The sequence below is a fragment of the Homalodisca vitripennis genome, unplaced genomic scaffold, assembly GCF_021130785.1.
Source record: "Homalodisca vitripennis isolate AUS2020 unplaced genomic scaffold, UT_GWSS_2.1 ScUCBcl_3613;HRSCAF=9238, whole genome shotgun sequence".
Lineage (NCBI taxonomy): Eukaryota > Metazoa > Arthropoda > Insecta > Hemiptera > Cicadellidae > Homalodisca > Homalodisca vitripennis.
The window spans coordinates 1-136,848 of NW_025779769.1; the positions used below are offsets into that span (position 1 = coordinate 1).

Below are 136,848 nucleotides of genomic sequence, written 5' to 3' on the forward strand. Positions count from 1 at the left end.
TTACCGTTTGAACCGATAACTGTTTCAAATTGAAAATTTAACGTAGAATCTAAAAATTATGTAGTTTGCTCACATATGGCTATACGTTGCTGAGAAATATCATATTTACGTACAAAAAACGGGTTTTTTAGAAAAACTGAAAATAATTCATTTCAGACCTAATTTTTGGTTAGACTTTTTTATAACCGCCATTGTATCACATTTACTTTGCATTATAACCCAAAAAATTTTGTCACACCAAGAGCCACTCACCCTGTATATATATATATATATATATATATATATATATATATATCAATTATTAAACTTCTTGATACAAAGTTCCTTTAATATTTCGGCTTTTTGCCGTTTTCAAAAAGGTATAATACAAAATAACAATACAGCAACAAAATTTACAAAAGTAAATTGTTGCTGTATTGTTATTTTGTATTATACCTTTTTGAAAACGGCAAAAAGCCGAAATATTAAAGGAACTTTGTATCAAGAAGTTTAATAATTGATATAACAGAGCAATTCTGCTTTTATACACTCGAAGTGAATATATATATATATATATATATATATATATATATATATAATATATTATATTATTATATATATATATATATATATATAATATATATATATATATATATATATAGATTTCCAATGTTATTCTGAGAGAATTTTTGTTTTGTTTAAAACGGCTGATTACTATAACACAAACGTTGTTTGGAGAGTTATTCTAAATCCACTAGCCAACTTAATAAACTCATTTCTTTATGATGGTTTACATTCGTAATTTTAAAAATATATTTTTCTAACGAAATCCAAGGATTTCTTACTATTGGATGAAAACATTTTAGTTTTGACTTAAAGATTGAAAGCTTTAAGAAAATAATAATAAACTTATTCATCACATTGTTTCTTGATGATCATATAAATAAGAAGATATTTTACTAGTACTTAGTCTTATTTACAATAAATTTATGATCTTAAAACATCATTATAGTAATATAGAGTTTTTTTATAAAATATAGATTGAATTTATTATAAACCGGTAACAGATCATTATATTTTTAATAATTCATTAGCATTGTTATATTAAAATCTAATTTTCTGTATGGAAACCTTATAGATTTGAGATGAGTTCCTATTTATAATGCAAACTTTAACCTTATTTTAAAAGCGGTGCATCAATACGTAGCTTGTAGATAACTTGTTTCCCCTTTTAAATTAAGATCCTACACGCAGTATGCTCCCATTAGAAGAGGAATTATGATGGAAATTACTCATACTATTTGGATTATAAGAGAAAATTCAAGACACCAAGTATTAAAACAGAATTTATAAAACTAACCTCTGTTGTGTATACATTGAGATACAGGCAATCTTCATCACCTAGGAGATTCTTAAAAACAATATGTTTATGAAGTGAATCATTTCCTTCCATTGTGGCATCATGAACTCCATTCCATTTACCAAAAGGCTGAGGATCCTGAAATACAGTACTTTGGTAAGGAATACTGTTGATAAAATATATTTTCTATGTTCACTGTAATATGTATTACATTAGTACATATTAGTGTAATGTCTTGAATCTGACATTTTTGAGCTTCTTCGCCATCAATGACTTTTTTGGATCTCTTCTGATGAACATGACTCCAGATTCCAGAAGCCAAGTCTGTGACAGTGTCAGATTCCAGACACTGCACTAATAGGAAGGTGAACTGGAGCTAAACTCAGCACTCATACTGAAGTTGGGTTTCCATCAAAAAATTCAAAAACCCGTCTGAATGGCAGCTTGTTTGTTATGTAACTAGTGTACTACATACTGAAATGATTTTCCAAGTTTCTCTTCCAAGATTCTTATTTCCAAGTTTCTCTTTCAAGATTCTTATTACTCCAACGTGTTTACCTGTTTTTGTTGGGCAACCATCATATCCAACACAAGCAAGTTCAGACAAGCTCAGATTTTTTCCAGACATGTACTCTATAACTGAGTTAACCATATCTATAGTGTTTTCCTGATAAAGGCTTCACATGACCTAGATATAAAAACCAGGCTCTTGTATGAGTGACCAAAGTCATAAGTACAAACAAAATAAGAACATAGAAAACTAATAGTGAAAAAGTATGGGGTTTTAATTTTTTTTATTATTTAAAAGTCTTATTCACACCTAATATTTTCTCTGGTGATTAAAAATCCTTTAATATTACTTTGATAACTACTGTGGCTCCGGTTGGTTTTTGCAAGTTTTCTACAATAATGATGAAAATTTTTATTTTTCACAACAAAACTGAATTTTTTAGGCAAATGTGCAGTCATAAAATATAAACTCTCAAGCTTAATATTTTACGATATAAATTAAAACATTTACAATAAAAATTTTAAGACACACATTTTTTTTGAACGGACAAATTTAAAAACATTTTAAACAAAAATGTAAATATTTTCACTAAAATTTATTATTATTTATTATGTTATTTGCACAGTCTAAAGATATTACCCGTTTGATCTAATATTGTATGCTGTTCATCCTATACGCACTAGCCTACACAACTTTTAAGAGATAAATTTTTTGATCATATGAAGTTGACTTTTTTCAGCCACCCTAATGAATAATCAATGATACAACAATAACAATACAAGGAGGCTGGTTGTAATTATATTTACGACATTCCTTCAAGTTTGTCTGTCTAAAATTGAGGTGTGTATTAAAATTGATCAAGAATATAAAGGTTTGGAATAAAACAGTATTGCTAAGGAATTCTGTTTTATTGCATGAGAACAATGTCATAAGCATTTAAAGAAAATAATGTAAACTTGTGTTTATTAGTAGGTATATAATTATCTGATATTAAACAAAATCAGTCACAACACTGATCCTTGAAAAACCCTTACATTAACCTCATACAATTTCGAGCAGTACAGTTACTTCACTTAATTAATTGTGTCTATAATATAATGAATTGTATTATTTTCTTGTACAGTATGTGAATAAATATCTTCAAATTATTAAAATACTAATAAAATATTTTAAATAATAAAATTTAATGTACTCAAAATGATACTAAAGTACATACCTTAAATCTTAAATCACCAATTGGAGGTTTTGCATAAGGAATTCCTTGAAAAGAATAATAAGTTGTTTTGGAAATCCCTTCTGATTCCAAGATCAAGCCTCTCAGTCTTCCTTGATTTGTAGGTATTTCAATATAATCTTCCATTTTACCTGAAAACTAGATAATTTGGTTTTTATCTCATAATAGTATTGCATGGTTTGCAACAAAATTTTCTGTTGTTAATCTAAATGTTTAACACTGAGAGGATCAGATATATCAGGTGCCCCAAAAGTCTCCCACCACTTTTGAACAGAAATATATCTATCAATATCCATGGAGGGATTGTTTTAAGACTATAAATCATGGTATTTGGCATATATGAAACCTCCAACCCCAACCCTAAATGGGGATCGGGGATAAGTAGCATTTTTTTTAAATATAAATCACTATGAAATGAAAATTTTAAATTCAGTTAAATTCATTTTTGTGTGTTTTGTAAATTAACACAGATAGTTTAGATTATTTTCTAGCAAAAGTATTGATTTTTTCTTAAATTAAAATGTTTCAGTTGCTATGTTGTACTGGACTGAGATAGAGACATCCGATTTGTAGTATTGTTCGTCTTTTAAAAGACTCTTTAAAATGAAATGTCTTACAACAAGGATTTACAACAAATTATCTTGCAGACTTCACACGCTCTACTTAAAAAACTCAAAGAAAAAAAAAATTTTTTTCTATTAACGATTTAAATTGTATGAAATTAGGAGAATTGACTGTACCTGGGGATTGTGTTTTCACTTATATCTCATAACAAATGTGATCATTTTGGAAGAATTGATATCCTTAAGTAGTTTATTATGTTGCTTATAAAATCTTACGGCCTGTTTAATTGGTTTAATTTCAGAGCAGTGCTGGTTTTTAGCATTACTAGTGCCCTGGGCAAGATTTATTCAGTACCCCCTAACTGCAATTCAATTACATACGAAAAAAGGCTACTGGCTCCTCTTTTCGTCCGGCACCCCTGGGTGGTCGCCCAACCGCGCCCTACCCTAACACCACTCCTGTTTCAGAGGATATTTTTTTTGATTGTTCAAATTATGCAACAACACAAGAACTATGGAATGTTGAATGAACACGGTCATAGCTGTCAAAATACTATGTCAAGAATAATGAATTGCAACTCAAAGCACAAAAATTAAATTTGTATAGTTTAAAAGGAAAAAAACAAAGTAGCTACTAAGCTAATAACCAAAAATGTATCTCCACCCAGTCCAACACCACGTATTTTATTTAAAACAGAAACTTGCACAGCATTATTCTGTAATGAAAGCCAAAAATCAGCCAAGTTGTAATAAAGTTTACATATAGTATTTTTACTTGATCCATTGCTATTTTTTTAGTATGGTAATACTTAATCATTTTTCTTACGTACATATTAGGAACAAGGATACATAAATATTACATCATAATTTAAATTACCCTAAATATCTAATACAATGAAACTTAAAATGTATGAAGACTTATGCATTTCCATTTAGTTTAGACATTTATAATTAGTTTTATAATAATTTTTATTTCTTTTTTCCAGAATGGTTGATTTGATTACTTTTTAAATTGCATATATTGAACATAAATCTAAGAATATTATGATGTATATTTTCCTGATTGTGAAAAGAACTGTATTTTAAAATTAATTATTGTATTTGTGTAATTCATCAAGTTGTTTAGGATCATGGAAATGAATACCAATTTTTGTATAAAGAAACAAATCTGTCTCATCTTAGATGTAGTACCAAAAGGGTCCACTATGACTAATAATGGTCTCTGATGCTCAATTCACTTGCCCCTCCCCACCAGTGATGCCAAAGCAGGATAGTGTTTGCTGTACTGCCAAAGGGGGTTCATGCTTTCTCGTACTTGTTTTTATTGTCTGTTTTGATGTGTAAATGTGAATGTTAGCTATTTTATAGTGTTTACTTGTGAATATAAGTTACTTGAGAAGTTGTTTTAGTTGCATTATGTGTATAAGCAATACTGGTGGGATGTAGCTACTTGTAAAAAGCATTAAAGGAAAAAGAAAATTTAATCTTTTCTCAAGTTTAAAAAATGCACCAGTGGGAGTTTTTTGTTTTGTTTTTTTTTTTATTTAACCCTCTAGAGACCAACTGACGAAACAGACTGTTACAGATAGACTACGTTACATTGTCAGATGTCTTATAAAGGCTAAAGTAAAAAGGAGCTGATAACACTCAAGATTTTATGAGAGTTTTGGTTAGTGCTAGCGTTTTTTGTCACGTGTTAATTTTGTTACTGAAAATAAAATGTGATGTATCTAGAGCAGCCCGCATGAAAATAGTCTGATACCATTTGATGTGGTGTTGCTGCTGATCACCAGCTGTTCCCTAATGTTGTGATGAATCAATCATTTTTCATAAATGTACAAATGGCAATAGTGTTGGGTGTGAGTATAGGAAAGGGACTGAAATTCCCCACAGCTACCATTGTTTGTTTTGGTTCGGGCTGCTATAGTTATTATTTTTCTATGATCACTAAATATTATGTGAAGATCTTTATTTGGTCATTGTTACTAGTCTTGATGTAGGTATATAAATTTAAGATGAACAAAATGAGTATTAAATTGGGATTCTTACTAGCTCAATACTAACATCAAACTGAAGAAGTAAACAGTTTAAGTTTCTTTTGTGTCAGTAACACACCAAGTGTGTTATTTATATAATTCCATGTAACAAAATAATTGATTTTGAATATATTTAATCAATCTGACAGAATTTATTTTCATAAAAGTTATCTTAATGACCTGTATGGTCTGCATACAGGAATAATGGAACTTTTATCCTGTTCAGTAAAATTACTCACTCAGTAAATTTGCTCCTTGGTTCTTTAAGTACAATAACAGAACTAAAATGACTGACTGATAGTTTACATATAAGTGTGAAATTAGAACATAATTAAAATAGAAAACAAAAAAGCCAACATAGTACTAGTACTAAGAGGCAAAGGTTATCACTATTTTCAAACTGATTCAGCTCTACTTACGTCTTGTTACTGATACTAAGTGAACATGAGCTAAAACTTATCAACAACACTTTTAATAAGGAAATTATGTGGATAACCACTACAGATATTTCAAACCGTTAATTTTCAAATCTCACTTTGACGTGTCTCTTACACTGTAAAAGTAAAAACAGAAGAAGATGAGTAAAATTTGGATAGAAATACCCATTGTTATCAATCAGAAGGACAGAGGTCATTCTCAAGATAAAGGCGTTGCACAATAAAACTGATAGAAGCAGAGTGTTTTTTCATCAAAGAATAATAATCGCAATGTCATTCTTAAATATTTTATTTTATCATACAGGTCTGTATCTTGCAGAGTTGTTAACACCTCCTGTAGTCAATTATCGACCTCCTCTGAGAGGGAGGGCTCTGTTGGACATTATTAGGGCAACAAGTTTGAAATAGATTTGAACTTATTTCTAATTTTGAATGACAATTAAATCCGAAAGGAATATAACAGTTGATTGAATGTAAAACTATAAAATGCACACTAATAACTTCAATCTGTGCAAAAGTTTACAAACTTTAATTTAATGAAAAACCAAGGGATTTATTAAAAGTAATTAATAAATCTTTGATCTTGAGACCATCTTATCTTTTTCTCGTCTTCTGAATGATAGTGTTCTTTTTAAGAACCATCTACACTGTAGAGAAGTCTTTTAAGTCTTTGGTTTTGGTACCAGACAGACTTGAAGGTGTTAGAAGTGTTTTCTACTTTTAAGAGATGGGCTTGCCATCACTTCCATTATGCTTTTATTAAATTGCATTAACAAACCTCAACATTGTAGTCATATATAAAATATTTTGGTTTACTTTTCAAATACTGTACCTTTCAAGTTTTATTTTCCTCTACTCTAGACCTTTCCCAATCAGAGATCTTTTGTGCTTTGCCAATCCAGTCTAAGCAATAAAAGTCTCAAGCGATTTCTTATTTCCTTCAACAGCATTCAAACATTACAATGGACATTGTCAAGAATAAATTGGTACTAGAGCATTAATATTGTCAGGATACTATGTTAAAATAAACTAAACATAAAATTAAATAAAACATCAGACCCAGTTATAGTGGTTTCAAAATATTCTTGTAGTTTAGCCAATGGCGCAGTGTAGCCAAAACTAGACAAGGAAAAGAGTTGATCCTAACACTGAGCCTTGAGAAACACCATGCACTACTTTGTATATGTTGAAGTGTATCTAACTAAATTTTAAATAATTATAGTCCTTTTGTATGTACTTGTATGATTCTAAGAATTTAAGTAATAATTGCTTAATTCCTATTTTAGATTACTTTCAAATGAAAAGCTGATGATTTTACATTCAGGCCTTGAAAAGGTCATAATAAATACCTAAAAACCTAATGCTTTATTGTTTACATAAGAAACAAGTAAAAGCTCTGTATTTCTGTTTCCTTAAACCCAAACGTCTCATTACACAGTATTTTATTAAGGTCCAAAAACTTTTGCAATCTGAATTGCAAAATCATTAGAAATCTTTATTTTACTCCAGTAATGAATGGGTCTATAATTGGTGATTTGATTTTTAATTTAAATAATTTTCTATAATTAAAAATACAGGTTACTAATTCTGTCTCTCTCTAAACCTCAGTCTTGCCCTTTATGTTCCATGTGTCTTCTTTTAATGCAAGATGAAATACTGTTAAAACTGCCAGTTTTGCTTTTATTCCTTATATAAAGAAATAAATGACACAAGAACAGTGTTCTCTTTTTATTCCACAACTCTATCCCTCTCCCCCTGCCTCTACCCCTCTCCCTGTCACTCTTTTTCCAAATAATAAACCTGTTGTTCTCTAATATCAGCAAACTAAAACGACAAAAGAATTTTGGAGATACATTTTTTACATAATTTCAACTATATGGTTAGTAGCAGTGCACTAAAATAAAAATTATCCCTCACCCCAATTTGGGATACTAGTACGGTTCAGCACAATAAGAGTATACATAGATATAAAAACAGTAATTTCATGTGCAAAGGTGAAACTACAACTAGCAGTTCAATTCACTATAAAAACAGCCGATGCCTCTGTAGTATGCCCCACCTCTATAGTATTCTATAACAGACTGGCTGCAGCAGATGCCTTAGGCTCCTTCTATTCATAATCAACCAACGCATCTGACTGCTGCACTAAAGCCGCAGTGACCAACCATACTTTTTTTTGTTTTGCAGGAGAGGGGAAGCAGTGTTGACAACCATATTCCACAAGCAGTAGTCATACACTCAATCCTTGACCATGTACAGGATTCACATCAATACCACTAATGAACACACATGTCACACATAACAAAACACCCATGTGACCGTAGTACGCATATGAGGACACAGTCTAGGTCAGATTGGTTAGATTGGTAGCACTGCGAGATCAGGAGTGGGCTGCCACGTTGAATGAAATTATCTTCTCAATGCATATAGAAACCATTTGCCGCCAGCAATTAAAGTGCAACTGGGTGGAAATTACAAAATCACCTTAGCACAGTGCTAATTGTGAAACCACTCTTGTGAATAAAAGGTTTAATTTAGTTCACTACAAGTAGAAGATCACGACAGTTGACCATTACGATTTGCCGCCATAGATTAACTCAAGATCACTCAGTATAGATTCAGTAGTGAAAGCAACAGGCAACTTTGGAATATATATTACAAATGTATTATTGGTTTGTGTACTTCCTTGGTTTAAATATCACATTTTTCAACTGAGATCTTATCTTATAAATCTTTAGATTTATAATCTGTGAAATTTTTAAAGAAAATATTCAGATTATCTCCAGTGAAATGGCATATCCAACAATAACAAGTTTATATTTTTAACACCCTAACTAGGGCTTCAGAATAAAACCTTCTTCAGATAAAATCAACCAGGGTCAAAATGTATAATATACTTTTTTTAAATAGCTTTTGAGAGTTTATTTTATGAGTTACTTTATTTATTTTATTTGTAAAGAAGAGTATTTGGTTTAATAACAATTGCTATTGAAATATATTTACAGTGAATAATAATGGTGATGTGAAAAATAAATGTAATACATACATGATGATAATGCAATAATATATTTTCAAAAGTAATACAATATTAAAAATACTCAATGATACTGATACTCAATGGTACTCGTCTATTAATGTATCAGTAAACATTCTTTTATTATAGTTCTAAAAGTATTAAGGTACTGTTTCTACCAATTGTAATAAAGTTCAAAAATATCACAAGAGTAAAATAAAGTTTTAATAACAAATATTTCAGATTTTTTAAGGTAATTAGATTTTCTTCCACATCAGCAAATGTTGCATTCATTTTATTCCCATATAAAAGATTTTGTTATATAATTCAAAGTTGTGCTTTTCTACAATACAAATGGAGTTATAAGTTTGAGAGGAAATGGATGCTGATGCTGCTTCTTTGTAAAGCAGATGTACTTTACTATAAGGATATCACCTAGGAATCAAGGAAGATGCGTACAATCTTTTTCTTAATCTTGTAATTCCTGAAATTAATTTCATTTAACAAGAAGCAAAGGTGTATTAATACAAATGATTTATGAGATCTATTATAATGAAACCATATTACAATCATTACAGTGCTAGGAACATTTTATAAATTACAGTACAAACAGATTTCTTTGTTCAGTACAAATATGAGTACTTTTCATAAATGTTATTCCAAAACTCAATTCTCTCAGGAAATAAGATACCGTCAGTAGATTTCCAAACCTTTCCTATTTCCATGAAACAAGGATTTTGGATAGTGTCTTCTTTCCATATTACATTGAGTTCCACACAGTTTGGGTTTCTGAAATAAATTAAATCGTAATTAGTTAGTATTGATAAAAAATTTTTTTTAATGAATAAATTATTTTGTACTTCATTAGTTTTAAAATAGCTTTATTTTATCGTATAGAATACAATCATATTGGTTTTGATAGCAACTGAAAAAGATTTTTCTAAAATTGAATTTATTCAATATTTCTTACAAGATACATCTGAGTAAATGGAAAAAAGGAAATAAAATAAAAACTTTCTTTCTGTTATACATCTAAATCCAAACCCCTTTAAACAACTTTATTAAACAACAAGAAGTTATTTTTTGTTGTCCTAAGTCAAGATTGTTCTAATAATATTGATTGTAAATACGAAAGTGACTTTGTTTCTTTGTTCTGCTTTCACATGAAAACGATTTAACCGACTGTACTGAAATTTTATATGGACATTCTTAGGGTCCCTGGTATGAACATAGGCCTATTCTTATTTAAAAAATCCCTCTTGGTCTTTACGAAATATTAATTAAAAGAGCCTGTTAAATTGATTTAACTATTCTGCATAAACATTGTTTTATTTCAACACAACCATATATTTAATTAATTTTACTACTACTTTCAGTTTATTTACATCTAAAATGTGATAGCATAGAGTAAGCTTGATAGTAACAAAAATTCTTATTCCAACCTTTTCTGCAACCGCTGTTGAGCACAGAGTAAGAAAATATCCAGATAAGAAAATTACAAAGCTTAGTAAAAATATACTTTTAACAGTACATTTGAGCAAAAATTACATAATAGATATAAAAGACAAAATTACTATTGCTATAAATAAAGACTTTTGCTATAAATTTAAAGACTGTTATAAAACCCATCTTAGTTCTCTTTTGACAGAAGTAGGCTTTTCAGATCTTTGTATGTATATACATTTTATAGATTGGGAAACAAGAAAAAATAATCTTACAATGGCCACAAATATACACTTTTTGACAGATTTTCTTGATTATGGCAACAAGGCAAACTCAACATTGGCGTCGCCAATACCCCTTTGAAAGGACAATTATTTACTGTTTGGTAGTCAGCCCTGTATTTACAGGGCAGATCTGAGGACTGTCGGCTCTTGACTATCCAAGTATAATATCTATTTAAGTGGGTGCAAAATCTACTTAATATGGTTCATCTTTTTTTCTGATATCTATAATACTTGTGTTGTTTTCCCCCAGGGTATAGCTATTTAAATGACAAGTTTCCTTTGAGTAAGAAGACTAGCATAGAGGATTTTCCAGGACCAAAGTAATGTCTGTCTGGTGGAAGATCTTATTCTGCAAGTTGTGAAAATTGGAAAACAACAACTCCCCCAAATAATATACTTAAGTTGGGTAATAAATACATAATACGTTATCATCCAAACAATATAAACTGGGTGATCAATAACAAAACTTTGTAGAATTTACAGAACTGTAATAATTATTGGATGCAAAATTTATAAAATAATTTACTCCTGATATGTGTTGAAATATTTGATTAGTTTTAGGTTTAACACTTTGGCTACTATTATGAGTCACACCACACATACACACTTTTATAAGGATACTATTGTATTCTTTTGGTAGTGAATGTGTTGTACTAATATTAGTTCATAGTTAATAACATTAACTTTGTTGAACAAACGCAAAAGAAAGTTACCCAGTTTTAGCAAAAGCTGTCCATGCTTTTATAAGCTTGTTCATTAATGCTTGGTCATCATCAGTTGGAGAAGTGAAGGGGATTTTATCAATGTTTGTTTTGAACAGATGTATTAGCTCATCGGCATGACTTGCACCTGAAACAACGAAATTAAAAAGCTTTACGCCCTTTTCAAATTTTATAGTTTTGAATTTAGAATAAAAAGATAATGTTTTTCTTATTATATTACTATTTTCACATGATTTATTTCCAGAATAACTTTTGCCAACACTAAATATTACATGTCATAATGATCATCTGTCATTTAAAACATTTTTCTATGATGAATCAGAAAATAGTTCACCAATATTACAATTCCTTATTTGCCTATTTATCAATAAACTCACCACATCCGATGAACTGATCAGCTTCATGGTCTGGGTATGCCATCTGTATCATTTTGACTGAGAAGGCTCGGGGGCTGAAGTATGTAAACAAATAGTTGTAAACAGGAGCTGTCTGGTGCTTTAAAAAGCACTTTCGAGAAAATTCTTCTGCATTGGCAAAAGCTATATCAGACATATACTGAAATATAAACATTTTTTAGTATCACAGTTCCAAGAAATTGTTGAAAAACATTATTTGTTTTTATTTATTAACACTTTTAGCATCAAAATATATTTTACTCCACAGTAAGTGGTATTATCATTATCACAAATCTTCACATGGTGATGAGAGTTTTAATATACTGTGTGATAAAATTAGGTGAAAAGTAAATTTTAAGTATTTTTTGTAAATATAAATTTAGGCTATTCTTGGTCCAAAAAAAGAGTTTTGTAAAAAATATATAATTTTCTTCATCATTCTATTCATACACAACACTAAAACTAAAGATGAATGGTTAACCAATAACACAAGAGGTATAAAGGTATAACTTGTGAAAATATCCTGAACATGTTTTATATTCCTCATTTTACTTCTTAACGATTCTGGCATCTAACTTTTTCAAGAGTTTTAAACAAGATTATAAAAACTTTTATATGAAATAGAACTAAGTCTATCTCTAAAAAAAGAATTCTGTAGGTCAAAAAACTTATAATTTTACCCAACATAATTTTAAACGTTCTCTTAACTCGTCGAATAAAGTTAAGTTAAATGTACTGTGTAACAGATTGAAATTTAATGAATATATCATATCAGTTTCTATAGAAAATAACAAATAATCAATTTTTTAAATGGACTAATAATAATAGAATAATTAGACAATTTCTTTATTAACATATTCTTTGAGAACAGTTACACGTCAAATGGTCAATAAATAAAATTATAATAAATTTCAGCAATTCACTGGAGCAAGTCCATAAACTCATTCTCTGAGTAGAACGGCCGTTCCAGAAGCCATGCTGTGAGTTGCCTCTTGAAGTTTTTTGGCTGTTCTCTCTTGAGGTGCTCTGGAAGGTTGTTGTAATAGAGGGCACCTTTGTAAGATGGTTTTTGCTCGAACAGGCTCAGGCGATGCTGTGGGATGGTGAAGTTTGCTGCGTGTCTGGTGTTGTGCTGATGTAGATCTCGGTGTCTTGGCTGTGTTGTTGTAATTGTGTGAATGATGACTTCCCTTATATAAAGTGATACTATTGTGAGTATTTTTAGGTCCTTAAATGACTCCCTGCAGCTGTCCCTGTAGTTTAAGTTGGCTAGGCATCTAATTGCTCTTTTTTGCTTTACAAGTAATTTATCTAAATTGCCCTTTGACGCCCCTCCCCATGCTGCAATACCATATCTGAGGTGCGATTCAAAAAGGGCATAGTAAGCAACTCTGGCCACATCTGGACTGCATACTTGCTTAATTCTTCTTATGGTGTACAGGCTAGTGGATAATTTCTTGTTAAGCTGATCGACGTGGGGTTTCCAGGATAGTTTGGAGTCAATTATGATGCCTAGGTATTTTGTAGAAGTTTGTGTCTGTAGTCCGGGTAGTGATACATTTGTGTTGTTGCGCTTAGTGGTGAATGTCATTTGTACGGTTTTGTTCTCATTTAGGACCAGATCATTGGAGGAGCAGTAGAGTTTTGTTCTGTGGAAGTGCAAGCTGGTTGTTAGTTCTAGCCTTTCTGTTGTTCTGTCGGCGAGAGTGAGTACTGTGTCATCAGCATACATTATATTGTGGCCTGCTTCACCTATCCATCCAGGCAGGTCATTAACAAAGAGGATGAATAGAACTGGCCCCAGTACTGACCCCTGCGGCACTCCTCTTCTTATACTGGTGGCTTTGGAAAGTGTCTTGTGTTTGGTGTTGTCCATTGTGTAGGCTATTTCCACATGCTGTGTCCTATTGGAAAGGTAGCTCTTGAACCATTCCGCCGCCATTCCTCGTACACCCAGCCCTTGTAGTTTGGAGATAAGTTGTTCATGGTTCAGGCAGTCGAACGCCTTACTGAAGTCGAGGAAGAGGCTTGTGGCAGTGCATCCTTCTTCAAGTTGGTCTAAGATATATTCAGTAAGTTGGATTATGGCAGTGGTTGTCGATCTGCCTTTGCAGAAACCATGTTGCTGATTGTTGAGGAGGTTATGTTGTTGTAGATGGTGTATGAGTTGGGTGAGCGCTATTTTCTCTATTATTTTCGAGAATGTTGAAATTAAGGATATTGGCCTGTAACTGTTTCTTTCTGTGGTTGGTCCACTTTTATATTTCGGGTAGACTTTTGATATTTTTAATTTATCTGGAAAAATGCCTTGTGAGAGTGATTTATTTATCAGTTCTGTTAGGGGTGGTGATATTTCATTTTTACAATTTTTGATCATTTTAGCTGATATTTCGTCAATTCCGAATGAGGTTTTAGGCTTTAATGACTGGATGGTTGTTTCAACTTCGTCCAGTGTAACCCGCCTAAATTGAAAAACATGATTTGTTGCTGGTAGGAAATCTGGTATGTTGTTATTTATTGTGTTGTCAAAATCTTTAAGTGTCCTTTCAACAATTGTTGAAAAAAAATCATTGAAATGGTTGGAAACTTCTGTTGGGTCGTCTATTATTTTATTGTCTATTTGGAGGTTGATGTGGTTTTCCTTGTTTGGAAAATATATAATAATGGAAAAATAATGTTTGGAATGTAATGTTTGAGTTGTAATGTTGTAATGAATGTAATGTAAATTGTTTGGAAAATAATGGAATAAACAAATGTGAAGTTTCAAAATATGCAAAAGTATAAAAACTGAAAATTTATAAAATTTAAATCCACCACGCAGTAGACAGATGAGTCATTGCCATGGCACCGAACTAAGTTTTTTAAAAAAAGGTCAATATAAGTTAATTTTGTATATGATTGGTACACAGAGAGTTGTGAGCAGGAAAACTGATGACAGTCATAGATGGTTGGTCAACGAATGCAGACCTATTATGAACTATATTTTCTGTAGTTTAGTTTTAATAATTAGTGTTGTGTTTAGTTTTTTATTAAGTGCATGTTTTAGATGTTGACACACAACGTGGTGGTTGTTATTCCTAACTTACACATATCACAACGCTCTGGTATGATTAGTTTATTTTTAACCTAGTTTGTATTATGTGTTAGGTTAGTTATTTACCTGAAGAAGAGATCATCAAAAAGTAGTTTTACCGATTTTTTGTATCACTGAACGATGTCAAATGTCTGAAAAATCCTATTTCCTTCCTAACATTCAACTTGTCCATTGGTACTAGGACGACCAGGAGCAAATCTCTGTTCAATTCCATTCTGATCACAAAAACATGTGAATTCCGATGAAGTAAAAATCGTGGCATTATCACTGACAAGTATTTTGGGCACACCATTTCATGAAAATATTTAACTAAGCATTCCAATTTGAAAAATTGAAGTTGGAGAGAGTTCATTATTCTGATTTCTGGCCACTTTAATTTGGCATCGACAAGAATCATAAAGTGATATCCCTTGTATGAACTGTATAGTCCATGTGAACGCGCTGCCAACTCTTCTCCAGCTGATCCCACACATGTAAAAGCACCTTATTTGGGGTGGTCTTAATTGTACAACATGCATCCCAACTTCTTACTGTATGGTCAATATCCCTGTTAATATTTTTCTAATAATATTTATGAGCAAGGGCCTTCATTTTTACAGTTCCAGGATAATCAATATGTAATTCAGAAAGGATTTCAAGTTGCAACTTTGAAGGAATAACTACTCTTTGTCCACAAAAAAATGTTCCTTTGTGAAGATTAAACTCACAACAACAAGATTACGCTTTGTTCTTTCCCAGATTCTTTTTAGTTGTGATAGAATTTGATCTTAGTCTATAAATTGTACAATAACATCATGGGTAATTGTTCTCATTGAAATAAAATTTATAATCTGTTCATTCATAAGTGTTTCTTCATTCATTTTTTCATATTTTCCAACCAAAGGTAATTTATAAAAATAGTCAGCACTTCATTATCTGACCACCTGTGTACAGTTGTGTAATTGAACCCATTTATTAATGTTGCATAGCGGAGTAACCGTGAAGCTGTTGTTGCTGGCAGAGCATTGTTTGGATAAAAAATGGATTGTATTGGTTTGTTATCCACATCAAGTGTAAACTTCCTCCATAACAAATACTGGTAAAAGTTTTGAAAGGATCAGAAAATGACAGTTGCTTCCTTGTCCAACTGTGAGTAGCCCCTTTCAGCTAATATAAATGGAGTAGGATGTTTTGTGTAATAACACACCAGATAATCCAATTGAACTTGCATCTGTAGCCAGAGTTAGAGGAAGATTCAGGTCAAACGGAACAAGCACCTTATCACTTGCTATTTCCTGTTTCCACTGTTGAATGCAATTTCAAAATTTGAATTCCATTTAAATTTGAAGTCCTTCTTTAAAAGATGGTTAAAAGGCTGTAGGAATGTAGATGCATGAGGAATAAACTTTGAATAGAACGCTGTAAGACCAAGAAAGTTCCTATGCTCCTCAATACTACTTGGGCGAGGAGCCTCTGTTATAGCTTGCACCTTAACTGAAGATTTCTTCAGACCATTAGCACTAATTAAATAACCAAGGTAAGTTATCTCTTGTTCAAAGAACTTACATTTCTCGAGATTCAAATGGAGATTTAATTCCTCATTCGTTGACACTTTATGAGTCTGTTCTTGCACTCTTGTACGTTGATCCTTGGCTTATTATGTCATCAAAATATGCAGTTGTCCCTTCCAGATCTAAAGTGACATCATCCATGAACTTTCAGAACTCATTTGGGGCACTTTTAATACCAAATGCAAATTGATTCATCATGTAAGTTCCTTTATATGTAGATATTGTTTGAAACATTTTGCTGTTATCATTGACCTCCAAATGTATATATGCTTTATAAGCATCAAAGGTAGAAACGTATTTTCCGCTCTTCATTTTATAAAAAACTTCTTCAATTCTTTGAATTGATAATGTGAATCAATTAGTTGAGCATTAAGAATTAATTTGAAATAAACACATATTCTGACATCCACATAGGTACCACTACAAGAGGTGAACCTCACTCAGAATATTCCACTTTTGTAATAACTGCTTGACTTTCAAGATTGTTCAGTTTATTTTCCATTTTTTATCCTAATGCATGCAGAACTGGTCTCGTCTTTGTAAAATTTGGTTTTAAGGCTACACCTGTAGTTAAGAATAAAACCAATTTGTTTTTTTAAATATGCCCTTCAAAGACTGACAGATTTCTTCTCTGAGTTGGTTTACGCACTTAGTTTAGTAATATTTCCTGAGACAACAATTTAAAAAGTATAAACTCAACTACTCACTTATAATAAATTCAAATTATATTTAGTAAATTGTTCTTTTATTAGACTCATATTCTTTTAAAGTATCACCAATTTTTTTGAATTTATAAGCTTAAAAAGTAAATATGTGACAATTAGCTCAATTGCAACCTCTTAAGCATTGTAAATTTCACATCAGATTGTACAGTACATACTTGTAATATATTTTATGTATAATTAATTAAACTTGTATATTCTGAGAGACAATTATTGATATTAATCACAAGTTTTTATAGAACATTTTCCAGTAACGGGAAATCACAAATAATAAAAAAGTATGAGAGAACAAATTACATTATGCAATCTCTTGTTTCCAAAACTGAGTTTGATCTTTCCGGTGCTAATTGTTTAATATAATTTCAACTCTGATTCTGGGATTTCTTCTCTATTGGTACATATGTTATTAAAAATAATGGAAATTCTCTGTAATACAACTTAATAAAACTAGGATTAAAATGTGAAATACGTACAATCACTATTCAGTTGATATATAATATTACATTCTAGTAACCATCAACTTACATCCACATACTGAGGTACAACATCCCAGGAGAGAGAGTCGGTGTTGGTATAAAACTGCAGAATCTCCTTACCTAATCTAAGTTCTTCTTCACTGTCAGGTGTAATGGCCAAGTCATGAGGTACCAACACTGACAGGTTTTCATTTATTTTTTCACACTTTACTTCTCCATCTGAAACATACGGTGAGATTTTAACTTCTTGACTGTGTTATTAAACTATAACAAAGTGTTTGAGGCTCCTAGGTATTGGTACTAGGATGGAAATATTTAGGGACCGACAAATAATCACATACAATAGTATATGTTAAGTGTGGGAAAGAGAGTTACAAATAAAATTAGAAACCTAGACATCCTGACTCGGAGGACCAAAATGTTTCCTGGAGATAAAGTTACAGTTAAAATTAAAATTGAGAACAATTACATCCGGAGATGGAAGGACAGGTGAGACATGAGATAGAAAGGGTGCACTTGAAGATAGAAGCCAAATCACCGATGTTGATCTTAGTTCTTGCCTCGCTTCGTCCGGGGGGGGAGGCTTCCAGCTCCTCCAGGGCTACAGTAGGATCCATGGACGAACGAACTTTCACTGAGAATCGTCACTGGCACCTGGGTTGGAACAAGTTTAGAGTGAACCATCACCAGAACAAAGGGGTAACTGACCAGAGGTCACCTCCGACGGGAGCTACGATACACACACTAAGGAGTACGAAAAGAGGGCATCGAAACCAAGATGGCACTACTTTGACTAAGAGAGACAGACAGGGTGAGCTTCAATACGAGACTACACAAGAACAAAGTACTGCTACCAAAGTACGCTTTGCAGTGACTGCTACCGTGCCATCACCTCCGATTATACCAATGAGACACTATACAATGAATATGAGAAAAGAGGGCATAGAGACCCGGAGCAGCACAACTCTGCCAACCAAAGAACAAAGTGTGAGACTTTGAGTGACCGCGACCGGACCACATCTTCAGAAAGGCTCCGATGGTACAATTGAATGTTCGGGTGTCTAAGCGACGCTCATGGACAGCAGACATAGGTACAGACAGGACCACGCGATGTCTCCACCAATGAGAGGCTTTAAATCGGACAATGACGGTCCATGGTCACAGGATAAGCTCATCAGTATTAATTTTACTCTGAACTATTTCAAAGAAAGCAAGGAGTGCTGAATATTAAAAACTAAAACTTACTCTACTAGATATATATTGCAAATATTGTACAGTACAGCTAATAAGGAGTAAAAATATAAGTAACAAGTCAAACTCTGCCCTACTGATTGCCAGCCCCCACCAAGCCAGACATCCTCCCCTCCCCCTCTTTACTACATAAGCAACTGGTATGGAGCTGGCAGACCCTAGCGGCCTGACTAGTAGGATGGGTGTGTTGAGCTACTGCTGTCATCAGTAGCAGATGTGGTTAGATAGGGATGGACCTCACCCTCCACATGTTGTCTGGCACATAAAAATAGATTATGTGTGTTTCAGAATGAGTCTGATACAGGATCGCTACCTGATCAGAAGTACTCGTAGGAATCATGATTTTGGATGTGATGGTCTGCCAGTTAGTCCAGAGGACATCGAGCTAGGGAACATCGTGTGCCATTGTTTCAACCAGGGACCATAGAGTCATGACAACTATACCATTCTCCAAAGCCTGTTTCTAGATCTCGAGCACTTCAATGGGAGTTAAAGAGCTTACGGGGGCAACCAGTTGATCTAAGGACTGAACCTGACGAGATCGTGGTTCGATACCCAGCTCGGCCACCCAGCTCCAGGTCCAGTACAGGAGTACTCAAGGAAACATCAAGTTGTAAATATTAGGATTAAAGGAAGAGAGCTCAAGTGTAAATATTGTACATGGATGGCGATATAGTTTAATAAAGCAAACCAGTGTTTAAAACTTTACTTTTTGACCCAAGTTAGACCCCCTTACAACACACTAGTGCAGAGGTGGGGTTTTCCCGCAGGATAGGACTGTAATGCGTGAGGAAAAACCCTCTTACAAAATGTTACATACTATATTAGACACATTATATAAGATCCTGATCTTTTTTCATTCATATTAAATTATTAGATCACTCCATATTAAGATAACAATGTTTTATATAAAGTGTTGTATTAATACTTTTGGATACTGAGTGAATCAGTGTCTAATTTTGGCACACACACAACACAATTTTCCTATAACTATTAGTATTGGATGTGATATATTTGAACACTTAGGCACATTAGTTGCATTTTACTGTCATTTACATAAGTTCTTTATTCAACTCATGATCTATTTATTCAAAAAACAATCATTTACATACGTGCTAGAGCTGACAATCCCTCTTGGTCAGTGAGGCCCATTATGATCGGGACCTTGGAGAATTCTCCTTTCTCCATCATTTTTCGAGGATAATCTGGTAAGAAGGGAGCATCACCAGATACTTCAACACAAGGTAAGAAGAGGAGTGTGGACTTTTGTATCTTTTCCTGAAAAAATATAGCAAACTGCATTCATTAAACACTATAAGAACTACTCTTTCTGAATCGCCAGAATGATCAGATGCTAAGATACATCCCCTTCCCTCCTAAAAAACACTGGACAGTAAATTATACGCTTGTAACAATAAAAATAATAGATGTTTTGACTATAGAATCTAAATAATGTACTTAAAAGTTGTTGAATATATATGTTAGCTTGAGTTTTTTTTTAACTCTTATGGTACACTATAGGATAGACTCGCCATTTAATTTTTGTAATCTTGGGAAATTAAATAAACAATATTAATTTTGTATACATACAGTTAATTAAATAGGTATTCTTACTATTTTCTAGACACTTTTACCTTTTCTGTTCTTACCTTTTCTGTTCGTATTGTTTGTCTTTCCTGAGCCTTAAGGATATCCAAGCAAGGAACATTCATGAGAAACTCCAGAACAGTGTCAGGGTCCTGAGAGTTACATCCAAGTTCTTTAGCTAGCAGGAAAGTTTTCTCTCTGGGCTTGTCCTGAAACGCCCATTGGCACATTGGTGTTCCGCTCTGTAATATGGCTTTGTGAAATAATTCTACAAACAAGGTATGATTGGTCATTTACTTTATGAGCACAAACCCTTAGATGAAATATTATATACATGAGAGTTTATAAGATGAGTCTTAAACAATGTTCTGTTCTAATTCTAGTATGTTTGCTAACAAGAAACAATACATGGAGATATGGTTCATTTTGTGGATAGAATACAGAATATGGTTAATTTTGTAACAAAATATTCACCTTTAGACAGTGGAGACAGCAGATGGTAGTGTACAGAAGCCCCTCCTGCACTTTGCCCAAATATTGTCACATTGTTTGGATTTCCTCCAAAACTGTCAATGTTGTCTCGTACCCATTTTAGCGCCAAAACCTGATCCTTAAGTCCCAAGTTTCCAGGCAGCTTTTCATTTTCCAATGATAAAAATCCTGAAATAATAATTATAATAATAACAAATTAATATATTTCTATTCTTCTCGCAATTTAAAAACAATAGTTTTAAATTTTTATTGAAAATACGTTGTATTATCTTTTATCATTAATTAGATACCTATAAATATCATAACATTGTAATAAATAGATTAATTTTAACCTAAAACTCCCAAGCGATAGTTGATTGTGACCAGGACTATATCTTCTTCTATCAAGAAGTCAGGCCCATAAATTTCAGTAGACCCAGAGCCTCTGAAAAAGCCACCACCATGAATCCACACCATCACAGCCTTCCAGTCTCCTTGCTCTCCAGTCTGAAGGTATAATCATGGAACAAATAAAATAAGATTAAATCTTATGCTTAAGAGCCAAGCAGAATTATTTTAAAAGTAAATAACATATTTAAAGAAATGGATGGCACTAAAAGTTCCAGTCCCTAATTACAATTTTTAAATCATGGAGCATTAAATAAACAATACTAATTTTTTAAGGATACGGTTAATTCAAACTCAAAAAATATGTGTTACAAGAAGGATTTGCTCAAGAGTTCTCTTTTATCCTGCCAGTAAAAGAATAACAAATATTTTTATACTATGAATCGTTATTTTTAGCTCTTGCTACCCTACATGTTTAGTCATATATCGGGTGTCCAGGCTAGAAGTATCAATAAATAAATAACTCTATCAGGGTTATTTAACAAATTTTGTAGCAATTCCCATTACAAACCAAATGCAATGGAAACTACATTGTGTGTTTAAAGTTTAAAGGTGTTTTCTACTAATATCTTATTATTAAAAAATAAATAAAGTTAAATATAAATGAGTACAACCTTGAAGATAAAACTTTAAAAAAATGTTTTAATATTTATCTTAAATTTTGAATTTAGTTATTTATTCTTTAAAGAGCAAACTGGGGCCCACAGAACCCTACATCAATTTATTTTCCAAATTTCTCAGTTTAAGTTTGTTGCTAGAACTTTTGGTACTGATGTAATTTTAGTTATCACTACGAGGCTTCAAGCCCCACCACTAGCCACCTTAGTTGCCAGCTAATAAAAATCTGTAATCTCCTCTGTTTAACTTATGCCATTTAAGGTTGTGTTTTACCTTATTGTCTATATTTATTAGATTGGTTGTAATGTCATTTTTGTAGTTATTTGTAAAATAATTTATATAATTTTCCTTATTGACCAAATACAATTTTTAATTAATAACCAATACAAAGTTTTTACAATATTATAAAAAGAGTGTTTTGAACTATACAGCCTTTAATTGTGATGGTCAAATTTGCCTATGTTTGTGATTTTGTGTAAGATATGTCATAATTGTGATGAAATAAATACATTCATACATTGTTTGTACATACAAGGTGTTTGAAAAGTATGGGTACGGCTTCATACTTTACAAACTATAGCAGATAACATCTATAAACTTTGCACAGTGTCATATGGCTATGTAAACTATTTTTCCTTGCTATTACCATGACATGCCAACCATGGGGGGACGGCCCACAGAGGAAAACATGGAAATCTTAAATGAAAGCATGGGTCGAGTGATACCTCATTTGAAAGAGCTCACTTAGTAGAGTTGAATGCCGCAAACAGCATCTCAAAAGGTTTATCCAAACATAAATGGCGGGTTGTTTTAGGTACACATTGTGAAGTACATTATGGTGCTGCCATTTCTGATTGGATCGTCGTATTCTGATGCGGTAGGCGGCGTTTCACTCTACTAACGAATGGTTTTCACTGATTAGTATTTATAAAAAATAACAAAAAATATTTAATTCTAAAATTAAGTAGTAAGTTAACTCTTTCACCAACAAATAACAATGGTAGAACTTAATTAATTCATTAACATAAAGACGACGAATTCATTTTAGTTTCATTTATTGTGTTATAAATTTATGAACATAATTTGCTATTTAAAAAACGTCAGTGAAAAAACATTGGTTAGTAGAGTGAAACGCCGCCTACCGCATCAGAATACGACGATCCAGTCAGAAATGGCAGCGCATAATGTACTTCAAAATGTGTACCTAAAACAACCCGCCATTTATGTTTGGATAAACCTTTTGATATGGGGTTTGCGGCATTCAACTCTACTAAGTGAGCTCTTTCAAATGAGGTATCACTCGACCCATGCTTTCATTTAAGATTTCCATGTTTTCCTCTGTGGGCCGTCCCCCCATGGTTGGCATGTCATGGTAATAGCAAGGAAAAATAGTTTACATAGCCATATGACACTGTGCAAAGTTTATAGATGTTATTTGCTATAGTTTGTAAAGTATGAAGCCATACCCATACTTTTCAAACACCTTGTATAATAAAGTGTTATCTACTGTAGAGTTTTGTGTATAAAACCTTTAAAAACTCATACACATGAGCTATTTCAAAGAGTTACATTGTTTACACTGTTTTGTCAAAATTACAGTATTTTTTTAGAACAAATTTATAATCATTATGTTTATTGTTTTTAACCAATATATTACAAATTACACACACTAATAGTCTAAGGAAACAAACAAAACTTATATAAATGTAACTTATTTTATATTTTTAAGCGTGTTTTTAAAATGGGGCTTTATAGACCTTGTGTGCTGTGCTGAAGGGTATACAAAAAACACTCATATAAATTCATCCACTGTGTAGAATGCCCTGGACAACAAAAGTTTTTCATGTTTCTTTTTCCTCCCTATGACAGCAAATTAGCCACTAACATGTATATCAGCCAAATGATGATGTTTACTGAGATGTCAGCTGATTACATCACCACTGTTGACTTTATATTCCATGTCTGTGGAATAATAAAGACATAACTGTCATATTTGAGGATTAAAAGATAATGCTAATTCCAGTAATGCATGAAAGAGACATCCAAAAAGTAAATATTTTAAAGAACAATCAGTGACAGGCCATATTTAATAAGACATATTGCAAATTTTCGCAGTACCTCAAATTCCAAACCAAACCATAATAAATTCCAGAAATACAATGCTCCAGCACATCACCACTATGATGTTCAGGATTTTCTTAACAAATAATATCCTCATCGTTCATTGGGTAGGAGAGGAATTATTGAATGGCCAGCCAGCAACATCACCAGATTTCTTTGCATGGGGATTCATCAAAGATGTTGCGTACAGGTAAGAGTACAAAGTTTACTGGAACTAAGGCATCATAATGTGGCTGTAGTTTAAAGGGTAGTGCCAGAAATGCTCAAAAACACATGATAGGAGGTTGAACACTGATTAGACTGCATGAGGTAACTTATAAATATATGAAGCTTGGTTGTACAGGGTCTCCGAAAAAGAATGCCAGGATTTTGAGCAGCTGTTACTTAAAAACTATTCAAAATAACTAAACGACTTAAACGTAAATTGAAGTTGAAATAACTAAGTTTTGTTTTCCATGTAGCATGGGAAGGAAACATTGACCTTGACATGTACAAAACACCTCCGCGGTGGCAGTCCACTATTGTGAATGACACACCTGGTGCCAGTTGCGAGTACAATGTTTATGGCACAACAGAAGTCACAGTTTTGAGGTATGTAGAATTGAAATCGGTTGTTAATATGCAGCGTCAGTTTTGAGTTATGTATCGAAGTCAAAATTCGCCTGTATTATTTTTACATTAAAACTTTAAATTTATTGTGATTTAAACTAGTCAGATTTTAGTTTTTTCAATTTGTATAAATTTGACAATCAAAATTACTGATTTCAGTTTTTAACAAATATGCTTCATCAAGATACATCTGAACTTGGAAATACGCTATGCCCTTCATCTGGCCCATCAAATATATATATAAATTATATATATATTATATATATATATATACACACACACACGCATGTGTGCACGCATGTGTGTGTGTGTGTGCGCACGTGTGTATATTATATATACTGTATTTATATACGTGATGTATATGAAGGTATGAATACTCATTCACTGTCAAAGTTAATACATACAGTAATAACAACTAGAAAAAGAGTTAGAAAACTAACCTTTGTAGTATACACATTGAGATAGAGGCAATCTTCACCCCCATGTATATTTAGGAATATTATGTGTTCTTGCAGAGAATCACCTCCTTCTTTTGTGGCATCTCGAGTATCTTCCCAGTGGCCATAAGGCTCAGGTTCCTAAAATATATTCATACGATATGCAAATTAAAATTAATTTTAGAGTTATGAGATTATAATATTGTACAAATTCAGATAGTATTTTATCATGTCTTATTACACTATTAAACATTTTTGCTGCACTAACTGACAGTAGTTTAAGTGAAATTTTTGTCTGCGACGGGACGAAGATAAGTGCGACACATGATCACAGTACAGTGGGAGTGAGAACTACGGTACCCTCCCAGGTATGAGTTTTTAAATTTTGATAAAGGAACACTTGTTTTAAGCTATTTCAAGATCAGTTGAATAAAAAAACCTCAATTTTGAGAAGTGTAATGTGTATGTATGGTATGGTGGTATGTAAACAATCAAAACAATAAAAACTAACTTTGGTAAACACAAGCTAGAATTTTAGAGGCTGGTTTTCAAGAAATTGGAAAGTAACTAACAAATAGTTTAATGAGTTTTAATAAACTATTTGGAAAAGTCTATAAATTAGAGAAGGTTCTTGACACAATCAATATGTTTACTGAATAAGAGATGCTTGAGAGACTGGCATGAATTTTATTGTAGTTGGGAGTTTATCTTTCTGTCTTGAGGAATCAATCAGACACTTCTGAAAGTGACAGAAAAAAACTCCTCAAAATCAAGTGGTGACAAAAATGCAATTGCCTTCTCGCCTATCTCTTACCAAAAATCAACAAAATTATGAAATCACATGTGAATTAGAGTGGAGCTGATAACAGTTGTTGAATGATTTGTCAGTTAATTAATGGAGAGCCATTTTATTACGCTGCTGTTAACACATGGAGGCAGTGACAGAATGATGGAAGTAGCCAACTCTTTGTTAAAGTTTTGTTTCACTTTGAAAAAGTTAAATGTGGCAGAATGTTCTGTTAAAACAGTTAAATTACTATGAATAACATTGTATTACAAACTATAATTGGAAAGCCACACTAACCTCAAAATTATCTAGAGCTTGTTTTTTACTATGTAAATTACAAAACTGTGTTGGGAGATGTATGATGATATCCTCTTATTTCAGTTATTTTCATTCTCACTTGCTGTATGCAACAATGCTCTGGGGCAATATGAAGGATATCGGTCAAGTTTTTTCATGGCAAAAAGGAAAATCATGAGAATTTCAGCCAATTCGTGTTATCAAAATGACTGTAAACAGTTTGATTGATTCATATTTTATAATGACAGTTCGTAGGTCTTATGGTTTAATTCTTTGACATTATTTATACCATTGTGGTTTTATTTATTTATTCTATCATGTTCTTAATTTTCATTAATATATTTTTATTCTTAATGTTGTGTTTTAAACTCTTACTAGTTTATGAAGATAAAATTATTGTTTTGCAATAGTAATAACTAATCCCATATTCAATTTTTAAATGAGAAGTTTATTGTTTGTAATGACTAAATGGTGCATGATAGTATTAGTTTTATTTACATTGTCTAATGCAATGTATATTAATAAATGACAATAAAGAGATTCTATTCTGTTTTAAAGAGATACTATTCTATGTTAAGTGAAACTGCCAATATTACATATTCGTCTGTACAGATGAGTTGAAAGGGATGGTTGGAGTTTTATCGTGATTGGCTATAGCTTAACCAAAAAACTATGAATAATGATTAATATGACTTCTTTCTCAGAGACTGCCAGCTTCTCAACAATTTAATAAAGATGAAGATTTTTCTTATTACAAGAAGAAAGGAGTTTATGACATTAATTAAATTTAAAAGTCTAAATTACGTGCAAGCCATCCATCTACACTGAACCAGTCAGATTTTGTTCAGTCTGAGGGTGTTTAAAGTAACTAATTTAAGCAAACCACTCTTAAATTAATGTTTCTTTTTATTTTAGTTCTGCAACTGGAAATATATAATTTGATTTTAAGGTTAAGTGTAAAGTGTGTGACACCCTTGTCAGTGATTTCTCATCTTCCTCAAATAATTTTGGGAATGGGCAGTTCCCACCTCTGAATATCAGGTGATATGAGTATTCCTCAAGTGATAAGCCAGCATAATATTTATTTTAGAAAGTTTTAGTTTAGGAATTTTGCTATGCATAAAATTTCATTTTAGACATGATTTCTTTAGTTTTGAGACAAAGCTGTGTTTTATTAAAAAGTCTTGTTCTGAAACAGTTTCCAGCACAATTTGTTCTAATTAAATAATAATTCATTCCAAAAATTAATTAATTGTGTCAGAATCCGAAAATTACCTATCATTTTTACTGTGGTGTTAAAATTTAAATGTGATTTGTATAGGGTTTTGTATAAATATAAGGTATGATATACTGTTGGTCCTTTTACTTGTGTAAAAACAAAACAATTCTCTAGTTTGTCTAAGTTAGTTGGTAGTTTTCTTCCTATAGGGAAAAGGTTTGCATTTAATTTTTTAAATGTATTGAAATCAAAATTCTTTCAACTAGAATGAAACATTATTATATACACTATGCTAATTATACACTGGAACTCTTCTTCAAATTAACATCTTTTTAATGGGCATTTCTATAATTATTTAAGTTAAAATAAAATGTTTCTTAAACTATACTAAGTAATATATTTTTTAAATTCACATTTACCTTGAACCTTAAATTTCCCACTGGAGGTTTTGCATAAGGAATTCCTTGAAAAGAATAATACAATTTGTTAGATCTGCCAATTGATTTCTTGACCAGACCTCTTAGTCTACCTTGTTTTGTAGATATTTCTATCTCGTCCAGCATTTCAAACTAAAAGTAATACACATTAATTTTTAATAGTCATACAAACTATAGTCACAATTTTATAAATAACTTTTTTATTGTATTATAAAGAAGTATCTTTTTATTTTGTTCTTTGAATTTGAAGAATGCATATGCTAATACCTTTTTTACATTTAATATACAATGTTTTGTGTAGCCATTGCTGTATAAATTTTTATTACATTTTGTGTGTGAACTTCATTAATAAAAAAAAATTATGGTTGCCTGTAAAGTCGGTTTTACGGGCGAAGATTTTACGTGACAACGTCTTTTTCTCGGTAGAATATTTATTGATATGAATATTATTAAATTGCACAATAGGAACAAGGAATTGAATGAAAATAAGAATTGCACAAATTTTAACTATAGAAATATATTTTGTTTACTAAAACATTGTACATAATTTGAAATTAATTAAAATTTGTTATTGTAAATGGTAAAGTTGAATAAAAACATTTACTAAAATTGGAATTTGAAATTCTTGCTAAACACAGTTAAATTCTAACTCCGCGCGTGGTGATTGGTCAGTTTAGTTCGTTTGTTTGGTCGCACTGTTATGACAGGTTAGAGGTTATAATTTGTTATTTTAAATGGTTGACTAGCAATACGCGCTGTTTCTTCTCAATCGACTGAATTACGATTGATTGCAGAGTGATTTAAACTTACCATGCTGTTTTTGAATCCCATATAAGGTATGGTATATCAGTATGGGGAGGAACATCTGCCCGTAATCTTAGCAAGATTTTACTCCTCCAAAAAAAGGCAATAAGGGCACTGGCAGATCTGGGACCACTTGAAAGCTGCAGAGAAGCTTTTAAGACTTTAAAACTCATGACTGTCATAGCACTGTACATCTACTCTGTAGTTGTCCAGACAGTTGAAATGGAGTTACCAAGAGCCAAGGATACTCATTCCCACAACACCCGGAGAGCAACTGACTACCTCCTTCCTGGACACCATACTACACGGTACAGCAGGAAACCATCAACAGATAATTGTTTTAGATTCAGGGGTGGCAAAAACAGATGTCATAATTGTTGTTGAATTCAGATATAAAATAAATAAGAATAATAAAAATTTCTACTTATCCAGGCAATATAATAAGTTCACAACAATATGTACCCCCGATTGGGTACACACCAGGCTTTCATAAAGCATGTTGTGCACCCAATGGGGTATAATTCGTTTGGTAAATGAATTTTTTAGATACCCCTTGGGTTACATGGAGAAACATTGAATAAACATACTGAAATAATTTTTTTGAACAAAAGTTATTATTGAAAAATTCGACAGCATATATAAAAGTTCAGAGATTAGCCAATATCGTTAACTTATTAATTTGTGTAATAAATATTCTACAACAACCAAAAATTGTGAATTACAGAGAGTTCTACAGTTTGCTAATTTATAAATGATAAAAAATTTATATTAGTGTACATAACCTTGGACTCAAACATTACAAAAATTTAGACTTTTACATTTTTGAAATGTGATTTTAGTCCTTTATATGATGTATATACATTTTATTTTCCACTGTTTACACTGCTCTAAACAATATAAAGTTTTCTTTTGAATGAATAACAATATTAAATAATAGGTGCATTTTTTTCAAATCATCCTTAAAGTTGTTTTTCTTGTAATATAAAGAGCAATATTGCCTTACCTGATGTTAGATCACAAGCACAGTCATGAGATAAGTGTAGAGTTTATTTTCTGACATGAACTGTCACCATATTATCAGCAAGGTCAGTTTTGTAGTCTAATAGGTTTACAGTGTTTTATCACTATAGAGATAAATTATATCAAATTTCATGGAAAATCATAAACCACTATTAAAACATAGTAGTATGCTTTGTCATTTCTCATGTTAGGTATTTCATACATTAGTTTCATCGGCAATATTTAAATTGATTAGTTCTTAAAAAGCAGGTCATATTTGATGAAAATATAAGGGTATTTGAAAGAAGTTTGATTTTTATTTAAATGCAACACAATATTACTGACACAACACATAAGAGTGATTTTATAAACTTAACTAGCGGACCCGGCGCGCTTCGCTGCGCATTTCAATAAGTTTCCCGCGGCTTCGCACGCAATTTCCCGTTGAAAACAGTACACTATATTCACTTATTCATTTTCTATCACATTCTAAACATTGCTGAGATAATTGATAGTCGTTCCTTCGTGAGCTTCTTGGGCGCATTATGAAGGTATGTACCACATTCTTGATACTTCTGTCAAAAAAAAACAACTAAGGTTGATTTTATAACATTCTTTATATTTGTAGCCAACGTAAGATAGTAATTATGATATCTGCATTGCTCTTCTGATCAAGCATGAGCATGGTTTATATTAAATAAATATTGCAGTTAAAGGTGAATTTTTACGTCAAATTTGAATTGTATTATCTGGATAGTAAAGTCTATGTTTAACAGTGATTGCAGAAACAGTTTAAACAAAATTTGTCGTTTCTCTTAAGCTTACTCTATGCTTTAAAACTATAAGTGTAGTAATTAAATTATATATAAATATATTTTTTGTCGCATTATATATGTTTACAAAGAACAGCTGATTAAAAATTTGAAAAGACTCTTTCACTTAATAACATATGTTTGCTGCAATGCATTTCTTACGGGTATTTCTGTAACCAGTGGGGCGGAATCCTGAATCGGGAAAGGGATAAAAAGTATCCTATAACCTTCTACAGATCAAGACGAACAAATTTAAAAAAAAATTAGGCGAATCCGTCCAGCCGTTTGTGAGTGATGCTGTTACACACGAACAGTTTCATTTTTATATATATAGATTACGTTTTAATAAAATTAGTATTTTAATGAATTGTACCTAAGGCACAAATTTCGTTTTAATTTGGCTGAATATAACTGTGCAATAATTCATAAAAAATGTCTATAATATGAAAATATAATATGAAGTTAAATTATATTATTATTACAAAAATGGAATAATAATAATAATATTTATGTTTAAATTATTATCTACTAAAACAATTATAATTACTTTTAGTGATACAATATGAAAGATATATAGTAATTAATTGTGAAATGAATAATAAACTACCTTATACGAGGGAGTACCCAAAAAAAACCGGAATTGTATTGCTGGCAGCCGGTAGCGTGTAGTACACATTCCTGCCGCTAGGCGTGTGTCGCGCAACCCATTGCGAGCTCAGTGACCCCAGTTCCGTTGTCCTAGTGCATTCTTTTCGTTCGTAGTGACTGTTTTCGCTAACCCTGTTTTGTTCTTGTTTCGTTTTTTGTCATGGCAAGTTTAAGTGAACAACGTGCAGCTGTGAAATTTTGTTTTTTACTTGGTAAAAATGCTGCAGAAACTATTTTAATGTTGAATACAGCTTACAAAGATGATGCTATGGGGAAAACTCAGGTCTACGAGCGGTTCGCTCGATTTAAAAATGGCGACATGTCGATTGAAGATAAACCTCGTTCTGGACGTCCATCAACCTCTCGAACGGACGAAAATGTTGAGAAAATTCGTGAACTTGTGCTCACCGACCGTCGACAGACAATTGAGGAACTATCAGAGAGTAGTGGGTTAACTTGGAGTTCGGTTCAGTGAATTTTTACAGGAGATTTAGGACTGAAAAAGGTTGCTGCCAAATTTGTTCCTCGACTTCTGACTGACCATCAAAAGGCACATCGAGTTGAAACTTGCCGCCTTCTGAAAGAACATCTCGAAAATGATCCCGATTTTCTGGAAAAGGTAATTACTGGTGATGAGTCATGGTGCTATGGTTATGACCCAGAAACGGAGCAACAGTCAAGCCAATGGAAGTCGCCATCTTCACCTCGTCCAATAAAATGTCGGCAAGTCAAATCAAACATCAAAACCATGTTGATTTGCTTTTTTGATGCTAAAGGCATTGTTCATTCTGAGTTTGTTCCTCCAGGTCACACTGTCAACCAAACATTTTATTTGGAGATTTTAAGAAGATTGCGCAACAGTGTTCGCCAGAAAAGACCCGATTTGTGGCAGACTGGAGACTGGTTCTTCCACCACGACAACGCACCGGCACACACAGCCATCTCAGTTAGGCAGTTTTTAGCCAAAAACGGCATGGTTCCGCTGCCCCACTCACCTTACTCGCCTGACCTCGCTCCATGCGACTTTTTTTTATTTCCACACATGAAAAGAGGCTTGAAAGGTCAACGATTTGACAGCGTTGAAGAGGTTAAGAAAAAAACGAAGCTCGAGCTTGCAGCCATTTCTAAAGATGACTACAAAAAATGTTTTGATCAATGGAAATACCGTTGGGACAAGTGTATTAGTTGTAATGGAGATTATTTTGAAGGAGATAAGGTCGTATTGTAAAAAATTTGATAATATATAATTTTTATAAAATAATTCCGGTTTTTTTTTGGGTACCTCCTTGTATAACTATCAGTGACCTGTGGCTTCACACACAATTTTGTAGATTTTGCACAAGTATGAGCACTTCTAGGTTGAGAAAACTATATTCCAAAAACTAAAGTTTGAGTTGCCTTGTAGCAATGTTCAAGAAAATATGTCTGAAAGTGTTAATGTATAGCCATTGTATTTGACTCTGGTTCTAATTTTTTTTTTTTTTTTTTTTTTTTTTCTTTTGCCTTAGTTGGTTTTACCTTGTTTCCTTGATCAAGAGAATATATGTACATACACAGGTCTGAGAAGCCTACTTCAGTCCTAAAGACAATTAAGATAGGTTCTATAAAAGCCTTTAAATTTATAGTAAAAGTTAGATAGTACATATGTCTTTGATATTTGCGTTAAAAGTACTGAACAAGCACTGAATACTTAATATTTGATCAAATGTACAGTTAAAAGTATATTTTTTCTAAAACTTATATTTTTCTTATCTGGATAAACTCTGTGATCGACACCGAATTTAGAAACATTTATATATGAAGTTTCGTTACTATCAAGCACACTCTTTTCTTTCAAGACTAAAATGGTAACAAATTTATAATAAAAGTGAAATTAATAAAGCATATGGTTAATAAAGTCTTTTTTCAATGTCTCTTTTGAATGCTCTTAAGGTTCTTGTCCAATAATTTGCACTAAAAAACCCATTTCCCCACTATTTGTGAAATATACTACAGCAATAATTAGGCACTAATTACTTGTCATAGGTCTCCTCCTAGCTTTACTCCTTGAGTTCTGCACTTTAGCATAAAACCACCCAACACAAGGAATTGCTCAGTCTTGGTTAAGTCCATTAGTGTACAATGCCAATAATTAAAAATAGCCAATTTAAAAAAGATTATAGAAAGAAATATTCGTACCCAGTTCCAAGTGAAAGAAAATTACTAACTTAAATATCACACATAAATACTTAACACAGTGCAGATAGTTTATAAGAGAACACAACGATGCTTTGCCGGCAACGATACAGTATTTATGGATCTCACAGACAGCTGGAAGATATCAGAACTGACAGATTAGTCAGTACAAAGGTCACTGGCAATTAACTCTCCCACTCCTGTGCTGCCCTTGACATTCATTCATCTGGCTGATAATTATAAATAAATAAATATATGTTTATTGCCATCTTACAAAAATGCATCAGCAAAGTCAAATATACACCTAAGTGGTATAGTCTGGAGGCAATATTATTAATTATAAATATTATTAAACATATAAACACTTTTACCAAAAGTTGCCAAGAATTTCTCTCTTCCACCTATCTTCATACATAATAAATAATACAATTTCATAAATGACACAACGGAATAAACTAAGGTACTAAACAACATCCTGATCAATCCCTATTACAAACTATTTAAAATGGACTGTAAAATTGTAAATAAAACTATAACCTATAATATTAGCACCTATCTAGAAAGTTAAAAACATTAAATATTATACAATTAAAACATTAAAATACTATACAATTAAAAATATTACAATGTTATATAATTAAAACATTAAAATATTATACAATTAAAACATCAAAATACATAAATAAATAAATAACAAATATTTATTGTCATTTTTCAAAGAGCATTGACAAATAAGTTGTGTATATGTACATCTCAAGAGTCAAAAACAATATCCTATCAGTACCCAAATTATTACATGTAGATATGTTCCTTAATTTTAACATGTTTAGACATATTCCAATCCTATAAAGTATATATATATTTTTTTTTTTTACAAAACATGAAACAAAGTATAGTAAATAAGAAGAAAGAAATAAGAATAAACAGGAAGAAATGGAAAACTAGAAATTTACTTCATGAATACTAAAAAACTCAGTCAGATCATAAAAAGGATTCCTCAGTAACCAAGTATACAATTTAGCTTTGAAAATGTTTGTTGGATACTTATCAACTACATTTCTTAATTTGTTATAAATCTTTTGAGAAGTTAAAATGTGACTCTGGTGTGTTTTGCTTAACCTACAGTGTTCTATTGCAATGTTGTTTTTATTTCTGGTATTGTAGCTATGTATGTTGCTGCCAAAAGTGAGAGCTGGAATATTTTTCAGGATGTATGAAACCGAGTCAAAAATATACAAATTAATAACAGTTTGCAGCTCTAGTTCAATAAAAAGTGGTTTGCAATGGTCCAATGGATTTGCTTTAGTCATTATTCTAATCACCTTCTTTTGCAGGATGAGAATGTCATTAATTCTAGTGCTATTGCCCCATATTACAAGACCGTATCTAATTATAGATTGGAAAAAGGCATAGTAGGCAGATTTTACATAGCTTTCAGGCACACAATTCATTATTCGTTTAAGAAGAAAAATTACTCTTGATAATCTTTTGGAAATATATTCAATATGAGAGGTCCATGTTAAGTTATTGTCAATAAATAGTCCTAGAAATTTAACACAAGAAAAGAAATCATTGGTTATGTCGGATGGAGGGATTTGCCTTAAGCTGAATAAAATGTTTTGGGTTTTGGATTCATTCAATAAAAAACCATTTGACCTGAACCACAATGAGGCTTCGGTAAATGTTTTATTTACAAGGTCTTGTAGTGTGTTAAAGTTTGTGTGAACATTTAAGAAAGTTGTATCATCTGCGTATAATAAAGATTTTGCCTTTATAGCACTAGGGAGGTCATTTATATGAATTAAGAATAGAAGGGGACCTAATACTGACCCTTGGGGTACTCCATTCTCAATCACTAATTCATTGGACCATTCCCCATTTAAAAACACTTTTTGTTTGCGGTTTGTTAAATAATCTTTAAGGAACTTGGCTGAAATACCAGTAATACCATAATAGTTTAGTTTTGAGATTAGCTCATCATGTTCAATGCAGTCAAAAGCCTTGCTCAGGTCGCAGAGAGTTACCTGAACAAAGGCCTTATTCTCAAAAGTATTTAGGATTTCCCTAATTAGTGCATCAACTGCATCAATTGTACATTTTCCTCTTCTAAATGCGAATTGTGTTGAATTTAGATAGTTGTTACTTTCCAGATAAGCAATGAGTTGATCATGTACTATAATTTCTATAATTTTAGATAGTACCGGAACAATTGATATAGGGCGATAGCTGTCAGTAAGATTTCTAGACCCTTTCTTAAAAATTGGGCACAGTCTTGACAACTTCAATTCATCAGGAAAAAATCCATCTCTCATGCATTTATTTATACATACAGTTAAAGGGTTTAAAATTGTATGATACATTTTCTTAATCATATTGTTAGATAAATTAAAAATATCCTTGCTATCTGAATTTTTAAGTCTTTTTACTGCTTTGGTAACATCAACAATTGAGACCTCTGTAAAAGTGAAATAATTTTTTACAATTTTGTAATTTTTAACTAAGCTTGAACTATCAATATTAGGCTTCTTAATACCGTCCTTTATTTGCTTTACTGAATTGACAAAAAAGTTGTTAAACTGATCTGGGGTGATATTTATGTCTGGTTGAGACGATGAGCTGTTTATATTTTCTTTAATCAAGTTCCAAGCAGCCTTACATTTATTATTGCTATTTTCTATTTTTGCTGCATTATGTGCTAATTTTGCGTCTTCAATGGACTTCTTATAAACTCTCTTCAGATCAGTGTAATTAGCATGAATCCTGTCACAGACAGAATTCTTCACCAGTTTGTCTAGAAATAAAAGTCTTTCTTTCATTTGGGTCAATTCTCCTGTGTACCATTCATTCTTTCTTTGGATTTTTTCAACTGTGGATTGTTGCTTTTTTAATGTGGAAAAAAATGTCAATTTATTAATTATAACTGAAAAGAATGCTTGGAAAAATTGTTGGGCACACAATGCTTTTTCGTTGTTAAGTAAATTATCCCAATCGTGTGACGACAAACTGTTAATCAGATCAGCCATTGATGACTTCGAAAAACTAATTACAAAGGGCATGTTTTTTTCTTTAATGTTTTCAGATACTTTTGAAAAGGTGTGTTTTTGAATATTTAAAATTAGACCATTATGGTCTGAAAAGGGAAAATCAAAGATTTTACATGAGATAACTTGTTCTGGGCAATTTAAAAAAATGTTGTCAAGACAATGGTTTCCCCGGGTTGGTTTTTTATTCAGGCAAAAATAATTATGTTGTCTTAAAATATTTAAAAATTCCTTTGTCGTTCTTTTGCAAGAGGTTATGTCAAAACTGGCATTTATGTCTCCCCCCACAACTACTGAATAGCCACGATATGAGGAAATAAAAGTTAGAAATCTCTCTAGGGTCTCCAAGAACACATTGGGGTCACCAGCAGGTGAGTGATAAATAGAGGCTGCTATAACTTTAATACTATCCACAGCAGCCACAGACACTTCAAAATTTAATTCGGAACAAAAACTGGAGATATCTATTTTTTTTGAGTCAAATTTTTTGTCAATGAGAATGGAGGTTCCGCCTCTAATCTTATCTTTTCTACAAAATTCAGAGGCACAATAGAAATTTTTTGGGCATGCTAGGTCAGTTGTACCTTCGTTAAGCCAGTGTTCAGATAAGCAAATAATTGAAATATAATTATTTTTATCTTTACTATCGCTAATAAAACTATCCAAGACCTCTATTTTGTTTTTTAATCCTTGTACATTTAAATATAATAAATTTATGAGGCTTTTGTGCTGCTTTAAGGTGGGAGCACTATTCTTAACTGTTATTTTTTTTTATTAACTGATTTGTTTGGTACAAAAAACTAGGCCTAATATTCTCAGCATTAATAATAGTTGTATTTGGAGATGTCACCAGGGTTGAGGGCGATAGTTACCTTCCAGCTGGGAGGGCAGTTCCAGAAGAAAGTCCCGAACCAGCTCCAATCTCTTCCAGTAAGTTGCCAATCACTTGATGATGGATGGTTTGAAGAATCTGGTGGATACTGCTCACTGGGGGTCGCCTCTGTGGTTGAGGTTAGAAGTGCGGCTTCAGGTTCAATATCCTTCCTCTGCAACAGTTCCTTTATCATTTTGGCAACCTGGTATTTGCCTCTTCTATTCATATGTAAGCCATGAGTCGTAAACAGGTGACGAGGTAGCAGGTGGAGAGGAAGAAGTTTCACGGTACTTTTGTTCAATTCACTAATGCTCTCAATTTCACTATTTATTCTGGAAATTTTTATATCCAATTCGCAGCGGTCGTGCCTCATAGGTAGTGTAGCTAGGAGGAGGTTGGTGTGCTTAACACTGCTGATTAAACTGTTAACATCCATCATTAGCCGTTGACACCTGTTGTTTCAACACTGTTTGTTCCAGCTATCACCAAAAGATGGTCCTCGTTGGTAAGGTTCTTAGTGATTTCTTCAACCTCCTCCACCACCTGATGAAACCTCGCACCAGGTCTAACGTATGAACATACATTCAAAGACGACCTCTGCTCCACCATAGAACTTAGGTTTTTCCCATGACTATCAGCTAAAATGATTAGTTTGGGTCTTGTGTTAGTTACCACAGGGGTCTTTGATTCAACGTTGATATTTGCTTGAGTGTTATTCTTGGCATTTGGTTTCTTGGTGGTTCCATGACGAGGCTTTGAGATTTCCTTTGTTAGCTTTCCATCGTCCTCATTGTCTTCCAATTCCAAACTATTGAACGGATTTTCACTTACAACAGTACATTTTTGTTTAGGAGGTGAGTTGTTTTTGGTTTTATTCCGAGATTTCACCTTAACATCTGTGAAATCAGAGTGTTGTAGAGGAGGGTAGCAGTGGAGACACTTTTCGTTTTCAGCCGATTCATTTAACTCATCAATTGAATCTCTAAGTTGTAGAATAAGTACTTGTTTACTATTAAGTTCTTTTTCATATTGTTCCAGTCTAATGAGAAGTTGTTCGTTCATTTCATTTCCTAAAGCTTCCTCTCTTGTCTGTGTGCTGGTTGAGATGCATACTTTTGGTGACAAGTAATTTAGTTCCTCTGAACTATTATAAATGGTCAGTTTTGTTTGTAGTTCCAACAGTTTTTTATCTTTTTCAAATTAGTGTACTATAGGCATTCAAACCATGTATGCCAATTTTGAATATTTTTATTCTGTCAGTGAATATTTTTAATTTATAGCAGACAATTTGTGATCATTTATTGTACAGCTATAATTAATCCTAATAACTTAAGTTTGTGTTATCTTTTGACCATCAAACCCCTCATGTCTTCTATTTTTAATTTTTAACCAAATATGAGTCTATAGGAATTTGTTATTATTATGGAACATTGTTGTGTTATACATTAAAATGGAATCATTGGTGATGTCCTTTGACATACATCTTCTCATATTGCACAATTTAAATGTTATTTATTTTAACCATTTTAGCGATATTATAACATTATTGTGTAACCAATGTTAAATACTGTAATACACAAGCTTTTAAATTTTCACGTGTTTTTCTACTAACATCTTAATATTGAAAAATAAATAAAATTAAGGATATATGCAAATAGTTTTAAAATTTAAACCTTAAATTTATAATTTATACATGTATTTTTGTATACATGTATGTTAGATTAATGTAGTCCCATACCTTCATCCACTGTTATATGGTCTTGTAGGAATGATTGGATTTCATAGAAAGTTTTAAATTTTATTATTTACGTATTATATGATATCCTTCACCAATGGTTTAAATCAATTAATAAAGTAACAGCTAATCTGTAGCAATATGTGCTCACTTTTTAACTTACCACATAAACCTCTAATTTAGAATAAAACATTCCACACACTCACCTTCAAATAAATACCTTGTGACTCATAATTTTGAATATTGATCATAATAGGTCTTTTGAAAATTGTTATTTTTATGATTATTCTTTGATTATTTACTAGCATTACAGTACAAGGTTAATATGTCAAATAAAAATATAATAAGTGGTAACTTAACAACTTAAAACTGTTGTCCTATTTAAGTGTGCAGGTGTTTGGTTTTAGTTTTCAAGTGGCATTCTTTGTTTTCTTACTATAAACTCTATAATTGTGAGCATCAATTATTTACATTCGATAAATACATCATTTTCTAATTGATTTTTTATGTACTTTTTATAAGTTTTAGAGTACTTGTGCCAATGTAATTCTTTGTCTATTAAAAACTAAATTTATCGAACTGAGTACTACTTCATGACCACCAGTACTTGAAATTACAATATAATTAAATTTAAATAATACAAGGAAAAGCAGCATTTAAAATTTTTGAATTACTTTTATACAAGATCAATTCAAAAAATATTGCAACTTTTTAATTTCTGTGGGTTATATTTTAATATATACTTTTTGTGGTGTTATGCTGGTACATGTCTCTGATGTATGCCAACAAGTTCAACCATTTTGAACGTTCAGTTAATTGTTGACAGCTGGTTTGCTTGCATGTGTCATGGTTCGTCTTCGATTGTGCCTATTAAAAAAGTGGATCAAAGAATATGTATCAAATTTTGTGTTAAAAACAAATTAATTGCACGGACGCGTTCCGAATGTTGATTGTGGCTTATAGAGAAGCAACATTTATCGGTGGTACAAAACGTTCTCAGAAGGCAGAGAAGATCTGAACGAGTGACAGCGTGCTGGACATGTCAAGAACAGACAAAAACATTGATGAAGTGAAGAAAATAGTATTGGCCCATCAATGTTATAAAAGTTGCCAAGGACCTGAATATGTTGATCGGTACGTGCCATTCTATTTTTACCATAAGGATATAAAGACTGCATCGAAGGAGAAACTGGACAAGATCACAAAAAACGGCTTTTTGAAGTGTTTTGAGGATTGGAAGAAATGTTAGCACAAGTGTATAATATCTAATGGGGGTTACTTTGAAGGGGACATTGATAAATAAATAAATAATTGAAAAAAAAAAACAAAAACAAAAGTTGTGATATTTTTTTAAGAGACCTTGTATATGTTTATACAATGTTTTGCTGTATTCTTCCTTATATATAAGTTTGTTATCTAACACATATTTCAATTATGTACAAAGGAATAAGCAATGTTTGTATTGCAGGTTACAAGAAGTTGGTCATAAAATGCCATCATTACTGATAAATTTCGAATCTCCCAACTTTCATAAAATTGTATGGATTGGAACAACTTTAATTTGTTAAAGTATAACAAAATTTGGAGTGAAATATTTTGAATGTAGAAATTAAGAGGAAACTCTAGTAAATATTTTAAAATTAATAAAATATTTGTTTTTGTCACATCAAGACTTCAAACATTTTGATATACCTTAAACTTCTAAGAAAGATAGGATTACTACTTTGTTTGTTGACTCATAAACAAATGTAGAATATCATACTAATATCAACTTAGACTAGATTTTATTTGAAGATTTTAGATTATGCAAAGTAAAAACAGCCTGGCATTTTCGCATATACCAATGCAATATAACCGGCACTTAAAGGGTGAAACAAATATATCTTAAAACAAGTTTATTGTGTTTCAATCTCTTTAAATAGTAATTTTTAACTGAACATCAAAAACTTAGTTCTAAATCAATTAAAAAATAGGCGAATGACACAAAATTGATTGAATGAATTTAATTTTTCCTTCCTAAAAGAACATGCTAAATTAATACAGTAAAATTGACAGTAGAGAAGTGACCCACTCAGTGGCAATACTCTGGAGGGATATGACAACGCCTGCGTCTAGTCACTGTGCGAGGACAAGCTTGGCCACCGTTCTTTGGTTCCACCTGAAATTATGAAATATATTACATTTATAAACAGTTCATTAAAAAAAAAGAATATTAAAGTCCCAAAAACTGTTTTTATAAGTGTAAATAAATTAATAGTTCCTCAAATTTATGTCAAATTAGTCCAGTTAAAAAATATGAAAAAGTATGAATATAAATGTCTATGTATTTAGTGAACAGAATTTTTAAATATTTATTAAATACTTTGAGCTGTACATATACAGGGTGTAAAAAAAGTCCCACGCAGGCTTGATAATTCCTGAACGATTGCAGGTAAAGCAATAAAACTTAGTATATCATTACTGCACCTATAAATCTCAAGTCAAGTTATGAAAGTTAAACTTAGTAAATTAATACTAGACTTAAGAAATAGTTTTTAAGTTAATTAGTGACTCTTCAGATCTAATGGAGGATGATCTACAAGGAGTTTGGCAACAAAATGTTACGTAAGCATAGCTCAAGATGTATATCGTTATAAAGGAGTTGTTTAGGAGATGTGAATATTTAAGGGGAAAACCTGGTATTAGTTATTATAATAGAAAGTTCTTATTTTTATGTCGTGCTTTGGACTTTACTTCATGTACATCTTACATTACATTTCCAAAAGATGTACATCTTGAGCTATTATTGCGCTAAATGATTTTGCCAAACTCCTTGTAGACCATCCTCCATTGGATGTGAAGTCACTAACTACCTTAATAACTATTTCATAAGTCCAGTATTCATTTACTAAGTTTAATTTTCACAACTTGAGCCAAGTCAATATTATTAAACCATTTAGAACAGGACCTATATTTTAAATGTTTCAAATTTTAAACCAGTGTATTTTTTTAAAGAGTGAACGCTTTGAGGTCAGATTTGTGGCATTGTACTCTACCAATAAAGACCTTTAATTTGATGTTCTACTCAACCTATGCTCTCTTTAAGATTTTCTTCTGACACCTTGTGGGCCATCCCCCTGACATGGAAAAAATGGTAGTTACTTCAAAAAGTAGATTTATAGGTGCAGTAATGATGTACCAATTATTTTTGCTTTATGATGTAATCGTTCGGTAATTATCAAGCCTGTGCAGGACTTTTTTTACACCCTGTATATATATATATATATATATATATATATATACAGTTTTTCTGAGTATTAGATGTTGTATAATTTTTTTAACGTTACTTATTTATTTGAGAATTGTATTTATGAAATTACTAGAATTTACTGTAAATTTTTAGTTGTTGTAATATATAACAATGGTAAAGTCTGAATTTATGCTATTCTTTCAAATCATTCATAATCAATATTTACCTTTCAACAAAGAACTGATAGATTACTAATAATTGTCTACAATAAATTTGATTTGGTATATACAATTTTGAAATTAACCAATCCAACATGAAGTGTAATCAATATTACAGTATTCACAGGTATTTTGACAGGATAACATGATTTATAATATTTGCATAAATACAAATTTTGGGCATGTTTGAACCCATTTCTTTCACTTCTTTTCTTCTTTATGTTCTTTAATTTTGTATGTACTAATACCTCCCCCAACTGACGAAGAGGATAGATTCCAATCCTCGAAATGTCGTTTTATACCTTTTGTAACCATAACAATGGCAAATGTCCAATATCCTGCTATACTGTCAAACCTTCCATCGTCAATAACAAATTTTAAACAAAGGTCTATTTTGTTTTGGTATGAAACAGACAAAACATAATGGATTTGTGTATTATATACTTTTAGTGATATATAAGATCTCAAACATGTGCTTTTTATCTCAAAACAATGTTCTAATATCCATTTTGAAATATAATATAGTATGAGTGTTCAATGAAACATTTGGTTTAAATACAATACTATATGAACATGTTGAAGCTTAGATAATGTATCTATATTTTTTATAGCTAAACAGAAATTCACATATCTTATCTGTAATACACTAATTGGCGATTTATTAAAAAGCAAATAACTAAACTATTATTTGCACCGGCTGTTTTAGTCTTACAATTGTCCTAACAATGTATAGCTTACCAAAACGGTTCGAGTTTTTTCCCGGAAGCCTGTGCCACATGTGACAGAGCAGGAGGTGAACTGTGACCAGGGTGACATTACGCAGTCTACAGGAGGTCCAGTGATCGCTCTCACAAGTGGCAAGGACACATTGGCAGGCCGATCTCCCTCCAGCAGGGCATCTGTTTATTGTAGTAAAGTTCAGTCATTACTTATCCTTTATAAATACCACGATATTTATTAGAGACCTAAGTCAAAATACACCAAAATTTATTGTTTGTTACAAATATCCAAATAACCATGAAGATAGTTTGTATACAAGGAAAAGAAAACAGGATGCAGAATAGACCCACATAGTACATCTTTTAATATTTGGGGAGGTTTCGACTTCACAGATTGAGTTAATGTCCTTTTTACTTGTGTTAATTCAACCTGAGCTCTCTGACTGATATATTACTACTTGGTTGTATTCCACTGATACCAACTGATTCTAATTTCTGTAAATGTTGAATATGCATAAGGCAATTAAACATCTAGATAAAAGATGGTAGGATTACCATTTTCTTGTGTTCCAAATTAGTTGATCAGTTAATTATAAACTATTTTAGGTTTATCGGAACTGATTTTATAAAGCAATGCTGATATAGGTCATGGTCAGAAAGATGGTTTATGAGTTTAGACAAATTTACCTTCTCAATTGCCTTGGAGAAGGTTGATAATGAGGTGTCAGGATGTAGCTACCAACTTCATCAGAAGTACTACCTTGCTCTTATATAGAAAGTACTTTATACTTTTAGTCAACTCGAGCTGAAATAGAAACTTTCCTTCTTATAAAGGGACAGAGGACATTCAATCTAATTACAAAACGCTTTAAGGACCTACACCATCTATTCCAACTGATGTCTACTTTTAATAGAGGATATGGTTTTCTTTATGTCTCACCAGTTATGTTTGGTGAGTGCACTAGAAACAGAATTGGAGTGTTATGAACTGTTTATTATTCAATACATTGGCTTTTTCTGATGTTTAAGCAGTCGAAATAAATGAGAAGAATAGAGAAGCATGTTCGGAATTGGATTCTGCTGACACGGTTATTACACATCCAGACAATTGCTGATTTTAAGATTTATTTAACAATTAATCATATTCTAAACAATCTAGAAGCAGCATCTCTTGTCAAAGCTCAAAGAAATAGCTCTGTCTGAATAAAAATCACAGTGTATTGCAATGGCACAATGATTTTGGCTTGATATCGGAGTTTGTGGGTCTTTCTTATGTACTTCAACATAAAAAAAGTCAAAATGTCAGGTATTTTCAAAAAGATTATGGTATTTTGGTAATGATATTTTAATATGAAAAATAAACCGACTATACTTAAGTATTTATCAACTATATCTTCATGCCATTATTTGATCAAAATTTATCCATTTGTTTGGGTTGGTGCCAAACTGAATAATTACTTTCAATACGAAAATTCCAATTTTAAGATTTGAACTCGTATGGTATATATATGGAAGAAAGTAGTAGATAGATGATGAAACTGACCCCTGACTGCAGAGCAGGTGCGGTGGCAGTCCTGCTCTGTAAGGAAGTTGTTACGGTTGCCTCGACATCCACTGTACACAAACGGTACACACATTGCCTTCATCGTGCTGAAGAACCATCTCTGGAAGTAGCCCCGACACTGACCTATCTCAGCATCCATCATACAGGTAGCTACAACACACAATACATTACGTTATTTTCAACATTCTAATTCTGATATAACTGTCATATAAACTGTACTTTATTGAATATACTGTACCATAATTTTTAAAGTCACTTGAGAGGAAAAATCATGAAGCATCTGTGATTTTCAAACTTTCAAAAATATTCAATATTGTTAATCATAAAATCCTTCTTGAGAAAATTTAACATTATGGTACTGTGGATATGTTATGCATCGGCTTCACTCATGTCTTTTGAGAGGAAACAAAGTTGTCTTTGAAAATGGGGCTGAGAGGGTTTCTACTCTTCTTGGGCAATTAATGATAATGGTGTGCCTTACGGTAAGTGTTGGGACCGAACTTGTTTCTTGCATATGTGAATGATCTTCCATGGGTTTTCTCAATGACACCTCATTGACTCCACATTTGCTGATGATACCACATTAACAGTCTCTGATAAACATCTACCTGAATTTAAATGTTCCCATCTTATCATTGGTAAAGTTTTTTAGTACATGGTGGACAGCAATATAAAATGAAAAGAACATGTAACACTAATTGCAGTCAAAATAATTTCAGCTTGGGGGAATTCGGTACACTGAGAAAAAAATTTCAAGATTATAAACAGGATTGTTTAATGTTTCAGTTTAAGTATAGAAAATCCAGCAGACAGTATTTCACTAATTTTATATCATGACATTAGCTTAATGTAAATCCATGAGATTTTCTGCCTTTACAAATTAAATCGGTAAAAATTTCACAAACATCAAATTAAATACTATCACCGACCTAGGAAAAGAACTCTGCAAAACCCAATCCACTGATAAGCTTAGTATCACCGAGCTTTAAAACCACAAAAACTCTACAAAAACTACAAAAAATTTTACAAAATAACTCAAAATCAAAACTCCTTAACCCAATTCAAATTTATATTTGATCTACTTTGTATTTTTTAATGTTTTAATTTAGCTATCAGGCTAAATAACTCAGACATCATTTTCTAGTATTTAATATGTTTTACTAGAGTCAAGCTCAAAATATTATAAACAAAATTTGTTGAAATAAAATAAAATAACCTCAGTTCTTTCTATTTAAATTTTAATATTTAAAGCCAATAGAGAAGTTTCATGTGCTTAACCCTTCTGGTCAAGCAGTTTTTATTTTATTCATTAATCAGTGTCAAAAGGCTTTATTCTTGAAAACAGAATACTGAACTTATTTCAATAAACAGTGATCGGTTATGAGCTTATAAATAAGTGTAACCACTTGAAGTATGTTGATTATGTGTGGGGTATTGTTACAGCTTAACGTTTTCTGTGTGATTGGTTATATATTCATTGTTTGTCACATTTAATAGCTTCACTTTGTTCTAATAAGTTTATAATATGTCACTACATCACAAAGTTTACATTATTAATTTTGTATTCGCTTTTGATAGATAGTGTTTAAAAGTCTCAAATGTGGACAAGATTTGAATTATTCACCTATTCTACTCACCACCTGAGGTATATATTTTTGGAATATTAAGTCTCATTCCATTTTCAAATAAATTTTATTTCGTTCCACTGAATATGTTAAACTCATGGTTGTAGAGTTTACTAATTTTCCTTTTACGAGTAATAATTAATTCTGAGTTACAAATGTTCAAAATAAAATGTTTTATTATACACTTCAATAAATATATTTCAATTCACTTTAGGATCACTATACAGAAATAGATTTTGAAAGGAATTTAACTATCACTGTATGCTCATATATCCATGGTAGTTGCTTCTACCTTGAAAGCCAATGAAGGAAGGAGAGCGATGCTGAGACTGAGCCGGGGACAACGAAAGTCGGTCCGTGCACTTTTAATCTCGGACCCACTACAATACTTAAATTTTAATATCTTGTTAATGCTGTTCATAAAATAGGAATTTCCCATATAAAGTTATATCTTTTCTCTATTAATGTATTTTAACCTTCACATGTGATTTGGCATCATAGTCAACAACAAGACTATGTTACTAGAATTGATTTGACATATCCACCCGCCAATTTGCCTAAAACTTGTTTGAAATTTGAACTGCTTAATGCTGATCTGTTACAAGTTGATAGCTTATTTAATCAAGATGGTTATTCTAGCTAAGTTTTTCATCTAAGGTGATTCCAAGATGTTTCATTGAGTGAATTTGCTCAAGTCCAGGAAATCCACAACAGCAACCTTGTGTCTTCTGAGTGTCAGTTGTTTTGTTCTACCTTCATTGAACACCGCATCATTATTTTTACAGTATTGCTGGGCAAAGCTGACTCAACAATGTTGATTTTTAGTTGCTCTATTAATCTGTTGCTGGATAAAAGAACTGAATCATCAGCATAAATAACAAGATAACTGCATGATCTGCAGGAGGAGGTCTGAAATAAATAATACAAATAGTACTGGGCCCATTACAGAGCCTTGTGGCATTCCTCTTTTTATAGGTAATAGAGCCGATGTTATGTCTTGGGTTAAAGGTAGTTTGTGGTAGTTTTAGGCAAGTTCATGGTAACAAAACTTTGTTGTAGCATTACTCTATGGTTATCAAGTTTCATAGTTATCAGCTTTTGTTATCTTCAGAGTCTGAAGCCAGATTCATGATCCAGTTAAAAAGATATTTTTATATGGAAAATTGTTGGGAAATTTTATGATGTCAGAAAGGAAGTCTTCAGGATTAGAACATTAGGACTATGTTTGTCTATATAAGGTCAGTTATAATGTCCATCACCTTCCTGTCTCAGTGTTTTAGATGATATGGTGTGAGGCCTCAGCAAGTCACCTGTGCTGGTGTGACACGTGCTCATGACCTGTATCATATGCACGTTCATTTCACCGTTCGTTCACGGTTCATTTTCTTCTGTCTAAATTCCAAGCAGTTTTCAGGTACATTTGATTCCTTTTCTTTCTCTTCTTTTTTTCTTTCTTTTCTTTAGTGGCAGTTCATTGCCTCAAGTTCTAACTCTTATGAGATTCTAAATATTCTAAATACCCGTGTGGCAGTTGTGGTATTGGAGTTAAATATTCTGCTATCTTCTGCACAGCCACTTGTAGGCTATGGTTCCATCTGGGTTGTGTCAACATCTCTGACAGACAACTAAAAAAAATGACCCCCAGCAGATATTAACTCTTGGACCCTGTAACAACTGTAAAGCAACAATGGACCAATTCCCAAGACCTGATCATTACAACCTGAATTCTTCTCTATCTAACCCCAATCCTAACAATCAAAGGCTAGCTTGTCCAATATCATTCAACAGCTCTGACACCATTCAAGAACTTCAAAATAGTCTAATTGAAAATAACTGTTTAGAGAACTCAGATAGTCAAGAAGATAAATTGGAAATGGCTGCAAAGATAGGATCAGCACTAGTAGAAGAAAACAAGTTTTTAAAAGAGGAAACACTCAAGCTGAAAACCAAAGTTAGCATTTATGGAGGAAAAATTGGAGGAAATGGAAAACCTAGAAAAGGCACACATTGACAAAATAGAAAACCTTTTTACAGCTTAATACGGATATTGAGGGTCAACTCACTAAAGAGAAGAAAACTTTACTTAGAAGCACAAACTATTTATGAGGAAAATGACTCAAAAACTCGGTTCTACTCATTGATGGTTATGTTAAGAAGATAGCGGAACTAGAAAAAACTGTTTCAATGCTTAAAAGGAAAACTGAAAACCAAGTCTCAAAAAAACAAGCATTTTGAAACACACTACGACTCAAACTTCCTCCTCTAGTCAAGATAATCATGAAACTAGAGACAGCTCAATTTTTTTCAAAGTTTGAAATATCTGACATAAAAACAAAACTTGAACGAATGGATGATAGCTATTAATACTTTGACCTCAAGATCCAGTCTAACATTTAGTGAAAAACTAGAAAAACACCCTGACATTACCGATGACAGAGGACAATCCAAGCCTTGACTTCAGGAACCAGCCAAACCTGCAAAAACAAAAACTGCAAACCACTCTGACAGATTGCAACCTATCCCTGACTTCAGGAACCAGCCAAACCTGCAAACAAAAACTGCAAACCACTTTGACAGATTGCAAACCCACCCCCGACTTCAGGAACCAGCCAAACCTGCAAACAAAAAACTGCAAACCACTTTGACAGATTGCAACCCACCCCCGACTTCAGGAAACCAGCCAAACCTGCAAACAAAAACTGCAAACCACTTTGACAGATTGCAACCTACCCCCGACTTCAGGAACGAGCCAAACCTGCAAACAAAAACTGCAAACCACTTTGACAGATTGCAACCTACCCCCGACCTCAGGAACCAGTAAAACAAAAAAGTACATACACCCCGGAAAACCAGAGGTAAAAAGGTAAACATGTTTAGTGTCTCCCTTCAAGTGGCCAAAGCTGCAGATAAAGCAAATTCACTGAAGCTCCAAGTGAATGGAAAGCCTTATGGAAAGATGAATTTGAGCAATTCTCCTCCACTTAATTCAGTATCAAAAAGAAGCAATGAAACCTATGAGGACTTCTTTAAAAAAATACATTGCCTTCTATAAGGAGCATATGAAAAAACATTATGGGTATGCTTGTAATAGTGGTGATCTGTCATGCACTAACAATGAATCTGCCTTAGCTTCTACGAATTTCTCTAGCACATCCAGCAATTTTTTAGAAACAAGCCAACCTCACGACGCACCTGTCTAAGTAACACAAAAACAGAGAAGCTCATAGTTTTTCATCAGAACATAGACAGAGTAAGCAATAAAATCGAAAGACTGGAAACACCAACTACATACTAAACCTGCTGACATAGTGGTCCTAACTGAGCACGGACTAAAACAGCATGTCATCAATCATGTGAGGCTCAGTAATTATGACTTTGTGTGTGCATATGGCAGAACAGAGCATATCAAGGAAGGAGTTGCTATATATAGACACAAGAAGTTTAGCCAACAAAACCACCACTCTCAACCTGGAAAAATACAGTATAGAAATGGTATGTGAGGTAACTGGAACTAAAAATAAAAATTAGTAATAAAAAGGACATACAATATATTAGGCTATTACAAACCACCGAATGCAAATCTTGAGACTGCACTCCAAGTGATAGACGACACCTTAACTGAAGTCAAAAGACACAAACTCTTACATCATAATCACTGGAGACATCAACATAGATAACCTTACCAGAAAACCGAGAACAAGGTGCACTAGATGAACTTGCTGGCTTCACATGACCTAAAGAGACTTGCCCCTGCCACCAACGAGAGTCACAGCCACCTCTAACTCCTCTATTGACTTTATATGCACTGACCTCCCACCCAGTAAACTAAATGTCGAAATCTGTAACACTGGCTTATCAGATCATACTGGCCAATATTGCACAGCTGACTTTCCTAAAATATTTGAAAATATAAACATTCTCAACATACAGAAACACATGCGTGAGGAAACCTAAATTACCTAAAATCTATCCTAGCCACAGAAACCTGGGAGAATGTGACGCAATTGAACAACATTGATGACGCTTACGATAACTTCCTTAATACCTTTACAAGGGCATTAGATCTTGCCTGCCCACTCAAGACCAAGAAAACAAAGCCACTCTAGAAAGAACACAGTCTATGAGGAAGAAACCTTAAGATTACGAAAGGAATTTATCAATGCACAGGATAAGTTTAATGTCACAGGAAGAACTTGAAGATAAATCTGAGGCAAACCAGAAGAAGAAGGCCTATATCTGAAACTCAGGCGACTTACTTAGGAAGGAAGCTAATGCAGACCACATATATCACGCTAATAACAAAAACAAAAGCAGTCTGGGAACTCATAAATAGAGAAAGAGCTGCTAAGAACCAATCAACATCAGACTTGAATCATTTATCAATCGACGGAATAAAAGAAAACGGACCCAAAGAAAATCGCTGACCACCTTAACACCTTCTTTGTAAATATAGCAGAAAAACACGCTAAAGCAACACCAAATATCGAATGACAACTTACTGTATAGTCCATGCTACAATATAGATACCACAATGACAGAATGACCCCAACCACAAGCCAAAGAAATTAAACAAACAATCGTTCATTGAAAAGTAAAACCTCTCGGGTTTGGACGAGATTTCAATCAAAAATCATAAAATTTTGCGAAGCTGAACTTCTGAAACCAATCCTTCACATCACTAACATATCCTTTATACAGAGCATATTTCCAAAAAACTTAAAACAGGCCAAAGTATACCCTAAATATAAACAAGGAAACAAAGATGAAGCAACAAACTACTGTCCCATTTCACTACTACCAACTGTATCAAAAATAATAGAGAAGATCACTCTTTTCTAGACTACTCACTCACCTACAAGACAATAACCTCCTATCCAATAATCAACATGGCTTCAGAAAAAGAAAGATCTACATCAACCTGCAATAATAGACCTTGTTGAATATATTACAGACAACCTGGAAGAGGGCAACACCATCACTAGTATCTTTTTAGACTTGAGCAAAGCTTTCGACTGTCTTGGCCATAAGCTCATCCTAGCCAAACTACAAACTCTTGGCGTCCAACAGTCAGCCTTAAAATGGTTTGAGAGTTATTTGAACAAAAGATACCAAGTTGTAGAGGTTAAACAGAGAAGAATGGGAGAGACCTGTACTGTTAAATCTGAAAAAACTACCTATGACTCGAGGGGTTCCCCAAGGCTCCGTCTTAGGACCAGTGTTATATATTTTTTATTCACCAATGACCTGCCAATATTCTTGGAAAACTACACAAATTCCATCATGTACGCAGACGATACCGTACTACTCTCAGCCCAGAAGGATGTTGAACAGCTAGAAATAAACTCCTACATCTCATTCAATATGGCCCAACAATATTGCAAAATACAATGATCTGGTCTTAAAACAGCTTGAAAACTAAACAACTCACTCTAGGAACTAATAAAAACTATGTGTCCGAAATCCCTGGTATTCAAGAAACAGAGGACAAATGAATTATTTAGGAATAACACTAAATAATACATTGACATGGACAAATCACATTGACAACTTATGCCTGAAGCTAAATTCATCACTCTATGCTTTGCGAAGGACCCATGCAACAAGCACTCTTGAATCTACCAAAATAGCGTACTATGCCCTATTTGAAAGTCATCTCAGGTATGGGATAGCAGCATGGGGGGGGCACAACTCAATTTAACCTACTAAAAGTCCTCAAAATTCAGAAGAAAGCAATCCGGTTAATGGGGAAGCTAGGACCTAGAGAAAGCTGCAGAGCTACTTTTAAAGAATTGAATATACTGACAGTGACTTCTCTATATATTCTGGAAACGATATTGTACTGCTTATTAAAAGACTTTCCTCGAAATAGTAATCTTCATGAACATAAACACAAGACATGGTCAAGACTTTCCACTACCTCTTCACAGAACAGCTGTATTTGAGAAAAAACCAACCTATGCTGGGAAAAAACTTTTTAATGCTCTGCCAGAAGAAATTAAGAAAATAGGAAACAATCACATTAACATGAAGACTGCAATAAAGAACTGGCTCTTGCAAAGAACCATCTACAACACAGTGGAGGAATTTTACTTATGGAGACTGACAACTTGACAGAGACAAACATGAAACTTTTATATTTTATAACTATGTAAACTTTTTGTTAATTGACGCTACTTGTAATCTTAAAGATTATCAATAGAGAATTTCTGATTTCTGATTTATGTATTAATTATCTTCTCACCTGATAAAGAGGATAGATTTCAATCCCTGAAAAATTGTGTTAAACATTTCATAAAATATGTACAATGAAACATGTAACATATGCTATGTTGTACGAGCAAATGTCCATAATTATTTTATCCTTTCAGACCTTCCATCATTAATAAAAAATTTTAAACAAAGAATTACTATCGTAAATGTATTTTAAAATCAAATTAGGATTATTAATTCATATATTCTTTTATAGTTATTTCTAACTATTTTCAGTTTGTATGGATTTAAAACCAGTAGTATTTTTTGTTTTATCAGGACTATGGGTTTTATAAATAATGACCACTTAAAAGGATTTCTATTTAGTGATGACAGTGTGTCAATCTAACACTGACAGCGATGATTGTGCTCCACTAAATTAATATTATTGGTGATGATAATGCATTGGACAGGAGTACTGCTACCTGTTCCAGAACTCAGAACTACAATATATATGTGCACTGCTTTATTAAAATATTCGTTACCAAAAAGTTTTCTGGTGAATGTAAGGCAGATACACAGAAATTATTGTACATTATTTGTAAAAAACATTTTTATTCAATATAATCTAGACATCTGATACCATAGTATGTTGAAAAAATACAAAAATATGTTTCAAGGATTGGAATCGATCTCCTTCTTAAGGTCTCAAAAAATACTTTTGCATAGCATTAAGCGGGCACAAAATTGAAAATCTTAACAAAAAATAGCCACCAAGGGTTAGCTAGAGTCTAACCTGCAACAGAACAACTGATACCACCTCAAGTACAAGATAATTACTGACACTGTACCTTTAGCAGTAGCCATGTCGATGACACAGTCAACTCGGCCGGTACAGGGATGGTGTTGTACTAGTTGCCTGCGAGCCGCACACTTGGCCTTGTTCTCTGAGTCCACCAGCAGTATGCGTGACCGGGCGCGCTGACCAGGCCCACATCGTGCACTACAGGGTGACCATTCTGACCACTCTGTTGTGGGACATTCAGGGTCAGGCTGCAAACAACTACCATTTATATATACATGCCTATGACATGAAGTACGTTTGAGACAAACTCAAGAGATTTGAATCTTAAATATTCATTCTGGCTCAGTCAAGAGAGACATTCTTACAAAACAACTAATCTTGAGATTGAGAGCTAATTTGTATATTGTTTTAACTTGTTTAAACATTTTACAGAACAGTTGAAAATACCTTCATATATTTTGAAGCTTACATTTAAAACAATATTTTATTTTCCTTTACTGCTCTACTAACTGTTTCTTCCGCGTGTTTTAAGGATTTGAACAGCTGCATATTTAAAGTTATTGGCTAAAATCAACTCTTTATTTCACATGCATTGGATTGGTTAGTTTTGACTACATGTGTTTTGTTCTCTACAAAACTATTTGATTAAGAAACATCATGTGAAAACAGTATGAGTGATGGTGTTGTGAATTGTGGGGGAAGTTTACAGATGGCCGAAATAACATGCTCCGATTTCAGGGTCCCAAAACCTGGTATATATCTCTCTGTGACTATCACTTATCTCAGGAGTGTATAGAGTGTCATTTAAAAAGAATATGCCGATGATGTCCCAGTTTTTCAAAATAGGACATTGCGTACAAAGCTGCAGGTATCTGCTTAGTCTACCAATAAAGTTAAATGATTACAAATTGCAGTCAATGGTAAATAAATTAAATTTTCCATGCGAGATTGCCATAATTGTTTTGATAAATGTTAAAATTAAAAATTTTCATATATTGAATTTTTTTAATGAACGTCATTTTAAACTTACAGTAGAGTCCCGTTAATCCGACCTAATTGGGACCGAGCCCTATTCGGATTATGTGATTGTTCGGATTAGCCAGAATTACAGAAAAATACGGTTTTAAACTTGAGAATGGGTCTATTTTGTTATAGAATTATCAACATTGTTTATTAAAACATGTTTTCTGACTGTTGCATTGTATTTCTTGACAAATAAACGTGTTTGCGAATACTAAGCACATTTACCGTATTTAGTGTGAGAGTTCTATTGTTAAGCAATGTGAGCTTACTGGATATTGTACGGGTCCACGCGTTCAATAGTTGTACGAAACTACGCGTCATCCAATAGACTGTCTTTAATGCGACAGAAGACAATAACTGAATTTATGTCTTTTAACAATTAATATTGTACTCAATAATAATATCAGTACTGTACGTCCAATTTTTGTTTGATTTCACTTCTTAATACAGTAATTTAACTCATACTTAACCTATAAGTTTCAATTTGGTACTGTATTTAACTTCATTATTTATGTAATGTACCGTACACAATTTGTCTTAATAAAATACTGTATGTCTATTAGAAATAAAGTTTTCTTTGTTTATGTACGAAATGATGCACCCATTTTCATTTTTTATGTAATTAGTTCCTATAACTGTTCATTATCGTTATAAATAATTCCTCCTGGACCTGTTCGGATTAACCGACGTTCGGATTACACGTGTTCGGATTAGCGGGACTCCACTGTACATGTAACAATTATCATGGTTGTATAAACATAGTATTTATCTAAAAACTGTTGTAATAATAAATATTTTAACCCCGTTGAACACTGTTAAATAACTCTCCCTTGTGTATCATACTGTCATAATATAATAAAATATGGAACTGGAGCAGAATACTGCTGCCCACCATCTTACAAAGTCAGTTTGTATTAACAACAAGAATTTTTAATGTTAATGATAGAATAACACAGAAATATAAACTTAATTAAATCTAATTTAGCCATGTTTTTTATAATATGAACAGTTATAAAAGAAATTATGTAGTTATTTATTTATTACGTAAACTAAGGAAACATGTTACTTTGGATATGCTAGTAAGAACTTACTATGCTTTTTTCCATTCCCATCTCAGACAAGGAATTACTTTATGGGGAATAGGATTTGCATAAAAAAGTCCTTAAATGGTAAAAATAGGCATTAAGAGCAATAAAAAATGTTCCAGAAAGAGAGTCTTGTGTGCCAATTTTCAAAGAACTAAACATAATGACCCTTCCAAGCCTGTATATATACTGTTGTCTAGTCAGTGTTAAAGAATTTTTAAGTAATGTTATAACAAAAAATATATGCTTGAATAAATCTCAGTAAAATGAAAATAAAGTCATTCATATTGTGATGAAAATGAAATTATTTAATACGTTAAACACAGCACATTCTCCGATGGATTTTCGCTGCATTATTCTCTTCTGCTTCCATGAAACAAATAACACTTAATTTAATTTGTTGAGATACAATACAGTTTGGTGAGAGTGACAGTAGATGCGGCCATGTTCAAGCAACTGCAGCTCAATGTTAACTGTCTACTTGGACTCAGTAGTGACTAATGTTGTAGTGAGGAAGATGCCCAATGGTTTACTGCGCACACCGCAGACTTATCACTTGTCTGACCATCATAGCGTTAGACCGAAAGTTGGAAAGAAAAACGACCCTCATACATAAATGGTTAGGCAAATTTTATTCTGTGAATGAGTATTTGGCCAACACCAGTACTTTAAGTTTTTACCTACAATTACTGTTTTGATTGTTTTAAGCCACCTATTTGTTACCTGTTATTTATTATTAAAGGCCATTTTTTATTTTGGTTTCATGTTCCAGTTGTAGAAATGTCATATTAAACATAAGAAATGAACTATTGACATACTGTTAGTATGTTGTGATAATCGAGGAACACAGACGGCACGGATTGAAGTGCTGCTCCTATCAAAGGACAATCACAAGCTGGACCGATTTTACTTTATTTTCATGTTTTTATTTTTGTTGCCCTGCCACGCTACTTGAAACTGTGGCAGTGTAAATTCCATTTTTGTAATTTATAATTTGCACTTGTATTTTTGATGGAATAAATTATTATTCATTTTATATTATGTTTGTGACTTACATAATATTGTTGTATTTTTAGAGATTTTATGTAAACAGTATTTTAATTCATTATTGCCTTTTTATGTTAAATCTTGTTATTAACTTATTATCTATATTTATGGTTTTATTAGGTTTATTATAATATAACAGACTTATAGATATTGCACCATAATGTTACTTCGTTCATCCCACATTTAGTGTTTTAAAGACAATAAAAATCTTGATTCTTGAAAAATCTTGATTCTTAATACACGATTCAATACATTACAGGTAATTAAAACCCTAAATCACATAGTTTACCTCATCAATATTTTACTGATACAGTTTCATTTTGTAATATAATTCAATTGATGAATTTACAGAATCTACATTGTATCTTTTCTCAATGGCCTTATTAGAGATAACAATCAAAAGTGAGAATTTCCTATACAATAAATTGTGATAACCATTTCAAAAATGTTGTAGACAAAAGTATAGTCAGTAGAACCCTGCACACAGCCAACAGGATGACATAAACTACACAACACAACAGTATTGTATATTCCTCAGGTAAAAAAAAAAACAATATGCTCATTTAATTGAGGTTTTATGGGGTTTGTTTTTACTGACATTATGTGGTTCTTTTTGTTAGGGGTTCACATTTGTTGTCCACAAGTCCACAGTGTGTTATGGTGATTGCTATAACAATACTCCACAAATGCTTATGTAACTCACAAGTTCCTCGTAGGTACAAGGAGGCTCTATACACTGCTCCTTCTCTACGACTGCGACATGAGGACATTTCTTGCTGCCCATGCGCTTAAGAAAGTGACGAGTCCGCATCCTCAGCCCCTCGCCACAGGTCGCTGTACAGTCCGACCACGGCTCCCAAGCGCTCACAGCACACAACTCGTCATCAATTGGAGACACCTCTTCCTCATCCCCTCTACAAGGATAGTGTCAGGACATTAAATAATGTATTTTTATGAATAAATAATCATAATACATATGAATAAATTAAATATTCTACTATAATTTAAGATGTCATGCAGGAGACTATTTAAAAACTTTTTCATTAATGGCACTGTTATCAGTAATTCCTTCAGCATTTCATTAGGGCAAGTATTGCTTAGTTCCTTCCAAAGTGTTTAGAACACAACTTAAATGGATTTAAATCAATATTTTTTTTTAATACAGGCAAGCATATCTTACTAGCACTAGTTTTTAACTTTTACAAGAAAAATTTTTTGTTCATTACTCATAACTATTATTATTTGTATTATTCTCCCTATTTCACTCTTAAATTTGATAACAACTTATTTATTCACAGAACAGTTTTCCAAATGTTATATGAAAAGTTAATCTCTCTTTTTTTAATCTGCAATAATTAAACTTTGTAAATTTAAAATAATTTACATAACTTGCAATCTTAATTCTGTACATCATTTAAGGCACTATGCTATAAAAAGATTAATCGATCTACTTTGTTTGATCCTTTTATGAGTATATAAGCTAAATCAAGCACGGAGTACAATGGTGCTACTTTACAGCTTCCGATCTATTGTTATTCATGAATTTCTATGAACAATTAATTGTGAGAATCAATATAATAATACAATATAGTCTCCTCCTATGTATTGTAAAGGAGTTTGATTCTGTAGTCTTTCTCATTTGATAAATACCTTAATGAACAGAACCCCTTAAAACCTCACAGTGGTTTACATCCTGTTAAAAATTGAATTTATTTCAAAAAATTTAATTTCCTAATATCTAGAAGTTACCAAGGAATTTTATCAATGTTTTGAATATATTCCCATGCAATTTATTGTATAATTATGGAATAAAGACATATTGTAAATTTCGCTTAAGAACAAATTTTGTTATAGTTTTTGATTTCTTTAATAACGGAGATAAAAGAATACTAACGGGCAGAGAGGAGCCTCAGCGACACACATCTCTCTGGAAACCAGCTGGCGGTCACAATTGGCCTGTTGTGCCACTGCAGGCTGTACATAGCTGCGTGTCCGGACACGCAGGCCCTTTCCACATGTGACAGAGCATACAGACCACGGTGAGTACTCTGTCACTCCACACTCCTCTGGAAACATAGTACACTCATTAGACACCAATCAATAGGGCGACAGCCACTACTGTGCCTGAAAAATCGCTACAATCTGTAGGTAGTTACTTTGTTTGAACATGAAGTTTCTTGTCACTACTTAGTGCACTTTTTTGAGAACACCAGTGAGCATTATAATAAATACTTTTTAACATTATTCTAAAATTAGTAATATATTTGCAGAAGTAGGTGGTTGTGTTTCTATACCTGATTGTAAAATGGAGTAAAATGAAACAGAGCAGTCTTTGACTATTATCATCTCATTTTGTTATTTGTTAGAATTTTTCTGTTGACACACAATGAATGATTTCAAAAAATAATAATAATTAACATATATTGACAAGTCCATGCCATCTACCACTAAATAAATATATATTTTTTTTTAAGCGACAGATTAAGAAACAGGAAACATCTAATACAATGATATACCTTTGATGTATTTAATGCTGATGTCTATATGTCATGCCCTTGATATGTTTAACTTGCTGTGATTTTAACCTTATGTTTCATGTTTCTAATACCAGTTAAGTTAGAAGTGGTTAAATAAGTTTGAATACCACATTAACAAACTCACTTCGATTGGAATCTTCCGAGTTTTCACTGACAGTGACCTTTTCCAGCAGCTCATCCTCAGTCTTGTCACTGCAGGAACGAGGGATGAGATGATCCAGAGTTACATAGAGACGTGCCAGAGGCAGCATATTTTGGCCTGTTGGGTCATAAAATGGGGCCCGCGGATCCTCTGGGTACATGCTGGTTATTTTCTGGATAGGATCTTGTGGCATTGTTGGTGAATTGGGTGACTGCAACATCAAGTGTTATGTCCCACACTATTATTGACTGTGACAATATTATTCAATAAAGCTTCTCCAGATGAACAAAGAAAGGTTCACAGATAAACCTGACTCCGAAAAAATTATTTACAATCACGTAACCTGAACATTGAACAAGAAGAGGAGAACAAATAACTCTACACCATGGTTAAAAAATGTCTGCACCTGGTAGTTTTACTCAATTGTAAGAAAATAATTATTAAAGGGCACAATTATTTGCTCAGCGCTAATAAAGATGGTTGGAATTTGTTGGTGGAAGAATCAGAAATAATCCTAAACAAGATAATCCAATAGATGTTTTTCAAAACTTAATTTTTGTAATATTCTTAATTTAATCAGGTAATTTCAGAAAAATCTGGCCTTGATATTTTGAGGAAGGTTTATAGATAATGGAAGTGGATCAAAGAATTACCACAAACAGCATGCTAAATGATGGCCAACTTGGCTTCACCACTGGAAAATCAACAACTACAGCAGCGTTCAAGGTAACTGAACTTTCATTTGTTCTAAGTATAGCTTTTGACTGCTCAAGTCATGAAATGCTTCATAAATGGACACATATAGGAGTTCATAAATCTACAAAGAAATTGTTTGAAAAATATGTGGATGGCCAACAACAACTATTAAAATTGAATTCCACTCATAGAAAAATCACTGAAGAAGTATCCTGTATTTAAGCCTCTTCCCAGTTTAAATGGGAGTGCCCCAAAAAACAGTGCTACAACCAGCACTCTTAATTTAATTTTTTCATAACATGCCTCAGTATGTGGGTGAATTATGCATTCCATAATGACTAAATCTATTATTGTGTGGACTATCATCAACACAGACTTAGCAGTATCATCCTGTATAACCTTGAACATTGCCTATCAATACCGCAATGGAAATGACTTCGTTACAAAACCAACCAGATAGCGTTTGAAAGATGAAGATCTGAATTTCAAATTATTCCTGACACATACAAATGGAGACACAAGTTTCCGGGCCTGATTAAAGATAACTATAAGAACTGGATCACAATACATTGATACTCTTAAAAAACTGAATACAAGTATATTTATGATAAAACAAATAAAATCACTCGGCAACATGAAACAGATCAGTCCTTTTCTCTCTTTTTATAAAACCCAGCTACGATATGGCCTAGCTGTATGGCGGTAGTGATAATAGAATTAGCCAAAACAATGACTTAATACCACATAAGCTGACAAGTGATATTGACTATTTAATCTTGAAAAATGTCTCATCCTGAAGAGTGTGTGTACATTTTTAATAAATATATAAATTAGTGTTTATCTGGATTTTAGTCTTTAATGAGTAATGAAGAACACATAGAAATGAAACACAACTCAAAAATATGATAAAGCTACTGGTTTATCTTTACACGTTGGGCAGTGTTGTTATTAATGTTGTCATATTTCCCAGAAAGAGTTACAAATAACAAATACATGCGAAAATGAAGTTGACTAAGTGCAACACTTTCCGCGTATCCAAGGCAAAATCTGGAGGCATCATTCAATACCTTGGTTTATTGTAATTAGTATAAACAGGCCCAAATAGATAAAAATATTACATAAATATATCTATACATGGAAGTTGAGTTACCATATATGTGATCCCGTTGTCAGTACCGGCATCATAAGGGTACAGATCAATAACCTTGTTGGGTATCCAAGTACAGTTGGGCAAGCAAAGGTCCAGACCTGATACTCCAACCACCCAATCAGGGGAGGGACCTGGATACACAACACAGACCAGAATTTTAGAGTTACAAATCAACAACCTTGTTGGGTATCCAAGTGCAGTTGGGCAAGCAAAGGTCCAGACCTGATACTCCAACCACCCACTCAGGGGAGGGACCTGGATACACAACACAGACCAGAATTTTAGAGTTACAAATCAACAACCTTGTTGGGTATCCAAGTGCAGTTGGGCAAGCAAAGGTCCAGACCTGATACTCCAACCACCCAATCAGGGGAGGGACCTGGATACACAACACAGACCAGAATTTTAGAGTTACAAATCAACAACCTTGTTGGGTATCCAAGTGCAGTTGGGCAAGCAAAGGTCCAGACCTGATACTCCAACCACCCAATCAGGGGAGGGACCTGGATACACAACACAGACCAGAATTTTAGAGTTACAAATCAACAACCTTGTTGGGTATCCAAGTGCAGTTGGGCAAGCAAAGGTCCAGACCTGATACTCCAACCACCCAATCAGGGGAGGGACCTGGATACACAACACAGACCAGAATTTTAGAGTTACAAATCAACAACCTTGTTGGGTATCCAAGTGCAGTTGGGCAAGCAAAGGTCCAGACCTGATACTCCAACCACCCAGTCAGGGGAGGGACCTGGATACACAACAAAGAACTAGAATATTAGAGGTACAAATAAAAAAATGTGTGTATCCAAATCTTGTTGATAAATTATGGTTTCACTATACAATCCTTAATTATTAGAATTTAGACACAATGAATCTGCATATCAACACTTATTTCAACATTTATGTAATTTTGTTCAATGCAATTTTTTAATCTTGGCTGTTTGCACACTTTTCATAATATCTTAATATTTTGCTCATATATTATCACCTTGAGATGTGTATTTTAACAGAGATTACTTTATCAGCAATGCTCGTACCATACCCACGTTTTTGTCAAAGCAAATCCCAGGAATGACCAAGCAATATAACAGAATCTAAAACTCATTATAAGATTGTGACTATTAGCCAAAGTTGTATTGCGAAAGCTAGTCTTATTATTAGAGAGGTCTTTACATCTCAAACTTAAATAATTTAATTATAACTTTTAGTTTAGGGTGAATCTCAAAAATGGTCTATATTACAAGGTACGAACCAAACATGGAGACGAGAGACAGTAAGTGTTTGCTGCGGTCCACCCGGAAACTGGAAGAGGTGTTACTGTTGACATTAGGGTACCAGAGCCCAGCAGCCTTGATCAATGTCTTCAACCCTCTACTCTGTGACCACACACAACAATGTACACATTAATTGTATTCACTAATTGCAATCAAATCACATTACATCTACCATTCTATTAATTTACCAAACAGATGTTAAGATAATATCTTATTTTTAAACGTACTTTACAAAGTGAACTGAGAGTACTAAAAGTACACTTAAAAATGTGTTATTATAAATTGTTATATAAAATTCCTTAAAAAAAACATTACAAGATGTTGTAAAAACTGTAAAACAAATTTTTGGAAACTTCCCTCTTGCTCTCCAGCCTATTTGTGGAAGAAAGTACATTCCATCATCTTTCGTCATCGAGTTAAATTTAGAACATTTTTTATATCATACAGCTGGGATAAGACTGTCTGTACAAAGTATAAGAATAAGAAAGTAATATCTATCAACATACATGTTATATATAAATTTAAAACAAACACTTCAATAATATACTTTTAATTTCTGTGAGGCCTTTCATGCTTAAGGAACACATCATCAGACCCATCATAATTCCAATAAGAAAAGAGAATGTATACGTGTTATAATTGTTTTCTACTTTCTTACCTTGAGCCTGAGCTCCTGTTCCATAGCTCGCACAGATCCCCACTCTGCGAGCTGGCGTAGAGCATTGGAGGCGATATCTCCTTCTCGCCAGACCGTGAAGTTGCGGCCGTGGGAACCTCCGATCACATCACTGAAGTGAGTCAGCCATAAACTAAACGGAAAATCTTTGGGGTGGGTGATGTTGGACCACAGTCCCTCAAATATAAACTGGAAATTAATACAAAATTAACAAACAATAGACTCCTGATCATCCAGACTAATGTGGCAGACAGCAGACTGGATGTTAAAAAGGCAGGATACAGGTATGTTGAAAAATAAATAAACACACTCAACCTTGAGTTGAGAGACATATTAGTAATTTTGATGTGAAGATGTCGCTTCCACCTACAATACGTAAGACAAGACCAAAAAGAACTATTTAGCGGGTTGTCTCCATAATTCGTAGCCATTATAACAAGCAGGCATAAATTATGTATATTGTACTTAATTCTGAAGCTATTACTGTTCACAGATTAAATAACTTAATCTGTTTAGTAATAGTTGTATTTATTCTACCTTAAAAATCCTTCTTTTTGTGTATTTTATTGTAAACTAAAGTGTGTTCTTTTGTTTTATTCACCCAACATAGTCATTAGTATTTTAATTAACTAACCACAATACTTTTCAAAATATTCTACCATAATATTCTACAACACTATCTGAGATAGTTGGGATCTAGAATACTTTAGTTATTTAAGAATATATTGAATTCAGCTTAAGTCAAGATTTTAAACTGTGATAAATGCTACAAATTAGATATTTAGTCAAACAAAAATAATTCATGAATAAAACAGAGCATACAAAAAATTTTAAAAAATCCTTCAACTGAAATATTGTGTTGTGTATCATAATAGAGTTTTATGGTTCTTCTTCTCATCTTTATGTTTATGTACATCTCAGTAATTTTTTTCTATTTATAGTTTTAAGTGATGTAGGTAAAACCCCCACACCACGCACTATTACAATCTGTTATTAGAGCTCCTCTCCACACGCAGGCATGCAGTCTTTGTGGGAACTATATTCTATATTAGCCTTTTGTAATTCAATGTAATTTATCAGTGAATAAATATTATTTTGATTTGATACTATTTGGACATATTTGTATATTACACAATTTATTAACAAAAATCTTAAGAATACTGTTTTTGTTTGAAAAAAAAAATTCATTAAGCAATAACAGTTTAGCAGACACTACCTTGTACTTGGCCTGGTCACAAGCACAACACTCCTCGGCTGCAGTAGGCTCTTGTGTCAGCTCTGTCAACTCACAAATAGTTCTACTGAGCTGACCATCATCTGCGTACCAGTGGTATTCGTCCACAAAGACCATTGCCCTGTAGGTCAGACACCATTGTCAACATGCTTTCATCATATTATTATCACAATCCTGTACAGAAAGCGATAAAAAAATATGTTATTTTTGAATAATTGCACAATACTGTTTTTTTCCACTAAACTGCAAACTATTTTGTAGCATTTCTATTAGGAATACTCACAAGGTTTTGAGGTTTGATTAGAGCATAGGAAAATGTTTAAAATAAACCTCTTTCAATAATATTTCTTTTCAAAACCAATACATTAAATTACAATTTTATAACAATACCTATAAACACTTAACATGATTTTTTTCCACCGATCTTTCAATGGATTCTACACTGTAAAACATAAATATAACGTTTTATTTTTCAAAAACATACACATTGATTAAAAATTTTAGTTAAGTGAAACAGTTAAGTAACTGACCGTAAGACGACACATCCACTAGACGTGGCCGGAGCTGTCCACATGACTTGAACCTCAGACTTTGGATTGTCCCTGGACTCAGATACAGTGTTTATACAGTCCGGGTTGAAGGTTGTTGAAGGATCATCCCCAAACAGTTGATAGCTGCCAACGCGCTGGGGAGAGGCCTCGGAGCCGTCACTAGGACTGGAGTCAACGACAAGTGTAAACCTCCGGAATGGCTGTGGTCCTCGGATACTGACTACACATGTTCACAATACAAATCATAACAGTATAAGCAAGAGTATTATAAAACTAAAACATTCTAGAAAATCATAGCAAATTTTTAATTTAAACAGATGTATATCATAGAATTAAAATGGGACTATTAAACTGGTATTGATACTGTCTCATTTCTTAGACTTTTGAACAAAATATTAAAATAAGCCCAATTTCTGTTACTTACTGATAGTATACCTGAAAATCAAGTAAAAAAGAGGCACATCACAATGTAAAACAGTGGTTTTACCTAATCTCCTATTCCACCGACTTTCTTTTATCTGGCTACAATTATTATTGTTACAATTACGGTTATAATTGATCATTATTTCATTAAATCAAAACCTTTGCTATCAATTCAAAGTACTGTAATAAAGCTCAGCTTAGTCCAAAGATAGGTAAATTTCACATGTGATTGTCATTTTGAAACGTCAAATGGATGATGCATTATTTTAGTTTAGACATTTGATTCATACAAGGTTAGCATGCTAATATACTCGTAATACTTTCTAATATTTAGAAACTCCATAATCTTGAATCCTTACAAGAAATAAATTGTTGCAAATTTAAACATATAAATTGTTGTTTTACTTAGGTGGTTCTTTTTTCAATTTCTTCCTGAAAAAATGTTTCATAGCAGATAAAATGAGCAAAACATCACAGAGCAAAATACTGAAATATTATGATTGATGTGTGACAACCTTGCAGAAGGCAAGATGTCACTTGTCAATCACAATCAACTAATCACTCTTAATTGGACATAGCATACTGAGGAGACTTGACCCAAAATAAGCTACTCTAGGATATTTTTATGAGAAAATGTTTCTTATTTCCAATTAAGGTAAAATACTGTGGAAATTTTTTGCACATACCTTATAAACAAAAATGAATCGCTAAGTGTGTTGCTAAATGCTAATCTAATTTTGTTTATTTTAGGACAAAAACTCTGAGGTCATAATTGCCCGATAAGATATATGGCACTTACTCATATTGCTATAACGTACAAGCGAACAATGACAACAATAACACAACAACAAGTAGAATACTAACAAATAACATATAATAATCCACTGAATGATTCTATAGAAGAATAACACTTCCACACTAATTGACTAACAACTTTGTAAAGGACTGCATAGGGGTCCAAATCCATTAGACATAACAATAAATTAATCTAATTTAGATACATGAACTGAATAGAACTTAGAAATTAAGGAGGTGGTTTGAAAATATTTGAACACCTTTTTAATATGACTTTCGTCATCTCCCAGAGTTCTTGGAAAGCAACATGATTCCCTCTGCATACTAAAGACTGTACACGCAAGGAATATATGCCATACACTGAATGGTACATAGCATACAGTACAAACTGGATTGTTTTCCACAGTTCATGAGGAACCCATCAGATAAGTGAATGTGGCCAATGTGCTATCGGCACAACACCACTTCATCTCTTCAGTTACGACAAAAAGTCGCCCAAGGACGTATCGTATCTTTGACAGCCCTTACTTTGTTGTCTACAGGCCCTGTAGTTCTCTAACCCATAGTCCTTCCCAATTGTGCTTTAGTGCTCATTTGAATAATGGTTTTATGTTTCATGTTTTATGATCTTTTAACTGTAGACAAGCAGATGTAAGGCTTCTTTTCGCCGCTTTGTCAGCCATCTCATTTTCAAGTATATTTTATCACACACAAGAATGTCTTTTGAAAATATTTCAACATTGCAGGGAGCCCATGAAGATATTGGATATCGCCTTCATGATGTTTTATAACACAATGATTTAAAACTCCTAGTTTAGCTAATGTGAAAATGGCATGGACTCAAAACAGGGCTGAGGCTCTGGGTCTCAGAATGTATCTCTCTTACAAGTGATTGCCGAAAACGATCTTGTGTGCCAGGTTGTCAGGCTTGCTTTCAGGCTGTACAAATAATTAACCATAAGTTGGACTAATAGATGGGAGGTTCACCACTCTCTGCATGCAGACTAAGTGCTGGACTAGAACGAAAAGCCACAGTTGTAAGCCTAAGAACGGAGTTATGAATTTAATCTAACGTCTTAGAAACACTACTAGGTCTGGTTTGAGGACTATACCTATGAGCCAAGGCACAGCATTTCCTGTAGTTAAGGCATGGAAGTATGTATGCCTTGTAAAAATGGAGCAAGCATGTCCTGTCCACATCCCAACCGATTCCAACTAACATTTTTAACAAGTTCAGCTGTTTTTAGTACTTTGATATTGTCTGACAAAGACGAGATACCCAATTTAATCTATGATTGAAAGAGAGTAAATCTGTAAATTTAGCTAAATTTACAGTATGGATGGACAATATGATCTAAATTAAAAAATTAAGTTGGGATTACATTGTTTTTCTTAATAGTTCTCTTGCAGTCTGTTCAGAATGTTGATGAAGTTGAATGCATCTAATTATTTATTGATACCATCTGCTACTTACACAAGTTTAAGTGATTTAATGACAAAACTGCATTAAAACTAGATTTCTTGCATACATAGATAGATTTCTTGAACTACATAGATTTCTTGCAATAGCTTATTTAAAGCTACAAATTTGTATACCTTAGGTTTTAATCAAAATAAAATATAAACACACATCTACACATTTTTTACTAAACATATTTTGTTACGATAAATACCACATAGAATGACTCCAGAATGACTCACCAACGTAGACAGATTGAGACACATATCTGGCAGGGTCTCCGCTGATTGAAATCTTGAAGCCTCCGTCCCCAGGAGTCCGTGGAGCTGCTCGACTCCCAGGATCTCTGGGACATACGGCCAGGCTGGCCCCCACACTGAGCAATAACAGCGCCCAACACAACTGCTCCATACACCACCAATATGTATGATTAGAATATTTACTTAAGGCACCATAAAGAAAACAGGTACAATATTTGTAATTGGTTTTGTTTCAATTCCATTATCCATAATTTAAGGTGCAGTCAAATTTGAAACATTCAACTATAAATCTCATAATATAAGACACTTTGGCTAAAATAATTAAAAAAATAACTGACTAGAAATCCTAATCCAGTTATAAATAGTCCTTCCAGCTCAGTTGGAAGAAGTATGAAGAATTTGTAATAAGACAAGAGTGGAGCAATTTTAGACTTTTCAAAATTGCTGGTCTGAAAATCCTATAACATACTACACCACAAGGAGAATTTATTTAAGCACAAACTAGTTGAGGCTTCATATATAAAATTAGTATACCAACTGCTAAGTCAACCTTTGGTTGAGGTTAGGCCACTTTGAGTACCAATTGTAAAGAAAGAATAACAAGGAAACATAAAAATATTTTAAACAATCAAACAAACCTCAACCTATTCATATACACACTGTCACATTGAGGTCTAGGACGAAAACATAAGGCGGGAAGTGGCTGCCTAAACCCTTACTCCTTCCTGTCTCATTGTTTAGATGACATGCCGCGATACCACAGCAAATGCTAACATTGATTTTCTTGTTAGTGACTCACTATCACTTGTGCAGGTGTAATGTGTGTTTGTGCTCACGACTAATATGCAGTGACAACACCTGGGTTCATTTTTTCCTGTCTGGACTTAAGGCTGTTGTCGGGTATAAATTTTGTAATAGCAGTCCATTGCTGCAAGTTGTAGGTTTTAAGTAATCTTTTATGCATTAAATTTCATACACCTGGAGAAGAGGGAGAGATTCATCACTTAACTTTCTATAAGAATTTTTGATAGTCTGAGATACGTTATAAGGGGTAATTAATTCAAAACAAACTAAATGATCAGAAATCCTCTTCTTCAAAATACAGTTTTTGTAGAAACTTTGATCTAAGTCTGTAGATATATTGTTATTTCTTGTTGAAAGATATTTTTTACACAATACAGATAAAATTATTTTAAAAGGTTAACAAACATTACAGTTTCTTGCTCTTCACTCTTTAAGATGCAATATTTAAATATCCCCCTACTAAAATTTTACATTTAGGCTTTTTCTTTTGTACATAACAGAAGATTATCAAGGTAAGCTGGAAACATTTGATAGTTGGAGCTAAGAGACCTATACCTGTATACAGATATAAAAATGCCATTACAAATATTTACAAGTATACAAACAGCTTTAAGGAAAACAATTTGGGTTGGCCCTACAAAAGCAGCAGCCAATGTAAAACCTGATACAATGAGACTTCCATTTGGTGTAACTAGTGCTCATTTATAAGGACAATATCACAATTGGCATCATCCAATATAATAGCTAACTCATCTAATTTGTTTCTAATTTATTTGGATATTTAAATTTTATGATGCCTAAAGTAATGTTACTTAATTTAGCGCTAACAAATTTGTGACAAACTAGACTTATTCACACTATCCCTCTTGTGGCACATTGAGTCACCAGGTGTTGGGCCGTCAGTGGTGAGTTTCCCGATGGAGGTCTCGTTCATGTTAACTGTTCAAGGCCTCCAACATGTTAGCATGTTGTGGTGACCTCCACTGTTGCTAACTTCTCGCTGATGTTCAAATCCTAGGTAGGGGGTGATGATGAATCCATCTTCTCCCTTACCACTGATGCAGCTATCTCACATATTCAGCACACCAACCACAGCTTTCCCTTACGATTCAAGTGCATCCCATGTCTTGTATGGAGGTCTCTGGTAGCCTTCCACAAGAGTGACATTATTGAAATTTTCACAAATGTTCTTTAGGACCACATTACTTTTTCTTATTCCATAATCAGCACAAGACCAATATAACAAATCATATCGATTAGGAAGGTCAATCAAAACTATTCTTCTCTTATTGTATCGTTTTAAAGTGTCAGCTATGGAGTCAATCGCCAGCTGAGCTTCATTAAAGGATACATCATTAGTGCCACAGGAAATCACTAAAATATTCTTGCTCTCAAACCCTCTCCATCGATGTTCTTATGATCTAAAACCTGGCTAGCTCTTCCTCCAGGCCTCACAAAACCAACTTCAATATATTGGTGGTTTTTTAATTAATATACCATGCTATATCTTTACCATGGCTGTCAGAACAAAGCATTCACAACAACATTCTTGGGGGGGGGGGGGGGGTTAGTGACTTCATCATCAGTATTGGTGGTACAAATCTCCGATTCATCGTCTGTGAGAGAAAGAAGTTCAAAGGGATTTTCATTTGTAAATGGTCTTTTTGTTGTATCACAAAGCATTAGAGATTTCCTCTGTACTGCTGAACCACCTCTTCTATAAAAAACCTTAATAAAACTATTATTGTTGGCCAGGTCTGATTTTGCAGTTTAGACCTGAATGGTTTAGGCCAAGGAAAGCATGAGAGACACTCGGATACAGCTTTTTCTTCTTTAGTCTGTAGCTCAATATTGTGCTCCTGCAGTATTTTTTTTACTTCTTCCAAGCTTTCAATTGAGGACAACATTTTGGTCACTTCCTCTTTGTTAATTTTATAAGATTTGCAATTATTTTTAGAATTTTACAAGTCCTTTCTGATTTCCTCCTTGTCTTGATCACAAAGAAGAATAAACTCGGCTTTTTGAGGCTGCTCGGTCTTTAATCTATCCTTTAAACTGTTTATTTCACCAATTAATTATTGTTTTTTCCATGATATTATATTTTTCCTTAAATTCTTTTATTTCTTCTTCTTGTAGCATAATTCGATCTCAAGCTCTAGTTCACAAGATGATTTGCTGTTTTTTATGTTATGTAGTTCTTGTTTTAAAACTTCATTTTCACGTAAAAGGGCGTTCCCTATATCGGCAGCAAGAGACAAAGATAGCTCAAAATCGTAGTTTTTATCAGAACTACTAATATTTACCAGATTTTCATTAGACTCTTGTTGACAAGCTGGAAATTTCCATTTTTCCAGCTCTCTTTTTTTGAGGTCTTTAACTTCAGAGTATTTCAAGTTGATACATCGCATGTGTACCCATCTTTGACAAACCCCTGTACAAAATACACCTCCATGACGGGCATACCCTCCACACTTACAATTGTTACTATTTTCTAACATAGCAGTCACTAAAATGTGCAAAAATAATTTTGGAAAGTAAGTCTATTAAATAGTAAGTTCCAATAACTTTCTTTTTTTGCAAAAAAAGTTATTATTGCTCACTTGGATTTGAACCAGGTATCTGGTTCTTACTCGTAATATCCAGTTAGTTACCATCAGCCAGTGAACTTGACCCCCTAGTCCACAGCTGCTTCTGATAAGAGACAGACTACAACACTGTCATCAGGTTGTCAATGTATATTCCAGCATCAGGCTTGTGACATGCACATACAGTAACTGTACTACCGAAAGTATAATTGAAATCAATCTCTATGATATTTTGTGTTACTTGGCAATTTGTTAATGATTGTCAAAAGTGAGTGTATATAAACATTCAATTTAATTTTTTAACATTTCAGTCATAGAGGATTGTGTGTTTTAGGTTATATCTTCTTTAAGCTATAGTTTTGTATAATATAGCTTATTCCTCTGAGTAAATTGATGTATAACACCGTTTTGGTCAAAAATAATTGTGCAGGATACAAAATTTAGAAGTCTGTATGAAGTGTAAAAATAGTGTGCTAGTTGAGGCTCAAATGCATGGCAGCTGAACGGTTAATAATCTTCAAACTCTCAACATAATCCTTATTTCTGGTTAAGTGTAAACACTAAACACAAGCAATAGAATTCTGTAAACAGTTCACATCTAGTATTAAGAGCAAATACTGTAATGTGTAAAACAGATGATACACAATTCTTAATTGCAATTAAAACATTATGGTTGTTTCTTTTTTTAAATTTGTTTGATACATTTTTGATTTTTTAATATTAAATTCAAATGTACATTACAAATAGTTTATTCTTATTATACTTTAATTAAAAAGTACTGTATAGTTGTACTGTAAATGCAATTTTATTTGGAACTGGAGGGCAAATTCCTTTACAATTTTGTACCCCTTATTTTCCATAAAAATGTAAATTATATTTTTATAGCAGTATATACATTTTCTATATACAAATTTTAAATATGAACTTTGTAATAGACTTAAACTCTATGTATCTATCTCAAGATTACTTTATATGTTATATGTAAGCACTAAAAAGTATTTCAAAAGCACTTTGAAATATTTTATAGAAAGTATATCTTACCATGATGGAAGCTGGGCTCTGACTGGTACCAGGTCAGAGTTCAGAAGCAGCGGTCAGATCTGAAACAGACAACTTCCTGTGATAACTGAGCCGACAGAGACTTCTCTTGTCACTCATATCAGTTACTGTCAATTTCCAACAATTCTATCTTTATGCTTGTTTTTCACGTAGATTCTGTGTGCAAATTCTAATGTTACATAGAAGTTTTGCGTTTAACTTTTTAACATTTTATAACAAATTCTCACTTAATATCACAAATGTATTTCAGAAAAATGTATTTATAATCAATAGAATGGTGGTTTTGACTACACAATTTAATGTGCAAATCTAAATTAAATCTGTATATATCTTGAAATTCACACATTCTTGTCACTCTCTGCTAACTAACTGTAAAATCTTGGAGGATTTTTTTTACTTCTATTAGTACTAATTGGAATAATTATTCCTAAATTAATACAATGAAGTTTATTTTCGTTTAAAGAAAAATTAATGAAATGTACAATATGACTTAATACTAAATTAATTGGTACTCTTGCAATAAAATTAGATTAATTTTGAATATGCGCAACTGTGGAGCATTATTTGAAGAAACTAAAGAGTGGATGCATTTTGACCATTTTTAGGATATTTATTGAAATTAAACTATATAGCAACTTATTTAGTTTGTGATTGGGAATGGCATTAGAGTTAGGAAGTAGATAAAATATTCTACAAAAGAACAGCTGAATCAATTTATTTTAGAATCAAACCGACCTGCTACTGTAGTACTTCATTTAACTTGGATTAATTAAGCAATTAAAAAACTGTTCAAAGTTAAAATGATTTATATATCAATATAATAATAATTAAAAATATAATATTACCTAATAATATAAAAAAACAGCTGTAATTTTTTCAGACAATAATATAAAATGAAAATTTTGTCAATAGATTTATTTAACATTGTTTCAACAAATACAATTACTTTGATTGTGGTAACTGGGAGATCAACATTGTCTAATGTACACCCAAAGACTCATTAATTATTTTATTTAGCATTTCTAGCTTTCTGCTGAGTAGTCTTTGAGGAGGCTCCTTCGTGTCCTCACCGTAGCTGAATACTGTACTCCTGTCTGGCTAAACTATTTGTATACTAGAAGAGTTGATGCACAACTTAACAGGGTTATGATGATACCCACTCCTCTTCCTTGGATCCATATGCTTAGTAACATCGCACCCCTGATATACATAATGGTAGCATAGAGGTCTTACTAAGAGAAGATGACATGATTTTGGCCAACCCCTAATTGCCTATCTGTCAGAACTTCCTACATGACAGAGATTGGCTGAAGTCCAAACATCCACCTCTACAGACTTCCAGTTACCTAAAAAGGAATACATTTTCATCCCAAAACACCTGCATAATGTATTGGGAAGCTTTCAGTAGCAAACATAAGTTCTTAATTCCCAATCCAAAAGATATATTGGATGATGTGCAACTTCCTTATATGTAATGTACTTTATTAAATAGATTTCGTACTGATGTTTGTAGGGTGTTGGAAGTTTAGGTGAGGTCAGGCTCCCAATGAACCCTGTCACTGCAGAGCTGCAACCAATGTGTCATATAGTTGATGAATATCCTTTGCATGCATTCCTAGGGGAGCTATCCCATCTTCATATGGCAGATGAAATAGCGTTAGAATGCATAAGAGTACAGCATTTATAAAGATAGAAACAATATGACTTTGTTTCTGTTTTATTTATTTCCGAACTCAAAGTTTTCTTTGGATTGCAAATAATTTATCATTGTAATTTTTTCATTACAATATAATTTCAATTTGCATTTAATTTTTTAAATTTGTTTTACACCTGATTTAGAATTTACCTAGTAGAATTACATATTTTCTATATAGAACACTTAACAATTGGCATTAATAAAAATATGAATCAAAGTTAATCACAATAAAATATATTCATGTTGAAGTTTACAACCCCCATTGTTTCAAAATAAAAATGAATATGACTATAACTTACAAACCATGAGGGTCTGGCACAGGGTGATCAAAGTACAGCACCAGACTCCGTAAGAATGCAACATAAACTTCCTTCAAGCATTTATATCCTGTGAAAACTAAAACCTTTACGAGAAATTGTGGGATTTTTTATTTTTTAAATTTTGTAATCACAAAAGTTTTTGTTTTAGTCGTTAGGAATTAGATTGATAACTTTATTGTACAATTTTAAAATTATTTATTTATGCGAACCATTGTAGTTTGACTGTCATCTGCAGTCATCCATTTTGTATCCAACATGTTCCTTGTGGAAATCAAATTACATAAAAGTCTCTATTGTATGGTACTTGTATTTGTTGGCTATACACACACACGCACACACACACACACACGCACAAACGCGCACACACACACATACATAATCAATATGTATATATATATATATATCAATATGTATATATACATATCAATATGTATATATATATATATATATACATATTGAAAAAATATTAAAGGGGTGTCCATTGTTCAGAGAAACACATTTTAAAATTACTAATCTTAAGAAGAAGTGGGTTAAAAACAAACATCTAATAACGTCTTACTAGTTGATAGAGAACACAGTTGACTTTAAACTGTGAAATCACAAAGAAGCAAATCTATTTAGTGACCATGACCAAAGTCCGAGTTAAATGTAAACAATAATTTTCACACTGAATGGGTTCATAAATAAAACTAATGCCATGTTATTAAAAAGTAAAAATAGACTTTATTACTTTACATTTTACAAGCATTATGTATATACAAACAACAACCAAGCATTGTCCTTTCATTGTCATTTATAAAACTAACAAGATTATAACAAAAAATCTTATGATTACTTATGGGATAAAAGTTGTTCATTAAACATCTAGGGCAAAATAAATATTTAAAAAATATATCTATATAAAAACTTATGCCAATACAATTTATGCAAAACCTGTAAGAGTAAAAAAAGAAGAAGAAAATGTAGAGATCTTATCATCATCACATTATTTAGACATAAAAATTAATCATATTATAGAGGGCGTATATTCTAAACCGATTTTCACTTTGTACTGTAAAATTGTTTCGTAATCTCATCACATAAAATGATATTAAATAAAATAATAATTTATTTAATTTGAACTTTGAATAAAATCGATAACTTTATCTATAGAAATGTTTAATTAGCTAATTTTTAATAACTACTGTGAGTACTTTTCTTGTTATAAATTAACATTTTCTACTCACTTTCCATCGCTAGCAGATTAAATAACTTGGATATATTCTTTATGCAACTTACACTTACAAAAATTGTATTTCTTTAATTTTGATGATATACTTTTTATGAATAGTATTATGTATATAAGTGTGATTGAATAAAGTATATTTTAATTAAAACTTTAAATATAAACTTCACTATAACGAGACTAGTACTTAGACAGTTGGTCTTAAACTAGTAATTATTAGTTGTTAACACACAAAATATGCATATCTGCATCAAAAGTACACATGTAAAACTTTAATTGCATGCATCAATCGGGTGACTAGAAAATAAATAGGTCACCAATATAACTTGGAAAACATGATGAAACTAATATGATTGAATTAAAAAATTGAACTGCACATATAAACTTGGTTGCAGTAAACAGAAATACTTGTTTACTCAGAGAGTTAAGCGTAGACCAATATTAATTTGTTTCAGAAATTTTAGTAATTTTTCATGTTACTACTAATCTAACCAGACCATTATTCATAAGAGTTTTCTAAAGCCAATTCCGAATAAATATGAATTGTATAAGTTGATTTCTCTACTATGATGAAACAATCAACTTCGTCAAATAAAAAAGTAAAATGTATATATATATATATATATATATATATATATATATATATATATATATATATATATGTATATATATATATATATATTATAATATTTATAAATGCAGATTCATATTCTTAACATATATGATAAAAATTAAAATTAAACTACAAAATGAGGTCTATAAAAGTTTTTATAAAAAACAATATGACTAAAATTCATGGCGAACTTGCAGGCAGAAGTAGTAATTTTACTTATTACAATTACTTAGAACTGTCAGCAATAATGAACAGTTATTGAAGGATGATAAGAGGCAATTACACAATTTAAAATTGTCAAGGAGATCATAGCCTTAGAACTTATTTGTCTATTATAAACATTTATTAACTATGTTTGAGCAGAAAAATTAGTAGTGTTTAAGTACTTTATAATCAACTATTGGTGTTAAGTAGAAATTAGTATGCATTGTTTTGAACACAACATCCCAACTTAGGAAAATTTAATCACAGCTTTTGTAACACATGAAAAGCTAAACCATTTAAATTATTTTAACGCTTCATCATATTTATATTTTACTGTGTTTTGGTCACAGTATGGAAATATTATCCATTTATATCTATCCCATGACATGAGATTTTTGCTTCTTACTTAGGTACGAGGTTCATCCAATCAACACATAGACTAATCCAAAGTAGCAGATATCGCACATTATATGTTCACACTCATATGGCCTCACCCGCTGTCAGTAATGCCGATGATCTACCAAACTCGTCACATGTTCAGCTACACAAACTGTTAAAGCTATAACTGTTTCTTTGTAACTGATGATATAATCAGTGTTATTCCCAACTAGACAATTAACGTCTTATTATTACATACATAATAATTTGTATTATACTTATTAAATATTATTTAGAGACAATGCTTTTAATCTGTAGCTGAATTAAACTTTGTCAATGAATGTAACATGTTTTACAACAAATAAACAAATTTATCTTTATTATTATTTGTGCATGTGATTTTACTCATTTACACAAAAACTGAAAAAGCTGCCCAAAAAATTATAAACTGGTAGGACAGATATTGAAACTCTAATACAATCAGCCATAATTCTAAGCTGATTTTTCCATCTGCTATACATTTAGTCCTTAACTTTTATTCTCGTATCAGCAACTTAAATACAATTTCGGAACAGAATTTTTTACAAACGAATTTCATAAATAGATTCACCTGCAATAATTCATCTAATTAAAATTGACAATTGGAACAGATTAAGGTAATTACAAATTGAAAGCACACATTCAATGTTTTCTTCAACAATGGAAATCAAGGTTGCCCCGCTTTGGATCTTCTTTGTGAATCATCATTGGACCATTTCATACTGAATAAAATAGTTGTTTCTTCAGTGCATTATCTTTGCAAACAGTACTCCACAATATATTCAGAGCTTCACGAACAACTCGTTGTGTAAATTCTCACTAACGTTATGTTTACAACAAGACAAAACAAGTAGAATTAACAAAATCTCAACATTTTAACATATTTCACAACACATCGCACTCTTAGTTATTTGTTGAAGCCACTTCTGTCCACTCTGTAACTGATCTGCATTTACTTTGACAACCGTTGTTTTTTAATATTTGAAAGACAATCAACAATATTTATAACTAACCCTCTCCCAGGCTATCAGAGAGTGTGCCGCACAAACCACAAACTGCTTTATCATTGCTTTCTACTTTGTACTGCCATCCTACGGCTAGTTTTACAACTTCTAATAAAAATATCTATTGATACTATTTTTGTCCTCGTTTATTAAATGTTTTCATACCTAGGGATGTTATCTAGGAGTAACATATGAAATGTTTTATCAATGTTTTCATTGATAGAAATGTAGTTTTTCTTCACAATTCTTTCCAACTCAATATTCTGCAACTACTCTTTCACTAAAATCACAATATTATGTTGTTTTCACAGTTATATGTAAAAGGCATAAAAACTGCTATTTTTTATATAACAATACAAACAAACATTTCTTGTAGAAATAGGTTTTTATTTAGATTTAGTTTAACCCATAAGCTTAATAATTTTTCACACACCACCATATTAAAAAAGATTTAATAGTCTTTACAATACTGTAACAGGATTTAACCTTTCCAGCGTTATTGACGCGGATCCGCGGAGGGCCACTACAAGCTCAAAACGTTATTGCTGTGGATCCGCGTTTTTGCATTCTTTATTTTCTTACTGCTATGTTAGTTGAATATTTTGCCACTAGATGGTTCTAGTAGTCATGCGACATACAGACGCGTTGCCCTGCCTCGAATTCTATTACAATGGGAGTGGCAGTGGCTTCTAATTGCCCAAACACTGTCTAGCGGGCGTGGTCCCGCGCCATTCACAAAGTCATTGACGGGAGCTCCCGTCAAGGCATCTAGGCAGTTAGTTAGTGAGAAGCGTCCGGTACACGCACATGTATTTCGGTTATCGCTAATTTTCTGTTGTGTCCTATTCTTTTTAAAGTAAATTATTAATATTATATACAGCAGGCCCCCTATTCGCTCCTGGGTAAATCCCAAATTCTCATAGTATCACCTATCACTAATCTATTACACACATAGTAAAAGATGGAAGTACAACAAAGCGACGTACTCGACAGACACTGCAGCATGAAAGTACAACAATGCGGCGCACCAGCTGAATGGGCAGCAAGACTCTGCAGTCACGTTATCTACTAGACCGCTCGACTTTGACCTCTGTCTGAGGATGGGGAGGGGTTTGCGTTAAGACAATTCCTGTTTTATATTGACGAAATATTGTTCTACGCTAATCTACTTATCAGTAGAAGCAAAATGTCAAATAACGATTCATGTCTGGGTGTGGTCGGTGTAATCCCAAAGTACCTCTCGCTCTTAGTCCTATTCAGCTGCCCGAGCAAGAGTTGGCGCCTGAGCCAACCACATCTGCAACGCTCACACTCACTCCGACCACCCCCCCCCCCCCCACCGTCTACACTCGCACACCCGGGACCTAAATAATTTTATTAGTTTGTAATATAGTATATGTTTATCTGTAAAACTGTGTTTCATTCCCCTACTTACTGAATAAATGATAAAAAAATTAGTGACAACTATACTGCTATTCTACGATATTCTCAAAAGTTAGCCTAGCAAATCCAAAAAGGGCTAAACAAATGTTATTTACCTTTAAATAACTCAATTTTGACATACAGAAACAAAAAATAAAATTAACTTTACACATTGGAAATTTAAAAAAATTGTAACTTATTCAAAGATCAGGTCCAATTTTTCATGACGCTTAAAGGGTTAATAGTCTTTATAATATTGTATTAGCTTTGACTGAGTCAGAGTTGTTAAAATAAAAAAAAAAAAAAACACAAAAGTGGTCTCCTGTGGCAAAACGGCCAAAATAATTCAGCCCAGTAGTGCCAGAAACAGTAATTCGGCTGGGAGAGAGTTAAAAGAATTAATTACCTAAAATATATATATATATAAAACTTAATATACACAAACTTAAATCTAGTCATAAAAATTAATCACCGATCATATTTTTCATGCCATCAAACATTTGTTGTTATATTGTAATCATCTAAATACACAGAAAAATGTAGTGTTCTTTTATAAATTATACACATAACAAAGAATGCCTTCAGTTCTATGCAGAGTAGTGTTAGAAGTTAAGAATAACTCTTCTGTTAGTGTCACTACTCAACAGAGAATTATCGGAGTAAGAGCTTGTCATACTAGGAATGACTGGAAAAGGAAAAGACCACTAAACATATGAAAACCATGTATCTTGTAATTTATTAATAAGATACATTGTTATGACACCGTATTTAGCCTATATCACTGAATAAAGAATTTGAATTAAATTAAATAGAAATGGGAAGTTTAATGTAGGCTGAAAACCAGACTCGCGACTATTAATACATAATGTCAGCATATAAAAATCATTTCATAATTATATCATTAAATCATATTATCGAGCATGCCTCATTGAGTACCATCTGTATTTAGACCCTGCAAACCAACAGTACTTGATTAAAATTGATTAATAAAAAATTTAAATGTTGCCAATTGTTTTGCTTCCAAAAGATTTTGATGTATATTATTTAGAGGATAAAATTTATTCTCCAAAAAACAGTAACAATGTTAGTACTAATAAATTAATTCATTTTCATTTTCACTGATATAAAATATCATTCTTACCGGTCTTCCCACAACAACAAAATTGCTGTATTCTACAACCTTATGAAAATTGTTTATGGTAATGAAAAACTATAAAAATTTTACTTGGAGACTTTTTTTAAGACACAGGCCTACCCTAGATCATTTTACTCATCACTGTAGAAAAAAGTAATTTTTGTCTAGCATATTTTAAACATATTTCTAATGTATATTTTATTATTTTAATTGTAAACATAATTTAATGTAACAGTATTATTTTAATTTTTCTAAATTGTAGATAATCCACATAAACCTAGACTGTACAAGCCCCCAGCAAACTTTCTGGATTTCCCTGCTGCCCCAATATTGGAACTATTGACACATAAGAGTTAATAAAATAATAAATTATGAGAAAATAAATAAACTGTTTTCCAAAATAACACATTTTACAGCACACTAACATATAAAACAAAAAATACCAACCATCGTATGAAATTGCTAAATCATTAAATTTACGGGCAAAACCCTCTTTTCCTTGTTCTTTACTGTCAATAACCGAGTATTAGTGCAAGGTAATACTCATATACACTACTTTAACTATGATCTACTATATCTATATTGTGCTTTATTTAGGGATCAAAACAACCAAATGTCTCGAAAGACCTTATGGGCATTGTAGAATTTATTTAAACATTGACTTTTATAAACCGATTTTCATTAAAACATTTTATTGGTCAAGACTCGCCATCAGCTTGACTAAAGAGAGCAACTGCCTTGCAATTTCAGGGTATCCAGTCAACTTCAATCATGAAATTCCTGTGCAATTACCTTGTTTTTTACGTACATACCTTTAAAATTCCAGGATAATCAAACAAAAAAATTGTAGTCTTAAAAATATATCTGGTACGATAAAATGTATTCTTTAAAAAAAATTATGTTCCACCTACTGTTAAGTTTTAAAAAAAACATTAAAAAAATTTTATAAAACATTATTTATTAGCAGTTTATTTTAATGTAGAATAAAAATGTTTCTTTCAAAGCTACTGATTGCCATACACCACCACAAACTAGACTTTAGACGTAGATGGAATAAACTGATCGGCCTGCCGGCCGGCACAACGCTATGACATTTTCACTTGTGGCAAGTGGACTTGAACTGTCAACTCCCCTACAACCTCCTGTACCTTCTTTTTCATGAAAACGATGCTGTCCAATATCCGTGAACTTGATCACAAAACAACAGCATTAGATATGCTTAGTTTATTGTTAACTTTTCACACATTTTTCTCAAAATTCCTACACATATCTCGTACAATAATAAATTTTAATCATATTTCCCGCATACTGGACACCCTGAATTTACAGCGTTGTGGAATCGTAAGAGAACCTTTTGATATGACGTAGAATCCAGAAGTAGTATTGAAAAATGATTAAACAACGTAGCACACCATCTACATTTATCATACATGTGGTGTAGTGCAATTTTATTGATATAGGAAAAAACAAAACACAGTTGTAATCAATATGTTATGCATATAATAAAAGTTTATAATCTCTCCTTCACAGTAATATAACTTTCAATCAAAAGATATCCTTTTGAGAATGTGATCATTCAGTGAAGACAGGTTCTGTCAGGTCTCAGACCTGATCAGCCAATATAAGGTTATAAATTATTTAGTGGTGTGTTAACAATAAGACAATACATTTTTACATAAATAAACTAAGGTAACTATTGATCTTTTGTAATAATTTTTAACAAAATAGACCAGTAAATCAAACAACTTTCAAAACAAATTTTAACATTTTCAATACTTTTTGGAAAAAATTTAACAACATAAAATAATAAAAGTATATTACTATGATATAAGTACCACATACTAACTGTGTTTTGTTTGTTTATAAGACACTTTCTGTAGAGTTATGAAGGAAACATGTGTTATTTTACGTAGTTTAACTTTGATAAAAAGAGATCACATTACACAAAAATTCAGTATTTACACACAAAAATTTCAAAATATTCGTACTTAAATAATATCTGCATGCTCTGGTATTGGAAAAATCATGCAATAAAACCCAGAAATGTTCAGAAGTATCTTCATGGACTGGGGTGGATAAATCACTATCACTGGGAATTAGAATTAGATTAAAGACCCACTCTTTTTCAAACACTAAACAATAATAATCTGATCTTACCCTAAGAGTTTGATAAAAAGTTATATACTAAAGTAAAAAAAAAGTCACAAGTTCATAAAGTAAGCACACTTAGACTTTAAATGTCAGTCATTTTAATGCAGAATAACTTTAGTTTGTTGAATTTTTTTCAGAGAGAATAAAAAATAAACAGTCCATTAGCCTATTGGTATTATGCAACACACGGAACTTGGTCATTCATGAAATCAATATAGAAAACTATCCTTAAAATAAATCTGTTCATTATGCTGACTGATTTTAGTGGAGATTGAAATATGAAAATTTAAAGGGAAACAATATTACCAAGTGATACATTTTTCACATAAAGAGTGTATCAGGGTGTATAATATTTTTTATCTTTACACACTTGTAACCAACCGTAAAACCCCTAAATAACAGTTTTATCTACGTCAGCCAGAGCGATAAGGAGAATGAAACTCACCATTTTCAAACATACAGTCTGTACATATCTAGCAGGATGACGCCTTTTTGACAATTTTTTGATGGCAGTTTTATTTTAAATTTTAATAAGCTAACAAAATTATAGTGAGTGGAAAAAGTCTCAAGTTTGGATTTTTAACAATTTCCATGCTCTTTTATTTCAACCTCCACAAGTAGAGTGGCTGATGGAATTCTTTCTTAAGAAGAATTTCTCTATATATTTCATTCAAAAACTGAGATGTTACCATAATAACTGGATATAATAAGTAACTCAACCGGTTTGGTAAATAAAGTTTAAAGGTCAATTCTCTATTATCATAATAAATGTCTTTGTAAAAATATTGCAAGAAACATTTTCTACTATTCTATCAAGAGCTTTACAAATCAATTGAGCTTACTTTATTGTAGCTAGAAAGTCAACCGTTGTTCCATTACCTAAATTGTAGTAAACTAGAAAAGAAATACTAAAACAAAAAATAAAAAATATTCATATTTGACATTGATTTAAATAGGTGGATAAAAGCTATAAACCGCTCATAGAAGTATGCTTCAAATATTTAAATAAAAATTATGTCAAGACGTCCGTAAATTCATAATAGCTTCAAATCTCTACTTCAAATCTAATAGATACGAACTGAATTGCAACAACAGAAACATGCAATATGTTGCCATACATGATCCTAAGGCACTCAAAGAGATAATAAAGGAAAATAGTGCTCAGAATACACTACGTTGGAGAAATATCATCAAGTTTTGATGAAATGAATAACATAAGAAAATAAAATAAAATAATTCATAATATGGATTTTTAAAATAATAATAATAATAATAATAATTTAAATTAAACACCAACAAACACTCTAAAACTAAGCTTTAATTATCAAATAAATTTGAAATATACAAATAATCTAAAAAGTGATGTTACATCACAGTTGTCTTTATGAATTACAGAACATTTTATATGACTGTACATTCTTAATAATTACCCTATACTTTACAAACCTAAAGTAAGTCAAATTTTAAATTAATGCGACAAAAATAGCAACTATGATGGTTGCTCATCTGTACTCTGTTTGTTAATTTTTACTTCTGCAAACTTTTGGCTCAGAAGTTTCATAACTTGGCCGTGTGGAACATTGTGCTGTTTCTTGATGGCTGCATAATTGTCCTTGACAAAGAGTGCAAAGCCGGTGGGGTTGCGCTGCGTCCTGACAGAGTCGGAACCACTGGTGGCACTGGCAGTTGACATCTTAGCCGTCACGAATACTTGGAACTTGCCATAGCAGTAGCCACAACGTTTGCGGTCTGTGTCCAGCGACTTGGAGTGTCTGCCAATACTGGAACACACAATTCACCTTAGGTCTCATTTACCAGTCTTGTCGTTATTCGATAATTTTATTCCTGTTAAAGGTTGCTAGCCACACATCATTGTAACAGGCAATCTATTGACTAAGGCAGTTACAGCTGTTTTAGACCATTTGAGAAATACAATGCTTTGGCTTTGATACAGCCAAAAGAAAAATATAAATTTTAGATGTGAGTGTGAGTGATATGCCAAACTAGAGTACTTGTGTACTAGAGTAACTGTAACTGTGTGACTTCTAGAGTACTTTAGATTTTACAATGAAGAGAAAGACGTAGACTGTTGAGCTATCTCAAGCACTGACCAGAGTGCATTGGATAAGCTTTTCTGAATCACTGAATGTAAGAGATGCAGATTCCAAGGTTAGCAAATCTGCTAGGGTCACATTATAAACAACAATTACAGGACAGTTAGGTATATTAAATAACCAAACACTATTTGAAGGCGCTAAGTTATAGTGTACATTTGCCTTTAAAATAAATTTATGGTAATACTTAAAGCTTGAGTGTTAGACCACTTTATAATAAAGTATATCTTTGTTTAAAGGTTATTTTTGACGATGGAAGGATTGTGAAGGAAACAGGATTTTTCCGGACATTTGCCATCGTTCAGTGAAACAAGAAAACAGTAACACTACGTTTCGAGATCTGCAATCTGATCTCTTCTTCAGGTAAAGAACTAACCTAATACATAATTACAAACTAAGTTAAAATAAACAAATCTTACTAAAGCGTTGTGGCACGCCTAAGTCAGGACTTAGGCGTGCCACAACGCTTTAGTAAGATTTGTTTATTTTAACTTAGTTTGTAATTATGTATTAGGTTAGTTCTTTACCTGAAGAAGAGATCAGATTGCAGATCTCGAAACGTAGTGTTACTGTTTTCTTGTTTCACTGAACGATGGCAAATGTCCGGAAAAATCCTGTTTCCTTCAAAAAGTATATCTACGTGTACAATGGCTATAAACAAACGAGGTGTGTGTCCAAAAAGTAACCGACCTTGACGTCTGGCGTGAACTGACGTTACTCGGTGGCAACGGCAATCTAGTCCCCGTCAAAGTACTTCCCTCCACAAGCCACTACCTTATTCCAACGCTCCTCACACCTCCGGAAACACTCCTTAAATTCATTTTGCAGAATGGCTATCAGGTCCTTCGTAGCATTTTGTTTTATTTGTTCAACATCGTCAAATCTTTTTCCTTTCAAAGGAATTTTTAATTTCAGAAACACATTCAACATTTTCAGCGTTACTGGCCGTTGAAGGCCTGCCAGATTGGTCATCACTCTCCACTTATATGCAGCCATTTTTAAACCACCTAACCACTCTTTTATTTGGTTATCGCCCATAGACACATCACCATAAACTTTCCATATCATAGTAATCGTCTCTGATGCTGAATGGCCAAGTTTTTGGCAAAATTTAATGCAAATGCACTGCTCACTGCTCAACACGTTCAGTCATATCGAAATGCGACGCACACACACGGAAGTGGAACAGAGCGCTCTAGTGCTACTTTATTGTAGTGTTCTACTCAGCGTTGTACTTAAAATATAAGTTTTACCTTCTTGTACATTTAATTTTAACCCTAATAAATAGTAGTCTGTGATTCTCATATCATAAATCAACTCTTTTAATCGTGTTTCAACCTGGGAATTTGATATGAATGTGGTTAGAAAGTTATTCTTACCACTGATAAATTAAAGATACAAAACCTTCACTGCTCAATAAATTTGCTTTAAAAAAAACTGATGCACCCTATATTATATAAAATTTAAACAGAACTTGAAAAGTTTAAAATTTTAACTCTAAATAAAGGTAATCAGCACGTATCGCTTGTTCTTTTTTCTACTACTTTATTATAATCCTTGCATAACATTGATATAAAATAAAACAATAAGTAGCCATTACATTATTATTACAGATTTTTTAACTACACATTTTACAAAATTTAATCCATTACAGCCAATCCAAACCTCACTTTAAACTATTATATTAACCCTTTGCACGCCATAAGCGAGTTAATTCGCATGCATAAAAGTCCAAAGCGAGTTATATCGCGAACTACATTTTTTACAACATTAGATAGTTTAATAGTTGTCGAATTTGCCGCTAGATGGCAGAGAAAGTCACTTTTGCTGCCTAGAGCATTAGCTAACGTGCCAACTGAACGTTTGAGGAGTATCGATCGGTAACAGCTGTTTCTTTCTATTCATGTTTGTTTCCCTTACTTCTCTCCCAAAGCCCAAAGCGAATTATACTCGCCGCCATTTCGTAAAGCGCCGCCATTTCGTGAAGTTCTATGTCTAGTGTTCCTGCTCACTGACAGTTTATGTTTTTACAGTTTTATTAGTTTATATTACGTTTAGTGCTTTGTGAACTATTAAAATTATTACTATAGTAATAACTATTATTTATTATTTTGACGTAACTTGTGAATATATTGTCATAATTATGGCTAACGCAGACGATCCAGACGATTTTGTTTCTTGGGGTTACATACTTTGGACGATTATTCGTAAAAAAAAAAAAAAGAAAACAGTTTTTTCCAAAATGTGTATTTATTTACTTATCACATATCATATCTACTTCATGTACCGGTAAATACGTTTGTAAAAATTATACAGTTTTATCAAAATAACGTTTTCGTTCATTTCATACCTACTAATCCTTAAAATAGAAAAATATCTATATTTCCATTTTAAAAAATGCCCATAAAAGCATTTTATGGTTTTTTATTCTTTAAAATCAATTACTTAAACAAATAATAAAAAAATGGCTTTACAGTTTTCAAAAAATTAAATATTCAGTAATTTGGGCGCTACTAGGGCAAAACATATACGTAATTACTTGGCGTGCAAAGGGTTAAATTTGTTTTTGAAACATAAAATTTTTGCGTGAAGAGATATTGAAAAAATTTACTTCATACTTTTACCTTATATTCAACGTAAAAAATATTAATAGATTTTTTGAGTTTGGAAACTATTATGCAAACTATTATACAGCCTAAACATAGCTTATCTATTTGTGACATGTGGGCAATATATTGTTTATATTTAAAGTATTTTTCTTTAGGACTTAGGCGTGCCACACACAACGCTTTAGTAAGATTTGTTTATTTTAAACTTAGTTTGTAATTATGTATTAGGTTAGTTTCTTTACCTGAAGAAGAGATCAGATTGCAGATCTCGAAACGTAGTGTTTACTGTTTTTCTTGTTTCACTGAACGATGGCAAATGTCCGGAAAAATCCTGTTTCCTTCAAAAAGTATATCTACGTGTACAATGGCTATAAACAAACGAGGTGTGTCCAAAAAGTAAACCGACCTTGACGTCTGGCGTGAACTGACGTTACTCGGTTCGGCAACGGCAATCTAGTCCCCGTCAAAGTACTTCCCTCCACAAGCCACTACCTTATTCCAACGCTCCTCACACCCTCCGTGAAACACTCCTTAAATTCATTTTGCAGAATGGCTATCAGGTCCTTTCGTAGCATTTTGTTTTATTTGTTTCAACATCGTCAAATCTTTTTCCTTTCAAAGGAATTTTTAATTTCAGAAACACATTCAACATTTTCAGCGTTACTGGCCGTTGAAGGCCTGCCAGATTGGTCATCACTCTCCACTTATATGCAGCCATTTTTTTTTAAAACCACCTAAACCACTCTTTTATTTGGTTATCGCCCATAGACACATCACCATAAACTTTCCATATCATAGTAATCGTCTCTGATGCTGAATGGCCAAGTTTTTTGGCAAAATTTAATGCAAATGCACTGCTCACTGCTCAACACGTTCAGTCATATCGAAATGCGACGCACACACACGGAAGTGGAACAGAGCGCTCTAGTGCTACTTATTGTAGTGTTCTACTCAGCGTTTGTACTTAAAATATAAGTTTTACCTTCTTGTACATTTAATTTTAACCCTAATAAATAGTAGTCTGTGATTCTCATATCATAAAATCAACTCTTTTTAATCGTGTTTCAACCTGGGAATTTGATATGAATGTGGTTAGAAAGTTATTCTTACCACTGATAAATTAAAGATACAAAACCTTCACTGCTCAATAAATTTGCTTTAAAAAAAAACTGATGCACCCTATATTATATAAAATTTAAACCAGAACTTGAAAAGTTTAAAAATTTTTAACTCTAAATAAAGGTAATCAGCACGTATCGCTTGTTCTTTTTTCTACTACTTTATTATAATCCTTGCATAACATTGATATAAAATAAAACAATAAGTAGCCATTACATTATTATTACAGATTTTTTTAACTACACATTTTACAAATATTAATCCATTACAGCCAATCCAAACCTCACTTTAAACTATTATATTAACCCTTTGCACGCCATAAGCGAGTTAATTCGCATGCATAAAAGTCCAAAGCGAGTTATATCGCGAACTACATTTTACAACATTAGATAGTTTAATAGTTGTCGAATTTGCCGCTAATGGCAGAGAAAGTCACTTTTGCTGCCTAGAGCATTAGCTAACGTGCCAACTGAACGTTTGAGGAGTATCGATCGGGTAACAGCTGTTTTCTTTCTATTCATGTTTGTTTCCCTTACTTCTCCCAAAGCCCAAAGCGATTATACTCGCCGCCATTTCGTAAAGCGCCGCCATTTCGTGAAGTTCTATGTCTAGTGTTCCTGCTCACTGACAGTTTATGTTTTTTACAGTTTTATTAGTTTAATAATTACGTTTAGTGCTTGTGAACTATTAAAAATTATTACTATATAGTAATAACTATTATTTATTATTTTGACGTAACTTGTGAATATTATTGTCATAATTATGGCTAACGCAGACGATCCAGACGATTTTTGTTCTTGGGGTTACATACTTTGGACGATTATTCGTAAAAAAAAAAAAAAAAAAAAAGAAAACAGTTTTCCAAAATGTGTATTTATTTACTTATCACATATCATATCTACTTTCATGTACCGGTATACGTTTGTAAAAAATTATACAGTTTTAATCAAAATAAACTTTTTCGTTCATTTTCATACCTACTAATCCTTAAAATAGAAAAAATATCTATATTTCATTTTAAAAAATGCCCATAAAAGCATTTTATGGTTTTTTATTCTTTAAATCAATTACTTAAACAAATAAAAAAATGGCTTTACAGTTTTCAAAAAATTATTAAATATTCAGTAATTTGGCGCTAGGGCAAAACATATACGTAATTACTTGGCGTGCAAAGGGTTAAATTTGTTTTTTGAAACATAAAATTTTTGTGTGAAGAGATATTGAAAAATTTACTTCATACTTTTACCTTATATTCATGTAAAAAATATTAATAGATTTTTTGAGTTTGGAAACTATTATGCAAACTATTATACAGTCTAAACATAGCTTATCTATTTGTGACATGTGGGCAATATATTGTTTATATTTAAAGTTTTCTTAAAAATACTAGTTATGAAACTTAAGCAAAAGGTTAAATAAAATAACAATGACAACTACATTTATACTTGAATTACTTTTACGTCTCAAGAGGTTGCATAGACAGTATAAAAACTATCAGTCTTCCAGTTCAAACTATACTGAAACATTGCTGACACTATTAACTTCTAAATATTTCAGAGTGCCATCTGCAGTCAACAAAGTTAAACCGAAACATTTAAAAAGATGTTAAGCTATATTACTTTGTTATTTGCAATTGAGTGTATTTTTTCTTTACTCAAATAAAACACAGATCACTTAACTTTCTAATGTTTGAGCACTCCTCTCCAATATTTTGCCCAACATTATTTTGTACAAAGTCTTTATCATTGAACCAAGTATGTACAATTATAACTTTTTTATTTGTATTTCAATGCTCTAAATGTCAAATTACGATTTACATTACAGTGTTGGGGCAAAACTCATCTTAATAATGTTAATAATTTTTTTGTCAATTTCAAAATAAAAATATATACAATTTATCTAAAATACTTCTCACTATTATAAAAATCATCAGAAAATTAAACACACTGTCAACACAACACAATAATTTGACAGGATAACAGGATTTCAGACATTTGCCATTGTTATGGTTACAAAAGGCGTAACACAACGTTTCAAGGATTGGAATCTATTCTCTTCTACAAGTGGGGAAAGACTAGTACATACAAAAATAAAGGACAGAAAGAAGGGAAAGAAAAGAGCCAATCCTTTCGTCGTCAACAACAAACTTTAAACAAAGAGTACAGTAATTTAATAAAACTGTTTAAGTATAACATCTCTTGACTAAGATGTTTTAATTTGTGATGAACATAGTGAAGTCAAAATATTTAATGATTGCAATGATGTTAGCCATGTTTTTGATGCAATGTGAATTGGAATTTAGAAGACAGTTATGAAAGATTATCTTGTAGTGAGATGTGCATCACAGGAAAAAACAGGATGCAAGTGGTATTACACTTAACAGTTAATATTGAAATAAGTGGTCCACTTCTAAACTCTGTTTGGAGAATCTTGACCTTTACCCTTTACAACTCACTACACACACACTAACACAGCTGCCTACAACATTTCAACTACCTGCCTATCCTGACTCAACTGGTATAATGGAATACAGAAACTATTGATGTAAATAACTCTACACACGTAAAAAGAGTGAAATGTTAAAATACTAGTATTATCATTTAAATACAGCAAAACAGAATGAAAAGTTTGCTTTATTAATTCTAAAGTATGTTGGATTCGACCTCATTCTCTTAATATTCTTATAAAATTGCACATTTAGTATAACTATCTAAATTAAATAGGAATTAATAAAACTAACCAATCCACATTGAGAACTTAGTGAAAGATTGCAAGGTTAATCAGACAATCAGAGCTATATAACCTACAAAAATAAACAAACGTTTGTTTTTAAGTTTGTTATTGAAGATTTGAAAGTATAATAGAATTTCAAATATTATAAGCTATTAATGTGTGTGAAAGAGCAATTGGGTTGATGAGAGTGCATAAACCTTTAGAGCCCAAAGTTCTCTGGACAGAGTATAGATTTTAATACCAAAGTCATGGTTCATATATGATCAGGTATTACAATAAACTATAAAAATAAAGCAATTGTATTTAATACACACACACACACACACACACTATATTGCTTGGGAATTTATATAATTAAATCTATCATGACTACAGATTTACACAATTTATGAACCATGAACAAAATTAAACACAATAATAGAAAGTTTGAATGGAGAGTGACACTCACCAGTATCCACAAGACATACACTTGTAAGTGAACTTGGTAGTGATGGCGTAGTCATGGCAACGCTTAATTACAGGTAATTCCGGGAACCTGCAGTTGGCCTTGTCTGCCCTGCAAACAGTGATTTCATTAGTAACCACAACACATGAACTTGTAAGTGAACTTGGTAGTGATGGCTTAGTCATGGCAATGCTTAAACACAGGTAATTCTGGAAACCTGCAGTTGGCCTTGTCTGCCCTGCAAACAGTGATCTTATTAGTAACCACAACACATGCACTTGTAAGTGAACTTGGTAGTCATGGCTTAGTCATGGCAACGCTTAATTACAGGTAATTCCGGGAACCTGCAGTTGGCCTTGTCTGCCCTGCAAACAGTGATCTCATTAGTAACCACAACACATGCACTTGTAAGTGAACTTGGTAGTGATGGCATAGTCATGGCAACGCTTAATTACAGGTAGTTCCGGGAACCTGCAATTGGCCTTGTCTGCCCTGCAAACAGTGATCTCATTAGTAACCACAACACATCAACTTGTAAGTGAACTTGGTAGTGATGGCGTAGTCATGGCAATGTTTAATCACAGGCAATTCCAGGAACCTGCAGTTGGCCTTGTCTCTTCTGTAAACAAAGGGTGCTGCAGTGAAATATAGAGTACCTCAGGGGTCCATACTTGGCCCACTGCTGTTACTCATATGTATTAATCACCTACCTTTTTCTGTATCGGGTACAGGGGACACTCATGTATGCTGATAACACAACTTTTTTAAGTATTGGTAAAAAATTTAAACTAACTTAATTTAATTATACAATATGTCATTTCAGAAGCCACCAATTGGTTTGAGAGCAATGGTTTTCTTTTAAATGAATAAAAACTTTCACAGTATTTCATCTAGTAATGCAAAATCCTTAAAAACACTAATTGATACAATTCTGAATTGGGACATGCATATATCTGCAAAATTATCATAAGTAATATTCTCCTTAAGGAACTTACTCAATGTTTCCATTACAAATGTGACAACACTTCTTACTTTGCCTTCTTTCAGTCTATTTTTAAGTATGGGCTGATTGTGTGAGGAAATGCAAACAAATTAATAATATAATTGTTCTCCTAAAAAAAGTTCATGCGAATAATTACCGATTCACATAATTTAGAACACTGTTAACCTCTTTTTAAAACTTTAAAAACTCAAACTGTCATATATCTGTACTTTTTTTATTTATTGAGATATAATTTTTAAGATCCAGAACTATTAATACCCCACAGTCATAATCACTTATACAACACAAGACATAAGAATTTGGAATTAATAAATTCTAACAGGCTAATAGTCACTCCGTAATTTCTCTAAAAGTATATAATCATTTGTTATTGTCAGTTTAAAAATATGACCAAAAAGTTTTCTTGAAAAATATACACCTCAAAACAAGGAATCACTTCTATTGCTTGTTGTAGGATAAATATAAATGCTGCAAGAGTTATGCTTTATGAGAGATAAAGATAAATCTTGATAAATTCTGTTAAAGATAAATAATGCTGATTTGCTTATCAGGTCTAAACAAGAATGAGATAAGAAAAAGTCAGGTGTAGATCTGTAACTAGCTAAACTTGTATCAGTTTAGATGTTTATCAGTTGATGTTTTATGTTTGTTCTGTTTGTTTTTCATTGTAATTGTGGGTTTTATATGGTTATTGTCCGATACAGAAGTCAGTAGAGTGGTCATTTTGATAGACATAGGAGTTTCCCAACGGGATGGGGGTGGGGCGCTTAGTTGCGAGTCATTCAGTGGTTTGAAGATTGTGGAACCGGTACTACGAGCAAGGCAATCTTCACATGAGACCAGGACAAGGTCGCTTGAGGTCCACCAATCACATAGCAGACAGATTTTTATGAGTTAATGCACTTTGTAATCGGGTTTCAACTGCTAAATGACCTTAGTCAACCAACTAGAACTCGTATATATCACAACAAACTATGAGGAATCTACTCTGGGAAGCTGGAATGAGATCTAGGACACTTGTCCATGACACGATTAACCACACGTCATAAGAGAGCAAGATTACAATTCTCAAGAAACCATAGGCGTTGGCAATTGGCGTAAGGTGACATTAACAGACAAGTCAAAATTTAAAATTTTTGGTAATAATGGCAGTGTTAGAGTATGGAGAAGAAGAAATTAGCGGTTTGTTAACTGTTGCCTAACTCCTAGGCTTCTGTTTGGTGGGGGCTCAATATTAGTGTTGGGCGGAATAACAATTAATGATCAAACAGATCTTTTAGTGACCTGAAATGGTAGTTTAACAGCCCAATGTCATGTGTATGAGGTGTTGGACGTCCATATTAGTATATTAGTACGAGAGCATGACGAGCAGTTCAAGATTTTGTATATATACAAGATGCAGTGAGAGCAGTTCGACAGCACTTGGACATACATAACATACTAGTATGGAGTGGCATGTTTATAGTCCAGACCTAAATCCAATTGGACAAATCTGGGATCAACTAGGGAAAAGCATCTGGAGCCAACTCAGAACCTTGGATGAGCTGGAAATGGTATTACAAGAAGAATGTGTGCAATTACCTCAAGACAGCCTTAGACGACTCATTAGAACCATGCCACTGCATATTCAAGCAGTTATCTCAGCCAGAGGAGGTAACACGAGAGATATTGAGTGTGCAATTTCAAAGAATATATTATCTTTTGTTACATTTGAAATTTAATAGAAGAGTTAGTTTTACTTTGATATTTGTGTTTTAGACGTTTTGTAACTGTCCTAACCTAAATTAAAATTTCATATTAAAAAAGTATTCTGTGCTGCCTGTGTATTTATGTTTAAAGCCTAATGTTTTGTATTAAGCTTTAAACATAAAAAATAAGTGTTAGATATCAAACAATAAACTAAGTACAAACTATTTAAAAAGTGATCCCTTAATAATTGTATTGAGCTGTGTACCACGTATGGCTTTTAGACAACCCTCCCTATTCACTGAGAACATTTTTTACACAAAATCTATAACAATCTAAATTTTATTGACCAAAATTCTAGAAGATCCACAAATCCAACCCAATGAATTAATTTGAATTTGAATCAATTGTATTGGAACCAGAATTTGTACTTATGAGAGTTAATTTTTTTAAGCTTTTAGTTTGTTTTTTAAAACAAAGACAGATTTGGCTGTAGCTGCAAAGGTGACTGTCAATAATTTTGTGATTTTTATGACAATAACAAAAATTTAATTTGATTTCATTTGATAAAAATGCCATAAAAATTCAATTTCTGTAGTGATTTTGTTTAAATTATACTTAGGTAAAAAAAGAACCTATTAGGATAAGAAATTTGAGAATCGGGTTGAAAATTCTGGATATGCCAATAATTAGTTTCCATATCATACCAGTGATGGTACCACACGAAACATTTACAATTTCAGGAAAAAAGTCACAGGATAAATGATTGTCAAGTAATGTAATTTATCATGAATAGAGATGGAGCATTTTTTACAAAAAAACATAAAAAAAAAGACTGAAAATGCAAATGAGTTTTCATAGCGGAGAATATTACTGATATTATTTGTTTCTGGGTAATTATTTCTTTTCCACTCCTTACTTGTGATTTCAGTTCAAGGTCATATTTATAAATCCAAGGTGAATTGGAGCTAAACTCAACATTGACATTATGCAATTCATTTCACATTAATATAAACATACCATGCTCTCCATTTGGGACCGTGTCCGTCTGATGTAGCGTCGACAATCCACGTTGCTGCATGACACAGCTCATGGATCAGTGTGTCCCTCAGCCGGTCTGCTCTGTCTAGTATCTGTAATTTAAAACAGTATTATTATATTATAAAATGTAAAATGTAGCCATACTGTCATCATTCATTATACAAGAAATCAATCATACTACATTTCTAGATCTGCGACAGATCTCTTCCTCAAGTGGATGACTAATCTAATACATAACTACGAGCAATGTAGGCTAAAATAAACTTATTACCTAAAATTATAAGATTATTTTGACTCAATGGTTAGTGAATTATCATCTGAAACTCAATATAAGCAAGAGTACAGTCATATAGCCCCCACACAATATGAAACAGGCTCTTGATAATAATGGAGTCATGGTTGTACTCAATGGTGGCAATCTAACTGTGTTCTATCAAGATTAAGGTCCCCAGAGTTGTGCTTGGCAATGACCTTTCCTCATTATATCACTCATGCCGCACAGACTGAGAGCAGATTAAGAGCACTGCTGATGAAAAACTCCAAGCTTTAGCTCAGCAGATGCTTGTCCAACCACCATTCTATTTAATGCTATACAGCGTATTGTAAAGATATCACAGATGGGAACATTGAAAAAGTATACAATAAATACAGCTAGAAATGTTATCATACTTCAGGAACTTGAGTATCAACTTTATAAAAAATTCTTGACAATTGGACTCTCCAAATCCGCGAAACTTGATATTCCCGTTGCCTCTTGAACACATTTAGTATACTATGCAGCATGTCGAAATTCTCCACACCACTTCCTTATGGAGCATGTCTACAACATCTCCAAGAGGCGAGACATGGTCAGAAATAAAAGAGATTAAAAACATGCTAGATGGGTAAATGTTACATTTTTTTCATGGATATAATATGGTATACAATACCTTAGTGGACAGCACAATTCTGGAAGAACGGAAAACCTGATTGTTGCTATACACCCGCTTATTGTAGCAATAGCCGCTGGTGCTAGTCATCCGGGCACTCCACTGGATCAGCATCTCCTCAGGTAGCTGCAACCCAAGTACATATTTGTGTGTGTGTACGTCAGACGCAACTAAATAAATCGTACAACATCACTTTCTTCTATCCTATTACATTGTTTAAGGAGTAATACAAAACTTAAACGCCATTTGACTGATTTAATCTTTTGTATATTTTGTTTTTGTAAAAAAATTATTGAAACAAAAATTCTCAAAGAAATTAAAAAAATTTAACATGGAACATATCTTGGTTTTATAGCATTATATATGCCTGAGGATAGTCACAGATTATAGGACACCCATAACGCAAATTTAATCCAAATCTATCCACATGCTCCAAGTAAGGTCAAAACAGTCACAATCAGCTCAATATTTATTGGCTCTAGAGAATCCCAATATGACTCAAGTATCACCAGACTTTCTTCAGTTTCCTGTATATATTAAAGAAAGTAATGTGGAATACTTCCTGGTGATTGTAGTACTTCAATAACTTACTTAGAGATGTCAACAACTTAGAATGTATTATATTGAGTCGATTGATCAAGCTTGAGAAAGAAGAATTACAACAAATTTCAAATAATATTTACGATATACACCAACATTCTAAGATAATTGAAATGTAAAACTTTATGAAGTATGTGTTTCTTGCCAAAAATTGTTTCTGGCTCCAGATACATAAAAAAACAAAAGATTACAATAATAATGTATTATTCTTCCTAAGTTTTTAGTTTACAAATTGATACAAATGTTAATATTTTGTATAATTTAACATTAATAATTTACAAGTTTTTATTTTGTTCCATTTCTCACATATACTGAAAATGTTATTTTACTCTCACTCTCTGTACATCTAAATTTTCTAAGGGTTTTAAGGGTTAAAACACTTCTTACAATGAATGTATTGCTATGTACTATAAAAATGGTGAACGCTGTAGAAAATAAATTATATGTCAAAAACTGTTAACAAAAATTTGAACTTTGCTATCTATTCTTAAAATCATAGACTACTATTATAATATGCATATTTTTAAAGTAAGTACCGTTTTGATATCAAAAATCAACAAGTAAATTTTTCAAACAAAACTTTATTTACCTGAAAGAGCATTCTTTCCTCCACTTCTCTACATAATTTCCATTATTATTAAGGCACTTATCGTATCTTGGGACCAGCTTTTGTATGCCCTCGTCAAAGAAGCTTGCCGTCAGACTGGACAACCACTGTTGCACAGACTTTTTACTTCTTCATCATTGGAATGACGCTTCCCCGCCAAATGCGTCTTCAAGTGCAGAAACAAATGGTAGTTGCTAGGCCCTGGATCGGGACTGTAGGGAGGATGGTCCAACTGTTCCCAGCCAAATGAAGTGATGAGCTCTTGCGTTTGATTTGCTGAATGTGGACGCACTCAGCATGCCACACCTTTTGTTTTGAATTGCGCAGCACAGTTTTTTTTAAAGTTTCACAGTACGCGGCTACATTAATCATTTCACCGCGAGGCAGAAAATTGACCAACAACACACCCTGTCTGTCCCAAAAGACAGTGCACATGATTTTCTGGGCAGAAATTGTTTGCTTGAATTTGACTTTCCTAGGGGATGTTGAATGCCGCCATTCCATTGACTGTTGTTTTGATTTCTGGTGTAACGTAGGCTACCCACGTTTCATCGCCTGTAACGATATGGCTTAAAAAATCATCGCCCTTGTTACTGTAACGCTCGAGAAAGCTCAATGCACTGCTCAATCTTTTGGTTTTGTGCTCATCATTCAACATTTTCGGTACCCACCGTGAACACAGTTTTCCGATAATTTAAACGTTCGGACACAATTTCGTAGAGAACACTTCTTGATACAGCAGAAAATTTTTCAGCTAAGGGCAAAATTGTGGACCGTCTGTTTCTCTTTCACTTTACAGTCCACTTTTTGAATGAGATCTTTGGTAATGACTGAAGGTCACCCACTTCGTTCCTCATCATGAACGTTTGTGCGGCCATCTTTGAAGGCCCTAACCCATTTCCGCACCATTTCCTTCACTCATAATGTTTTCACCATAAACTTCACTGATTTGACGATGAATGTTAATTGTTTTTAAGCCTTTAGCACAGAGAAAACTAATCACAGCACGCACTTCACAGTCAGCGTGATTCTTGATAGTCGGCGGCATTTGAAAATCATGTAAACGAAGACTCGATCAAACGGCGTCGTAATGGCGTCTGTGGGTTCCCAACTGATGTTGCTACACTAAACGCATTCGCTAAACGACAACTGCAGCGCTGCGGGGGCGTAATTTAAAAACGGTACTTACTTTAAAAAACATGCCTTGCATCTATAGTTGATAATATTCTGTGTATAAAAGAAGAAACTTTCAGGGTAATAATTAGATTATGGATATAAAATAGATTGTCTGTTTAATCTTCTGTACAAAGTCATGTCAATAAACTGTCTCCCAACATATAGTATGTACTGTATGGAGCTCATATGTGTAGCGAGGTGTAAGGGGGACTTAATCATACTCAGGTTTTAAAAAATGGTATTAGGAATTTAAACTTGGCAATTGGTTCTTTTTAAGATTTGGATTTGAGATTCAAAAATTTTCTGGATACACCTTTTGCTAACTGACATAAAATATATATACCACAGTTTATGCTACTTGAAATACCTTGTTGTCAAAGACTTCCCTATTGTACAAAGTAAATAGTTTTTTGGTGAGCTCCTCTCTTTTGTTTTTGAAATCTTTCTTAAAGACCAAGGCATCCCGGGTGACAAGGCAGTCCAGCGGTCATCTCTGGAAGGAAGTTAGTCATTACTCATTAGTACAAAATTTCAATATAAGCTACAATAGAATTAATACACAATAACACATTTCATTTAATTACTAACTTAATAATGAATATTTATCACCAATGTACTAATAGTTAGTAAAATGTTTGCTTTGCTTGATTTCAACACACAAAATTGAAGTGTTATGATCCCTAAGGGATTAATAAGGTCTTCCCTTGTCCTGAAGAAAATTTAAATAGGTCAAAATTAAAAATTCTCGAACAAGCCCATCACTTACTTCTAAAATCTAAATACCCAAATGGTTTTAAATTTAAGATAAAATTTACTTTCCCAAATTTCCTTTTGTACCATTAACCCTTCAACGTGGTTCCACGTAACACTCCAACGGCTGACTAACGAAGCCCGTTGCGGTGGTTTCACGTGAATGCCACATTTTTGTGCAGACCGTACGCCTAAGCGATCTAGCAGCGACAGTTTGAACTACCTACTTTAAGCGATGTTTTATATTGTTAGAAAGAGGACATTCCATTCTTGATTTTCGTATTTACAGAATATTTTTTTTTATTCAGCTGTTCTAAACCTAAACCAAACAGATGACTCAGTCAGCTGTCTTACGACATTCCAATACATCGTGTCTGTTGTTGTTTATTGCAGACCGGCTTGTGTTTACACTGTGTTTTATTAGATCTTGTATAATATTAATTGTTTTATATTAAGTTTATAGTTGGTAATAGACGTACTGGTTATTATTTTGAGCCTAAATAATACTATTACATTCTTCAGTAAGTGCAAATAATAATGGTAGTAATTTAGTGAATGTGTGTTTGTGAGTAATGTAGGCCTCTAGGCCTATCTGTGAAAGTTAGTTGTTTTTATGGATAATTTGAACAATTTAGGGTAAGTGTTTTTATAATTTCTAACTTTTAGACATTTCTTTATTGTTTATAAAATGTAAAGATATCACAATGTCAAATGGCAGTGACCAAATAGCCGACTGGCTAAATGACCAAACTGTCAGACTTTGGCAGTGAGATAGACTTGAGCCCTGGTGTGGAAGATTTGGATTATACACAGTTAGATTGTACTGAAGATAATTTAAATAATGATCAAATGTTGCTGGTTGGGGAAAGTACACCAGAAAATGAAATCTTGCCTCCTAGGTCTAAAAAATGTAATTATAACTAAAATATAGCAATCTATGATCATTAGCACATAAAACTACCGCAGCAGACAGTTGGTGGGCTCCAGGAAATCCCCACATTGAAGGGTTAATGATGTAACAGCTGGGTCTTAGAATGTTTTAGTTGCGTATTTACATTTGTGGTTATTTTCTTCTTATTTGTTTGTGTTTCTTGTTCTTTTGATATTTTTTATTTTGCTTCCTGAAGATGTGGGTGAAAAATCACACGAAAGATAGAAGCGTTATATCTTTATTTTCTTATTTCAATAAGTGAAATACTATATATATATAGTATTAAAATATATAAAATTTAATTATTTATTTACTTTTAAATATAGTTATATACATATACCAGATTGATTACAAGATAATCTTTTCTTGAATAAAAACATTACAAATCGCAGACAACACAACCAAAATTCAGCATAAACTTTCTATCATTCAAATTTTATCCTACAAAACTTTTACTACTCAATGTAAGTTTAGAAAATATTTAGAGCCTAATACTCAGCATAAAAAAACTACTCTTGTCTTATTTCTATGTTTCATTCTGCTATTCTATTTACTCAAATGGGAAAACACTGTATGTCTAGTTGAACTCACCTGACAACGAACTGAGAAAAGACAATGACGGAGAAGGTGGAACTTTGGTAGACGCTTGTCTTGTAGGAGTCTTGAGTGATGTAAGATTTGTAGGCACTTTAAAACCATCACCTTCTAGATATTTCCTCCTGAGTTCCTCCTCACTCCTTGGATTGTTGTCTTTTTTGCTTGATTTTTTTAGGAGTCTTTGATTTTCCTACAGATTTAGGCACTTCACCTTCAAGGGTTTTTTTAACTCTGTCATTCAATTCGTTTTCAGTCTTTTTATCTCTTACTTTTAAGGGTGTAACTAATGTAAAACCATTAACATCGGTTGAAACTTCATCACAGTCTTTTGTTTTCTTTTTAGATCTTGGTTTACGAATGTTTTTCTTTGTTTCTTTGGTAGACACTTTAGGTGCTTTATCTGTCCGTTTTGTGTCAGATTTTCCACTCTCAGAACAGTCATCCTTACTGCTAGCAAATGATAATCTCCGCCGATTCACCTTTGTTGGCTTATTTACATTGTCCGTATTGTTATATCTGTAATGTTCAATACAACATTATTATGGAATGAACAAAAATACTTTGATAATGTGAGGTCTTAGGAGTAAATGTTACCAATACTTCATGTTAGCAATTTGACTATTCACAAACTTATTCACTGTTTCTGAATTTTTAGGTACATTAGATTGTGGAAGTATAAATTTAATTTTTTTATTATTTTAAGGTTAAAGTTAAAGTTATTTTAAGTATTATTAAACTTTTACATAAACACTTCATATGAATTAATTTTAACTGGGTATACAGTTTCTATCTTGCATAGTTTACCATTTGTCACTGTGTTTGAGTTAAAAACAATACATCTTTGAATTGAACGAAGGTATAAAATAAACTTGTTTTTTTAGCATAATTTGTATTCTAATTAAGATGTTTTTTATAAATATTTCAGAATAATATTGTTTTAAAAGGATATTTACAGTACATTGCACAAGTTTCTCACAATATATAGGGATCTAAAGTATATTGAAATGTGGATGGACAACTGTGCTGTACAAAATAAAGATGAGGCATTATTCTCCTTTCTATGTAGCCTGATTAACTTCAATGAAACTTCTGCAAGAAAATTAACCTTAGTTATTTGGAAAGAAGAGATATATTTATGTCTACCAACAGCTTCCATCATCAAGTAACTAAGTAGGTAAAAGAAAACAAAAGTATATGAAATTAACGACTTTTTAGAAGAAGATTATAAAAACAGGAGAAAGAGCAAAAACATTACACTTTAATAAAGTTGTATTTATAAATCAACATTTTTTTTAACAAAAAATTTTGTTTAATACTTAAGAAATTTGCAGGGAAAATTGTGAACGAAGCAAATATCTAATTTCAGCTTAGAAAGTAGTAGTGGATTTTTGGCTTACCAGGGCAGAACTGCTCAGCAGTGAAGAAAAAATATAGCTTTAACATAGTATTCTTACCTTACTTTTTGTGTAATGAAGTTTTCAAAATGTTCACCCAAAAATGGTAAGTTTATAAGAAATTCAAAGCTATTGATAAAATCTTATGTTATTGAGAATAACTTTAATGTAAATGGGCTCAAGTAACAAAATTAAACTATAAATACAGTTTTGAGATGAGAAATTAAACTATCAATCACATATATTATTTAAGAAATTAAATTGTTATTTACTTTTACCTGTCTTAATTCCATTCAGATTGATTATGTGTATTTAATGCAATAAATGAGGTTTTCTTAAAAAAAAGAAAGATTAATGGAGTTTATAAAATAAATGTGACATACATAAGATAACCCACCTCAGATTTTCCAACATCCTCTTTCACTGCACTGGATACAATTTTGTGATAGAAACCAATGCTAGTATTGGAATCAGAGTCCGAGTCATTAATAAACTCAGGGGTACCAGGCCGGTTACTTGTTCGCCTCAACGGGTCCACTTTGCCCCTCTGGACACTCTCCAGGACTGCAAAACATTATCCAGAACTGAGCCAACTCAAAAAATTCAAAAATGTTTTCGTTTATGTAAAAATTATTATAAATCAACGGGTAATGTTCTTGTACCTGAGTTAAGAATTGTTAACTTATTTATTATGGGATTGTGGATTCAATCATGGTTCCTGAATAGTATGAAAAAAATATTTATTCCAAGTTTAAAGCTTCAAATCAACCATCACAACAAAATATATACATATAATTCCACTATTTATAATTGAAAAATAGACATAATAAAAGAACAACTAATACGTTGTGTTTGTTAAAGCTTAAGCTTATGTTATGAATCGGACACTCTGTTGGTTCCCAGATTTAAGTACATAACATGGTAAATTATAAACAAGAACCCAGAAGGAGGAGGACTGCTTGGCAGACTAAAAATAAGGAGGAGTGACTATATTCATAAGGATACGGATAGAATGAGACGCAGAGCTTCAAATCCCGTGAAAGGTTAGTTACGTTCACAGACAGCAAATATTTATGCAGAGAGTATTTGAAAGACTGTTCAAAGACATGACATGTGCTTGAGACTGTTTTGGCAACTATATAGAACAGTCTCAATAGAGAGAAAAGTTATAGTTTTCAGATGTATGCAATAAAATTTTGTTATCTTTATTGGTTTACTTTTTACTTCAAAACAGAGGTTACTTTCTGGATAATCCTTGTATTTTATTTACTAACTCAATTTATGAGGATGCTTAAACCATATTTCTAAATGTTGCTTTAATGAGTTGATTTAACACTTTGTACCCTGGGCCCTTAATCCATGTTTCAGCGTAGCTCCCTGGGGGTTTTATGATGCTTTTAAAAAATTCTGTTTTAATTACAGTAATTATGTTATAAACTCATACTATTTATCTTTTTAAAGATGGAGATACATACTTTTGTTAAATGTATACAAATATAAAGTTTATTTTCAAAATAAATTATTACATAATATTGAATGTTATGTAAAAAATACAAAAAAAAGTTTTTGCTACATAGCTTGTTAGTTCAGGTAGTTTGCCTTAGTGTGATAATTTTTAAAGCACAATGGTCTGAATCAAATACAGGATCTCGCACATTTTCGTTTAGATCGTTCATAAAATCAATATTTGGTCCCAGGTGTGTATCAAAATCATCGTCACTCTCTCCAAATTGGAGTCAAACAAAAGATCGCGAATTGCATCACTTTCGATTTCATTACCCTTATTTAAACTCAAAAATAATAAGTAAAAGAATATAAAAGAAAATCAACAGAAAGTCGAGAAGAAATAACAAAGCGAGTGTAAATACGAAACAAAACACGGATAAAACCTCACATTGCTTGCATTTGCCTTTACTTCATTCAGTAAGAAACTAAAGTTCTGATTATTTACAAACAGTTAAATTCACATTTAGAATTCATTATAAAAATATCTGCTTCAGTATTTTGTCGGCAAAATTTGTAGAAAACTTAGTAAAGACATCACTAAGACTCACGACAATACACAACGTGAAAACACTACAAAGCAAACTGACCAGTACCGACGATCAGCTGCGGCGCCTACAATCAGCTGTCTAGACTCGCTTGTAGTACGACGAAAAATATACGTATTTCATTACTAAAACGTGACCCAGGGATCTCAAAACCAACAAATACGAACTTAGACAACCAATGAACATAATCAAAATGTTTGAATCCAAAAATAAGATGACTGAGCTGAATAATACAATTAAAATAACACGACCCAAGCTATACTCGAGCACCCGGTAGCAGGCGCTGCCGACACGGCCCGACCTATACTCGGGCTCAGGGTACAAAGTGTTAACAATGCAATTGCAAAACACAAAGGGGCATAAGTCTCTTCTTTATTCAAAGTAAAATAATAGAAGTGAGGAAAGACAGTAAATTGTGCTTCAAGATTATAGAATTTTAGAGTTAATATTCAATATGCACTTACATTCTTCAAAACGATCTTCACTAGATGATGAAGAGAACACATCATAGATTGATGTCCGGTGTTTCTTTCTCTATAACATAACAGTGTTCATTAATAAACGATTCTGTAATTAGTAGCTGAAAAAATTATTCAAAGCCTATGGACATGTTATGCCATTGGGTTTGGCACAAACAAATGACAACTTAGAACCATTTACTAAAGGAAACTAGTTTGTTTAAACAATTATGTTATTACTACTACAACATTATAATGTTTCACTTAAAAAGTGTTAAAACTATCACACCTTGACTTTTTAAACATTTAAATTATGAAATTCAAATCTGCATATTTTAACATCAAACTGGACCATAAATACATCTTGGAGAGACATAATTTCTTCAATAAAGTCTAAATAACCATGTGGAATTGCTAGTCTCCCCATTGCCCCTTCCCAGTGTTGGGGGGCACAAGGAAATACCAATCAGATATGTTGAATACTGTGGTGAAACTAACCAACACGGACTACAACAGCAAACTGAAATGTTGAAAAAACAAGACATTCTGGCAAGACATACGTATTCCCAGAAGCTTCAAGGATAAAAAAAAAGACAACCACCTGTTGCTAGAGACCCAAGTAGAGCCACTTCCTGGAGTGGGAAGAGTAAGTTCCCATAGTCCCCCATAGTTATGGTTAATAAAGAGGGCATATAAGACCGTAGGTTGCATTGAGTTGGGCTATAAATTATACTGTATTTCAAAATAGTTCAAAAATTTGAGTTAATTTATTGAGAATGGAGGTATCTGAAACATACAATGGATAAGAAATACTGACAAAGTCAACAGTACGCTATATCATTAGTTAAGGATGAAGAGACCATAGCAAAATACCTAAAATGTTGGAAATCATAATGGCACCTGATGCAACAATGGGAACACCCTCATCATCTAGGTTTACACTTGATATTGTAATTTAGATGCCTCTAATATCGAAAAGATGCAGAGTTTGCTTTGAACTTATTTTTCACTGTGATTTTTTAGATCTCTTCAGACGGACTCCAGATTCCAGGAATACTTTAATATATTATTCCAAAAACCACGTCAACCACAGAACCTGCAGTTTGCAGATGATACGACTCTTTTTTTTCAATGCAAGATCAAGCGAAGTTTTGGGAACAACAGGCTTTTGTTGATATCAACAACTGTGTCCAATACTTCAACAGCCTCAACCTCACAATAAACTCTTCAAAAACCAACGTTTTTAAATTTTTCTTTGCGCACTGCTGCGGGCAAACCAGTGCGGACCTGCCATCTTGAATGGCTGACTCCACACTGGACGAAGTCTACTCTTCAAAATTCCTTTGAAATGTACCTTGATCGAGGACTGACATGGAATGTGCACATTGATCATGTTTTGCGCCAAAATCTGCTCAGGCATCTTTGTTCTGAGGTCTTTAGCAAAATACTGCCCGAGTCAGGTACTGATTACGGCGTATTATGGCTTGATATACCCCCACCTGGCCTATGGAGTGATCCTTTGGGGAGCTTGCGCTAACACTCCAGTTCCAAAGAGTTTTCAGACTCCCAAAAAAAAGCAATTTGAATCATCGCTAAAATCAAATTCAGAGAGTCGTGCAGGCAAGTTTTCAAGAAATTGCAGCTGTTGACTCTGCCATGTCTCTACATATTGGAAACAACTATGTTTTGTGTGAATAAATGTACCTTAACCAGAGGACAAGACATACACATGTATGAGACACGTGGCAGAGCAAACTACCGAACTGGTAGACACAGAACGGTGGTTTATGAACGCCTGCCTTCACAAGTGGGGTGTTCAATTCCTCAACAGACTGCCCAATCCAATCAAAGATGCTCCAACACCAAAGGCGTTTAAGACTCACCTAAAACGCTTCTTGGTGTCTCAAGCGTTTTATAATACAGGTGAGTTTTTTGGCTTTCAACTGGGAGGCCGGCCCAATTTGAAGAATGACACCGCTGTTCGAAGTGGGTTGCATTGGAGATGAATGAAAGAGGTGTGACTTTAAACATTGTATGTCTGTATGTGTATTATAGTATGAATGACTGAAATTTTAGGATATTATTATTAATTGACGCCATACGATGTATTATTGTCTCAGCAATAAAACAGATTTGATTTGATCTAGAACCTGACATTTTCTAGATTTGAAACAACACAACTTTACTGCAATTAGCACACTCAATACTCCGAGTTTTGTTTTTTATAACTTTATATAGGGTGAGTCAGAAATATGGTAAAAATTTTAAGACGTGATTGTAGAGCTAAAAATAAGGAAACAAATGTTATATAAAGGTAGGTCCGGAAACGCTCCAATAGTGAGTAATGGCTGGCGAAAGATTTTGCTTTATTTTCAGTTCACCTGATGAAATTAAGTGATTCTGAAATGTTTTGTTCTTACTTTTTAACTCAAATAAGGTGGATTTATAAGGAAAATCACCTGAATAATCAAATAAAACCACTCTAGAGGTTGTAGTGTGAACATTTTTTGAGAAAACGTATGAAATTTTTCCAAAAATCTAATAACACAAATACCGTTTTAAATGTTTAATGTCCAATAACATTGTTAAATGACCAATAAAACAAACTGTTTTTCCTAATACAGATTGTAGAGAATTTAATTCTGAAAAACAACCGTAATAAAGCAAAGTTAACTAAATGTGTAAAAAAGTTATGAAGTTGACTCCTCACGTATTACAGTACACAGCAGACTTTTGCTGTTTTATAATAAGGAATGAGTATCTGATTGGTAACAGCTGGTAATAATTAATAATTTAAACAACAGCTGTTTTAAACATTTTTAAAATAATAAATAATCAGCTGGGCATTTATTATTAGATGACATATGTCACCTCATTGTTGAACAAAACAACAAACTGTAAAGATACTGTGCGTTTGCGTTAAGTATTTTAACCAGTTATTTTCATCCATTTTATTAGTGATTTTGTGTTTTGTGTTTCATTTATTAAATATGGAATGTAATATTCATATTGTGTATTCAAACTCTGAATTAGCAGACATGCATTTAATGTATGGTTTGGGACGCTGCAATAGTACTGCAGCAAGACGTCTGTATTGAAGAGAACTTTCCTAACCGCAGGTGTCCAAGCACAAGATTTTTTGCCACTATTCATCAACGCCTATCTGAAACAGGTTTCTTTGAAGTCTTCGTAGCATAGTAATGCAGGCATCGCCCGATCATGTAGGACTGATGAATTAGAAGAGTTGGTTCGTAATGAAATTTCTGATTATTCTGAAAAGAGCACTAGAGAATTGTCACTACAGTTCAATGTAAGCTAATCTAGTATTCGGAGAATACTACACGAGTACCAGTTTATACCCATACCACTTCCAGCATGTCCAAACTCTTTTGCCACAAGACTACTACTCTCCCCGTGTTGCTTTTTGTCTATGGCTTCTGGGAAAATGTGCTGATCCAAACTTTTTAAATACAATTTTGTTTAACGATGAGGCTCACTTTACAAGAACAGCTATCATTAATTTCCATAACAACCACACTTGGGCAGACAGAAATCCTCATGCTATCAAACATAATTGCCCACAACATCAGTTTTCAGTAAATGTTTAGGATGGAAATCTCAGCAGATCATTTAGTCGTATTCATGCTTGCTCCCAGGCTTAATGGTGTGGTGTACTTGAACTTTTTAAGAGACGAGCTACCTAACCTGCTTGATGATGTACCTCTGCATTTGCGCCAAAATATGTGGTTTGTGCATGATGGGGCAACCTGCGCACTACTCTCTGGCTGTTCGTGGACATCTAAATAAAAGTTTCACAAATCAATGGATAGGCAGAGGTGGACCAGTTTCATGGCCAGCAAGATCACCAGACTTAAATCCCTTGGACTTTTACCTTTGGGGACATTTAAAAACATTAGTTTACTCTTCCTTAATAGATACCATTGAAGAACTCCGATTAAACATTTTTAATGGAATAGAAACCATTAAGCAGACACCTGGAGTTTTTGAACGGGTCCGAAACTCGATGAGAAGACGCCTGAACTTGTGCATTTTGAATAACGGAGGTCATTTTGAGCATCATCTTTAATCTTCCGGTGAGATTTACACACTTTTTTACACACTTAGTTAACTTTGCTTATTATTGTTGTTTTCAGAATTAAATTCTCTACAATCTGTATTAGGAAAAACAGTTTGTTTATTGGTCATTTAACAATGTTATTGGACATTAAACATTTTAAGACGGTATTTGTGTTATTAGATTTTTGGCCAATTTCATACTTTTTCTCAAAAACTGTTCACACTACAACCTCTAGAGTGGTTTTATTTGATTTTTCAGGTGATTTTCCTTATAAATCCACCTTATTTGAGTTAAAAAGTAAGAACAAAACATTTCAGAATCACTTAATTTTACCATGTGAACTGAAAACAAAGCAAAATCTTTCGCCAGCCATTACCCACTAATGGAGCGTTTCCATAACTACCTTTATATAACATTTGTTTCTTATTTTTAGCTCTACAATCACGTCTTAAAATATTTTACCATATTTCTGACATAGAAGCATAAATTTCTCAGATATTATCGTTAACCTATTCAAAATTAATTTGTCATCTTTTAACATAAATTATCAATAAAAAACGAAAAATGACAGACTATTACGTTCTTCATCATGGTCTTACCTATTACGAAAATATTGCACTTTTGTCTGTCAGTACTATCACTAACTAAAATGTACTTAGTCACAATGACTTTCTACAGCAATTACATTTTTAGGCATAGATAAGAAGTAACATTATATAATTCAACTGGGTGGTTATCAACAGCAATCATTTAATAAACAAGTATTCCTACAAAATGCAAAACAACAATCCAGATAACACTGCCAGATACAAGTTGAACAAGGCTGAAACATATACACTTTAAACTCACTACCTCAAGCACAAGAAAACAATACGTTACTATATGAATACATGTCTACAATAGACAATAATGTCAAATATAAGAATTTTTTATCAGTAACACGGGAAAGCAAAAATTAAGTACTTAAATTGTTTTACCTTTCTGTTTGGGGAAAGTTTTTTTCTGCAAAGATGGGGATTTCTTCTTTCCTTTCCTTGGTTCACTCTGTGGAAGAACAGCATTTTTCTGCCAAACAGTTTCCGTACAATTTTTCTAATACTTTCTCAGACATTTGAACGGACTCACTTGAACTGGCAATGCTAATCAACCTCATCCACATCGTCACTTAATCTGAACAATAATCAAGCATACAATTAAGTTCAAATCAGTTACTGAGATTTTTCGTTAAATACGGTTTTAATACATTTGTTGACAAGATAAAATTTGTTTAAAATATGTTAAAAAAACTTTTTTTGTGAATAAATACCACTTGTATTTTGCTTATGTATATAATTAGATGTGAACGATGGAAAATTTAATGGCAATTACTTCACATCTTTGTAATAAAATTGGTTTTTGTAGCATTTATCCAGCATTAAAATTCAATTTCAATTAAATTTGATTAAATTTACAAATAGTATTGTTTAAAAGGCATTTTGAATGATGATGTTTTTGCAAAATCACACTTATTTTAGTATGTACCTGTAAAAATTGTGTTTAATTCTAATAGTGGACAGTGGGTTTTCGCCTGGGTGACAAACCATTTTCACTCCAAGCAGAGATATCCACTAAATCCTTTTCCACACTGTTGACGACACACATTTTAAGTGTCATATTTTTTGAAATTATGAATTGGCACTTAATATGATTCCAATAAAAAACATGTGAATCAATGAAATAAAAATTCTTTTAATGTTCAGTGATCTTTTTTGTTTGTTTTTTTTTTGGTATTTTTAAAAAGCCAGTGCTCATACAAAATTAGGCAAAATTATAATTATTAGTAATACACAGATTTTTAGCACTACGTCACCAGCAAAACTTCTATATAGTAAAACTAAATATTCAGAACTTTGGTAAAAATCAGTTCCAAATCATAGCAAATTCAAATAATGGAGCATTTGGGAAATCTAGTTATAGATAATAATTAGAACGTCATACAAAACTTTAGATATTTTTTTTATTAAAAAGTTGAATTGGTGAGTACACAACAATTGATAACTTACAAGTTAACATTATTCATGATAAGAATATTGTATTAACAAGAAACGTCTAAGAATTTATGAGCACTAGTGAATGGAGGATGAAATTCATTAATGATTATACACAGTAAATTTAATCAGTGACAAAAACTTTTTCCTTCATATAAAATTTGAACTGGCAAAGACTAACAGACAAATTGAATGCAGACTAAATTATACGATTCACTATACTCCCTTTTTAAAGATCTAAATTTTTAGTTACCATTTATTGCTTTCTCATTGTTGATACTCCGAGACATGAAAATCTCGACAAAACGAAATTACTGTATATTTGTTATGTTTTATGGCAACAAAAAAGTGGTCCAGAAACGTTTTATTAATAAAGGCTTAGAATCTCATGTTAGCAGTTAAATATTGTTTGTTAGATTTGATATTAGCTTAAGATATAAAATCTTGAACATACTCACCCCACTAATTAACAGAATTTGTCGATTATTACTTCCAATGCAATATCTCAATTGTATCATTCTATCATTAGCCAATTTTAAGAGTTAAAATCCAAACTTATCTAGATGTATCCATTCACAGACCTACAAGCCCCATATAAAAATTTGTCTCTTTGGTCAATAGCAATACAAGTAAAACATTTTCTTAAAAACCTCATTTTTACTTGGATATTATTAAAACACATCATTTCAAGTGATGGCCATAATTTTTATTTTTTAGATCATTACAATATTTATTCCATTAGCATACACTAAAAAAGTTAATATTTTTATTTAAGTTTGTACCTTGGTGGCTGTCATTGACAAGAGTAGTTAAATTGTTGTGTTTATTTTATTTACCCTATAGGGCCTATGTGATTACTACATGTAAGTAAAGTAGCATCTTTTAGTTTTTGTTAAAATTACAAAACAAAGCCTCAAAAGACTACTCTCTGTAATACGTTAAAGCGTAGACAAATATTAATCATCTTACCTTTTAGCCAAGTCACTGCCATAATAGTTCTTCAACACATTTTCTGTTCTTCCTGTAATGTGCTTTCAGCTATTTTTCTTTTGTTTTTTATTCTTGGACTTTTTAAAGAACAATACAAATTTTGATTTTCCTGCAGGGTATTTTTTTCTATCTTTTGGGCTGTGAAGTGAATGAGTCGTTCTCGGGAATAACTGATTTCTCTTGGGTATCCTTAAGCCCAATTACTTATGTGTTCAAATTTAGAATTGACTTCTGTTGGAGGAATGAGGTTTAGCTTTTGGTGAACTAACAATTATTGGAGAATGTTTCTCATTATTTTCTTTCACATTAGTCCTCAGTGGTTTTACAGTGATTTTCTCCTTCTTTGCTAGTTTTCTTTCTATTTAACTAGGTTTTTATAGATGTTGATGATTTCTTTTCTTTCTTTCTTTGGCTCAGTCACTTTATCATCCACACATTTTATATTACTATCTTTCAGTACTGGCGACAAGCTAATCTTTCTTTTATCTTTCTTGAAATCACTGGGTCCATTTTATTATTCTTTGCAACAGCAGTTTGATGGTCGTTTTTTAATTGACGACTCAAGCTGAAACATGTCAGATACAGAGGATTCATTGCTGGACCTTAATTTCTTTTTCGGATTTTCATCAGGTTTGGGACTTTCACCACATGATGTTAGACATTTTTTATCTTGAGGTGAAAATTGATCACAAATATTCTCACAAGATCTCAAATTGATGCTTTCTACATTACTGTATTTTAACAGTCAATGCTTTTCTTTACTTTTCTTTGCTTTTATTTCTAATGAATGTTTTTTCTCACTTGAATTACGGTTGTACTCTTCAAGCTCTCCTCAGTTTCTGGTGTTTCTGGAATGACCTTAACACCACGTCTTCTTGCTATTTTAAAGAATCACTATCATATGCAGGTGAGAGGGATGTCTCACTTAAGTCACTTAATCTTATTGAATCTGATCTAGAACGCAGTCCTTGATAAAACTGAATTTTTAGTAAAAGAATCATTATTCTCATTAACATCATATTTCAGTTCTGAGTTTTCTATTATGTCAGTAGAAATATCACTATGTTCACTGAATCTTGGAGATTTTCTCTTTTTACTCCTTTATTGTTTCAAAGAAGAATTTTTATATTCTATTTTCTTCACAATTTAAACCTTCTAATTGTTTCGTCTTTATTTAATGAGCTACAAAAAATTATACCTTTGGTATTTAAAATTACTAGTAATATTTTTTACATCATTACTGGAAGTTTTCAGTCTATTTTCAAACAATATATTACTTGTTTCTATTTTGCTTGAATTACAACAAAAATTATCTTTGTTTTCTAAACTGGTACTAACGTTTACATCTTTACAAAGACTCCTTAGCTCGTATCATCAACTTTTATTGAATTAGATTTACTTCTTCTACTACTCCTTACTTTAGTCCTTCTGACTGCGCTATATTTTGACATATCAACAGGGAAACAGACAGATGCTCTTAACCTCTTTTCCTTTCCCTTCATTATATTTTTCGTCAAAGACTTTAACCTGAGCAACATTTTTTTTCAATCTGATATTATTCTTGGGTAGTTGGTTTTCTTTTTCTTTGTTACTTGATTCAAAGGTGTCACACAATTTTTCAGTATATGAGTTGAAGTTCTGCTTTATTTTCTGTGCTTTTGAAGATAGTTCTGAAAATTAAACCAACCGTTAGAGAACAATAACAACTAATAAACAGCATACATTATTGTAAACATTACATATATAAAAACATAAAACTGGAGAACTTGACATTATTTTAAAGAGTCAGAATCGTGTTGTGATTTTTTAGATGGAACACTGGTGTATCAAAGGGAACATGATCTGTAGAAACTGAATGTGTGTAGGCGATGCAGCTTTTATTGTCGAAGCACATATCAATATTAAAGGATGAGCTGCCATTTAATGTTACAAAGGGCAAATCAACATATGAGGGGATGAAGATGGGTTTGTATCTATTTTTAACTCATTTGTAGATAGAAAAACAGTTTAAGATAACAGTTTTGACACTATATTGGAAATTAAGTTGGTCATTGTGTTGCTCTATAAAACTCCAGACACTAACCTGAAAATATGGAAAGCTTGTTATTGTTTGTAGCAAGGCCTAATTGTAGCTTTGTGATTACTTTAACTTAAAAGGTGTTCATAGTGTTAATCCATCAACAGTTACACTGCACGATACTCTGTGGTCTCTGGACTTCTGCTGAACAAAGTATAAATAACCTTACTTCATTTTGGAATCTACAAAGGAAGTTTTTTAAATTAAAGTTGTTAGGCAAGGTTTTAAGGTAAGCTGGAATGAAAATTTTCTTAGTAAAAATGCTAAAATCTTATCAAACTCTTTAGCAAAAATATTTGTCCTGTAGCAACTAATTAATAGCATTGGTGTTCAGCGATTGTTCCCATAACTTTTACTGAAAAAACAGTCTGAAGTTCTCTAATACTTTTGCCTCCAGAACCCAATATTTACTTGAATAAAAATACTCTTGTTGAAAATATTTTAGAACAGTAATTATTAAAAAGATGAGATTTTTGTGTGAAGAAGGTTTAATTAAAAACAGTTTAGTTTAGTTAAAAGTACTTTCTCAATATAAAAGTAAATAGTATAGTGATTTTTTAATAAAAAAGTTTACTTTTAACATCAGTTAATATTTAGAAAAACTAATTAGACCCTAGTTTAAAACCCGATCTAATGAACTCCTCTGTAATAGAATTCTTTGTTTTGTAAACACCAATGTTTTATACCTCGTTTGAAATTACTTCAATTCTATAAATGCTTAAATTGGTTATACTTAACCTTTAAACAAATCTCTTGTCGTTCCAAATAAAATCTGACTGTACCATAACCTCAAATAACCTCCAGTACTAGTTACAGCTAGACGTCAAGACAAGACATTTAGAAGTGTACATTAGTTTACGTTCATATATGTGTCAGTTCACGAGTGCACCAGCACTCCTGTCATACCAACCAAGTATGGTCAATCGTAGGACACTACTCTCGCGCTGTACGCGGCACGCTCACGGTCATTGATTGAAAAAGGAAGCTGTAATAAATTAAATATTATTTTATTTCTATTTGGACCATTTCCTATCATCTTTTCTCATACAGGTTCTAGAACCGTCCAATGACAGGGTTTTAAACAATGAATAATTAATTTTCAAAAAATGTTCTAGTTTAGTGGTAAAGAGCAAATAAATCTTTCCAAAACTTGGTTAGTGTTTATAAATAATTTGCTTTATATGACACAGAAATAAACATGATAAATTTTATGTAACTCTTGCAATTCAACTCTTATTATTAGTTTTGTAGTTAACTTTCAACCTCGGGTTATCTATACTTTTTTTTTATCTGTAGGCAGACGCTTTCAACAAACCAGACAGTTCGTTGGCTGGTGGCATGGCGTGACGTGTAATATTTGATCTTATAATATCATTGAAAAACAATATTTTTATCGCCCGTAAAAAATATTTTCCAAATGCGATATATTTTTTGCAGTTAGTTTTACTCGCTTTCGTTGCAATTTTGTGAGAGGTATTCTCAGATCATTTTGCAAAATGCGATCCCAGCTTAAACCCTTGCTTAGGCTATACCTCAATTATTGCTTGTATGGGCTACTACATATAAGTCTATATACATTTTAATAACTTACTATTGGTTTTATCACTCAATGGAGTTCTGGTAATATGGCTCCGAGGAGTCAATGAGCTGAACCAAAGTAAAAGAGAAGTCCATTTCTGAAACATGTTTCGAAAATCATACTTACTTTATCACATTCACTTCATGAAAACCAAACAAACATGAAAAAGTTCTTGTGAACACATTGTTTTAACACTTTAACTGTCGTACCGACCAGAACCGGACCAGCAATACTAATGTTTTCTGTAATGTAGCATTGTTGTAAGAGTGGATTCTAACGGCCCTTTGGCCGTACGACTTAAATATATTGCACATCTTAAAGATTATACAAAGACAAATTAATACTTAGACTCTGTTTTTAGGCTTACATTTTGCTGTTGAAAAGTGTAAATTATAACAGTTCTATCATCAGGCCAGAACTTTTTTAAGTCAATTTTTAGTAAAACACAAAAACTTGTTTTAAACTGTTAATGTAGTGTCATCTAATATAGCTATATTATACATTATCATGTATAGTGTGTTTGGGTAAGACTTTTCAGCATATTTAATAAATTTATTGAAATAAGAGATTTGAATACGTAAATTAAAAAACCTACAAAATGAGAATGAGTGTATTACAGTAATGTTATATTGTACATATGAGGCTACAAGGATTATTATTTATTTTCCTCCCACTTTGTTGGGAGTTAGTTAAATTTCCCCAATGCACACAGCTTCTAACAGGATAATTAGGTGATCTCACTAAAAGTTTTACTGTCCAAAAAAATCGTCATATCCATTTTCCTCAATTTATTTAGAATGAACTGAGTGTATTTTTTAATGGTTGGTCTACAATATAATATGCAGCCACCATGACAAGCAAATCGTTAATATTTATTACCAAAACCAAAATATTAAATGGAATTACATTATAGGCATTTCAAGTTACACTATAGTTCAAACTACTTGTATATCTAAAAAAATTTAATAATTTGATGATGAATAAAAACTACTAGGCTATGTGCGTTCATTAAATGTTAACAAAGCAGTTCAACATTTAGTCACTTTTTACAATTTTGAAGGATTAAACATAACTGACAGCTTGTGACTCAAATGCCATACAAACGGATTTACTTTTGGGTTGCCTTGCTCATTGGTAGCCCAATAAAAGATTTCTCTCCAGCATATACAACCAGATGTATTATATGCCATAATGTAGTGCATACTCTGTACTTTCACGTTAAAATATATGTGTCAACCTGGAGCCGTTTTTGTATGTTTGAGAATTTTTAAAATGCTATCACACGCATGTCTACCTTGTGAAGTAATAATTAGTACTACAGGGCTCACTATTACTTTAAACATAATTTAGTTATTTTATACTTTTTAAAAAATAATTCATTTCATTTACATATAATAATATATTTTCTCTATCCTTAACATTGTTTAGAGCCAAAAACTTAAATCAATTCGACAAATCTATCAAAATTTATTCAAATAAAAACGTGTTTTTGGAAATAAATTCAAAATACAAATCATGTGTTTTGTTATTAACTAATGGCAGCAAAGAACAGCAACGTACATATGTCTTCTTTGTTTCACAAGCAGTAACCTTTATCCTTGAAAAATAAATAAGGTAAGTAAATGTTATTGTTTTGTTGTAATTATATTAATTATATAGTTATATTTTAATCAATTGTGAATGATATTTTCCTAACATTAATTTCTAAGATTGAAAAACTAGCCAAACCATAGGCCTATTGTTTCTTTGAAATATCTCTTACTGTACGTTATTTGGTCCGACATTTTGCTTTCGACTGCAGTATAATAAGCGGCCACGAACACAATCGGATGATGATTATTTCGAATGATTTGAATCATCGTTATTCATGACCATCCAAACGACTGAAAGAAAAATTTCGAACCACATTATGGTTTTGCTAGTTTTTCTATCTTAGAAATTGACGTATAAATATTTATATAATATTCAAATTAAAATATAATGTATAATAAATATAATTACAAAAAACAACAATAACTTTTACTTACCTTTATGTATTTTTAAGGATAAACGTGACTGCATCTGAAACGGAGAAGATACGTATGTCACTGTTTTTGGCTGTCATTAGTCAATTAACGAAACACATAAAATTAATTTTAAATGTTACTACCAAACACAATTTTACTTTGAATTAATCTTGAGTGATAATGACAAACTGAATTAAAAGGTTTTATGCTTTTAAAATCATATTATGGAAAGCTATATTTTTAAGTATATTTGAGCTATATTCTATATATAAAGTAAAATAAATTTATTTGTTTCAGATTATCATAAAAATAAATAAACTATTTTTAAAACAACATTGTTTGGCCAAATTTCGAAATACAAATCCGCTTATCGTACCCTACCTATGGTGTCACAAAAAAACCATGTCAGGGTAAATCTTAAGATCAGCGACTACCGCTCCCGGATCGCCGTAATTTTTTGCATACTAACACCTAGGGTTTAACGTAATTTCACTGAAAAACTAGTCCCGAATTATCGCTAACATATAAAAACCAGTTTTTCGGCAGTACAAATGTTTGGCAATACATAAACACATAAATAGGCCTAACAAGATTTTCGACTATCAAACTAAAAACAATGGCCGACCATGGTCATTTTTGATGAGTTGACAGTAGTCATGTGACAAACAGGAAAGTTTCCGATTAGCCGGGCTGGCATCACGTGACCTATAGGAACGGCTTCGATTAGACCGCCAGACGTAAACAAACAAAACCCACATGGTGACAAGGAATAATTAGAAGAAGTTATTGACATGGCGTGGCGATGGTGTTCTTGTCACACGCTAAAAAGACCCTAGCTTGGGGCCCTATAATCAAAACTCCAGATCACGCAATGCTTCCCGCTGTGACAGTCGCTTGTTGCCTGCTTGCTCTCTTTTAGAAAAAAAATTAACGTCGGAGCTTTCAAAAGTCCAAGCCCAGATCACCGCCATGCTCTGCTTTCAAGTTTCCTTGTCAACTCTGGTAATTTTCAATTTCCCTAAAATTCAATTTTAGCCCTTAGATAAACTTAAATCTCAAAAGAAACTATTATTCTACTATTACTTTCTGGAATATGTAACAACCAATTGGGCCCCTGGCGGGAGATAAAAAAGTGAAAGCAAGAAAAGGTTATAGCTAAGTCCAATGACTGGGAACCCTAGTCCGATACAAATTAAGTAGAGCAAAGAGTCATCAAACGGCTTAGGCCTAAATAGATCTAATAGTTTTTTGCTTTGAAAGAATGATAAACACTTAACAAAATTTGCCTAAAAATAAAATTTTAGCCTATTAAAATACAGACACTGATCCTGATTTTATGTTGTATTTTGATTCCATGTGCAATGTTTGTCCATCTTATCAAAATACCTATATAAAGTGATTTGCTAAGCAGTGTAGTAGACTTTTTTTGAGTTAAAAATTTTAGTATAAATTTCAAAACTCAAGTATCCAAATAATATTAAAATGTTTAAAAAAAGCAGTTTCAACGCATTAACAAACCAACATCCAAACAAATAAATTATGTCAAATCAAAACACTTGTCCCACCAATACAAAACCACCAAAAACTGTTAATTCCATAAACTACGTACAGGACAGTAAAACTGGCATACGCAAATCACAAAAAGACGTCCAAGCTGTTTTGTCAAGTTTATAGTATATAATGGTATAATATCCCTGTTTCTTTTAAATACACAGCTTGAAATAGTAAACTTAATTTGGAACTAATTTTCATGGCAAATTTAAATTGTTTTTATTTATTTTATTTTCAATGTGTTTCCGAACAATCGCGGTCGTTGTTGGAGCTCAATCAACAAACACGTTGTATTACTTCTAAGAATAAAGTTGTCTTGAAGAAGAGCACAATCAAAAAGAATAGAATAAAGAAAAAGTAACATCGTAAAAAATACTTCACAGATTAATTTTAACTTAAGTGGTAGTACTCCCACCATAAAGACAACTGCAATGTAGGGAAAAATAAGCTTTAGAAAACTGTAGTGACTGCGTCACTCCTATATTCACAAGAAGTAGAGTGATAACTCACTTGCTGTTTGAATGAAATTCATCTTTCATTTTTAACTTAAATATATAGTTGTAATCTTGACTTCTGAAAGGTCACTATAGCAGGGATATAACCTTTTCTACTAATGCCTCTCTGAATCAAGTACATACCATAATGTTCATGAAAGGTAAGTTTTCAATTGCTATGCAAATACATATAATCAGAACCGTAAATAATGCTACAAATTACACTTTTTTATAGTGAGTTTGGCGAGCAAATGTATCAACACATATTTGAGGAACTATGTGTCCTGAAGACAGCGGAGACTTGTTTTATAAGGATACAGACCTTTTCTATTAGGATGGCCCAACACGGCTACACAAATTTTGAATAGTTTCAGAAATAATGTAATTATTTTAACCTCCTAGAAGAAATTATATTTTGACACTTGAACACGCTTTAACCTGATTTTTTCAAAGGTGGGGGACGTTTCAACCAGGTGATGTCGTACATCAGTTTCCTGTCTCTTAATAAATTCAAGTCTCCTTGTTGAGGAGTTATAATAAACCATATGCAATAGTGTAGTTTGCTCTCCAATTAAGTTAATTGCACTGAACAGTTGTCTTGGCGGTTTCGCCATTAACCAACTTTTAGAATATTCTTCCCATCGGAGAGGTTAATCGTAAATGTCACAGGAGAATCAATGAACACGGATAAGTTCCAATATATACATTATACATTACTGTAAATCGATATTCGAGTTTGCTACATATCTGGTGTCATCTTTTGCGGACGATTCCCATCATGTGCTAGGTGAGAGGCGATTGACTCTGCACATTTTACCTGTCAATGGCTCTATATAATGATACTCTATACTATTCTTTAGTGGAATAATGTAAATAATATAAAGGAAATTGGAATTGGACCTGCATTGTCATACATCATCAAAAATATCTACTCCTCCTTTAGGTTTACTCAAGCAGTTTTGGAGGGTTGATGTTGTCACTGATTGCTAATTCGCCTGTTGCGGTGTATGTCCTTTTAAAAGGCTGGTACAAATCATTTCATCTTTTGGGTTTTCTTTATCTCGATGGGTTCTTCAAGACACCTCTCCTAAGCGTGCAAAAAAACTGCTGGATTTTAGTACTCTGGTGTTGGCGAAACACTTATTATCAGTATTTGCGAGCTCTGTAAATCTGTGCTCCCCAATAACAGAAAATCTTCTTTCGGTGCTATTCTTATCATAGAGATTTCAGAGTACAATTTTTGAAACTGGCGGTTTCGATTCTGTCTACCTGCAGTGTGCGTCGAGGTGCTCATTGAGTATGATTGCGGGACGCTTACAACTGGTAATTAACGTGATTACTGTTTTAGAACCTAAAAGACCGCGTATTTGGGAGAAATCAATGGTTGAAATATAAAGTAATTGCCGCTTAGCTGTGTTTTGAAGTGCAAATCCCTGCTTCGAGGTTGCGTACGACTGAGAGGCACTGTCCCATCATCGAATTAGGTAAAAAATTATAGAACTGAACAGAAAGCATAGAATTACTCGACCTTAGCTCCCCAAATCTCCAAAGTTATGCTTCTGAAAGGCGCATAAAACACCCTAAAGTAAATACATCCGCAATGAAAGCAAAAATTAGATGACAAAAGAATTAGTCTTAAAAACTAATTCTTAAATCAGCGGAGCACATATCCAGATAAATCTGCTAACCCCTTATACCTACCACTTATACGATTATTAAGTTAGTATAGGCAAGAATGGCCTATTTCTCAACGACGCGTATCTGCTGGTGTTTTCTTACTGACCAAAACATTCGTGTGTGAATATCTTTGTTTATAAATGAGTAACAAAAGTTTTAAAATTGTTCCTAAAAAGTGACCTAAAACTGTTGAAATTACCCAACATTTTAAGAGACCTGTCTTTCTGTAACTAAATTTCAATTGCCATTATAGAAGAGGTAGTGCGACACTACACTCTTATGTAACTAGAGGCACGGAAAAAACTACTGAACTGAGGGGCTCACTAAGGACCGGTAACTGTTTCAGTGAGCGTAAGACCAGAAATTCGTTCGTTCGGGGGGGGTCCGAAACCGGGGAGATCCGGGTGGACGGTTTTGCGTGTTATTTTTTGCCAATAAATTCACAGGTAAAAGGTACAATACCAAAAAAAATGGTAGCTTTAGTAGTAACTAAACGCCTTGATAGTAAAGTGGAAAAGATGATTAATAGGGCAAATTAAACCCCTCACAGCAGCTTCTAGTATACCACAAATTTTCTTTCTTTTATAAGCTACAGAAAACTTTAGCGAAGTTCGATATCTGGCCGAGTAGAAGGCACCAAAAGATGATGGTATTTGGCTTCACTGGATAAGAAAGGAAGAATAATAACAAAAGAGAGCTTCACACAAGTCGTAAAATTGACATCCTTATATTACTCATATTCTGTGGAGAAAAAATGAAATAACTCCCTTTTGGTGGACATTCAGGGCCACTGACAGGCCAAGAAACCACCTTTAGAAAAAAGGAGGGCAATTTTCGAGCGTTGCTCGGGTACAGAACAAACTAGCGGTCATGAAAAAGCACCGGAAAATCTCTACTAGATTGAGAAGTTACGGCTAACTTTGGATTATCACTGATTGAGATATTTAATGAAATGAGATTATAATGATGGAATTTTCTTTTGTATCATTACACTGTTACACGATATAATATAACTTATCCGGTAAAAATCAAAAAAATACCCATTCTATGGTGTGGTCGGAAATAAAATTACACCTCTGATAAAACTCTAATGATAAGCAACATTCAACTACTCTCGGACATGACTCACGTTTATTAGAAGGTAAACCGTGGTCTACACTTTTTGATTGCGGGATTAGGGACGACGTTTTATTTTTGTTATATACACTAAAGTGGTCTACATAAGTGTTCTATATACTAATTATAATCGAGAAAAATTTTTACTGTCCGAGTCTGATTAAATGAACCGAAGAAAAGAAAGCTCCTCTACACAGATTCGTTTTGAACGATTTTGGATGTTCACACTGTTGAGTAGGTATTGAAAGTAAAAATTAGTACTTATATATTATGGTTTAGGACATTGATTTTAGGTATTAATTACACCGCCGTGAAACTAATAATTTAATAATAATCGATCGTAGAAAAAAAAAACACAAAAATAATAAACACTTCTGAGTCGGAATACTACTAAATGAAAAATAGAAATAGATATCATCAGTCCAGTCATATTGAAAATCCAAAATTTAGTTCGGAAGATCTTCTTATCAGTAAAGTGTTTTATCCTGTGTATTATCGGAACCGAAAGGGTCAACAAAAAAAAAGTTTGAATTTTTTCAATTTTCTTCGATAATTATATAGGTTATTAAATTCGGCGTTCAATTGGTAACTAAAATAAATGTTTCTCTACACATAACATTATTCTAAAGTAACTAGTAATACTTTTATATCTCAACCAGTGGAAAATCCAAAATCTGAATCAGTAAAGCTTTTTCCTACGTTATTTTTCCGACCGGAAGTGATTTTTTTTTATCAATTTCCTTCGATAAATTTATATATATACTTATATACTATAGTACGTATAATATGATAATATATTATATAATACAGTCGGCGTGTGAATTAATACCTAAAAGCAACGTCCTAACATAAATTCCTAAGTACCAGGACTTTTTACCCTACAACCACAAACTCAACCCAGTGAAATGCCAAAATCGTGTCAAAACTTTAGAATTCTGTAAAAGAGACTTTCTTTCTGAATATTATTAACCGACCAGGAAGTGATTATTTGTTTCTCGATAATTTATATTGGAACACGTGAACAGTTTTATGATATACAAAAATCGTCGTCCCTAATTACTCAATCGAAAACACCATCGTTTACCTCAATCAACTGTAAGTCCCAAATTAGTTGAAGTGTATCTAAGTCAGTTAGAGTTTTTCAGGTGTATGTTATTTCCGACCGATAAGTGATTCTTTATTTTATATTTTTTCTTCGATATTTAATAAACTACACTGATTTACAGTTTAATGACACGCAACCCAACAGGCACTACACTAAAATCAACATCGTAACTTAATTCTAAGCAGGATCAATTATTACAGTCCCCAAGGACGAATATTTAAAGAACGTGGTAAGGTATCGCTAATTTAAGCTGTTCGATGAGCCGTTGTTACAGGTTCAGGTTAACTTTGGGCGACGTTGTCACATTAAACCGCGGCCCTATAGAAATGACCGTGATTAACACTACACTAAATCTCGAAAGGCCCCCCCGAGCCCAAAAGTATCGTTTGTGAATAACTTTTATGAATTTAAAACGAAAGTGACAAATTCTTATGTTTTTTAACAAAAACAACGGTCCAAACTTCAATCAATTGTAAATCAATCAATTTTAATGGTTTTGTAAGACAGGAATATATGATATCTCTCCTTTTTTGCCTCCTGCTTCCATGCTTATATTTTTTAATGTGTCCTTAAAAAATTTCAGGAGGGGGGTTTGGGTCGGACTCCCCTGGACCCCCCATAGTCGCTACGCCCACGGGTCACTGTTTTGCAACATTTGCCTTCCCAGGCTAATGATTGTAAGATCTTTCCTCAACAGACTACAAAATTTCGCTAAAACAAATGCCTCCAATTACCGAAGGCATGGTAAAGCACGTCTGAAATCAACTTTAAGAATCACAAACGCTTTTTAACAAACATTGGGCGAGTTAATGGCATTCCCAATTGAGGGTAGACCCTCTCGATTGGCAGACTGACTAGGAGACTATAAGAAGTGGGACAATTCGAATAGTAGTGGTGAGAGTGGTGAAGGCAAAACAATTGGTAATGTAATGTGAAAGAGACATTTTTGTGAACGAAAATGAAATGGACAACATTTTATAGCTATTCTAAATTTGAGGATTCTCCAATCAAATACATCGTTTTGTAAAAATGTTTTATATGGAATAAAAGGGGGGGGGGGGGGGGGGGGGGGGGGGGTTGTGGGGGGTGGGGGTGTAGGGGGGGGGGGGTATAGTAGGGGGGGGGAGGTGGGTGGGGTGGTGGGTGGGGGTGGAGTTTATTATTATTATTGATAGGAAAGTGGAGTAACTAAAAACCATGCGGTCCACCACCTTATAGCACTACGCATCGATTAGTGTCTAACAAGAATAATAGTATAGAAAATATAATATTTATTCTAAATCTGTATAGTTAGTATACCCATAAGTCTGGTCTCGGACAAGCTTCAACACAACTTAAATATAAATCTGTACTGTTTAGTGCCTTGCAAACATAAAATAAAAGTAAAATTGATAACTTCCTCTACTAAAGATGATTTCACTGCTCACTTATACTCGCCTCGTTAATTACTGATTTCGTCATCAGCATTTCTTTTTCCACGTAAGTACATAATCGAGCGCCCCAACGAAAATGTTTTTACTGTTCGGCATCTAGTTTTGAGATATATGCAATCTGGTAACTAACAAATTTCAGACTGTTTTGCATACCACTATGAGTGGATACCTTGTCAAAAGTAAGTAAGAGCCCTCGTCTCAACACGCTTGCGCGTGGGGTCTCCACATCGAACGAGGAATCTATCAAGAAATCCCCACAACGAAGTTAATCTCGTTTGGTAGGGAATTCTCACAGCAAAGGAGTCCCGCAACAGAAGAATCCCCATAGTGGAGAGAATATCTATAACTCGGAGTCCCCACAGCACAGGCGCGCCTTACGCTATAGGAATTCTTTTCCTGATGAGGTTGCCTCGACTATGAGACTTTTGCTTTTCTTTTTCGCACGTGGGACTACCGAGCTTTGCGACTGATTTGAATTGTATGCATTCTTTTAATATAAGAAAAGAAAATCTGGGAGGGTCGAGAAATGCGAAAAGGAGGGAAAGACTAAATTAGCATTTACCCGTTTTGGGAGTTTTCTAACTCTCAAGGGAGGGGAAATTGTCGTTGTCTCATGAATAGGTGACCCTCACCCGACAAATTGATCACGTCGCGCCAAACCCACTTTGGAGTTACTACCCTCAAGGGAGGAGAAAATTGGTTGCTCATGAATGGGGACCCTCAACACAAATTGTCCACGCGCCAAACGCCGACCTAACTGGCCGTCGGTCTTTATGTTTCTTCTATGACACACATACAGCACAGTCCCACAGACTGCAAAAAACTGCTGATGTTTTGTTTTTATTTTAAGTAGATAATATCTTCTTAAATTTTGATAATTTCGCATCTTATTTAACTTTAAAATTTAGTTCCCAAGCACCGAAATTGTCTAATCGACATTCCTGAGCGTATCTTACAAAAAAAAGAAGTAAATGATCAATTTCAATTGTTGTTATGTGAGGTGTTGGAATTATAACTCTAAAAGGCCTTAGTTGATAAATACCATTTAATGAAGCAAATATAAATACTAATATTATTACAAGAGTTTTAAAGTTCTATAAACGATATTAACAATAAATATGTGTCCATGTACTAAACAAAAATAGATTCAACTTTATAATATCAAAAATTTTTTGAGTTTAAACCATTTAGCTGAATCATTATCGTTATATACATTAAACAGTACGCCTGATCGCGTTTATCTGGATTTTTGTTTTTACTTATGGAAATAAATAGTAAAAAAAACATGTTTTATAAGTCTTAAGTTATTAATCAAAAAACACAAAATAACGTTATGATAGCGAGCAAATTCATTTTTTTTTTACCTTAAACCGTTTATAGTTTGCTCATAGTACAAAAACATAAATCTAACCAGATTTCTTAAATGCGATAATTGTGGTACAACTGGCACACAATTGCTGTCTTTTAATTACTCCTGTTTTTAGCAATCACACCACTGCATCCACACCATTAAGATCACTGACCATATTTTGGGATACAATCTAATTTTAAAACATAAACTGTCATGAACTCATCTGGATAAGATCTCAGTGCCCATACCCAGCCTACACTGAGAGTAATTGGTCTATATTGTAACGGTTTTTTAATTGGAGGTAAAACTAATGAGAAAACGTCAACCTAACTCTACACTGATTGAAAAAAACCAAATAAGTCGGACCGTACATCAACGGGTTGGCCGGCCTATCTGCGAACCACCTCTGGCGTAACAACCAAAAGTCGACCCTCTTTACTTAGTACAATTTCCAATATGAGACTTTCCTTGATTTTCTAACCAAAAACACTTCCTTATTGTCCCATGGTTTCCTTACCTCCGCCCATATAAAATGTACTATCCTTTTTTTTAATGTTATATTTCCATAATTTACGTCACTGGAATACAGGTACCAGTCCTGATTTAAAAAGCAACAAAAAGAATTAAACGCAAAATGTGAATGGTGGCAACTAGCTCGGAGTGATTAAAAAAAATCCTAGCAGGGAATGGAAGTTTGCGGGATTTTGTAGACGAATAAAAAATATTCAATCAAGTTTCAACTTCATCCTAAAGTTAGAGATGGATGGACTCCTTGGCTTACAATTAAGTTGTTGTATTATCATCAACCTCAAAACCAATAGTTTAACCCGAGGAAAAATTAAGTTAACAAAATAACAGATTTTCAATTATTTGGGCGATCCGAAATAGAAAACAAATAATTCAAGGCCTAATGTCCAATCCATAATGAAACCTTATCTATATCTTCCATCAAAGGATAAGCTCATCGAAAACATTTGTACTTAAGGGTACCGTACTCTATAAAATAAAATACACAATGAAAAGTATGGATATATAAAAATTGCATTGAAATTTTAGGTAAGATTAACATATATTGCAACACAAACAAATACCATAACTAATTGATATGTACGGATGGCCAGAAATTTATTTGTCAAGGGGAGATATAGGAATTGGTTACCCATTAATATCCAAAATGTGGAAGTGAACGAGCTTAACAGTTGAGCCATGTGCATTGTTATGGGGGGGATAATAGAATTGTCTGGTTCCTAACAAGTTGCGATAGGTCTACATATTAAATTGAAGTTACACGCGTAGGTTCACTTGGGAAAATTGTAAAAATGAAAGTCAGTAGCAAGATCCTATATTTTGGTGGCCAAATATATTGATGAAAACATTGAAAGCCTAAGCGAACAATAGCTCTTCCTGTCTTAAGGGTGGGATACCGTGTCTAGTCCTAAGTAATGAGTAATCCTAGCATTGTTTTGGCAGCTATCCAATCTATGCCATGGGAAAAGACATTGCATAATTGATTACTGTGGGTCCTTTCTACAAAGATAAGACCTACCTTGGAAGTAAATTGATGCTTACACACTAAGTGGTTGGCGAAAGTATTTTGAAGTAAGGCTCTAACTTCAGCTTAAGGCTAGCTATAGAAAAGTTTAAGAAGAACTATTTTCTAGAATTGGTATTAAACCTGGTCACTATCCAATAGTGAATAATGGGACCACCATTTTACCTCAGTTTGAATATTAAAAAATTTCCAATCAACATTAATGGTATAAGACATACATTTTCACACCAGCTTTATCCATCCTCCAGTCTATGAGGTGGTCTAGGGCTGAGAACTCAGTTAAGACAGTATGCGAAACGTAAAATAATAATTGGCTTTTCTCAAGAAAATATTTGATATCTCAAAGTATGCCTCTGAATAGGATTGTTATTTTTGATTACATACAGAAACTCCGTTCCATAGCACTACTGAACGATACACCCTGCACCAAAATTAATGTTTAATAGACTCATCTAAGATGTCAGGCTAGAATTTACGTCAGACCTAATATCAGTCCAGAACTGTGCCAGATTAAACACAGGACAAACAAAAAGAATATTTTGAGTCGGTAGAAAAAAACGAGAATTCTATTTTCCTAATCAATCTGTATTAGTGAGAGATTCATCGCACTCTAAAGAACAAATGGATAGTAAGGGCATTGTAATAAAACAGTTAAATAAAGTAATAGTATTCCCGTGTATATGACAAAAAACTGGTCTAATTTGGCGGGAGTACCTACATATTAGATCAACTGTGATAGGACCTACACAGTAGTATATGTTGCTAACAGTGACAGTCAAATTCCCACCTATCTCCAGGACCGAACAGTACAGTGCGGAGCGTGAAGACAGGCTGCTCAGTGCTCCGCGCCAACCTCCAAGCCACCAGTCAGAATTAGATAACGAGCTGACACTACACTTAGATCAGCTGGTCTCTCCCCCTCTTCCTCACCGTCATCATAACCTCTCCATGTCACATCACTGACACCCTCATTATTCTAGACCACGCCTCTTTCTCTAAACCCTCAGCTGTTCCATCTCCCTGTATCCCTAGAACAAGCTGATCATCACAGAACAGATAATCCTCAACTCGTACTTAGGAAACCTGTAGAGAAATTAAACTTTGTAAAATTAACTTACAGTACTTAACGGATGACATTTTAAATCAGATGATAATGTGTTATGTTATCATGTGTTTATTATATATTTATTATTACAACTTGTATTGGATTTAATCTTTATCTCATGACTTGTGTGAAATTCAATTTTATTTTGAAAATTTGGAAGGGAGGAAATGTAAATGTATTGAAATTATCATATAATAATTATAAATAATAATTATATTATACATATTATAAATATGAGTTAAACTGGCAAAGTTAAAGAAAGAGCCACCAGGCCAAATAGACTCAACTGTGAATGTATCTATGATCTGTCTGTGACGTCATAATGGGGTGATGTTAGTTTTGAATAAATGCCATTGGATGTTCTATGGTTCATCAACACGCCCACCAGATCGAGTTACCACCTAGAGACATCAACCCACTAAAATCCAGTCTGGTCGTCTTCCCTTGTCTCCTCGAGCTCTTGTTAAACATCCCCACCCCCTCCAAACCTTAACCGAGCACAGTCCGATGATGAGTAAACTAATTCCAGTTCCTTTTATTCCGATTCCCCGATCTAACCCCGTACACAACGAAGGAGGGTACATTGTTTTTTGAACATAATTGTTTCTAAATTCACAACACGACGCTTCTTGTCCCGATCCGGATTTTCACGTTTCTTTCTATCATGTAGAATTGTTCAACAACGTTTTACGAAAGCCTCATCTTGCATTAACGTACGGCTTTGTTGAGAACAGACTTTAGATCTTCTGGTGTCGCTGGCAATACATTTATAATCAATCCTCCTTGTCAATTGTTCACCAAAACACTCGCAAATCGTTTTAATTTCGTGCGAAAACAAGCTTATAATCCGAACCGAAAGCAATCGATAGTAATAAGTTGTTTTGTCTTTTTTATTAAACCAACAGGATTATTGGAAAATGGAGTATAAAAAAAAAATCACCTTCACATAGATTGACTGATTATTAAGTAGAAACTGAAAAGGACAAATCTATAATGTCCAGCACAGCCATGAATTTGCATTTTGTTTGACTGAGTTAACCCAGACAAAATGACGACACCGGCAGCTATCATAGTGTCAATCAAAATTTTACAGTTGTTTGTTTACATTTGGGAATTCCAGAGTGCAATACTAGTTTGTTTTTTTCAAGATACAGTTTTTAACTCTATGCTCTTCAAACTATAAGTGTGTAAAGAAATTTAAAGAAATAGTAATTAAACTGGTATATAAACATTATATTTCCTTTTCTCGCAAAATACTGAGGGTGTGCCAAAATTATTAAGACTAGACAGATTGCAATTTACTTTACTACATTTATAAGTTATCTTGTAAACTTGATGCCTTTTATAATCCTGGAGTATATTGATTATTTTTCATATAATTTGCATTTCGAGTTACAAATTAATATTAGAACTTTTATATTTACTATTTGAGGTATTGAAAGATATAATGTCCATAGCCCAGTTGGGTAGCACTCTAAAATCATCTGATTAATTATTAGGACAATTTCAACTGAACCATAAAACCCCAACTTCTGTAAAATGGTATCTATATATTAAGGTTATTCCTTAGTTTTTTAGTTGGGGTTTTTCATCTTATTAGTGAATATGTACAGCTGGTAACAGTATTAGTAGTGGTATTCAAGGTCGTAAAAACCGTCAAAGAGTTTGTGTGTGTTTTCTTTTGGCTTTATAAATATTTTAAAAAGAATCATCTTCAAGGGTGAGGGCCATCTTTTTAAACACAACTGGTCGATGTGTGAAAAAAATTGAGTGATTTTAAGTCTCCTAGGAAAAACATGCTTCGAGCAATAAAGAGTCCATTTTGAAAGAAAGATGTTATTCACACAACTGACCTAACTAGCGTAAAAGAGGTTGGGTTATTTCTAAAAAATCATGTAAGTATGGATCAAGTTAACCTGTGATTAAAACCTATAGTAAATCAGTCTACTCACACCAAGAGTTTTTGGAACAATGGGGCTGCAAGCCCAAAAGGGTATGATAGATTTGCTCAGAGAAACTAAAGAATCATTGTTAAAACAAACATGAGACATACCGCAAAACAAATGGCTGACCAGGATAAACGGATGTATGGAGCCCAATATATTTCACGTCTAGAAGAGTGAGATGAGAATTGTTAAGTTAAACACAAGAAGGTCCCCCCCTCAGAACGCTTCGCAGATCAAGGAAAAAGCGAAAGATCATACGTCCTACCTATCGGAAAAGTATAAGGCGATTAGAGTGGGTTTAAAGAAATTCTTAGACCTATTGGACAAACAATAATTATTATTTGGGGAATGAAAAGTAAAGTTCATCAAATATTTATGTGCGTGCTGCAAAGGAAGAGCTAATTCCACACACCGACCAAAGATTGGTTTCCAAATGGGAAATGGGGAGTCTTATTTCTATAAGGTATGGATGGTGCACCATGCCATAAAGCCAATGACAGGTAAACAAGATTTTTTCAGTGAATCAGACATCAGTGTGCTCCCATTGACCAGCTTAATCAGCCCTGACAATGAAATCCAATTGATCTAATTTGTGGTCAGTTGTCAAGCAAACGAATTGCTAAAGAAGAAGGTAACGCAACACGTCAAGAGGCTCAGTGAATTTTTTATTAATTAATATAAAGTGTGGCATCCACCCCACAATGAAGAAATCAAAGAGAACTTATGGAAAAATTGGCCCATAGCATACCAAAGTAGTTTTTGAAATGTTTGATAAAGAAGAACAAGGGTATGCCGCACGAAAATGATTAGTCATGACAATTTGTGTGGTGACACAGAAATATTTAAAAAACGATTTAATAAAATAATTTTCCCCCCGAAAAATATGTTCTAGTCCTAATTATTTGGTGCCACCCTCTGTAATATGTTTACACAAAAGAACACGAGCTGATTAAATTTGAACACAGGCTCTTTCACTATAATAACATATTCTAAGTGATGTTGTGGATACCCCAGCTGTGCTTGTTTCATTACATGTGTTTGTGTGTCCTTTAATGATTTTAATTTAACAAATGATAGTTTTTTTTACCAATTTATAGTGGTTTGAAACTATATAAAAACAAACAGTTTCTTAAAAAAAATTTTATGTTTCATAATTTTACATAAAAATGTTTAGATTTTTTTTTCGTAATCTTTTTTTTTCCAGGTACTTTTCTCTTCCAACTAACCTTCACCCGTTAACTTTTAATTGTTTTCAGTGTTTTTGTTTACTATTAGTAGTGTTTTTCAAGTGAGAAGGAAATGGACAAACTTAAAATTTGCCCCACTTCAAAACAACTCAAACTGTTTTGGAATTTTGATACCATAACTAATCGATCACAATTATTAGTTTCTAATAAGCAAACAATGAGCATCATTTTCAGGAAATAACTATTTCAAATAATGACGAAAGTCACTAATCAAAACGAGTGGCAAATCGAAACAACTAGAAACAAAAAAGACATTTGTCAACAGCCAAGCGTTTCAGATGTTTTAAAAACCTTGTAGACCTACAGAGCTACGTTGCAAAACTGCTAGAGCCGTATTGAAATTGCACAACAGATTTGAAATGCTGAGTAACGCCAACCTAGGCTTTACTTAAGAAGAAACGATTAATGACGACGACAATGTATGGACGAAGGTGAAGGCCTTCCACCTATATTTGTCCCCAACATTGTCAACATAAGTAAAATGATGGTAAACATTTAACAAGTAATTACAAAAAGAGTCATATTCATTTAAAAAATGCATTAGCAAGAGATAAAGTAAAAATTAACCACTGATACCTCATTGAAGCCTACCGCGCATTAGTCATCAAACATTTAACTAAACATGAAATGTAAACTTCCATACATACCAAATAAAGGGTGACAGAGCTTATATAGAGTAGTGCTTAAGAATATGCCACTTCTCTACGCCCTAGCGGAACCCCCAGGAAATTAAAACAGCTATAGAAGCTTATACCACAAAGTTAGGAATTGTGTCGAACCTTTAAAGTAAGTATAGCAAATCTAAAGATCCACTGTCAATTTTTTTTTGAAGACTTTAGAGCCAAGCATCAAACAACAAAGAACATTTTTTAAAATTGAATTCCTACTAAATGCCCAAAATTGTAACTTGGGAGCCCCCTTTACAAACGTAATGATGTGGTGCAGTGCAAAAAGGTGTCAAAGATAATGTGGTGCACAACAAAGGCTTACTGCTGGGTACCAAAACCGCTGTGTAAAATGCGCTTCCGGCTCAGATTCATGATTACTAGCAAGCTTGTAATAAATCATGTAAATGTTCCTACCCAAACGTGTATTAAGTGGTGGTGAGCACCCAGCCAACTATAAAGGCCTTGCCTCTATTTACAAAGATATTAAGAAAAAGGCTTTTCCACCTCTAAGCCTAGCGTTAAAAAAAAGACACTCCTCCCCCAGTGCAAAGATCGAGAAGTAGAGTAGAACCTATATTACTGTTCGTACTCCAAAAAATTCAACAGGTAATTCAGTTCTCAAACCATATCACACCAACCTTATCTTATGCTAGAGTGGCATCAGTTCAATCAAATGTAGAAGCAAATCACAATCTAGAATCAAGATAAGATGGATTTTTAAATAAGTTCGAAATGATGATGTCTCAACAAGCCCTGCAAATAGGTACAATGATTAACCTATTTGACAACTGTCCCATAATCATAACTAAAATGAATAGATTTTAATAGGATTGGACTCTGGAATGCCAAATGGCTTGGCCCGACATGGGCCCAAGATATTTCAACTTTTTATTTCAATACACAAAATAGATATATGTTTTAAATTTCTGAGACCCACTTTACAAACTTAAAATTTTTATCAAAATCCCAAATTTTTTACTTTTTATTCTACAAACACCCCACCCAGACAATACGGCAGCATGGAGGTTAGCGCTGTGCTAATCATAAAACAAATAAAAAAATTAAAGAAATTTCCAGATTTCAAGGGAAAATCAATTTAAGCTACAAGAAAAGTGGTTAGGACTGGATGGGGCCCTTACATTTTTTGGCGTTTATGGCCCCCGAGGCACAATATTTTCCAAACTTCAAATTCAACGAATTTTTTTTGAAAAATTTAGGGGCCCCGTTTTTTTAGCATGGTGCTTAAAGCCAAACATTCATTGGGGTTCCCAAATTGGGTTTTCCCCCAGAGGTAAAAATTTGTTTTAAAATTTCATGAATTTACAATCAATTTGGGTTTCGTAACAAAAGGGGGAAACCCCCTATTTGGGCCCTTTAGAACCCAACAAAAATTTCCCAAACTTCTTTATTTCTTTTTTACGGGAGGGATTTTTCCCAACTATATGGGGCTGTTCATCTCTTGAAATTTTCGTCCCATCACCCCCTCCGGTCTTCCCATCAATAAGTTCATCATTGGGATTGAAAGGAAAAAGCAGCGTCCTTTTTCAATAAAGGGACAAACTGGGGGGAAGTTTCGTGAAACGTTAAATTTGGGCAGTTTAAGTTTTTAATTAAACAAATTAAAACAAAGAGGGAAAAAGACAAAAAGCTGTGGAAATTTTTTAAAATTTTAAATGTTCAGAAATTGCCTTTGGGGTGCCAAAAGGGCCCGAACTTTAAAAAACAACGTGTGGGAAAATCCAAAATTTCCCAATATATATTAACACACATTGCTCAAAAAAGTCGCTTACAAGAATATGGCCCAAAATTTTAGAAAAAGGGAAGGATAAAAAAAATGTTTAACCCGAGCATCAAGACAGTTAAAGATTTTGCTTTAAAAAAATTAAAAAAAATTTTGGTTTCAAGAATTCACTTCAAATCTCCCCCCCAAACCCGAAGGCAACAGGGCTATTTTTTTATGGGAAATAACAAAAAGCACCAAAAAAAAAACCGCAAGTGCCCAAATTTCCCCCAATATCTAAAACCCCCTGGTTCTTGGGCGAAAAGTAACAGAGAGGAAAACTGATTTTTTTGTTTCCTTTTTTTAGTAATGGTTTTTTAAAAACCCTACCCCGTAGATAACAACTTTGATAATAGACATGTTGTAAAAAAGGGGTTTCTTGGGTTTTACCAAAACCCAAATCTCCCCCTACCTTTTTGGCTCCTTTTAAAAAATTTTGAAAAATATGATGAGATTTAAAAAAATTTTAAACCCAAAAAGGGGCCCCGGTTATGAGTTAATAACAGGTAAATACTACAAAAGCCCTTTTTTTGGAAAACCACACCTTTTTTCCTTTTGTATTTAAGGGTATTTTGAGGGTTGAATTTCCCTTCCCCCCACAATGGGAAAGGGGCCCCAAGTTATTGTTGTTCCTAAACCAGGAAAACCTCAAAACGAAGTAATGTCCTACAGGCCAATCAGTCTACTCCCTATCCTTCTAAATTATTCGAAAATTTTATTTTTAAAAACGATTTCATTTTTAAAAATGAATCAATTTAATTCCCAATCTCCTTTTGGTTTCAAGTGCCCCCACTCCACTACGAACAATCCATAGAGTACTAATAAAAAAGGGAAAAAGATTTGGGAAATCAAAAAAATTTTTGTTCTGCACATTTCCGTTGATCAACCTTTTGACAAAGTTGGCATGAAGGGCTTCTATTTAAAATAAAAAGAAAATCTACCTCCACTTTTTACAACTTTTAAAATCTTATTTAGAACGAAGGTATTTTCAATCAAGTTTGAGATTGCTTTCAGATCTGAATGAAAAAAAACTCTTGTACCTCGGGAAGTGTACTAGGCCAGTGCTTACTTAATTTTCACTGCAGACTTTCCCAAAAATCAAAATTCTTTGACAGAACATTCGCCGATGACACTGCCGTACGGCACCCCCACCCAAACCCATGTTGTAGCATCACAAATTCACAAACTAACTTAAATTCTATCCCAGTTTGCTTAAAACTTGGAAAATTTAAAAGTAAATGAAACAAAAATCTTTCACGTCACATTACTTGAAAACATGACACCGTCCACCATTTTTTTAAAAAACAACATTAAAATTTCCCTCAAAGAAATAAGCTAAGATCGGGGTTACATTTAAGGAGCTGACTTAAACCCCACATAGGGAAAAAAAGGGTCCAATTAAATTCAAAATTTTTCAAAAAATAAATTGGTTTTTGGGGAAAAAATCCCATTTATCAATAGAAACAAACTGTTGTTGTACAAACTGTTCAAAGCCCCTCTGGGCGTACGGAATTAACTTGGGGGGGTTGCTTCTACATCAAAAATTAAAATTTTACAGCGTTTTCCATCTAAAAATTTTCCCAAAGATATTACAGGCCCCATGGTATGTTCGTAATGAAGTCATTTACAAGCCGAATATCCCTTTTGTTACTGAAGAAATTCCAAATTCGCATCAAGTATCAAACAAATTTAAAACCCCCCTAACACTTGGGATTAATCTGCTGGGCAACGTGACCCTCAATTTCGGCTAAAAAGAAAAGATTTTTTAAACTTTCTGATCGATTTAAAGATGAAAAATCCTTAAAAGTTTATGTTAATTAAGGTTAATGAACTTTGATTAACCATGTCCCTTTAAAATTATTATCAAATTTACTTTTTTGTTTTGTTGTATAAACAATTGTAAAAAAAAATTAAAGTAAAAAAAAAAAAAAAAAAAAAAAAAATTAATAAAAATTTTTTCGGGAATCTTTCTTACGGTATTTCCGTAACTTTTTGAGCCATGGGGGGAAATCCTGAAACGGAACGGGGTAAAAATACCTATGTCCTCTCCCAAAATTCTTACTACCTCCCTACCAATTTTCAGCCCAAAACGGGTTTTAGCTGTTCTTGAGTTTTAAATATGTAAAACAAAAACTTTCATTTTAATATCTACTGTTACCCACGGGTTCGCACCCAAAACTTAAAAACCCAAGTCCCTTATATAAAATAAAAGCAATTATGCCAAATTTGGGTGCGATAACACTAAATTTGTCAATAAATTTGTAGTTTTTTATAACGAAAACTCTTCTTTCAATAAAATTACCCAATTACAACCAAAACCCACGGGTTCGCACAC

General features: G+C 32.8%; 3 protein-coding genes and 2 long non-coding RNA genes across 7 annotated transcripts; all 5 read right to left on the reverse strand.

Moving 5' to 3' along the window:
* Positions 1 to 1,320: 1,320 nt before the first annotated feature.
* LOC124372622 lies at positions 1,321 to 6,290 on the reverse strand. Of its 3 annotated transcripts, none has more exons than XR_006923348.1 (3): positions 6,103 to 6,290; positions 3,067 to 3,222; positions 1,321 to 1,477 (listed from the first exon to the last, which is right to left on the reverse strand). It is a non-coding gene; the product is annotated as an uncharacterized LOC124372622 (long non-coding RNA). The 3 variants fall into 3 exon arrangements; XR_006923349.1 differs by having other exon boundaries at positions 3,067 to 3,215; positions 6,103 to 6,289; XR_006923350.1 differs by lacking the exon at positions 6,103 to 6,290 and adding an exon at positions 5,923 to 6,070.
* Positions 6,291 to 9,413: 3,123 nt separating this feature from the next.
* Positions 9,414 to 29,916, reverse strand: LOC124372626 (esterase FE4-like). Its single transcript, XM_046831029.1, has 11 exons — positions 29,869 to 29,916; positions 28,044 to 28,193; positions 25,325 to 25,462; positions 21,482 to 21,635; positions 21,132 to 21,317; positions 20,720 to 20,925; positions 20,183 to 20,348; positions 17,869 to 18,038; positions 11,960 to 12,137; positions 11,574 to 11,709; positions 9,414 to 9,922 (listed from the first exon to the last, which is right to left on the reverse strand). The coding sequence occupies exons 2-11, from the start codon at positions 28,185 to 28,187 to the stop codon at positions 9,757 to 9,759; spliced, it is 1,644 nt and encodes a 547-aa protein (XP_046686985.1). The 5' UTR covers positions 28,188 to 28,193; positions 29,869 to 29,916; the 3' UTR covers positions 9,414 to 9,756.
* Positions 29,917 to 41,137: 11,221 nt separating this feature from the next.
* On the reverse strand, positions 41,138 to 72,400 carry LOC124372623 (spondin-1-like). Its single transcript, XM_046831026.1, has 14 exons — positions 72,284 to 72,400; positions 67,836 to 67,995; positions 64,896 to 65,136; positions 64,348 to 64,486; positions 63,114 to 63,320; positions 62,434 to 62,557; positions 61,179 to 61,309; positions 59,315 to 59,543; positions 58,548 to 58,719; positions 57,357 to 57,567; positions 53,545 to 53,746; positions 44,859 to 45,029; positions 43,335 to 43,495; positions 41,138 to 41,307 (listed from the first exon to the last, which is right to left on the reverse strand). The coding sequence occupies exons 1-14, from the start codon at positions 72,284 to 72,286 to the stop codon at positions 41,221 to 41,223; spliced, it is 2,238 nt and encodes a 745-aa protein (XP_046686982.1). The 5' UTR covers positions 72,287 to 72,400; the 3' UTR covers positions 41,138 to 41,220.
* Positions 72,401 to 83,786: 11,386 nt separating this feature from the next.
* LOC124372625 (acidic repeat-containing protein-like) lies at positions 83,787 to 99,008 on the reverse strand. Its single transcript, XM_046831028.1, has 5 exons — positions 98,918 to 99,008; positions 96,168 to 96,293; positions 95,218 to 95,330; positions 91,512 to 91,619; positions 83,787 to 84,269 (listed from the first exon to the last, which is right to left on the reverse strand). The coding sequence occupies exons 2-5, from the start codon at positions 96,279 to 96,281 to the stop codon at positions 83,978 to 83,980; spliced, it is 627 nt and encodes a 208-aa protein (XP_046686984.1). The 5' UTR covers positions 96,282 to 96,293; positions 98,918 to 99,008; the 3' UTR covers positions 83,787 to 83,977.
* A 3,624-nt stretch (positions 99,009 to 102,632) lies between these two features.
* On the reverse strand, positions 102,633 to 109,810 carry LOC124372624. Its single transcript, XR_006923351.1, has 3 exons — positions 109,787 to 109,810; positions 104,738 to 104,805; positions 102,633 to 102,786 (listed from the first exon to the last, which is right to left on the reverse strand). It is a non-coding gene; the product is annotated as an uncharacterized LOC124372624 (long non-coding RNA).
* Between the last annotated feature and the right edge of the window lie 27,038 nt (positions 109,811 to 136,848).

Coding starts and splice junctions, on each gene's coding strand:
- LOC124372626 (XM_046831029.1), bottom strand. CDS start 28,187: ATGCTGGACGAGATAGAAATATCTACAAAACAAGGTAGACTAAGAGGT. Junction 25,463..28,043: donor TGGGAAATTTAAGGTTCAAG/GTAAATGTGAAT, acceptor AATATATTTTAG/GAACCTGAGCCTTATGGCCA. Junction 20,926..21,131: donor GCTGTCTCCACTGTCTAAAG/GTGAATATTTTG, acceptor CCTTGTTTGTAG/AATTATTTCACAAAGCCATA.
- LOC124372623 (XM_046831026.1), bottom strand. Junction 62,558..63,113: donor AACAGGAGCTCAGGCTCAAG/GTAAGAAAGTAG, acceptor GTGTGGTCACAG/AGTAGAGGGTTGAAGACATT. Junction 61,310..62,433: donor GTCTCTCGTCTCCATGTTTG/GTTCGTACCTTG, acceptor TTGTGTATCCAG/GTCCCTCCCCTGATTGGGTG.
- LOC124372625 (XM_046831028.1), bottom strand. CDS start 96,281: ATGCTGATCCAGTGGAGTGCCCGGATGACTAGCACCAGCGGCTATTGC. Junction 95,331..96,167: donor GAATTGTGCTGTCCACTAAG/GTATTGTATACC, acceptor TTTAAATTACAG/ATACTAGACAGAGCAGACCG. Junction 91,620..95,217: donor GGTCCCAAATGGAGAGCATG/GTATGTTTATAT, acceptor CACTGTTTGCAG/GGCAGACAAGGCCAACTGCA.